General features: G+C 41.7%; 2 protein-coding genes across 2 annotated transcripts in view; both read left to right on the top strand.

Moving 5' to 3' along the window:
* The first annotated feature begins 54,621 nt into the window (after window positions 1-54,621).
* DAAM (disheveled-associated activator of morphogenesis-like protein) lies at window positions 54,622-112,874 on the top strand. The gene is made up of 23 exons (XM_080276507.1): window positions 54,622-54,627; window positions 56,919-57,050; window positions 59,265-59,353; window positions 61,507-61,708; window positions 62,284-62,415; window positions 62,975-63,082; window positions 63,529-63,804; window positions 64,189-64,386; window positions 66,407-66,621; window positions 93,051-93,235; window positions 94,198-94,327; window positions 94,700-94,826; window positions 95,442-95,621; window positions 96,046-96,282; window positions 97,561-97,734; window positions 97,971-98,098; window positions 99,399-99,560; window positions 99,940-100,121; window positions 102,585-102,768; window positions 103,671-103,866; window positions 104,073-104,240; window positions 112,578-112,653; window positions 112,687-112,874. Exons 1-23 carry the CDS (start codon window positions 54,622-54,624, stop codon window positions 112,872-112,874), a joined length of 3,675 nt encoding a protein of 1,224 aa, XP_080132633.1.
* Window positions 112,875-131,507: 18,633 nt separating this feature from the next.
* LOC145405005 (piwi-like protein Siwi) overlaps window positions 131,508-144,179 on the top strand; it is a 14,912-nt gene continuing 2,240 nt past the window's right edge. The window contains exons 1-14 of the mRNA XM_080276506.1: window positions 131,508-131,624; window positions 134,334-134,432; window positions 134,496-134,544; window positions 136,716-136,927; window positions 137,550-137,651; window positions 138,154-138,257; window positions 138,983-139,130; window positions 139,771-139,926; window positions 140,106-140,354; window positions 140,698-140,848; window positions 141,840-141,981; window positions 142,410-142,566; window positions 143,028-143,147; window positions 144,027-144,179. The exon at window positions 144,027-144,179 is cut by the window's right edge and continues 28 nt beyond it. Of these exons, the coding sequence (XP_080132632.1) occupies window positions 131,508-131,624; window positions 134,334-134,432; window positions 134,496-134,544; window positions 136,716-136,927; window positions 137,550-137,651; window positions 138,154-138,257; window positions 138,983-139,130; window positions 139,771-139,926; window positions 140,106-140,354; window positions 140,698-140,848; window positions 141,840-141,981; window positions 142,410-142,566; window positions 143,028-143,147; window positions 144,027-144,179 (1,959 nt within the window). The remainder of the gene's footprint in view (window positions 131,625-134,333; window positions 134,433-134,495; window positions 134,545-136,715; window positions 136,928-137,549; window positions 137,652-138,153; window positions 138,258-138,982; window positions 139,131-139,770; window positions 139,927-140,105; window positions 140,355-140,697; window positions 140,849-141,839; window positions 141,982-142,409; window positions 142,567-143,027; window positions 143,148-144,026) is intronic.

The following is a 144,179-nucleotide window of genomic DNA, read 5'->3' as shown; positions in this document are numbered from 1 at the left end:
GATTGAAGATCGATTTGCTTATATATATATATATATATATATATATATATATATATATATATATATATATATATATATATATATATATATATAATGAAATACTGAGACTTTACTGGTAATCACAAGATGCTGGTGGTTCTGGTAATCCTGTGATTTTGGAGGTAGTAATACTGGTCTGTTGTTTATGTTATGATATCTGGTGGCAGGACGTGAGATCGGATGTACACAGGGTGTCCCAGGAGTTAAGCCCAATACTTTGGGAAATGATAGATGAGGGAATTGTAAGCAAAAAGTGTTATATGAACATGTGTCCAAATCTCAACCGTTACGGAGCTACGGTTACTGATGACTTTATGGGTGAATTATGAAGGAGACCATTTTCGCCCATAAGGTCATCAGTAACCGTAGCTCCGTAACGGTTGAGATTTGGACACATGTTCATATAACATTTTTTGCTTACAATTCCGTCATCTATCATTTCCCAAAGTATTGGGCTTAACTCCCGGGACACCCTGTGTATCATATGTTGACCAATATTATGGTGACCGACGCACTGGCAGCAGCACTGTCTCTTTTCATGTTTAATTAGTAGAGACAGTGCGACGTACGTGGGAAGGAGGTAAAAGAGAACACGAGTGAGTAGATGTCAATGTTATTTCCTATCAGCGATGAGGTAAACTAGTCGGGAAAACCTCCACTCACCCGTTTTTTCGTGCACCTCTTTCCCACATGGCTATTTAACTTACCCTACCCGGAAGACTGCCACGGCGGGGACACAAGGATGTGGTTTTCACGGCAAGGTTAGTGCCCGTTAGGATCGATTAGGCTGGGGTATTAAAAAAACAAAACATATCAAGCATTTCTCACCCCCCATAAATAAATAAATTAATAAGAAAATGAATATCAGTGTTGAGCTTAGCAAAACTTGTGTTAAAATCTTTTCTGGTCGTGCAGTAATTACCAGAACTGAAAAAGGTGGGGAAGTGCAGGTTGGTAAATAATAATACTCTGAGTCAGGTTGAAAAGCACTCCGTCATTTACTGTAGGTGATATATATGTTTATCTATCTGTATATCTTATCTGTCTGTTAATCACTCCGTCTGTCTATATTTATCTGTATCTTTCTATTATCTGTTTGTCTATCAATCAATCTGTCTAAATACAAATCCAGACACCTTTCATAATGTTTTCTCTCTGTCCTGTATTGTCCCAGAAGGGGGTAGAGGCCGGGGGCTGGGTTACTTTGTTCAGACATATAAGGAAAACTACCAGTCGCTCTTTCCTGGTCAGTGTTGTGTTAGTACTGAACCCATACCACCCCTCGGATGTACACCCTCATGGCTCACATCAGGTTGTAACGTCTCATCCTACTTGACAACCTTGCGGCGTCTTACTAAATAAAAACACTAACACCCAATCTTTATCATAGGAACGGAATAAAACGAAATAAGAGACTGCATCACACTAAGGGCGCTATTTTTTTCCTCTTCACTTTTAATACACTAAATGCAAACTCGTCCAAACGATCGCACTAACCTTACACAACATTAAAGTAGCTCCCAGGGTCACAGGAAGGTCACGGGAGGTCACTAGGGAGGCTGAAAGATGGAGATGAAGATGATGCTGCCGAACCCAGCACACACGTCACGGTACCAGTGAAGCTGCCACGCTGAGGGAGGCATGTGGTGGTGGAGAAATGAACCCCTTGATGCCCGGGACGTGATCTACATTTTCTTTAGTTTAGGGAAGACTTTTCAAACTTTATTTATTACTAAGATACATCAAATCTTCTGTTCCGTAACCAGAGAGTAAAAAATCGTTTTGAAGGGCGTATACCCGAATGCAGTCGGTTTTGAAGAGCAGACGAAGATTTGTGGTCAAACTAAGGGTAGTGGGTCGAATCTCCTTGCTGCAGGTTCATTTTCGGGTAATTGCCTGTGTTACCATTCCCTTTTAGCATACCAAACGGGCAGATTATGAGAAAATGATATGTACCACCAATATGCAGAGAGTCGCTTTTGCATGGTTTTAAGAAAAAGACAAAATTACAGAAAAAACTGTTCACCGATACCTTTAAAATTGCAAGTTTTGAAGTGAACGTCGCAGTAAGGAAAAGTTTAGTAGAACCATAGGGAAATCTGATGAACAATGAAACGTCTGAGGTTCGAAGCAGTGCCGAAAACCTTAGTGAGCGAATCTTACCGGACTGAGAAGCTTCTGTCGCACAAAGTATAAACAAACCCTGGAACAACGTGTGCCTGGTTACCATTGTGAGTGTGGCAGTCAACCCAGAATTCACCCCCATAAACAGAACAGGTTTTAAAATCAGGAAGCTTGGTTATCATGAGAGAAAATTCCGTGTCTTGGCGATTCATTTTATCAGGGGAATAGTACAGTAATATAACCAGATGGATCAGTTAATAGTTGCATTGATGGAAGCTTAAAAATTGATAATCATGACGCGTTTTTTACTCAAAGAACTCTGCAACCTTTTAATCTTGTCAGGAAGTTAAGGTGCAAGATTAAGGCAGTCATTTAGATAGGGAAATGCATTGATGGCTTAATCATTAGAAGCTTGATGTTTGAGAATGTTGGCTTGCTTTTCTACCGAGAGATAACCATGGAGGTAGATAGTAAAACAGAGATAAATAGATAGCTGTAAACAGCAGCTAGCAGGCTTGGGTTTCCTTCTATCAGAGGAAATAACTTACAGCATTAGATAGACAGTCATTAAGGAGATACAAGATTTTCAATCCAGAATCATCGGTTTCTCTTTGGTACAGAGGATTAATGTACTAAATAAACCATAGAGATAGGTGAATTGATAGACAGGTAGAGAACTTACATCTCGTCCGTAGGAATCAGTATTGACCAAGTCTACAGTTACCCCTTGAGTACGAGATTGAGTTTATTTTATTTTCATTCCTACAACCTCCAGACGATTTTATTAAGCGTGGTAAAGCCTCCCGTGCTGAAGGGGTTAATAAAGTCTACGTTTAGTCCCTCCAGCTCGAAAATTTCCTCGTTTGCTAAATAAGAAAGAAAAAGATAATTCAACCTTTGCATGAATAATATTTGACTTGATAGAGGAGGCGTGTATGAGGGAGAGTGATTTGGAGGGAAGAGGGAGAGGCTGTAGATGTGGTGATAGGGAACGGTATCATCATCATCATCAACCTCCTCCTCCTCCTCCTCCTCCTCCTCATCATCATCATCATCATCATCATCATCATCATCATCCATCCTATTTTAGAATCAGGATGAACAAACAAAAAAGACCTCTTTGGAATAGAGGTAATTCGCTATACAGGTAATATACGGTACATAAAAATATAAACAATTAATGAAGAAGTGCCGGAGAAACTAAGCTGAGAGAGAGAGAGAGAGAGAGAGAGAGAGAGAGAGAGAGAGAGAGAGAATCGATTACTCACCCGTCGCTCCCCCATCTCTCTCACTTCCCCTCTCATTTAGACTTTTTGAGCTGAGGGAAAAACCTGAGTGCACACACACACACACACACACACACACACACACACACACACACACACACACACACACACACACACACACACACACACACACCTGACTGCCATCCTTCACACTTTCCCGAAGCTGTGACGCTCTCTCTCTCTCTCTCTCTCTCTCTCTCTCTCTCTCTCATGTATTTTGTTTCTCATTCATTTTTTTTTTCCAATTTTCTTTTTCCCATTTCACACTATCAGGAAATGTTCATAGTATTATTGCTTTCGTTATTTATTTTTTTATTTATTTTTATTTTCATACTCCTAGATATTTTTCCTAACAATTTTAATCCAGTGACGTAATTTTTTGGGGGGGTTTATTCTTGCCACCTACAGACGATTTTTTTTTTTTTTAAGGGGAGGCCTCTCATAGTGAAGGGGTTAATGAAGACTGTATTTCCTCCCCCCCCCATTCGAAAAATCCCCCAAATCGAATAAAGGAAGTAGCGAGAATGAAATGAAAAGTGCGTCCATGGAGTGAAGGGAATAAATAACGTGCAGGGCTAGGAGGGAAGGGTAACCACGTATTCCCAGCGTGTCCTAGCCCCTTTCGGTAGTGTGCCCCCTCCCCCTCTAAATATAAATCCTGATGACACGTGAAGGATTTAAGTTAGAAGTAGTGAGGGATTTAGAGAAGGCTGAATCCAAAGCTGAATTTAATTGTATAGAGTTGGCAAGAGAGTCCAAAGCAAGACATCACAAGGCTACAGTGAAAAAGGTAAAATACAGTGACGAGGCTACAGTGAAAAGGTAAAATACAGTGACAAGGCTACAGTGAAAAAGGGAAAATACAGTGACGAGGCTACAGTGAAAAAGGGAAAATACAGTGATGAGGCTACAGTGAAAAAGGGAAAATACAGTGATGAGGCTACAGTGAAAAAGGTGAAATACAGTGAAAAGGCTACAGTGAAAAAGGGAATCTACAGTGATGAGGCTACAGTGAAAAAGGTAAAATACAGTGATGAGGCTACAGTGAAAAAGGGAAAATACAATGACGAGGTTACAGTGAAGAAGGTAAAATACAGTTCCATCTCCTTTGTCACAGTCTTCCACCTACACACGATTTTAATGGCCACAGTAGAGGCCCTGGTAGTGAAGGGGTTGATGATGAGTGTAGCTAACCCCTCCGGTTCAAAATTTTATGAACTCAAATAAAATCGTCTGGAGGAGAAAGAATTAAAGACCATATTAGTGAGTTTGGTGACGTTCTTCCTAATTATTTTTACCGACCGACGATTTTATTCAGCCTGTGAGAACACCTGAAGGGGTTAGTGAAGGCTGTCTGACCCCTCAAGTTCCAAAAGTCCTTCCCAAGCTGAGTAAAATCGTCTGATGGTAGGAATAATAAAAACAAAAGTAATAACAGTGAGGAGGTTGAAAGGTGACTAAGGACTGGAATGTGGGACTTAAACAAATCATTCTGCTCCCCCCCCTTTTTCCTTTTCGTGGGGCCTTAGGAATGCGTGTGTGTCCTGGCAGTAGTGTTGTAAGCAGCCTCGTTCCTCCTGCGACACGGGAAATGGGTGGAGGAAGGGCCTTTATGTCTTCCTCCTCTGACTCCTGTCCCGAAAGAGATCAAAGAGACTTGTTCCAGATCATCCCACTCCATGTTAATCTGGAATTATTATTTGATGTGAATATCTGTATGTATTATTTTTATTTCTGTTTATTTATTTATTTTTGCTAACAAAAATGAAGACAGCTTTCTAAAATTCACCAGAGTTACATTACAATATATAAAAATAGTCACTAAAGTAAGAGATGCTGATAAAATTTGAAAACACACACCGGAAACATGTGACCATCAGTTAAACCGTCGGAGGCCGTGGCAAGTCGTGCAGGAATTTTGGAAATGGGGCAAATGTTGAATATGTGTGTGTGTATAGCGAGTATCATGTCTGCAGCGCGAGTCAGCCACACGTCATGCCTTATTGCTGACGCGGATGGCACGGGCAGTTAGCTAACACAGTGGGAAGGAAAAATAAAAGGTTTAATTATTTAGGGTTTAATTCGCGGAACGTTTGGCAACTCTTCGAAGGATTCAGCATTCGGCAACTTCCTCCCCTCCCGTCACCGTGGTCCTCAGTGCGCCGCCGGCAGTCGTAGGGGATGGGTGTTTTGCTCCGTCCCTCCGATCCCCTTGAGAGGAACTTTAATCTTATATCGAAAAACTGTGCAAAATCAATAATATTTCGATACTTTGAAAATAATTAAGATGGGGACGAAGCGAATATTAAAGATTTTGTTATATCAATTCGCAGAATATTAATAATTGATACTGTAACTAAATTTCATATGAAAAATGAGATATATAATAAATTGTGACGTTTCGAAGGACTTTGAGTTTTGAGGCGAAGAAAACGGAGTGATTTGAACGCCCTGGTAGAGAGCGATCCGTGGATGGCGGTAATGGTGGTGACGCGATGGTGGTAGTACCTGGACCGGAACTACCACAACTACAAACATTATCGAAGGTGCGATGATGTTAGTGGCTGAACTCAATCTGCCGCAACTACAAACATTATAAAAGTGGCGGTAGTGATTGAATCTTGAACTACCACAACTACAAACATTACAGGGATGGAAGTGACTGAACAAAATCTACCACAATTACAGACATTTATGTGGTGCGATGGTGGTAGTTTTTAGACCGAGAAGGACATAACAAACATTATAGAAGTGCGATGGTGGTAATTCTCAAACCCAGTCAACCGTAGCTACAAACATTCTGCATGATAACTTCCAGAATCTGCCAAACAACAACAGTTACAAACATTTGAAAGATGTGATGTTGGTAGTGTTTAAATTCAAACTACCAAAACTACAAACATTCAAAAGATGGTGGTAGCGGGTGGTTCCTGACGACTACCACAACTACAAACATTATGGAGCGACTGAAGGAGATCAGGGACTCTGTGGGAGAGGTAAGGAAGGAAGGACGGAAGGAAGGAAGGAAGGAAGGTCAGAGAAAGTGAAGGAAGGAAGGAGGAGGAGGAAGGAAGGAAAGCCGGAAGGAAGGAAGGAAGGTGAGAGAAAATGAAGGAAGGAGGGAGGAGGAGGAAGATAAGGAAGGAATGAGAGGATGGGTAGGGGGAGGTGAGGAGGGAAGGAGGGAGAGAAAGAAGAGGTGAGGGAAGGAAGGAGGAAAAATACGGAAAGAAGGAGGGAAGAAAGAAGAGAGAGGCGAAAAGTAGGAAAAAGTCGGAAGAGAGATGGAGGGAAAAGGTAGGGGGGAGTCGGGAATGAGGAAAGAAGGTAAAGGGAGGATGGAAGAAAGGAAAGAGGGAGAGAGGAAAAAAGGAAAGGGAAAGAAAAGAGGGGGAGGGGGAGAGAGTGAAGGGAGGAAGAGAGGAGGGAGTGGAGGAAGAAGTAATGGAGAGGGGAAAAGATAAACATGAGAGAGAGAGAGAGAGAGAGAGAGAGAGAGAGAGAGAGAGAGAGAGAGAGATAACGAAATAGGAATGAGAAAGTAAAGGGAGTGAAGTTAGCCTGAGAGAGAGAGGGGGGGGGGTAACTACTGAGGATGTGAAGGAGTGAGAGAGAAAACGAGAGCCAGTGAGACAGTGAGATGGTTGTTGAGTTTGTGGTCATTCCCCGTTCCGCCTCGTGCGATGGTGGTAGTTGTGGTAGCGATGGTGGTAGTAATGACAGCGTTGGTGGTAGTAATGACAGCGATGGTGGTAGTTGTGGCAGCGATGGTGGTAGTTGTGGCAGCGATGGTGGTAGTTCTGGTAGCGATGGTGGTAGTTCTGGTAGCGATGTTGGTAGTTATGGTAGCGATGTGGTAGTTGTGGTAGCGATGGTGGTAGTTGTGGTAGCGATAGTGGTCGTAGTGACGGATGGTGGTAACAGTGACAGCGATGGTGGTCGTAGTGACAGCGATGGTGGTAGTTGTAGTAGCGATGGTGGTAGTTATGGTAGGTTCAGGGGATTGAATTTCTTATCCTTTTCAATATCTCTCTCAATTTAACCCCATCAGTCCAACGCCGTGTTTTAATTCCGCTACTGCCAGACGATTTTACTCAGCGATTTTATTCAGCTGTAGCAAGGAAGGGTTTTATGGCAGCGTGTAACCCCTCCAGCCCAAAGCGTCTCTCCCAGGCTGACTGAAATCGTCTGAGGGTAGAATGAAACAGGAAGGAGGTGGTCGGAGTGAAGGGGATATTTCTACAGTGACTACCTACTTGCTCTCCATTATTTATTTATTTATTTTTTCATTCATTCATACATACATACATACATACATACATACATACATACGTACGTACATACATACGTACATACATTCTTTCATTTAATCGTACATTTATTTATTTCATTCATTCCTTCAGTAACTGAAGGAATGAATGAAATAAATAAATGTACGATTAAATGAAAGAACAACTGTTGTTCTTGTGTAAATTGCATAGTGTGATTTATCCAGAAAGAAAGAACCCAGGGCTGAAAATCTGCGAAATCTGTCCCCCCCAAAAACAAAAAAAATCCATGACTATTGGTGGTAGCGCTGGTGATAATTGTGGTAGTCGTTGCAGTGCTGGTAGCGATGGTGGTAGTTGTGGTAGTTGTTTCAGTAGTGGTAGTTGTGAGTTATGGTGGTGATTGTGGTAGCGATGGTGGTTGTTATGGTAGCAGTGGTGGTTGTTTTAGCGGTGGTGGTAGTTGTGGTAGCGATACTGGTAGAAAGTCCCTTTGGTCTGTAGGATGGTGGTAGTTGGTGTGATGGTTTATGGTCGCGATGGTGGTAGTTGTGGGAATGTTTCTCTCTCTCCCTCTCTCTCTCACTCTCTCTCTCTCTCTCTCTAATTGACCTGTCTTTTGCCCATCAGTCTTTAAGTAATATCTCTAGCCTTTCAAAGTTTCTGTCAATCTGTCTCCCCCATGTTTATAATTTTATCAGTAATTGTCTATCTATCAGAGGGATATCTATTTTATGTTCTTGCCATTAACTTTACTACTACTACTACTACTACTATTACTATTATTATTATTATTATTTTTATTATTTTAGCCTGCGTTGTCGTCTTTAGTAGTAGTAGTAGTAATAGTAGTAGCTGTAGGAGAGTTGTGGCAGTGTGTATGCATAATGATGGTAGTAACAGTAGCTATAATTTTGGTAATTGTTGTTGAATGGTTGTGGCTAGCGAAAGTTGTGGTAATGTTGGTAGTCGTAGAATTGTAGTAGAAATGTTGGTAGTTGCAGGAGAGGGAGTGTTGGTAGTTGTGGAGGATTTGAATAATGTTGGTAGTTGGAGAGGAGGATAATGTTGGTAGTCTCAGAAAGTGTTGGAAATGGTGGTTGTTGAAGGCAGTGTTGGTAGTCATAAAACTGTGGTGGTGGAAATGTTGGTAGTTGTAGATGTTGGTTAATATGTGGAAAGTTTTAAAGGTGAGGTTGTGGTATGAATATTGGTAGTTATAGAAAATGTTAGTAGTTGTGGTGGTAATGATAGTTGCAGAAATAGTGGTAACTGAGAATTTAGTTAGTAAGGAATGTTTGTAATTGTGGTAGGAATATTGGTAGTCATGGCAGGAATGTTGGTAGTTGTGGTAAGAATGTTGGTAGTTGGGAGAACTGATAGTTGAAGGAATGTTGGTAGTTGTGGTATAATTATCAGATATGGAAGAATGTTGGTAGTTATAGAAATTGTGGTACCTGACAAAATTGATGATGGATTGGAATGTTGATAGTTATGGGAGAATTGTTAGCGATGATGGGAATGTTGATAGTTGTGGTAGGAATGTGGTAATCGTGTTAGGAATGTTGGTAGTTATGGTGGGAATATTGGTTCGAATGTTTATAGTTGTGGCAGGAATGTTGGTAGTTGAGGAAATGGTAATTGTGGTAGGAATATTGGTAGTTGTGATAAGAATGTTGTAGTTGCCGTAGGAATGTTGATACTGTGGGCGGAATGTTGGTAGTCATGGTAGGAATGTTGGTAGTCGTGGTAGGAATGTTGGTAGGGGGGGACACTTTCCCTCTAGCGTGCACCTGGTAATTGTTGTTGAGCACCTGTTGTCGAGAGAGAGAGAGAGAGAGAGAGAGAGAGAAAGAGAGAGAGAATAAATAAGAGAAGGTAGAGTAGGAAAAGCATTAAATTTAGAAGTACAAAAAAGTGAAAGTGGAAAAATGAAGAAAAATTGAAAGAAAAAAAAATCCAGCAAAGACCCGTGAAGACAAAGAAGAAAAATAATGAAAGGTAAAGAAAATGTAAAGAAAAGTAAAGGGGGAAAATAATAAAAACAAAGAAAGCAGGAAATAGTGAAAGGAAGAAAATGGGCGAAAAAATGATAAAGGAGAAAAATAATCCCTTCAATAAAATAAAATCACTCCAGACGATTTTATTGAGCCTAGGAGGGGAGGTTTTTGAAATTGATGTCAGATAAAGCCTTCATTTATACTAGAGGGATCTCCTTTCTACAAATAAATAAATAAATAAATAAATAAATAAATAAAAGTGCCATCAGTCAATTTAAAGAATATTAAATACGTTGTCGAATTGAAGGAAATAGTAGAAAGAACGAGAAATGCAAGAAATTAAAGAAACACGGAAGCAAAGAAAAAGAAAGAAAAGAAAAAAGGTAAAAAAAAATAATGATAGGGTTGGTGGTATTGTACAGGTTGTGAAGAAAACGGGACTTGGGGGTTTGATGATGTATGGGTGACTCCTCAAGGTCGACTGGTTCGCGGATGCCTTCCCCTCCTCCCCCGTCTCTCTCTCTCTCTCTCTCTCTCTCTCTCTCATCGCTTCCCACCCAATCATAATTTTTTCCTTCCACATCCCCATCAAATTCCTTTATTTTTTTCCCACCCGCCTTCGTCCATCCCACCCGGTACTTTACAAAATGACCCACGACTCCAGTTTCCAGGATTGATCGTCTGCCCTCACGACTGGAAGATGTATTGGGGAAGATAGGATGTATGTGGAAGATTTTTTTCCTTTTACCTAACTGTTAACGTAGATGTTTATGGCGGTTTGAAGGCTCCGTTGGGATGATTGCAGACTTGAGTGAGAAGACAAGTGGTTATCGGCACGGTACCCCAGGAAATCCTATACTACCAATACGTTATGTGGTAACCATTCAACAAACTACTGTGCTGATGGTCTGGCAGGAGGTGCTTTAACCAGATGAAGCCCCTGATGGTTTAGTTCCAAGGTTTGGTTAGGGCTTATTGGTTGTATACTGTGATACCTTTCAGGAATGACGGACTGGTCACACGCCGTAAGTGCATGGACTACATAAAGCTAGTCTGAAAGCCCTTATTCTCTCACAACATATTAGGCCATTGTTTTGCTTAGTAAAATCCCGTAACCTTAACTAGAATATATATATATATATATATATATATATATATATATATATATATATATATATATATATATATATATATATATATATCGTCGAAAAGATAAGATGAATTCTATTTTTATGAAATTTAGACGACTAGGAAAGGTAACCCTACGTAAATTTTCGTGTTCAGTCTTCACTGTTGGAAGTCAAGAGTAAAACTGTGTACAGTTGCCTGTTTCCGTGTGTTTGGCCTTTTTTTACAATTCAGAAAGCATTTTTTTCTTTTTAGGTTTATGTGTGGGCCTGTGTTTCTGAATCAAGTAAAACATTCAGCCTCACCGTCAGTATCATCATCATCATCATCATCAGTAGGCAGTTCCACTCCAACAATAATGAAAGGTTTGGGTTTGGTCCAATAAGGAAAGAAATATAGAAGCACAAGAGCAGGACAACTATCGTTAATCAGTACGAAGTGACAGTTTAGCCTGGTTTAGAGACTCAGTTGAAGAAAACCGTCTGGTGTTGGTCTGAATAAAAATAGCCAAGAGCGTCCCTAAGACCAATCTCTGTCTGTCTGTCTGTCTGTCTGTCTGTCTCTCTCTCTCTCTCTCTCTCTCTCTCTCTCTCTCTCTCTCTCTCTCTCTCTCCCTGCGCAAAAATAGCCAAGTACATCCAGACGAAATGGGATGATTGCTGCGACAAGGCTAGCAGTGTGGGAAGGGGTCGTGGGGTATGATTTGATTGGGTTCAGGGATTAGTGTTCCCAGTGACACTACTCCGGTACCAGAACGTTCATCATCATCATCATCATCATCATCATCATCATTATCATCGTCACCACCACCACCACCATAGCCCTGTTCACATTTCATAACCCTATTCACACTAGTATGAAATGAATGGGTAGGAACCAGAAAGAGAAGAAAAATGTAGAAGTGATATCAGTTTAGCCATCATCATCATCATCATTCACCACCACCACCACCACCACAGTTTTAAATAGGATGAGCAGGATCGAGAAACAGCAAAAAGGCAAACGTAAAAGCGGCAGTACTAACATCAGAGTGCCTGGCAAATGTACGCCACACCTCCATTAAAAAGACACTGGGTTTGTAGGTAGTGGCGTGTGTGTGTGTGTGTGTGTGTGTGTGTGTGTGTGTGTGTGTGTGTGTGTAGACTTGTAACGCTAAAATTCGCCCTTCTGATTAGACTCTGATGAGACTTCCTATCTTTCGCTGCTCAGTCGTAAGTGTAAAAAATATCTAAGGTTTGTTTGGTGAGTGGATGGATAATATGTGGTCTGTTTCATTTAGTAGTTGCTGTGATGATAATTTCTCGTGCTTTTATGTTTTAATATCCCTACTTCTGGAAACCTGACATGGTACATTCTTAATAGTGGAATGTAAGTATATGATGATGATGATGATGGTAACTTTTTTTTTAAATCTATCTTTTAATGGCCCTCTCTGACTTGACACACGTAGCAGCGTCCTTTCCACTGCCAGAAACATTTTTCAAAGTCGGTCTTCGGTATCTCCTGCAGGTGCCTCTTTTCATTCGTCATGATTTTTTCTCGCGTCTCAAATCGGAAACCCTTCAGCGGAGTTTTGAACTTGGGGAATACAGGGTAATCAAAAGTTGAACAGAGCCATGTCTGGTGAGTATGGAGCCTGCCGGACCTGCGAAATGTTGTGCTTGGCCAAAAATTCCCGAATCAGTTGAGAAGAATGGGCAGGGGCGTTGTCATGGTGCAGCTTCCAACTTGCCGCTTTCCAAAGGTCTGGTCTCTTCCGCCGAACTGCGTCACGAAGACGACGGATAACGTCGAGGTGGTAATGTTTGTTGACAGTCTGACCTTCTGGTGCGTATTCGTGATGCACAACACTACAGCAGTCGGAAAAAACTGTTAGCGTGCGAGTGCATTTCACCCTGCTGCGTACCCATCCTGCTTTTTTGGGTCGAGGTGGCCCTGCATGCTTCCAGTGGGACGACTGTGCTTTGGTTTCTGGGTCGTACCCCGTACACCCGTCTCATCAACAGTGATAAGTCTTCAGAAAGTCTGGATCGCGATTTGCACACTCCAAAACAATCTTGGGCAACATCCATCCAAGAGAAGAGATCAAGAAGATTGCAACGAAACACCTGCAAGAGATACCGAAAATCGACTTTGAAAAATGCTTCAGGCAGTGGAAAGGACGCTGCTACGTGTGTCAAGTCAGAAGGGGCCTACTTTGAGGGGGATTAGTGTCCTTGCTCAACTGATTAGTTATTTATTTTTGTAGAATCCAAGGTCGGATACTTTCTGAACATACCTGCTAGTTTTTATGCTTCAGTATCGTCCATGTATTTCTGATGTATTTTGTACCCGGTATGTGTTTTCATGGATTCTAGGGAAAAAATAAGTGGAGAGTAGTTCAAATAGTTTTACCTCGATAAATTAAAAAAAAGAAAAAAAAAAAAAAGGAAAATCGTCTGTTTGTAGGAAGAATGAAATAAAGACTTCATCATTCCATTAAAAAAAAAAAAAAGACCATAGGTATTTCCTCGGCTACACCTTTGAGGCGTGGGTGTAGGCCAATAATTCTGGACCCTGAACCACCAGTGTATCTTAAGTCACTGTGTAGGGGAGAGAGGAGAAAGGAGGGGTAAAAAGGAGGAGAGAGATAGGAGAAAGATGGGAACGTATGAAGGTGGGGGAAGAGTGGAAGGAAAGAGAAAAGGGGAAAAAAAAAGATGGAAGAAGGTGACTAGGAGGAAAGGTGGAAAAAGAGAATAGTAAAGAGCAAGCAGTAGTAGATGGAAAGTGCAGAAGGAGAGGAAGAAAAGAAGGACAAAGAGGGAAGGAAACTCGGAGGTGGCAGAGGAAAAATGGACTACGAGGAGGAGGAGGAAGGAAAAAGAGAGGGAGGGGAACGGCTGAGGCTAGTGGGAGACTGGATGGGGTAGGAAGGCTGCAGAGAAAAATGGAACAGGAAAAAAAGAGAGGAATGTGGTGAGGGTGTGGACAAAGATGATGAGATGCGATGCAGCTCTTGCCTAGGCGGCCTTCAGTTGGGAGAGAGAGAGAGAGAGAGAGAGAGAGAGGGAGGGGGCTAAACAACTTATCTTCTTTCGTACCTACCTGTACTGATAAATATCTATCCGTTTATCTACACCTACCTGCCTTCCTGTCTACCTCTGCCCGCGTCTCTGCATAACAACTAACGGTACCGGTATACATGTAATCCACGACGTACATAGGTACAGCACTGATACATTCTTACACATATCCCAATCAACCTACTATCTTAAAACCTGCCCGCTGCTAATTTCACTTTACCTAATTACATGCGTGTGTATAATCTTTCACAGAAACACACACACAGTCAAGCACAGAAACAAACACGAGCCCTGAAAGAAGGCAGACACACCCCAAAAAAAAACACAGACCAACATGCACACAAATACACAACAACAACAAAACACAACAAAAACAGCGACAGCCAACCACTCCTACATACAGTCTATAAGTACTGTGGGAACGCTGACTGGACCGGGAACCCACAATCACTATAATATACCTTTTTTTCTCTCTCTCTCTTGCCATGGCCAGACGATTTTTTTCAGCTTAGGAAAGACCTCTCGTATTGAAGGGGTTAGTGTCCATCAACCCCTTCAGTACCATGGCGTCCTCTTATCCCCTTCACCCCGAGGACTTTTTTTTTTTCATTTTATTTTTGCTATCCTCAGACGATTTTATTCAACCTTGGAGAGACTTTTCGGGCTGGGCGACAAACACACACACACACACACACACACACACACACACACACACACACACACACACACACACACACACACACACACACACACAAAATCATCCGTATATAGAAAGAATAACGCCGAAAACGCATCATGGGGCCTGGAGGGGTTTAACACGAATTCTTGCCCCGGCCAGACGATTTTATTCAGCTTTAGGTAGATTTTTATTTTTGGAGTGAGGTGGGTGAATTAAGACCTTCAGGGCCATGACTCCTTCACGCACGTCTACCTTTCATTGCTAATCCATATCCACCCAAGGACGCACGGGTTGTTATTTCTGTTCTTCTTGTTCTCCTAGGACATCTGACACGCGAACCTGGTGAACCGCAACCTGAATGATCCGAATTTGAGGTTCTAGTCCACCATCTTCCCTTCCGAGGTTAGGGAGGGAGCTGAGGGACGTTTGTATAGCCGGGCAGTGGAGCCGCCTGGTTATATCTGTATGCCATCACGTGAAGGCGCCTGTCTCCTGCACTGAGAACGCACTTATGTAGCATTTAATCCCTTCAGTCCGATTGCGTTTATTTTCTTGTATTTTTCCTCCGAAGAATACATACAGCTTAGAGAAAGATAGCAGCTGTGATGGGGTTGAGAGAGAGAGAGAGAGAGAGAGGAGAGAGAGAGAGAGAGAGCCGGAAGTAGCAAGGGGAAAAAAAATACGTCCTAGTAGTGAAATGGTTGAGCTGTTACCTTATGATTATATTCACCTGAGAAAAATCGCAGTAGGTAAAGGACTCATGACCGCCTGGATTAAGACACAGCACTGACGGACGCTTACGGTGGAAGATGGAGGAGATAATCACCGCAATCGTCAAGCCTAAATGACAAGGGCGGGTCACGTCTTTTTACTGAACAAAATAATATGGTACTGTGACGGGGGAAACTCGGGGGGGGGAGAGAGAGAGAGAGAGAGAGAGAGAGAGACTAGGTGAAGTGATACAATACGGTACACTGCGACTTTCTTTAATGAATAATAATAGTAATAATAAATAATAATATTAATTATAATAATAATGATAATAATAATAAAAACAGCAATAATTATAGTGAAAGAGAAAAGAACCCATAGTTGAGGTCTATAACACAGTACTTATCCCTTCTAAAGAGATCTGAACAGAAGCATTAGCAAACCAAGACCCATTCACTTCGAGATGCCTGGACACATTGCATTGAAAAGACTAGAAAGGTGAAAGAAATACCGAAGGAGACAGTTCCAGAGTTGACCAGTTGTGTAAATGAAGTGCAGTAGAGAGTTTGACAGAAGAGGGATGTGAAGGGGTAACTATACTCTTTTTACACCAACCTGGCCCAAATTTTCGTCCCATGCAGCTTTACTGCACACAGTTCGAGAGGAGAAGAAGATAGTACTATGGTTTTCCGTCCTTTTTTACTGCACTTCTTCGTGACTAGCATCATAATTAAGTGCAGATATATTGTTAAAACTGAGCATTGAAGATGGATAGATGTCAATTTTAGGGCAAGTTGGAGTGAAATGAGTATAGACCTGTTGTGCGTGCCCGCCGTTAAGGAAGAGGGATACAGCTAGACAGACAGAGCAGAGGAGCAGTGACTAAAGTGGCAGGGTAAGGATAAGAGAGGCTAACAACCATTAAGTCTGAGTGGAGAAATTTAGAGAGATGTTTTACTCCTGCAGTGGACTAACAGGTGGTGGTGATGATGGTGTGGTGATGTATACTGGATGATGAGTGTGATGATGATGGTAGTTATTATGGACCATTCTCTCTCTCTCTCTCTCTCTCTCTCACACACACACACACACACACACACACACACACACACACACACACACACACACACACACACACACACACACACACACACACACACAAGGCCGCCAAGGTAACAATCACTTCCCATCCCATGATATTTTCACGCCTCACCGTTTTCCCACTTTTTTCCCTCACCAGAGTCCGCAATCCATTTTCTTTCTTTCTTTCTTTCTTTTTTCTCCCTACCCTACCCAGTGTTTTAGTAGACAACACTAGTCCTGGCTCCTCAAATGCCATTCTTGCCTCACGACGGAAGGTGGAGCGATGTGGGTGGAATAGTTGTGGTCAAGGATTTTTTTTTCTTTTGCATGGAGGACTGTTAGGCGGGACGCGGGAAGGGGAAGGAGTGTGGACTGATTTTTGTGTGGAGTGGCGACCAGGTTATGTTGGGGTGATGGGTTTTCAGGAGATTAGCTTCTGGGTGAGGGGCGATGTGGTTGTGGGTTCGATCATGACTGTTGCGGCGATCTGGTTTTTGTATATATGTTCCTCACAATGTTATATTCTTCACGTCTGTTCCATATAACACCACCGACACGTCATTAAAAACGTCCTGAGCAGCACTGAATGTTATACCCCAGCGTATCACACTACAGATTGTGGGTATTAGTGTCCCAGTGGCAGGTGACGTGAGGCCCGCAGAGGATCAGCCCTCAGGTGGTGGATTACTGCACCACAGGAACGAGCTTCCTACCCTATGCCCAGACGTGGATGCATTGTACAGTATACGTGATTTAGCCTATGTATAAAAGTAATCGTCTTACATTAGACACGATATTCTCAGTAGATTATTTACCGAGACTGTCTCTATGCCCATCTGTCTACGGTATATATCAATACATATGTCTTTATTTATCAGGGCGCGCGGGCGTGTATGCGTGTGTGTGTGAGAGAGAGAGAGAGAGAGAGAGAATCATCATGTCCAACCTTGTCCATTATGTCGTGGTTGCTACAAATTTACTGTTTCTTTTGCACTCACTCTGGTAATATAGCAACTTTTCCCTGTAGGGCTGTAGTCATCGGGCACTCTTTACATTTAGTATCTTTACGTGTGTAGGTAAACTTTCATCAGTGTGTTGGTAGGTTGTGTGCCGAAGCTATTATCGTGTATTAAATTATTGATGAACACGATCGCCTCTGTCATGAACACTTATCTGTCTCTGCCGTCCTGTCTGTTTGTCGATCTGTTGCTTAGTCTCTCTCTCTTTCTCTCTCTCTCTCTCTCTCTCATACTTGCTTCTAACAACACTTATAATTAACTTCATCCTGCACGGTAACATACGACTTTGTACATACTCGCTGGGATGGATAAGGAAGCCACACAACACACAATAACCTTCACACACCGCCGCCGGTTACATCGTCGTCGTGTTTTTTTCCTGCCTGCCTCTGCCCTCCCAGCTGCCCATTCTGAAGGGAACTGGTTTTGCAAAATAATTCACTGACCTTGACTTTTTTGTGTGTGTGTCCTGTTGCCTTGCATCTCTCAGGGTGTGGTCAGTAAATAGGTAGGAAAATAAATATGTAGGAAAATAAGGAGAAGGGGTAGGGAAATAGGTAGGAAAATAGGGAGAAGAGATAGAAAAATAGGGAAAATAGGTAGGAAAATAGGTAAGAAAATTGGTAGCAAAATAGGTAGGAAAACAGGGAAATTACATACTGACGGTCCGTTTTCTGTTTGCCGGCAGTTCTCATGCTTGTCATACCCGGTTACCTGTCATTGGTTTGGTGCTAACATCCACCGTCGATAAAGACCGGTACATGCTAGGCCCGTCTCCCATTCAGGACTGGTGTCGTATGGTGGTGATAGCGGCGGTGTTTTCCATGAGTTGTTGATGGTTTTTGTGGAGGATAAATAAGGTCTTGTAATGAAATGCAAAACGATCGATCTTGCGTTCTTATGGTCTGTAGCTCAACTCACTACCGCTGGACCACCACCTCCCACAAACGTAGACAGGTCGCCCTATAGTTAGAATGACAGATAAGTAGACGGTAGCTGGGAAGGCGGGTATACAAGTAGATAAGTAGGTAGGAAGCCAGGTAAGTACTACCGTATGTTGGTAAGAAGATGTAAGTACGTTAGGTAGATATTTAACACAGAGGCGCCTATGACTCACTCTCAGGTGACGAGAATCGTTTGAGTGTCAGCAAGAAGAGAACACTGGAGCTGTGTGATGGTGACTCTTGGTGACGGTGTTGACATTCCCAGGCTGGACCACTCACACACATCAGTAAAGGTGTTTGGCATCACCACATAGTGAATACAAGAGACGACACCTCTGACAGGGTTAAATATGTAGGTAGGTAGACACAAGAGGGATTACACAGGGTGCGTAGATATACTGTAGCTCTAAAGGTAAGTAGGTATGTAGGTTGGTGGATAAGTAGGAAAGTGGATAGATAGACTAGTAGACAGATAGACCGACTGACTGACTGATTTACATATATCAACATAAAACAGTAGGGTAGATAACAATATATATATATATATATATATATATATATATATATATATATAAATATATATATATATATATAGATATAGCCTATGAGGGAGTGAAGGAGGGGGGGGGGGCAGGCAGGAAATAGCCAGAATAAGAATACCAGACAGATAACCAAATAAATGCAATTCTGCTGTAACAAATTCCAGTGAGGCCCTCCTGAAATTGTGGAAACGTGATGTGGGTTTAGGCCTGACTTTCTGTTTTAAGATGCATTGTTTGGTCTGTGGTGGCTTGGTATTGTTTGGTGCCGGGAATTTTTGTGTTTGTGTGTTTAGTATGTTGTTTATGCTGGTGTTTGTGTTTTGTTTGTAAGACACACAGACAAAGAGATGAACTTGTCTGTAACTGTGAGATATAGATAGATTGAGAGATGAACAGAAAGATATAGTTAGATAAATAGATAGGTAGATAGAATTTTGCATGTATACGAGTGTTTATTTGTGTTCGTGCGTGCGTGCGTGCGTGCTATTTGTAAATATGGCTTGTTAAAGTTCCCATGGACATTATTTATACAAACTATGGCGATAATAAACATTAATAACACCCAGAAGACCAGTAAGGTGTAAAGTATTTTGTTACGTAAACTTCATCGCTAATACAACGATTAAGCGCCGGTATTCTTGCCTCTCCCTAGCACCTCTTCCTTAGCGATTTATTTTTGGATACTACTGGTAATATATATTTTTTTGCGTTATACGTGATGAGTTTGGTAGTATTAGATGGATTTAAATAACATGGAAGAGGACAGCAAGGTGTAATAAGCAAAACAAATCACTTAGGAAGAGGTGTTATGGAGTTTCCTTAACCGACGAGGATGTTGATCAAGAAGTATACAGAAACAGCAATTCTTTCAGTACCTTGACGTCATATATTTGTGTTTTTTTCTTTCGGACGATTCTGTTCAGTTTGAAAAATGTGTTTAAGGAATTGAATTTATGTGGCACGTGGAGGTGTGCAGTATGTAGGAGGACTGCTGGACCTCAGGAAACGGGCTGTGAACCCATGTCCAGAGTCGCACACATAAAACAAAAATATGAAGGCTGTGTGTAATCTCTCCAGTACGAAACGCCTCTACAAAGCTGAATAAAATAATCTGAAAATGGAAAAAAGGTATCCGGACTGAAAAGCTTAATAATATGCAAAACAACGCTGATGGTGCCGTAGGGAGCCTCCTAATCTACGGGACTATAATTGACACAGTGCTGGACTGCTTTTAAGAGGACACTAGATCTATACCAGGCCGGGCCGGGGAAGCGTGTGTATTGATTGCAGTTTCAATAAAACGTTTTAAATGGTATTGCGCAAGACCCGCCGACATGTAAGAAAACAAACAAACAAACAAAAAAGTCATCACCCTAGTTTGAAATGAGACAGGCCTAGCATGTATTTGGTATGAACGGTGGGTACTAGTGCACAAGTGGTGATATATAAAAGTATGTGACGCCATCTGTTGTGCGTAGGATGATTACTGGGCTCATATTCTTGGAAAGAAAGAACACGGAAGTTAGAGATGAAAACTCCACCACCTTCGGCACTGGGGAGACGGATCTAGGACTTATTTTTTGTCACAAGATTTTTGTTCCGAAAACTACCTTATTAAAATTACTGTTCTGAGCATCTTTCACGTGACCGTGAAAAACAGGATTGGGATTGTTGACGATCATGATGATAATGGTGATGGTAATATATATATATATATATATATATATATATATATATATATATATATATATATATATATATATATATATATATATATATATATATATATATATATGTAGCATGTATGTATGTATGTATATATACTCTGTCTCAATCGCTGCTTCTTTACCAGTATAGTATGCTCGTGTGTTTCCATCTGTGTGTATTTGTGAGTGTGTGAACCCGGAAGTGATGCTAAAGTACTGACCGGAATGTGTGTGTGTGTGTGTGTTCAAGTTGTGTTTGTATTTGTTCTTGGATTTGTGTAATTACTGTGGATATGTCTGTGTTCCAAGGTTTTGTTTACCGTATGTGTATTTAGGGTGTGTATGTGTGTGTATATTTGACTGTGTGTGTGTGTGTGTGTGTGTGTGTGTGTGTGTGTGTGTGTGTGTGTGTGTGTGTGTGTGTGTGTGTGTGTGTGTGCGTGTGTGTGCGCGCGCACGGAGGCATCTCGAAATGAAGGGATCTCAGGGCTGTCTTTCTTTTCTTCAACTTTGTTTAGAAGGGACAAGTTTGTAGGCTCCAGGATTTTTTTTTTTCTTGTTGGGAAGAAACTTCTTTGTGTGTATGATTGTGTGTCGGTGTGTGTGTGTGTGTGTGTGTGTGTGTGTGTGTGTGTGTGTGTGTGTGTGTGTGTGTGTGTGTGTGTGTGTGTGTGTGTGTGTGTGCGTGCGTGCGCCGTTCACCATTATACCTCCTGTGTTATCACCTCACCGACGTCCATAACACCTGGCAGCTCAGTTGATGGCCAGGTGTCGTCGGGATGGAGACTTGATTTGACTACTAACCAAGGAGACTTGTTTCTTCCTCAGAACTAAGGGTCATCGAATTTCATGCAATCACTTCATATTGTGGCAGTGACCCAGTTCCGTCTCATGAAAACAAGCCACTACAGTATCCCATTGGACGTGTGAAGTCGCAGGCAGGCGATTAAACCTTTGAAGCTTAATTGATCTTTTCTTGCCACCCCGGACGATTTAGTGTAACTTATGGGAGTGATTTTCGAACTGGAGGTGCCAGATACAGCCAGAACGAACCCCTTTCGGTACTGGAATTATTTGAAATAGTAAAAAAAAAAAAATCCTCTTTAGACAGTTTGGTAATAATAATAATAATAATAATAATAATAATAATAATAATGATAATATTAATGAGAAATAGACATCACAGTCGTTACTTCCTCCACACGGAGTTACACCACTGTTACCCCATCAGGAATGTAGGGGCTCAGGGGTAGGGTACGTATTCCAGACATTTATAGGCAAGCATGACACGTCGTTCCTTCCAGAGTGACAGTATAAATCATTAAATCCCACTAACCCTTTGGATTTAACCCTTTATGCGCCACATCCGGTCGGGGCGCCTTAACTTACTAGACCACCAGGCTTCTCGGTGTTGGTTATATGGTTACTACCCAGTGTAGTAAACCGTTTTCTGTGTTAAAGGAAACCACCTTCTTGTCACTCAGTATCGAGTCACCGGAAGGTAGCACTACATCGAGTGAGTGTATGGTGCCCTCCCTCGCCTAGCACACAGGGTTAAAAAGTTGTCAACCATCGCAGTGGACAACGCACATGCAGGCCTCACACCATTCATTCGTTTTTCACATTATCACCGTTCCATCACCTCGTCATTTACTCCCCCCCTTCCCTCCTGTTCCCTGCTTCCCCTCCCCGCGTGTCAACTGCCCCCCTTCCCCCCCGTGCCAGGGAGGAGTGCCGTCAAGTGTGCCGCCATCACGTGCAGGGCTGCCGTTACCCTGGCGCGTCTAACCACCTGTCGCAATCAGCTGACCGGGGTAAACAATGAACCACCTTGAATTTTTTAAGGCACATGGATTATGCGAGTTGTTATTATTAAGCTTCGCCATATATGAGGCGAAGCTTCTTGGTTTCATAAGTATTATTATTTAGCTTCGCCACATAGACGGTGAAGTTTAGTGTTTTCGTCCATATTATTATTTTTCTTTGCACTTTTTGTTCGATCTTGATATTACACACAAAGGTACCCTGGGGTAAACCAAGTCCTTGTGCCAAATATAAATGACCTTGACCTTTTTTGAAGGTGATATACTCATTTTTATTCTAAAAATTGCATATTTGAAATTGAAATATCTCAGAGACTAATTGAGATACACCTACTTGTTTGAAATTGCTATTATAAAAATGTTTACTGAATAATTCTGGCTTAATATTTTGCCATTTAGCCCAGTGGAATGTACCTAATTCAAATCTGCTCTTTTTTTTTCTTTATAACACGATTTAGAAAAAAAACCCAAAGCTTTAAAGCCTTAACTTTCCAGATGTGTAGCTCTGGTCCCTCTGATGATCTAAACGGAATATGGTTACAGTTAAGCTTACAGTTTCCCAGTTATTGAGACAAATGTAAAATTTACACCTGCGTTCTTCGACATCTTTGTCTTCAGATGTTGTTGATGTTACACAAGAAGTTACTTTAGGGTCTTCAGATCTTTTTTATACTACTTATACCTTACATAACATGAACAGTTGTGGCGATGCTTCGTTATTGTGGCTGCACAGGTAGGAATAGGTAACTGGTTGTTAGTTTTATTATTGTTGATAATTTTATTGGCACTGTTATTATTATTATTATTATTATTATTATCGTAGTAGTAGTAGTAGTAGTAGTAGTAGTAGTAGTAGGAGTAGTAGTAGTAGTACGTTATCGTCACTTGTTATTAACAGTAAAATTGTTCTTATGAGTAATCTTCATCTTAACTAGATTACGTTCGTGAGTACCGTTAGCAGATTCATTATTTTATCTGGATGTACATCAACCTATTTAACTCACTATTGATTTAACTCACTATTGTCAGTTTCTTTAAGTCGAAAAATCTGTAAGGGTTAATAAACTCGTCAGGGGGTTGCTTAATTAGAGGGACATTCCCGTGTTGTTGGTTCAGTACAGGAGTTGAGTAAGAGATGAGGTAAAATTAAAATAAATGAAAATAAAAATGTGGTGTTATTTCAGGGCCCTTGTTGAATGACTGGACTGAAGTGAATTACATTTAGGTTTGTAAAAAAAAAAAAAAAAACCCTCCATTGACCTTTTATAATGCGTGGGTGCTCTTTGTTCGAGGGAGCAGAGAGCTCTCTCTCTCTCTCTCTCTCTCTCTCTCTCTCTCTCTCTCCAATTTCGTTCAAGTTGAAGATTGTAGCTGACCCCTTCAGTCATGTATGATTTAAATCGTCTGAAATGACAAGACTCAACAAACAGACTATAAGAAGAAAATGCCATAACTCTCTCTCTCTCTCTCTCAAATAAAAAACACGATAGAGCGCAAACAGAGCCAGTATAACCAGAACATAAGTTATACAGACCTTCATCTTTGCCTCAGAAATGTAAAAAAAAAAAATAAAATAAAACAAGAAGAGGAAAAGGTTAAAACGAAAAAAAACAAAAACCACCTGACAGGAAATGCCCCGGGCAGGACAACCGTAACTGGGCAAGGTCAAGAGAGAGAGAGAGAGAGAGAGAGAGAGAGGTGGGAGAATTTGTATGCATGTGTGTCAGTGTGTGTACAGTATATGCGTGTATGTGATAGGTCAAGTTGTGTTTGTGTGTGTGTGTGTGTGATAGGTCGAGGGTTTATCGTGACTGATAAGCTGCGTGTGTGTGTGTGTGTGTGTGTGTGTGTGTGTGTGTGTGTGTGATAGACTGAGCCCGTGCATGTGTTTTTATGTGTAGCCTGTATACGATGGAATGTGTGCGAATGTTTATGGATTTGATTGAGTTTATTTGAGTGTGTGGATTTATGTTTGAATGTGTATAGAGTCGATAGCGTCATCACACACACACACACACACACACACACACACACACACACACACACACACACACACACACACACACACACACAGCCTTGACGTGATAAAAAAAAAAGAAGACACGAAGAGTGTTGAGGTAAGGAGTAGAGCTGGCTGTATACTCTCTCTCTCTCTGTCTCTCTTTCCCTGTCATTTCATTCATCATATTTCCCACCCATATTTCATTCATTCATTTATTTATTCTCATTAATTCATCCCTTCTTTCCCTCCTGTCTTTCTTCTTTCATTCCTCCATTCTTTGCTTCCTTTTGTCTTCCTTCATTTGCGTTTGTTCTTGCTTTCGTCCACCTCCTCATCCCTTCGTTTTCTTCCTTTCCCCTTCCTTCCCTCTTATTTTCTACTCCTTCTCCCCTCCACTCTCTCCCCTCATATTTACCCCCCTCCCCCCCTCCTGGAGAAGCCCCTACCACTTACAGTAAGACAGAAGCCAGACACATTACTCCTTCCCCCCTCCCGATGTCCTATCTTCTCCCCTTGTCCCCCTCTCCCTCCTCCCCTCACACTCCCCTCTACCCCCTCTCTGAATCAGTCTAAATCCCTCTCCTGCCCCATTTCACACGTTCCCCTCCATCCTCCCCTCACTCATCCACTACCCCTCCCTCTCATCCCCCTCTCTCTTTACCTGCTCCCTCCTCATTACCCCGCTTCCACTTCTTCATTTTCCCCTTTGCATATGATCCCTTTATTCTCTAACCTTCATTTCCCTTCCTTCTCCTCCTCCTCCTCCCTCATTATCTACCTCCATCTCTCCTTATCGCGCACCCTTTCATTCCTCCCCCTTTCCCTCCTCTCCCTTCCTCTCTCACCTTTCACCATACCTTTCCTGGTGTTCCTTTCAGTTTGTACCTCTCTCCCTCTTCACCTACCTTTCCCCCCATCCGTCTCTCCTCGTCTTTAACTCCCCTTCCCACCCCTCTCTCCACCGTCCTCCTCCCCTCTCCCCCTCCCTGTCACCTTGCCGCCCCTGCCTCATCTCCCCCTTCCCTGCCAGCCTCAACCTCTGCCCTGTAACCCGGAGCTTCGTAACACAAACCCCTGTAATCCCATATAGGCTATCCTTATTATGTGCCCTACCCTGCTTACTATTTCATTTCTGTGTGTGTGTGTGTGTGTGTGTGTGTGTGTGTGTGTGTGTGTGTGTGTGTGTGTGTGTTTTATATGAGGTTTATACTTATGTGTTTGTGTATATGTATGCTTTGATTTGAATGTGTGTGTGTGTGTGTGTGTGTGTGTGTGTGTGTGTGTGTTTTATGTGAGGTTTATACTTATATGTGTTTGTGTATATGTATGCTTTGATTTGAATGTGTTTTTTTAATGTGTGTGTGTGTGTGTGTGTGTGTGTTTTATGTGAGGTTTATACTTATGTGTTTGTGTATATGTATGCTTTGATTTGAATGTGTTTTGTGTGTGTGTGTGTGTGTTTTATGTGAGGTTTATACTTATATGTGTTTGTGTATATGTATGCTTTGATTTGAATGTGTTTTTTGTGTGTGTGTGTGTGTGTGTGTGTGTGTGTGTGTGTGTGTGTGTTTTATGTGAGGTTTATACTTATATGTGTTTGTGTATATGTATGCTTTGATTTGAATGTGTTTTTTTATGTGTGTGTGTGTGTGATGAATGTCTGCCTGTATTACGTACCGTTGCGTAGTCACTGTAATGTAACGTATCACCTCACCGTAGTCACCGTTCTGTAATCCCACTCACAACCCATATTCTGTACCGTACTGTAGTGGTGGTGCCTCATCCATTTTTTTTTTTTTTTTTTACATACTGTAGATACTTATTTCTCTCTCACTCTCTCTCTGTTCTTGTGTGTGTGTGTGTGTGTGTGTGTGTGTGTGTAGTGTTAGATGTAGGGACGTAACCCTACATTTACGTCGCAGTGTATGTATGCTGTATATTGTATTATGTATGTGTATTGTATATATCAGTATTATGTATCTTACTGTGTGTATGCATTTATATATGTATGTATGTATTTATGTATGTATGTGTATTGTAGGGCTTATATGTTGGTTCTTTATGGATGAATATGTGTATGGTACCGTATATATGTATGCAGGTTGTATTGAGGCTACCGGTATGTATTAATGTCATGTACGCTATTAATTTATTCAGGAGTCTTTGTATGTATGTGCTGACGTGTGTTTATGCAGATTTCAGTGTGTGTGTGTGTGTGTGTGTGTGTGTGTGTGTGTGTGTGTGTGTTTAACCGCTGCAGTATTCCCATGTGTACACAGGTGGTTGCCGGCTGTGTATGTAGGTGTGTTTGGGTGTGTATGTATGTTTGATTTACCGTATGTAGTTACGAGGAGTTTATTCTCTCTCTCTCCAGTCTCTTTTCCACTGTATCTGTACAGAATGTATCTAACCTGTCTAGCTTTATGATACAAGAGCGAAATGCATATAATATATATATATATATACATATATATATATATATATATATATATATATATATATATATGCACACGGTATCTATTTATAATATACGGCATCTATAGTGTGTGTTTTGGTCTTCTAGCCGAGTCGTCATTCCTTTATCATTATCCTTAATGAATGGAAATTACAAACGTCCGTTTTTATTTTTTTCCTCGTGCGTCTGATTTCATTGTTTTGTACGGCCCAGCGTAACCACATTCCTTTATTACCTGGAACTGACGCGTGACGCAGACGACCCCTGGATTTATGACACCGTTACTCTGCTGTTGCCGGCGGTCATATTCAACTTCCCGCCACTACCCTCCCAGTTCGAATATTCACAGCTTAAAATATTCTTAGAGTATTTGTTTTGCTTCAGTCTGACGGCTTTAGCGTCGAGAAGATGGATGTGTAAAGGTTCAGAATATGTAGTGAAACTGGCCGATGGCAACTGTTGAGGCCGTCTTCAGGGCAGCTGCCGGAAGTCGCCAGGGCGGGAAGCAGAAAACTCCAAATATTTACACATTCTTTGCGTTTATATCATGTCCGCAGTGATGACTTCGTAAATTAACGTCTTTTTTAGCTTTCGTCGTTGATGTTGGTTACTTTGGAAGGCGCTGTGATGTGGGAAATAATTTTAGTCACGTAGAAAATTATGTTAGTCTTGCACTCTGTCATGTTTATATTTATTGCTGTTAACATTTTTTTTTTTTTTAGGCTGCTTGTATTTCAGTGTCAGTTACCGGACAGAGCTGTGTAGTAATTAAGTCTTTGTCGCATAGGAATTGACCCGAGAAAATAATGGGCTACCTCTATTATGTATATTTTCCTGAATATTTTTTGCCACGTTCATTAGTGTTGACTGATTTGTTAAAACCGTTTTTGTTTACTGTTCGCCTTTTGTAACTTCATGGCGTCGTGACTTGGGGTTTATATTAGTCACGTAAAAAATGGCCGCAGAAAAATATTGGAAGAAAGTGATATATGATAAAAATTCCTCGGTTTTCATCATCGCTTATTGTTTTGGGTGGGAGGGTGCGTGGGTGAGGAGGGGAGGGTTAGTGTCATTTATTAATTGCTGTGCGAGGTGATGTGAAGTTTGATATTAACATTAGTCTTCCAGAAAGTTGCTTCAGAAAATACTGGAGGGAAACAAACGTCATATATTTAGTTTCTTGTCTTCGTGTTTGTAACTGTAATTTGGTAACGCCTTTTATTCGTTCGTTACCGTGAGTTACTTTTGATGACACTATGAGCTAAGGAATAATTTAAGTAACTTAGTGGTAGCTCTTGGGAAATGAAAGTAGAGGAAAATAACGTCATATCTTTACAATTTCTCTACCTTAGCACCATGTTCTTAATGCTTACTGATTAGCTAGTGCCATTCTTACTGTTGGTTTGGGAGAAAGTGTGATTTAAGGTGTCACTTTAGCCACGAAGAGTATAATTATGAAAAGTATAAATTGAGGATGTTTCTCTTCTCCAGTTTTACTTTTCATGATATTGTTCTTATCGCCATGGTGTTATTCAGCTTAGAGGCTTTTGAACTACTGAAGAGGGGTTAACGTAGACTTCGAGTTTCTTTACCGTAAGGGTTTTTGTCACTGGGGTAATACGTGTTATATATAGGCGAAAATAATAAGAAAGGCGAGGGCCTCTTATTGGGCACTTCTGGTATTCGGCTGTAACGATGAAAAAATATTGAATAATTTTCGGAGTATCAGCATAAGTCGCTTTTAAACTAGATGTGTGAAAAAAAAACATGAAAAAATAAGGTGCTTTCAGAACAACATTATGCTTCAGTTTAGCCGTGAATGAGGAAAAAGAAAAAAATAAAGCTGTGAAATGCTCGACTGTCTTCGATACCGTACTGTACTAAATCGAAGCATATCTCAGTGTGTGCGGGTTATTCTTTAAAAGCAGTTTTACACGCAATGTCTGTCGATTTTAAACGCGATTTGTGATACTATAAAAATAATCAGTGTCGATATTTTCACCTTGTGGCCCAAAACTGGTGGGTGGCCAAATGAACGTGATTTTCGTCGTCCAGTCTCACTCGGGGGACGTTATTGATATTCTTCGCTCTGTTTGGCCCGCAGAATTTGACCCAGTTGGCGCCATGGTTTTGTATTGATTATTTACCTTTGACTCCCCACGATTTTGCTACTTTAGGAGAGCCCTGGTGGTGGAGGGGTTAAAATTTGCTGTCGCTTTCTTTTTTCTGGTGCTTTGTATATTAATGAATTGGTTATGGTAAAAAGTTAACCATTTCGGCCCGTGAACTCTCTCTCTCTCTCTCTCTCTCTCTCTCTCTCTCTCTCTCTCATACTGTTTCATTCAGCTTAAGACGTCCCCTCGTAATAAAGGGATCAATAGTTATATATATTTCAACCCTCCACTTCGAAGTCCTTCCAGAGCTGCATGAAACCCCCCAAATATAGGAAGAATATAGTAGAAAATGCATCGTCGTAGTGAAGAGGCTCACATCCAATGCCATTTTTCTTCCGTCGGAGCGTAGGTGTCCGAGGCTAGGCTACAATAGTCCAGAATTTTCAAAAAGGCTTGATGAGTGACTGACCTTCCATGATAGTTGTGATCAAAACACACACACACACACACACACACACACACACACACACACACACACACACACACACACACACACACACACACATACAGGCCAAGGTCGTTACTCTTAATTGGTGTACTTTACCACTGTTGGCCCTGTAATTAACCTTTTCACCCCGATGATGTATTTTTTCATTTAATGCTTGCAGCCACCTGACGACATGATGCAGGTCAGGGAAGTAGTGAACAGGTAAGAATGGAGGGAATAGCTTTTAGTCCTTCCATTACGGCCTCCTCAGCTGAATAAAATCGTCTGGAGGTAACAGTAAACATGTAATCGGACTGAAGGGGTTATATATGCTAATGGACTGTTTATTATATGATTCTGTACTATATGGAACTGATCTGCTATATTGTTATGGATTGATATGTTGTATTAATGGGGAAATGTTGAATAAAAAAAGTTGTTCTCGAACCTGACCGTGTGACCAGAGAGAGAGAGAGAGAGAGAGAGAGAGAGAGAGAGAGAGAGAGAGCTTTTGGCGTATTGGTGAAAACAAGTGAGACGGGATGATTTTGGCGTAAAGATGAAGATGAGTGACAATAAAAGGTCAAGAGGTGAAAAATAAAGATTGGTGAAAATAGGAGGTGAAAAGGAAAAGAAAACGGAGACTGGGTGGTTTTGACGGGGAGAGAGAGAGAGAGAGAGAGAGAGAGAGAGAGAGAGAGAGAGAGAGAGAGAGACGATGTAGTTTTGGTGTTAAAATGAATAAAGTAAACGAGTAAAGAGGTGAGAATAAAGAAAGTCGAAGAAGCTCTGAGACGGGGAGGTGAAAATAAGATAATCGAAGAAAGGTGAAAATAAAGGAAGAGAAAACATGTGAAGGTCCCCAGGTGTTGTTTGGGGTGAAAAGGTGAAACAACAAAAAAAAGATATTATTTTGGCACTTAGAGAGAGAGAGAGAGAGAGAGAGAGAGATACGAGGTAGGAAAAAGTCAGGATGATGATATTTAGGATAAGGAAGGGGGAAAAAAAACAACGAAGGAAGAGTGAAGGTGAATTTGACGCGAATTAAAATAGTTGAAAATATAAGAGATGTGTATGTGGTGTGATGTGTATGTGGTGTGATGTGTATGTGGTGTGATGTGTATGTGGTGTGATGTGTATGTAGTGTGGTGTGTATGTGGTGTGGTGTGTGTATGTTGTGTGGTGTGGTGGTGTGTGGTGTGGTGTGTATGTGGTGTGGTGGTGTATGTGGTGTGGTGTGTATGTGGTGTGGTGTGGTGGGTGTGTGGGCAGAGGGAGAGAGGGGCGTGAAAGCTGCGTGAGGGTGGGTGAGGTGACCAAGTTTCTTTCCTGCAGCACAGCACGGTATGTGGGCCACGGGGCAAAGGTCACACAGCACCACACCACACCACACCACACCACACCACACCCTACCACACCACACCCTACCACACCACACCACACCATACCACACCACACCATACCATACCATACCATACCATACCATACCATACCATACCTTACCACACCACACCACACCACACCACACTACATTACACCGCACTACAAACACTACACTGCCACATTGACGGCATTTTGGTTAGTTATTGGGGAACCGAATGATTTTTGTCATACCGTCGCGTCACCTGCTTTCGGCCTGCTTGTTACCGTGGGACCAACTCGACATCAGGTAAGGTCGAGTCGAGGGTGTCTTTTAAGGTGCGGAGTGGGCGAGCACGTACCGGTACCGTCACAGTTGTTCAGTGTTCTCGGCCGGGGTGCAGGGGAGGGACGCCTTCACAAGGTGGCACCGATATAACCGGGCGGTGGAGCTGCCCGGTTATGCAAACGTCCCTCATTCCCTTCCTGTTTTCTTCAAGGGGGATGGTGGACTGCAGGAAAAGGCCAGCATCAGCCTGCAGTCCACCTGGATCACATTCAGATGAGTGTGGTTGCTGCTGCTGCCGCCGCCGCCGCCGCCGCTACCGCTGCTGCTGCTGCTGCTGCATCCATGTCACGTCCAACCGGGACCAGAGGCGTGCCTCTCTCTCTCTCTCTCTCTCTCTCTCTCTCTCTCTCTCGGGGATGTTACCTGTAAAGCCCTTCCCTCTCTTTCCCTCATCAGTGAACATAGCATACAGCAAACATACACAAGTAACTGTATACCTGTTGACTGATCACCCCAGGTATTAAGATACTCCAAAGGGTCTCTCTAGATTCATGATACCATTTCACTTTTCCGTCTTGCTTTTTTTTTTTTTTTTTTTTAACCTCTCTCCTTTAACATACAAAACGAAATGGAACTCCCCTTCTTTAACTGGATATGCCCTTGAACCCCACGATAAAATAATATAAGATTGTAGTTACACCTGTTTTAAAACAATACTCTCTTCACCTTGACTTGGCCCAGGTATTCGTCGTCTTGCAGCTTATTTTGCCTAGCTTAGTGAAAGAAAAAGACAGTACTGCGGCTCTGTATTCTCTTCACAACACTTCTTCGTTACTAGCATCGTATTCTTAATCTATTGTCACAGGTCAACACTGAAGAGAGACGCGGTAACAATTTTAGGCCAATTAGGAGTGAGAGGAGTGTAGACGGACTTCCTGATTCCTAGACGAGATTATTATTATTATTATTATCATTATTTTTTTCTTATTATTATTTATCATTATTGCTACTATTATTGTTATTATTATTATGCTCCAACAGAGGATCGAGTGGCAAGAGTGGAAGATGAGTTTTGGGCGAGAGTAGAAGCATGTATGGACAAGTTTGAGAGGGGCGAGAGAGTGCTGTTGATTGGAGACATGAATGGCAAAGTTGGGAATGTACGAGTGGATGGAGTGGTTGGTCAGTGGGGTGTGCCAGCTGAAGTAGATGGGAATGGTAGTGCTTTGGTGGACATCTGTGCTGGTAAGGGGTTGGCAATAGCCAACACCTACTTTCGTCATAAGATGATCCACCGGTATACATGGAGAGTAATGAGGAGGATGGATGGTGAACTTGTTGAACGAAAGGCAATGGTAGACTACGTGTGTGTGGATGAGCGAATGAGAAGACAAGTGTTGGATGCAAGGGTGTGGAGAGGGTGGGGGAATGGAGTCTCGGACCATCACTTAGTGATGGCCAAGGTAGAGCTGCAAAGAAAGTGGTTGAGGAGGCGAAGGGGAAGACAGGAGGAAGCAGCTCCTGTGAGAAGAGTGGAGAAATTGCAAGATAGTGAGAAGAGGACAGAGTATAAGAGCATAGTGGAAGAAAGATTGGGAAGATATGAGCTAGAGCAGATGGAAGGGGTGGAAGACGTATGTAAGATATTCACGGAAGAGATAAGTGCAGCGTGTGAGGCGGTTTGTGGAGTGAGGAGGAGATGCAAGGGTGTGCAAGGGACAGCATGGTGGAATGATGAGGTGAAACGAGCTGCGGAACAAAAGAAGAAGGCATATGGTGAATGGTTGGCGAGTAGAGGTAGGGGAGAAGATGAGAGAGAGAAGAGAGAGGTATATGTGAGCAGGAGAAGGGAGGTTAAGAGACTGGTGAAGGAGAGTAAGAAGAAAGTGGATGAAGAGTTTGGGAGGAATCTGAGTGTGAAATGGAGGGAGAGTAAGAAATTGTTTTGGAAGGAGGTAAAGAAAGTAAGGCAGTGTGAAAGGGGAAATAGTAGGGGAGTGAAAGATAGGAATAATAGATTGTTGGTGGAGAAGAGAGAGAAATTGAGGAGATGGAAGGAGCACTTTGAGGATTTGTTGAATGTAGAGAGTGAGAGCAGTGTGAGTATAAGTGGTTGGGGAATGGCTGGGAGAAGAAGAGATGAGAGGAGGGAGGAAGAGATCAGTAGGTCGGAAGTAGTGGAAGCGATGAAGAAGATTAAGCTGGGAAAGGCCCCAGGAATTGATGGAGTGTGTGGTGAAATGCTTAGGTATGGGGGTGAGATTGTTGTGGAGTGGATATGGAAGTTGTGTAGATTGGCTTGGGAAGAGGGAAGGGTTCCAGAGGACTGGAAATCAGGTATAATTGTTCCTCTGTACAAAGGAAAAGGGGAGAGAGAAGTATGTGGTAACCATAGGGGTATTTGCCTTCTTAGTGTGACTGGTAAAATATATGGTAGAATACTCATTGATAGGGTTAGGCATATGACAGAGGAGCTAGTTGGAGAAGAACAAGGGGGATTTAGGAAGGGAAAAGGGTGTGTAGATCAGATATTTGTTCTAAGATGTTTAGTGGAGAAGTATCTAGAGAAGGGAAGGAAAGTGTACGCTGCCTTCATGGACTTGGAGAAAGCTTATGACAGAATAGATAGGAAAGGTATGTGGAAGGTATTAAGAATATATGGAGTGGAGGGGAAATTGTTGAGTGCTGTGAAGAGTATGTACGAGGGAGCTAGGGCTACGGTGCGAGTGGATGGTGAGCTGAGTGAGTTCTTTGATCTCAGTATGGGACTGAAACAGGGGTGTGTAATGTCTCCATGGCTGTTTAATATATATATGGATGGGGTTGTAAAGGAGGTACAAGGTAGGGCAGTGGATGTGGGGGTGGCCCTAATGAATGAGGGTGAGATTTGGAAGCTTCCGGTGTTGCTGTTTGCTGATGATACAGTATTGTTGAGTGAAGATGAATGGGAGTTGCAAGGTTTGGTGAATGAATTTGGGACAGTGTGTAGGAGGAGGAAGCTGAAAGTTAATGTAAACAAAAGTAAAGTTATGGTGTTTGAGAGGAATGAAGTCACAGAGTGTGCAGTGAGGTTGGATGGTGAGGATATGGAGAATGTGAGTGCATTCAAGTACTTGGGTAGTGTGATGAGTAAGGATGGAACTTTGGGGGATGAAGTACGTGAAAGGGTACAGCAGGGAAGGAAGGTTGTTGGCACACTGAAAGCAGTGATGAGAAATAGGGAGGTGAGTATGGAAGTTAAGAAGTCACTGCATGATGGTATTGTGATCCCTACCCTGACGTATGGAAGCGAGGCGTGGACCTTGCAAGAGGGGAACAAGTCAAGAGTGAGAGCAGTGGAAATTAGTTACTTGAGAGGAGCATGTGGAGTGACGTGGAGGGACAGGTTGACGAATGAAGAAGTGAAGGAACGTTGTGGGGTAGATGTGGATGTGGTTGAAAAGATTAGGAGAAATACACTGAAGTGGTTTGGACATGTGGAGAGAATGGAGAATGAAAGACTGACTAAGAGGGTGTATGTAGGTGAGGTGGAGGGAGGGAGAGGGAGGGGAGGACCGAGGATGAGGTGGAGGGATGGAGTTGAGAGGTATATGAGGGAGGGGGGGTGAGTTGGGGGGAGGGGAGTCAAATGGTGGGTGACAGAGTGACTTGGAGGCGTTTTGTCTGCGGCCACCCTTTGCGGGATTGGGGCGTCGGGCTATAGATAGATAGATAGATTATTATTATTATTATTATTTTGCATCCCAGCTTGACGTGAATTTCCTGGACGCCTTTAATACAATATATATTTTTTTCATACCACCTACAGACGAAATTTCTAAAGGTAAAAAAAAAAAAAAACGCTATTCGTACTGATTGAAATAGATGGGTACAAACGAGAGCAGTGATTGATTACGAGAGAGAAATCAACCAATCAAGCACCTGCACAATCAAACGCAAGCAAGCGGGATCCAAACAAACTTGCCACACGAGAGTAGCGCCTCAAGCAGATTCAAGTGAGGAAAACAGGCGTAGGAAACAAGGCAATTGGACCGTGAGGGTGATTTGTGGACGAGATTTCACTGAGAGAGAGGAAGAGAGAGAGAGAGAGAGAGCACCTCATTATACAGCTCATAAAAGAAACAACCCTCATATAATTATTTACTGTAACTAGGCGTAATAATCATCCATGTCTCTAATTAATCTACCTGTCTGTACTTCCGGTTCATCTGTTTACCTGTGAATATCTATCTCTTATCTATGTATCTATCTGTATCACTTTTACGTAACATTTTTATCCAGAGGTGTACACATTTATTTATTAATCTGTTTATTTATTTATTTAGTGCTTGGATCTCCCCTCCCTCTCCCCCTCCACAATAAACATAAATAATAATACAGTATACATATTTTTGACATTACAAATATGCATGATTTTGTTCTTTCCGTAGCGGTTCCTGAAATATCTTAAACTTATATCTCTGTCTATCTATCTGTCTATCCATATGTCTATCTGTCTATCTATCTGTCTGCTTATCTGTCTATCTATCTTTTTCATTTTACTCTCTTTCTCATCGTTCTTAGCATTGTGGGTCAAGGAAATGTACCAGATGACCCCCCCCCTCCCACCGTCCTAGATATGCCCCTGTGTGTGTGTGTGTGTGTGTGTGTGTGTGTGTGTGTGTGTGTGTGTGTGCGTGTGCGTGCAGCTGATCATTCTTTCCGCTCTGTCTGTAATTCTGTATACAACTAGGCTATGTATGTTTGAACTGATGTGTCTTCTGCCTGTCTGTCTATCTGCATGTCTGTCTTTCTATCCCTCTGATTATTTCCGTCCTTCTTCTGCTCGTCTGTCTGTACACTGCTAGTAATCCTGTCTGTCTGTCTCTCTCTCAGTTTCACTTTCGGCCCGCTATCTTCTTCGGCTGGCTGTCCTTGCCGAGTGTTGTACAGTTAGGGTTGTGACCTGACCCCGCAGAGAGAGAGAGAGAGAGAGAGAGAGAGTAGATTTAACCCCTTGAGCCTGAATCATTTTATATTTTACTCCTGCTCTCTCCAGACGATTTTATTCAGCTTAAGATTGGCTTGTCGACACGGAGGGGTTACATGCAGCCTTCCTCAACCCCGTCGCTCCTAGGTGACTTCCCTGAGCTGAGTAAAATCGTCTGGTGGCAGCAAGAATAAGCCAGAAAAAGATCCTGACAGGGAAGAAAAAAAAAAAACCGCAGGAAATTTTGAAGGAACAAAGATAAAGTAAAAATAAAAAAAGCTGTTAGTTGTTAGAAAGTGAATACCGTAATTTGATTTTTTTTTTTTTTTGAGGGAAAAGTGCAGTTGTAACGCCTTTTGTGGGTGAAACTAAACTAAGCCTGTACCGGTATGGAAAGAGAGAGAGAGAGAGAGAGAGAGAGAGAGAGAGATGGGGGAGAGATGGGGGAGAAGGGGGAAAGAAGACCTAAAAAATCTGTATCCTCCTCCTCCTCCTGATCATCATCATCATCATCATCATCATCATCTTCATCATCATCGTCATCATCATCACCCAACGCTTTAATCTTCGGGACATGAATCCGGGGAGCAAGGAAATCCCAAGTACCGCCTGCCGTTCCTGCACCGTGGGAGTTACGGGGATACTTACGCAATAAAGAGATGAAGGGAATGGAAGTCACGAGATTCCCACATCGCTCTCATTAAGTGGCCTTTTTTTGCGGCACGCTGGGAACACATGGGTAGAGACGGGGGTTGGGTGAAGGAGATTTCGTAACACTTCTTTCCTAGTGACTTACTCTGCGTTTACGAGTACATGTTAGTATCCTTTTATGTGTTACTGATACGAACATTGTAGATATTAAAGCAACGTAACAGTTCAGTCTTAAGGTGTAATAGTAGACTTAATCGCCAAGGTAAAGGTGCCACGTAACCTGCCATCCCACCTGTAGATTACGGCCGTGTCAGGTGGAGGTGGGGTAGATGGGAGACTTTACGCCCTTCACCCCGAGGACCTCATTTGTTTATTTATTGCTGCCAGACGATTTTATTCAGATCACTAGAGGCAAGTAAGAGTGAGAGGGGTTAATGGTGGGTATATTTAATCTCAGTAAAAATAAATAGATAAATAAAATGAAAAGGAAGTTGTTGAGTTGGTTTGGTCATATGTTACGAGTGGAGAGGGAGAGATTGACTAGCAATGTGTGTGTGTGTGTGTGTGTGTGTGTGTGTGTGTGTGTGTGTGTGTGTGTGTGTGTGTGTGTGTGTGTGTGTGTGTGTGTGTGTGTGTGTGTGTGTGTGTGTGTGTGTGCGTGTGTGTGTGTGTGTGTGTGTGTTTGTTTGTTTGTGGTTTGGTTGTGGGAAGATGTGCTGTACACTGAGAATCAGGAGAGAGAGAGAGAGAGAGAGAGAGAGAGAGAGAGAGAGAGAGAGAGAGAGAGAGAGAACCATACATCAATGGATAAATACATAGGTCTAAATGAATAGATAGATTGACTAGACAACACTTAGGGAGTGCATACCTCCTCCAGTGCCTTTGCCATTTAAAAGGATCCGGATCCGGATCCGTGGCAATAGATCCAGATCCGCCCCCAAATTTAATAATTTCTTCCATGGTACACCCTTCCACAAAATTTCATTGAAATTCACTGAGAACTTTTGGAGATATCGTCTGGACAAACCGACAGGCAGACGGACAAACACAGGTGAATACATAACCTCCTCCAGCTTCGGTGGCGGAGGTAATAAATTGATAGGTATATTTCCAGTAGGCAGACAGGTAGGTAGTCAGATAAATAAAGACAAAGGTAGAATAGATGCAGGTAGTTAGGTAGATAAATAGGCAGTAGACTGATAAGGTGGAGGGTAGATAAGGAGACGATCAGGTGGCGTAGGAAATTTCGTAACGCCTTTTCATCAGTAATTTATTTTGTCTATTGCGTTAGTAATATAAAGTATGTCGGACGTGAAATATAGAAATAGGCAGAATAAACTACAAAGAATCAGTTGCTGCGAAGCCTAAAATATCACCTAGAATATGAGCCCTAGATTAGCCAAGAGATACATTTTTTTATTTATGACGTAATCTGGTCCTGACCTGGCATGACCTGATCCCACCGTCACACAGAGAACGGCCTCAACCCCGGGGTTAACACGAACCACCCTCGCTCAATTTCTCTCACTTTAAAGAGAGAGAGAGAGAGAGAGAGAGAGAGAGAGAGAGAGAGAGAGAGAGAGAGAGAGAGAGAGAGGTTATATCAGATTAATTCATATTACAAACCCAATTAATCTTGCTTTAAAAGTGAGACAGAGAAATATAAGTTTCAGCATCATCAATTATCAGTCATAATCCATTTCCCTTTAGCTTTAATTTCAAGACAAAGTATTTTATCCTCCTCGTCCGCCTCCTCCTCCTCATCATCATCAATAATAATAATAATAATAATAATAATAATAATAATAATAATAATAGCAACCACAGATTTTTATACAGGATGGTAAATTTGAAGCAACATCTTTGATTTCCTTCGTGATGCAGGAAAAAACAAGGGGGAAAAAGCAAGCGTAATAAAAGGAGGAAAAGTGAAGAGAAAAAAAAAAGACTAGGAGAAAGAACCTAATGGGGAAGATAAGATGAAGGATGAAAACACACACACACACACACACACACACACACACACACACAGTTCCAGTATTTTATTCCAGGGAGGCTGCGAGTGTCAGTGCTGTTATCTTAATGCCCGTCGACTTATCACGTTAAAAATAAAATGGTGGGAGTAAGACAGTGTTGAGGAGGAAGATTTGAGAACAGTATCTTCCTGGCCCTTAGAATTGATCCTCCTTACGGTCTTTAAAAATTTAGGTAATATTTTGTACTCTTGTCTTGATTACTTAAAAAAAAAAAAAAACGTTCTGACTTTCCACTGTATTGTTTTGATTTATGTCAAATAACATCAAGAAAATGTATAATAGCACTTACTAGCTATAATAAAGTTAAAAGTGAAGATTTATTGATATTAAACACACACACACACACACACACACACATACACACACACACACACACACACTCGCTGCCTCACAGTCGCTAATCTTAGGCCCCAATACTCACATAATTACCTTTTGAAAGTGGCCAACACCGTACTCTTTTTGGGGCTGTGGGCACGAAGGGTTATATTCTCTCTCTCTCTGTGGATGTGTGTGTGTGCTCGAAGGTTTACACACGTACAGTTGCGAACAGAAATATACAAGCGTTCACATGTTTACAAATGTTTACAGACGATTTGGCGACATCTGGCAACCCCCGTTAAAAAGTACAAAGGAAAGCAAACAGGAGAGAGAGAGAGAGAGAGAGAGAGAGAGAGAATGTAATGGTGTGAGACTTTCTCCTTTTGTCAATGGTTATGGCACTATGATGGGGGGGGGAGGGAAGGAGGGAGTGAAAGAAGAAGTAAGAGGGAGGAAGGGAAGAAAAAGAAAGGAAAAAATGATGGAAAGATGTTGGAGGGAGGGAGGGAGTGAGGGGAGGAGGAGGGAATGAAAGAAATAGGAAGGACGAGAGAGGGAGGGAGTTAGGAAGCGAGAGAATAGGAAGAAGGGAATCGAGCGAAGGAAAGGAAAAGAAGGAAGGGAATGACTGAAAGGAGGGAGGAGTAAAGAAAGAGAGAGAAAGGGAAGGAGGTAAACAAGGGAGAGAGAGAGAGAGAGAGAGAGAGAGAGAGAGAGAGAGAGAGAGACGAAGAAGAAAAAGGTAGGTAGGGAGGAAGTAAAAGGGGGAATGTTTAAGTAAAGGAATGATAAAATGAACAGTTTTTGTTTAATATTTATTTTTTTTTAATGTATATTTAGCCTCTGTGTATCCATCTTTCGATCTCTGTCAGCCTATCTGTTGTCTGTGTGTCTGTCTGTCCGTATTATTATGTATGTGTGTTTCTATATCTATCTCTCTGTCCTTTTAAATGCTTATATATCTATCCATCCTCTCTCTCTCTCTCTCTCTCTCTCAGTCGGCCAATATCCATCCTCAGTTAAACACGTACAGCCTTGAAGTACACACACGTACACCTGGAGCCTCCAAAAAACGTACACGGAGCAGGCACGTACGCACATGAGAGGAACCTTGCGTGTGTACGTGAAAGAACAGGTTTAAGTGTCTGTAAAAACTAACCCCATTCATGTTTGTAAGTAGGTAGGTAGGTAGGCAGGTGGATGGATGGGTAGGTGGGTAGGTTTATAGATGGATAGTTTGGGAGGTGGGTGGGTTGCATGGTAGGTAGGAAGGTATGAGTGTGGGTAAGTCGGTAGGTAGGTAGGTAGGTAGGTTCATAGGTAGATACATATATAGACTGATAAATTGATAGATGGGTGGGTTGCTTGGTAGGTAGGAAGGAATGTGGTTGGGTGAGTTGGTAGGAAAGTAGGCAGGCAGGTAGGTAGGTAGGTAGACAGAAGGAGATGTTGATAGATATGAGCAGATACCGTAAATATATGAGGGTAGATAAAATAGATAAATATTGAGTAAGTAGGTGTAGAGAAGTGGGTAGATAGGTAAGTAGACGGGTAGGTATGGAGAGAGAGAGAGAGAGAGAGAGAGAGAGATTAAACTTATCCATTTCCTCTTATCATTCACTTCCGCCAGTCCATTCTCGCTCACGTGGGTTATTTTTTATTACTTTATTCCCCTCTTATCATTTATGTTTATCTTTCATTGTTCTGTCTCATGCATTTGTTCTGTTTCGTTCATCTCTCTCTCTCTCTCTCTCTCTCTCTCTCTCTCTCTCTCATAAATCGTTATCACACGCTCATTCACCGCATGATGCTATTTTTCCCGCTTTGCCACTCCGTTGTCTCCCATCAATAAATCCTTCTCTCTCTCTCTCTCTCTCTCTCTCTCTCTCTCTCTCATAAATCGTTATCACACGCTCATTCACCGTATGATGCTATTTTTCCCGCTTTGCCACTCCGTTGTCTCCCATCAATAAATCCTTCTCTCTCTCTCTCTCTCACACACACACACACACACACACACACACACACACACACACACACACACACACACACACACACACACACACACACACACACACCTCCGTTACTGTAGAATTGTGGTGGCTGGTCACGGTCATGGGAATGTTGGTGATTGTGGTAGATTGGATGGTGGTAGTTGTGGTGGATGGTGGTGGTAGTTGTGGTGGATGGTGGTGGTAGTTGTGGTGGATGGTGGTAGTTGTGGTGGATGGTGGTGGTAGTTGTGGTAGGTGATGCTAGAGATAGACATTACAAAACCGTAGATAATAGTAGTCTAGTTGCTGTAGAAGGCGGTAGTTGTGGTGGATGGTGGTAGTGGTGAAGTAGTAGTGGCAGTGGTATTGGTGGTAGTTGTGGTAGTGGTGGTAGTATTGGAGTGGTAGGTGGTAGTACTTGTTTAATTGTAGATGGTGGTATACTCCTTTCACTTTAAGTTGGCCCAGATTTTCGTTCTTTTGCAGTTTATTTCGCGTAGCCTAAGACGATAATTAATATACCATTTCCATACCACTTCATCGTGACTAGCATCATATTAGGCTACTGTTTATCTAGTGTTACAACTCAGCATGCAAGATGGACAGAAGGAAATAAAGGGACAGTTTAAACGCTGTAAGTGTTTGTGGATGGTGGTAATTGTGGTGACGGTGTAATAGTGGTAGTGGTGATGAATGGTGGTAGTAGTGGTGGTAGTTGTGGTAATTTTGGTGACTAATAATGGTAGTGGTGATAGTGGTGATGAATGGTGGTAGTAGTGGTAGCTGTGGTGGTAGTTGTGGTGGTCATCTTTGGCGAAGGTGAAGGAAATAACCGTGAAGGAGGTATAGCGGTGAGAAGGAGGGGGTAGGGAAGGGGGGAAAGAGGGAGGAAAGGAGTGAGGGAGGGAGGAAGCGATGGAGAGATGGGTTTAGTGAGGGACGGAGGAAAGGAAGAAGAAGGGGATGAAGGAGGAAGGAGGGAATAAGGGAACTAGGGAAGGACCGAAAGGGAAGGAAGGAAAGAATGGGAGAGGAAGAGAAAGAAAAAGATAGAGGGAAGAGAGAGGCGGGGAAGGAAGGAAGGAAGGAAGGATGGGAGAAGAGAAGAAGGGTTAGTCGGAAGAGAAAGAAGAAAGTGAGAAAAAAAGAGGGAAGGGAAAGGAAGGAGGCATTGAAAAAAAAAAAAAATGAATGGAGAGAGAGAGAGAGAGAGAGAGAGAGTAACCGTATCACCACCACCACCACGGAGGGGGGGAAAGTGACCGCTAAGTGCAGCAGTATGCAAATGACTAAGGGTGACTAACACATACTGTAAGGTGGGGGTATATCATCATCATCATCATCATCATCATCACCGCTTTCATTATCATCATCGTTATTGGTATTAGGTTATCGTCGTTATCATTATATTATTATTATGACCATCATTATTTTCATTTTCTTCTTTATTCCTACCACACAATCATCGTCACAAGCTCACCAAGTTCACTATTTATGCTCTCTCTCTCTCTCTCTCTCTCTCTCTCTCTCTCTCTCTCTCTCTCTCTCTCTCTCGTGCTATTTCTTATTTTCTTTATCAGTTCATTTCAAACTTGGTTCATTTATTCCTTGACAGTATAGCCTACCCCTTTTCTGTCATTATTATTATTATTATTATTATTATTATTATCATCATCATCATCATCATCATCATCATCATCATCTTTTCAAGGTTATGAAATTACTTCAAGTGTGTGTGTGTGTGTGTGTGTGTGTGTGTGTGTGTGTGTGTGTGTGTGTGTGTGTGTGTGTAACCCTTCAATACGAGTAGACACGACTGGCAAGGTGTCTAACTGTTAATGCAAATTCCGTGACTCACCCCCCCCCCTCCCGCCTTCCCAACCCCCTCCCCTCGCCCTCCCCTACCCTTGTTCAACCCCAACCCCCCCAGAAATGAAAAGATTGAAAGAGAAATAAAATAAGAATGATAAGTAAATTTTTATTAGTATTTGTAGTAGTAGAAGCAGTACTGTTACTATTACTGCTGCTATTACAGTTACTACTGCTACTACTGCTACTACTACTACTACTACTGCTACTACTACTACTACTACTACTACTACTACTACAACTACTGCTACTACTATTACTACTACTTCTGCTACTAGTAATGAGTGAAAGTAATGCAAAATGAAATACCGGTTTACATATAAACAAATATGAACGAATAAAAATAGGAAATTTATAGCTAGATTAGCCAAAAATCGTGTTAATGATGAATTGTGATGTACAGTCTAGAGAATATTTGTGTTAGGCATTTCTGCTTGCCACACGATTGTTTTATTTACCTAACGTAACTTAGTATATTATTATTATTATTACTATACAGAACTCCGTCCATACTGTAGGTGGGAAACAAGGTGGTGATGATGATAATTGTGAATTATTATAGTTTTTGTTATTACTGTTACTAGTGTTGGTGATTTTTTTTTTTTCCATCAGTGCCAGTCTGCCAAATGTTTGCCGGTTACATCAGAGCCGCGACGACACCCAATTAAATCCCTACGTCCTCAGTAACCCCTTGGCTGTCGTGGGGTGAGGTCATGCTGCCTCTCGCTCCCACACATCTAGATTACACATTATTTTTTTTGACACCTCAGTGGGAACTTTGCCACCGTAAAGTCATTTCCAGCAATTACATGACACTTTTTACATGGTTGAGTGACATGGGAGAGCTAGTCATATTATTATTATTATTTTTTTTTTTACCCGGGAAATTGGACAACGGCATTTTGATTCCTTACCTTGGACCATATATTCTTGGGCTTTAGAACCTCATTCGCCTCTTTTTTAGCAGTTTATCCAGCATATTTCGATACACCTTTATATTACCTGGAATGTTATTTTAATCTGTTCAGTCTCGACCATTTTTTAATTATTCTTGCCATCTCCAGACGAATGTATATACACCATAAATTTTTTCTTCACTGGAGGGTTAGATAGCTCTCATTAGCCCTGGTATTATGAGAGAGGTGCTTCATAAAATAAATTAGGTTTGTAGGAGATAGCAAAAAAAAAAGCTAAACTAACAGCGTGACATAAAGCAGGGTTAATATACGCCAGGTAGACTAGGGGTATACCTCGGAGTGACGGTCTTCCTTGTGCTTAAAGATTCGAACCATAGACGTGACTGGAAGATTTTTGACCATACAGCATCCAGGAGGGGTGTGAGTAATCGTTATTTTTACCTTTACGATGTTGATGATGATGATGATGATGATGATAAACTACTGTATATAAGGAATAGCATTTTTTTTTTTTTACATGTTTTTCATTGCCTTCCCCCCTCCCCCACAGTAAATATGATGATAAACTATATGCGGATTTAGCAGTTTTTTCCCCATGTTTTTCATTGCCTCCCCCACAAAATAAATATAGCCTACATTTGTGACCGAAGCCTTGCAAGTGTGAGGCTGCCTTTATTACTCTGATCAAATAACGCTCAGGGAAATTGGATAGAGGAACATGTTGAAGGTGACACTGGAATACATGAAATTTATTGTCGACGATAGTATTGCTCCTTCCCCTTGCTTCCATTTACACCCCCAGATACGATGCTAGAAGTAAATCGTTAATAATTCACGTTACTAAATGCGTTAGTAGCGAGCACGTTAACCTGGATCATCACAATGAATAACACACTTCCGGCACCTGTTTACTTGTCTATATAAACCCCATTAGCCCAAGCACACCTGTTATTCTTTAATAATACCACTGCCTTTAATCCCTTCAGTACGAGGACGTTATTAACTTTATTCTCGTTATATCCTGACGATTTATATTTCGCTCAGGGTAGATTTCCCGATTTGGATGGGTTACAGCCTTCATCAACCCCTTCCCTAGCTGGGCACCCTCCTAAGCTGAATGAAATAGTCCAGGGAGATAACAGCAAGAACAACAACAACAATACTAAAAACTACGTAATGGGACTGAAAGGGTTACAGCGACTACAGAAGTTTGGGTTACTGTACATCATTATTAATACCAGTACTGTACATTGTAAAGAGAGTGGTATAACTGAGAGACCCACGGTGGCTTAGTAACACCACACACACACACATACACACACACACACACACACACACACACACTACCGGTACGTCTCCCCCGACCTGTGTGTATATTTGGAAAAGATAGCGCCCACACACACACACACACACACACACACACACACACACACACACACACACACAAAACCATTCCCTCACTTTCACATGCGCGGCTCTCAGCACGTCCACTATCGATTCGTACTTGGCCAGCCTGGTGAAGGATTAATTGTAGTCGTCACTCTCCCTTACGCCAGATGATCAGACCCTGTAGTGGACATCATATTAGCTGGTGCAGATACATGCAGATGGCAGAATTCGTCTTAATAAAAAAAAAAGATAATACATTTTTGTTGTTATTACCATCTTCCTTCAGCTTAAAAAAAATAAATAAATAAAAAATAAAAATGGAAGGGACCGGTTGAAGTGGCCGGCTTCCACCAGTCCACTGGGTACACGTCAATATGAGCCTGGGGTTACATCATCACATCATCATCATCATGTCCCCACACTTACAAATAGAGTGGGCAAATCCTGGATCAGTGATAATTCTCACCTTTCAGTTGCCACACAGCCCATCCAATAATAATAAATATTAAGACAGTGATAACAAGGATAACAATATTTTCTGCTTTGAAATCTAATGCGCATTATTATAGGTAAATATCGTGTAATCATAGTATACCTTAACGTGAATAAGGTACGGTAACAAATAGTCCCGTATTACCTCCGGGACGTGGAGCTCCAGACACCACTAGTCCAGATCATTTTAAAGTGGCAGACTGTCCTACGACCTTGGCTACAATATACAGGATAGAGAACCCTCCAGTCACCTGTGCAGGGTTCAGATCGTTGCACATGTTTCACGGTCGTCACCCTACTCTTGAATGTTGTACACACACACACACACACACACACACACACACACACATATATATATATATATATATATATATATATATATATATATATATATATATATATATATATATATATATATATATATATAATATAAAGGCATCATATGTATATGTGCGTTTGTCGTGTTGGACGCTATAACGCCCTTCAAATAAAACCTCGTCCATTATAATTGGATTTGAATGGCAGTGAACATGGCTTTTAAAATGGAACCAGTCCGTCCCATCAGTCCCGCCAATTGCTACAACGCTCAGTCCAAAAGATACAGGACTTTTTTTTTTTTAATTCGATTTTAGCACTTTTTCATTTTTTCACACGTGATAGGCAGTCATTCTGTGATTTTCATTTTTCATAATAAAAGCCGGTTTTATCGTTTCCGCCTGTCATACACAATTCGGACAAGTTCGCCATTTTGTCACCAGTTTTAACCTTACCAAAGTCGACGTGAGGTGTTGTGTGTAACTTTATTTTGTATTTTCGTGTTTAGTCAGGCCGTACTGAATTCCTGGCTAACCTCTTATAACATTCATACATCTACATCGCCAACCAAGTCCCTACTGACGTGGCGTGCGCGGATCCAAGATGGCGTTGTTGGTCCGTTATTTCCGAGGGTCGGGTCTGATAATGGAGATTGCTTGGAATAACAGATGCGGAAGGCGTATGCTTAAATTTCTACCCTCGCCGCCACTTTCTCTCCGCTTCACTACACTCCTCCCTCCTGTCCTGTTTCATATTGTTTCGCGACCCGGGGCTCAGCTGGCTTTGTTTACTTTTCGGTGGCTTTGTTTACCTTTGATTGGTTTGTGGACGTTTCGAAGTCTGTGGTTTTACTAGCGTTTTGGTTTTGTTAAAGTGAGTTTATATTTCGTTTCATCGGGTTTATTTTGGTTTAAGTTTCATTGGGCTATTGTTTGCATGTTTTAGTGTGTATATGTTTGTTGCAGTGGGTTTAGATGTTTTAAGTTTCAGTGGGTATAATTTTCAGACTAAGGGTTTTGTTGTTTCAGTGGATTTGTTGATTTCAATTGGGTTTCAGGGATTTTGTATATACTTTTCACATGTTTTATATTTACGTTTCAGTGGGGTCTTTGTTTACGCTCAGTGAGTCTTTGCTTACGTTTCACCGGGTTTCAGTTTACGTTCAGTAGGTTTCTGTTTACGTTTCAGTGGGTTCTTACGATCTAGCATATCTTGGTTTGTTGATTTTGTATTTGCGTTGGTTTGCTAAGGATTTGTGTGTATAAAGCCGCTTGAATTTCAGTTTGGTGTGTTTTTGCCTTTTTTTTTTTTTTACGTTTTAGCTTGTTTACATTGTCATTTGTCTTTGTTTACCATTCTCTTTGTTACACTCCTTTGTTACGTGACGTTGCTTATGTGCGCTTACGTTGTTTTTTTTTTTTTACTTGTTCTTGTTTGGGATGTCGGTATATTTGTTTGGTATTTTGTAATTTGTGCTCTCTCTCTCTCTCTCTCTCTCTCTCTCTCTCTCTCTCTCTCTCCATGCATACATTCAGCCTGTATTCTAGTTCAGCAACATATTTTCATTTTCTTTGCGTCTTCCTTTTTTCCTGTGTTTCCCCTTCCCTCTTTTCTACGTCTCCTCATTCTCCAATTTCACCTCTTTAAGCTCCTCTTCTTTTCTTTGTTTCTCCAACCCATTACCTTCTCCGCACCCATTCTTCCTATTTACCCTCCCCCTTGTTCTCCCCTTCCTCCTCCAGCCTTGACAGTGAGGGAGGGGAGAGGAGGGGAGGTAGGTAAGCTGGGAGGAGGGACTTTCAAGGCTTTCCAAACTTTCTCTCCAGCGAACGGCAAATCTCTCTCCGCTGTACCCGGGTTCGGTTAATGGCATTTTCACTTTTCTTCTCTTCACTGGATTATGCGATGGGGTTTTGACGCATATCATCGTTCCTCTTTGTTGTTGTGATTACTGGGTGAGATCTAGACCGTTGTGTGTTTGTTTATTTTTGTCGTCATTGATTTGGGGCGAATGTGACTTTAAGCGAAGCTCTTAAAGACATTTACCCGTTGCCATGGTGACGCGCCATGCCCCTCCCACTTCTCCAAATAATCGTATTTTCGCTCTATTTAGTTCATATTACAGCATTTCAGAATGTGAATTAATTCACACCGTTGTAAAATTCCACGCCAAACCAGCCATTGAAATACGGGAACCGGTTGTGGGGACGGCATAACTGCAGAGAAAGCTAAGGCATTCTCTTCCTCTTCCCGCCCCTGGTGTATTAAACTTTAACCTCGTACTGTCTGGAATGTTGTTTTGGTTAGGGTGAGAGGGGAGGCGGCTCTAGCGTTATTGTATGCGCGTTAAAGCCTTTATTATGTTATGGCCATTAGTGCATTTATGTCCCCTCTCTCTATTTTGCGTATTGCTTTGGTATGCGTGGGCTGATTCATCTTTAAGCGCGTACTCTCTGGAATGTTGTTTTGGCGGGAGACGGTGAGTGGACGGGTTGGCTTTGTCATGGCTTACCTTTACGCAATGGGACTTACTGTCTTTGTAAATTAGGCAGATTATGTTTGTGTTTTGCCAGGGGTTGGGTACGTTTATAAAATGTTCTGATGAAGGCCATATTCTTTTAATATTTTGAAAGCTTTTACGCCTTGGAAGGTTCTTGTGATTAGTGTAAAGTTAAGATGGTTTTAGTATTATCGTATCTTAAAAGATTGGTATTATTGTGATAATTGTAGTACTCTGGACACTTATAAATATTCCACCAGATTTCAGTGGAGCGTGATTATTATTTAGTTCAGTATTATGGTGTAGCGATCCGAAAGCAATATATGATTGAGAAACAAGTTTAGTGAGATTAAATAGGAGTTAGTTTGACTGAAATAAGAGTTAGTTTTAACATTACAGTGAGCTGGCTTTGGTGAAATTGGAGCCAGTGATAGCAGGAGGTGTGGCATATGGTATTATTATTATTATTATTATTATTTTTATTGTTATTATAAGGGGCCAGGATGTGTAAGGCTTGAATGGTGTCAATGATTGTGTGGGCCATTTCGCTGGGGAATTACAGATATAATTGTTGTAGAACTTTCTTTCTGGATCATATTTCCCTCCATCCCGTCAGTGTGAATTAGGGTTGGGGATGAGGATGATGATGATGTTAATGGTGATGACTGGAAAAAAAAATCAATATATACTGTTTTGTGTTTATTTTATTTTTTTGTGACTGTGCACAATTTGTGCAGACTTTTGTATGCATACCCGGTAGTACAGTATGTTTTGTAATGTGTGTGTGTGTGTGTGTGTGTGTGTGTGTGTACTGCTTCGAGTGTATAAATATATGTGTATGTGCGCGTGTAGGTGTGGCCGCGTATACCATACTTCATCAAGTGTGTTTGTAAGCCTTATTCTTGTGCATAAGTATTGACATAAGTATTTATGTGCATTTGTGTCTGCATTCCGATGTGTCTGTACGTATTCCCATGAGCGGTTGTGGCGGTATGTAATCGTGTGGGCTTGTGTTTATGTATTGCCATGTACGTGTGTATATTCTCATGTGTACCTCGGTATGTGTAATCGTGTGTACGCATTCCCATGTGAACTTCCTGTAGTCTGCGTAACTTCCAATGTGCGTTTGTGGAGGTTACTTTCTTACGTGTATGTATTCATGTGCGCATGTATTTTTGTATGTGTATATTCTTGTGTGCATCTCATTATTTGTGTGTTGTCTGTGTATCTGTTGTTATGCATCACAACACATGCACTCCCACTACATTAGTAATAAATGTGTGTGTGTGTGTGTGTGTGTGTGTGTGTGTGTGAACCCTGTAACCCCTGTACGACGGCTATCACTCTTACAGTTCATTTAACTTACGAAAACACCCTGATAATGATGATGAAAATAGTAACAATAATAGTGATGAAAATAACAACCATAATAATAATAATAATATTAATAATAATGGAATAGGAGTGGCTAGGGTGCAGTGAAGTATGACTCCGGGAAGTGTGAGTAAAAACACCTACATTATACTGGTACCCACCCTATACGCACATACATACATACACAGTACATGCATTCGTACTTACATGCATACTGTATATACGCACATACAAACTCAGATAATTCTTCAAAGTCTGCCCGTATAGAGAGAGAGAGAGAGAGAGAGAGAGAGAGAGAGAGATAGGCTTATACGCTAAGTTAGGAAGGGCCAATACTCATTCAGTCTCCTATGCCTTACACGCCGCTGAATAAAATCGTCTGGCTTTATCTGAAATGAAACAAGAAGAGAATTAATTAAAACATCTAATCCTCCATTTTAATAATTATTCTCTGACTGATTGAAATTGTCTGTCTGTATAATTTAGTTGTTGGCGTGAAGTAGTGGTATACATTTTTTAATTTGTATCTTCTCTGGTTGCGGTGTTGGATTATAAATTTCCATTCTCTCTCTCTCTCTCAATTTTTCAATCATCCATTCATTCATTTATTCATCCAGCCATCCACTAATCATCCATTTGTGTATTTTTTTCCTGTCTTATCCCACTATCTCCATTTAACTGTATCCGTCAGTATATCTGTCTATCTCTATTCCTCCATCAGAGTGAAGTTTAGACCACAGTGTTCATCCGTGTATCTTACCATTACGTCATCACCTGCCGCGGTCACAACAATAATGAAGATGGCCGCCGCGCACTTTCATAAAAACAGCCCTTTAAATATGATTAATTCTTCCGTTACCCGCCCATCAGCCCCCCTGGATAATTAGGCAGAGTTATTCAATAATTATTCGCAAGGGAGGATGTTTGTACTTAAATCCCGGTTAATCCATATGGCTGTAATTTGTGAGTCCGACTGTCACTTTCCCGCGCTTTTTAGGGAACTATATTAATCTGTTTTCATCACTTTCTCAAGTTTAATGGGATCCAGGCTTTGTGTTGTCTTGTCAGTGAGCTTAAATTTAGTCAACATTTTTAATTACTTGATTTATGTGTTGCTCATGTGATTCAGAGGGTCAGACTTGAGAATTGGTTGACGTTATTCTGTGCTCTATGCTCATTACTTGTTTATTTTCAGCGTGGTTTTAGGGATTAAAATTAAAGTATTATTATGAATGAATCGGTCGCCGAAGATGTGGTTGGATTGTTTTCAGAGATGTTTTTTTATGGTTGATTTCCCGCCAGAAAACGTATGAGGTGTCTAGCGTGTTTTCTGCGTTTTTATTATTTTTTTGAGTATGATGTTTGTATATATTTGTCGTCACTTTCACATGGTTAACAGGTTCCAAACTTTATGTATTGCTCAGTGCGAATTTAAAATCAAATATGTGATTGGACTTCTATACTCTACTGTGTGTGTGTGTGTGTGTGTGTGTGTGTGTGTGTGTGTTTGACTTTCTGCTCAACCCTTGTACTACGACGACTTGTTTCATTTTATTTCTACCAGATCTTATTTAGCTTTAGGCAAACCTCTTGCTGTGAATATTTAATGAAGGCTGAATTTAACCCCATCAGTTCGAAAACGTCCCCAGCAGAACAAAATCGTCAGGAAATAATAGAATATAAGTCATCGAAATAAAGAGGTTAACATTTTCAGTGTAGGATGCCATTTTTCAGTGTGTGTGTGTTTGTGTGTGTACGATTTTTACAGGTATTGTCGCTTGGCTGACGTTTTCCAGTGTGTATAATGTCGCGTACTTACAGCAGGAGAAATTTTAGGAGGTTCAGGCAAATGCTGTTTTTAACGTTGGGTATGCAAACATTTCTGCAAGTCATTACTAGGGAGGATGGCCCTTTCTCTTATTTTTATTTTATTTTGCATTTTTGAGAATAGCTATGATATTCGTTTATCTTTTACTTTCGCATAGTTGACGGGTTTTGTAGTTTTATATTTTGTTGCACTGAAGTTTTAGCCTAATGAAAGGTTTGTTTAGTGTACTTGGTGTTGGTTTGGATGATTCTCAGGTCTGCAGTTTCTATAGGTACGATGTTTGTTATTGTTACTGACATTTTGCTCAGCTTAGTTGACGAGCGTACGAGTTAATTATTTGAGCTCTCAAGAAAATATCGCATTTTTAAACGGAAAGCGATTTTTTTTTTCTAATTAATGCTGAAATGTCATCTGAGCTTTAGAAGCCAATCTTTGTCCTGCCATATACGAAAGACTGTTTAGATTTCCGTCCAGCCTTACCAGCTGGACTAACATTTCCTTTCCTTTTCTTGTTCTTTTTTTTCGGGGGGGGGGAGGGGGAGGAGGGGGAGGTACGATGTTAACTGCGCAGACCATAATGCATTTGCTCTCTTTTACACTTTAATATGGCTTATTTCCTTATTTTTTCCCCCAACTATTCACTTTCAACTCTTGACACTTGTTCTTTGAACAAATATCTTCATATTATGCACATTTGTTAGATTAAGACCGTTTAAAAGGTTTTATGAGACCTAAGGTCAAAGAATACTGTCTATCTAACTATTGTCAGACGCCGTAATCCCGCAAGGGGTGACCATTGGACTTTGAGTTATTATTTTTTTTTTACTGGGATGGGCAGTAACCCTCCACCAACCCGCTTGTTGACACGTTGGGAGCACGTATGGTTTGGTTATATCAATGCTTATATAGTGTAAAATGTAGCAACATGAATTCGTATTTCATCAACTTTTGCGAGGATGGGTGGGGGCAGTCACCTCTGAGTGGTTGCGATTTTTTCGAGACTGTCCCGCATTCCGTTGTTACTCTTCCTTTTAAACTTTTGTTCTTACTGTTGCTACCTTTAAGCGTTTCAGAACGATTTTAAAAAATCCGTCTTACCATCAGACGATTTTGTTATATCTAGGAAAGACCTCATACTGACGGGGCTAATGAAGGCTGTAGTAACCCTTCCCAATTGTGTTGACCCAATTAAATCGTATGGTAGTATGAAAGAATAGAATTATATTCACGTCCTCGGGCTGAAAAGACTAAATAACGATGCACAGATTATTTTGTATTTACTATCGCTTGCCAAACGAGTTCCAGTTATTCAAATTTAAACGTGTAAGCAAAAACGTAATTGGCTGATGTGCGTGCTGTTTTTACGACTATGCACTCATAAAATCAGCCAAGCGTTGTCAGAACATGATCTCAGTGGTGGAAATCGAAGTGAAATCTGCCAGCATCTCATGTTCTTTGCATAATTTGTTGTTTATGTCTAATTACCTGCGCTTTCTCCTTACATCATTGTGACGTGTTTGTATTTCCGTTGCGAGTGACTTATCATTTACACGAAGCATTTGGAGAATTTTTACCTCCAGTGAATATTTTAAAAGGTATTTCTGACTTCCTGTGAGATCGTTTTTCCCTGCATGTTTATTTACGCATTGATTTATTTATATTTATTGTCCAGTAAAAAAAAAATGATTGAGGTCTCAGGTCGGAGTATGCACGAACACACATTGTTGAAATACAAAAGGTGGCCGGAGATTTTGTCATTTAAATGCTGCCAAGGACGTAGAATGGTGTCCTGCAGCTTTATTGACACTGGACATTAATAACCTAGCCTCGAGCCTTCCTACTCCCCGGGCTGGCTTGGGCCTAAAGGGGTAAGAAAGGAATGGCTGCATTTTACCAAGAAAAACATTACCAGTATCCAAAGTAGCGTGACAGAAATGCGCGCGTGTGTGTGTGTGTGTGTGTGTGTGTAATTCCTGTGTGACTACTTTTTACCGTGCATATTGTAGTTTTTTTTTTTTTTTTCGCTGAGCACCGTATGGAAATTTATTCTAAATACAAGTTTGCGCGGGCCAAATCAGACTTGTAATTTTTTTTTTTTTTCGAATTCTCCCGATAGAACTTTTACTTCTGTATACTTCTTGCTGAATGAGAAATATATATTCATTAGTAACACCCCCAGCTAAGGATGAGATTGGAAAGAAAAATATGTTTTTGCATAAGCTGCTTGATAGCGTTTTTTTTTTTTTTTTTAATTCGAATTAGTGACTACGGGAGCACTTTTCCTTGTATATATATATATATATATATATATATATATATATATATATATATATATATATATTGTCCAGGAAGGAAAACATTCTAATTATACCCCAGCGTGAATAATGTTTTGATGTGCATGTCAGTGTCTGTTTATGGTTAAGCATTTTCTTATTCTCTTAAGGAAAAAAAAAAAAACGCCGGAACATCCTTATATTAATTCTAATGGATTTTTTTTTCAATATATCAGCATTATCTGATTTCTGCGAGCTCAACTTCCCATGTAATTTTTGCTCAGTAAGAAACAAGTACCTAAAAAGTCCTGACATTCCTTTTTCTTTTGTCTTGCTCCCCCCCCCTTTTTTTTTCCAATTCCTAAAAGATACCGTTTTCTACGCACATAAATTTAGGCAAAGAAAAAAGGACATCGATATATAAAACCACCGTCGTAACAGACAACAATATCACAGTGACCCAAATAACTGCCCTCTAGTGGTGAAACAAGCAAGCCTTTTGGCGGGAAAAACATGTGCGCATCGTATTTTTGTGGGGTAAGATTATGCCTGGCACATATGGAATTACGCGTGATGGCGGTAAATGGCACTTCTTATGGGGGAAACTGCCGGAATTTCTCTCATATTTACTCTCTCTCTCTCTCTCTCTCTCTCTCTCTCATCAGTGTGTGTGTGTGTGTGTGTGTGTGTGTGTGTGTGTTTGGAAGGCATATCAGTGTCTATCTATCCGTCTGTCTATCTATATCTGTCCTTTGGGTGACACACTTGTTTGGATGTTGGTCATGTCTATAGTGTCAAAGGTTTTTGCATTAAAAACAGAGCCATCCCTGAAAAAAAAAAAAGTGAAAAACATTGCATGGTCAGAAATTTCACTTTCAGTACTGCTTTCCACTGTTGTTATGAAATTTCCCTCAGGCGTTTCAATACAACAAGGTGCTACTTCTCATTGTTGTCATGTAAGGTATGTAGCCGGAGGGTGTGGTGGGTGGGAGAGAGCCTTCTGTTGCTGTACTACCCATGTCTCATTAAGTTTTAGTAGTGTCGCCAGTTCTCTCCCTCTCTCTCTCTCTCTCTCTGAATATCGTTTCAAATGAACCAGCATGAAATATCGGAAATATCAAAAGAACTTTGAAGCCTAATAAACGTAATAAATTTAGAATCTGAATAAGCTAGCTGATTTTCGTATATTTTAAGGTATGGAGAGGATGAATATAGAAAACCTAAATAGATAGATAGATAGATAGATAGCCAGACAAAGACTGATAGATTAATAAAGTTGGTAAAACAGATGGAACAGTTATAAAGCAAATGATTATACAGGTATATAGAGATGGTTAAAAGATCGAAAAAGGTATATACTGTACACACACACACACACACACACACACACACACAGGCGGAGAGGTGAAACATGTACTATACAGATGGATGACATGGATGGACTGATGGATCTACTCATACGATGGCTGGATGAAAAGAAATTAGTGCCTGTGGAAACATCTGTAGCCGTACACATATGGTGTGTGTGTATGTGTGTTGAGAGAGAGAGAGAGAGAGAGAGAGAAGGGTGGAACCGGAAATTCTACCTGCCCTCTCCACCCTTTTTATTGTTTTATTGCGTGTATGTGTGTGTGTGTGTGTGTGTGTGTGTGTGTGTGTGTGTGTGTGTGTGTGTGTGTGTAGTATTCCTAATATACTATAAAGGGATAGTATTCTGTACATAAAAAGCTTTGTTACATCATGTATTGTTATCTCTCAGAATTTTGTAACATTTTGTGCAGTGAGGTTCAATGAGCATGGAGAGCGAGAGACTAACGAGGAGAGTGTACGTGAGTGAGGTGGAGTGTGGGAGTGGGAGAGCGAGGCCGAGGATGAGATGGATGGAGAGATAAATGAGAGAGGGGAGTGTCAGCTGGGAAAGGGCAGTGAAATGGCGGGGAACTGGGCGACAATGGAGGCGACTTGTTCGTCACCCATTACGGGATTGAGGCGTCTAGCATTATAGTTAGACAGACAGATAGGTATAATGAAGTCACTGTTATTATTATTATTCATATTACTGCTACTACTAGTACTTGTACTACTACTACTATTACTACAACAACCACCACCACCACTAAAAGGACAAAGAGCAGGGACAAGAACAACAACAATTACTGCCACTATTACTGCTTATATCCAGCAGTTACAGTAATAGTAGTAGTAGCAGTAGTAGTGGTAGTATTTATTATTATTAATCTGCGCTATGACCGTGAACAAACAAGGTATGCAGGGTGATAAAGGAAGAGAAACATGTAGGACAGAAATGAATGGAATATGTATGAAAGATGGTCGAGACGATGGTTGCACCCCGATAGAATGGTCTCTATCCCACGTGCGTTGTGAAACAGTTTTCTATATCGTTTGCCTAATGAAGTGAAGCCGAGAATTTCAAAGACTACACGCCGTTGAATGACCTGGGTCCTCATTCCTGCGTTATAGTACTTTTTTTTTTTCCCCCCCCCCAATAATCTGACTACCGGGCAACTCTCACAAGCTGAATACTAAATCGCGGTTGCATGAAATTCTTTGCCCCTTAGTTTTGAGGCAGTAGAAACCTTTATTGGTTTGATACTAGTCAGAGCTACCCTTCAGCCTGATTAGTCGACTCGACACTTGGCTGTCATCTGACTCGAAGCTGAAAGGGGTTAGGAGCTACATGTATTCGTCCGACGAAAACAGAGAAGTCATGCATTTTTTCATGTTTCTGTATTGCTTCCGCTGTATATAATTACACTAATGTGGAGAATAGGCTATTATTATTATTATTATTGTTATTATTATTATTATTATTATTACTACCCCTGTACTGACTTTGCTTGTGTTTTCAGGCGGTGGGTTGGTGCTTCCGTGGTGACGTTGACCTGTGGCACGGCGCCCCCCCTGCCCCCTCGTCCCCACCCTCTACCTCACCCCCACACCCTCACTCCACTCCATCCTGGCCCGGATGGCGCCATGTCAAGGTCAGTTTGTGTTATATGTGGTCAGGTCAGTTTAGGTTAGGCTAGAGTAGGACTATAGGCTTGGCTGTGCTAGGCTATAGATTGGAGTAGATTACATTTTATGTGATTAGGATAAAATGAGTCTGGTTAGATTTAGGCCAAGTAGATCAGGTTAGCTAGGTTCAGTAAGGACTGGTTAGGTATGGACTCATGTAGAGGTGTATGGTATGTAGGAGGACTGATGGGCCTTGATAGCAGGCTGTGAAGCCTATGCCCAGAGTCGGACACACACACACACACACACACACACACACACAAACTTAGGTACCGGTACTGTCAAATTAGATCAGGTCACATGAAATTGCATCAGTCCACATTAGACAGGACCACATCAGCTTTGGTCAAAGACTGGGTCAGCTCAGGTTTCTGCTGTCTTTTATGTTTGGGTGACAAGTTCTTTGTTACAACATGCTTAGCACTCAGCATCTAGTTACTGGAAGATGAAGTAAGGGAAACAGCAAGTACTGGTACTATAACTTTAATACTATTTTAATTGTTAACAAAATTAAGTAGAAATGGAACTTTTTTTTTTTTTTTTTTTTTCTCAACCTCAGTTTGTGTGGCTATGTAGATTCTTCAATCACAGGTAAGGAACTGTGTAGGGCAGTGCTAAATATACAGTATAGTAGCCTACTTACATTGTGTTGGAAACTGACACCCCCTAGTGGTAAACTGTGCCCCACTGGGGTTGGACCAGGGTTCTTCCCCACACTGAGGGGCAGGGAAATATGAGATTTGGCTCCCAGGTGGATGTCGCAGCTGTTTCACTCCACCCAGGGTGCACAGCGCCACCACATTTACCGCCCTCGTTAGTGCCAATGAAACAGTGTGGAGCCACATATTGGTTGATCAGAACGCTGGTGTTGACCACTGCATTGCACTTTTGGCTCCCTACCTTGAGACATGGGGTTTTGTAGAGGCCTGGGTTACTGCCATAGGTCTTGGATAGACCTTATAGCAGACTGAGCTTGGACAGCATTTCCCATTATGGTGTATGTTTTATCCACTAAGACATTGTAAATGCTTTTCTTTAGTGTTTTGTAATGCTAGTTGATAAGGAGTACTACTGCACTTGAAAATCTCAGTGGTTTAAACCGTCTGTACGATTGATCCAACTTGAAGATTTGAAATAGCTAAGTGGGTAACAGCTTCATCATTGTAGCAAGAGTTGTTCTATCTCTACTTATTATTGAGCTTAAGTTGTCCCTCCAGGGTGTGTGAATGTTTGTAGCCCAGGTATCTCATAGCCCTTCAAAGTCTAGAGGTGGCAGTGTAAGTGAACAGTGACATTGGTGGGTTACATGTGAGTGGCAGTTGGTTTGGCACTAACACCACTCTAAGGCCTTGGCATTAGCAACCCTCTACTTGTATAGCAGTTTGGTGCTGGGGCCATGTGAAGGAGCAACCCTAGGAAGTTGCAGAGTTTTTGCCTTTATGCAGAATATGATGATGTTGGATTGGAGACTGGATTGTATTAGAGTCTGCAAACTGAGCATCTGTAGGGGCTGGGTGTGGTCCAAGGAGTCCTAATTAGAGGAAACTTATGGCAGATGGTGTGAGGCTGACAGGTGGTTGGTCTTGTGTGATGAATGGGTTTCTGATCTTGAACCTGCTCTGCTCTCCAGTACTTCATTGATTTTGTTGAGCATGGTTGTTTTCTTGTCCCCTCAGAGTCATCTCTGGACCTTGTGGCAAAATTCAGTTTGCATACATCTTTTCCTTCTTACATGGTTGTCCTTACTTCACATGACATTTTAGTTAGTGTACAGCAACAATTGATCATATAAGGTCAGGTCACATGTGATCTTTGGTTACATCAGGTACAGGGATGGTAAGTCATACAGTACTAGTTGTAATATAGTACCTAAATTTACACAGAGATGTTCTGTCTTTTGCTGCTGTATATCCCCCAGTATTTGTAAATTTTGTACTCATGTATTTGATGATTAGTGCTGAATTAAGTAATATCAGTAGTAGAGCATTGAAAAAGGATATTCTCTGTCTTTGGAGTAGAGTACAGTATTTAATGTTTTGTTTCCAGGTTTACTTATAACTGTTTGTACTCCTATCATTTAGTGACTTTTGTTAAGTGACAAATTCCAGCAGTGCTTCCTCTCAGAATGTATGTAATATGTGTACTAGTGCATTGTGTAATGTTTCCTTGTACCCCACCAGGAGAGCCTACGGGAGGACCTGGGGCAGCTTAAGAGGAACCCCCTGACCTGCTGCCCCTGCCTCACCTCTGACTCAGTCGACCGATTCAGGTACACATGAGTACTACTTTAGATGGTTTGTTTTCACCTGCATTAGCTTCATTATTTTGGTTTTAACACCTTCAGTAGGAGAGGTTTTAAATTGAATACTATATAATCATCTGGAGGTAGAGGTTAAAAGAGAATGTTTTCAGCACAGCGTAGGAGACCATTGCCAAGCTGAACAAGATCATCTGCAGGTACCAAATATGGAATAAAAGTATCTTCTAAAGGGGAGAAAGAATGTAACAAATGAGAAGCCCACATGAGACCTGCCAAGTACATAGCAGCAAATGATTTTGGATTAGACTGTGTTTTGGTGCATTGTCTGAATTATGTGTCCATGTCCCTAGTCAGGGCTGATTGAGGTCAGTTTTGGCCATGTTCATATTTCCATAATGCCGGTGAAGGTTGTCTTATAAATATGGTACACAAGTTGTTAAAAGATCTGTGCTGGGACATTGGGAATATCTCATAGAGAGAAAAAGAGAGAGAGAGAGAGAGAGAGAGAGAGAGAAATATGGTAAAAAAAAAAAAAAAATTAAAATCATATACCAGTACATCAACTTAAGAAAGTAGGCAGCTAAACATTACCAAATCCAGCATATACTAAGAATGTTACAAAATCATATGTTTGGCCAACCAGCACCACTCTGGTCTGTCACTTCCCATGTTTTAGTACACCCCTTTCCTTAACCTTTTGGTTGCTGTGTAGTTCTTGAAGTCAGAAGTGATCATATGGCACATTAAGTGTAATAAAGTGCAGTTTGTAGTTCTTATCTGATGAGATAATGTTATACTATTTCTGTTGAGCAAGGAAGAGTGGCTGTGCGTGACAGAAATAAATGGAGAGAAATTGTGAATGAATAAGTGATGACACAGCCCCGGGGAGATATTCTCCCGCATTTGGTTTGATCAGCTAGTCAGGTCAGGTGCGGGTAAGGGGATGAGTCTGTTATGATGTGGCAGGGGTAAACCAGCTCTGCTGTTGGGGCCTGCTGCGGATGTCACTGATTGCATTGCGCAGTTGACCCTTGTGCGGTGAGGATCTGTCTGTTTTCCCCTTTGGGGCTAAGATGTGAATGGATGAGTAAATGGGGAGTGTTTCGTCCTGTCTGGGCTGCCTCCCTTTCCTTGGGGGAAGCAGCCTAGGTATATAGATAGATAGATAGATTTCATAGGGGTAGGAATAAAGTACAAAGTTCATATGTTGTGACAAGAAAGTTAAACCTTGATGAATTAGCTTTGTACAGTAGTATTGCAAACACAGTCATCGCCACTCAGATAGTGGTCTTATTGAACATGTCTCAGATTTCTTGGGCCATTGCTGGTAGTGTCAAGTGATATCATGGATTGCACCATTTAATGTAATTGGTTAATAGAATTTAGGTACAGCAAAAATATCATCAGGTGTGGTACAGCTTGATCTAGAACGTTGAGGCTGGTCTATGGCGTTTTATTTACTGCTTTCAAAAATTATCTGTAGTGTAAATCATAGTGCAGTAAACCTCATGTTTATTTCACTACTGGTAAATAATCTGATATTAAATATTGTGTTGTATAGTCCATATAGTGTATAGCTGGATTGAGTACAATATCTATCTATCTGTTGCCAGACGATATAATCCCTTAAGGGATGGCCATTTGACTTTGAGTTATTTGTTTTACAGGGAGGGGCACTAACCCTCCACCAACCCATTTGTTGACACGTACAGTAGGGAGCACTTATGGTTTGGTTATATCGTTACCACCCAGCATTGTAAATGGTTTCTTGGCTTGCAGGAAACCATTTGGCTTGTCACTCAATGTAAAGCCACCTGTAAAGGAAAGAAAAGCAATAAGAAGTGACAGGAAAGATGGAAGAAATAGGAAGAGAGGAGGGCAGGCACAGAAAAAGAATGATAAAGGCTAAGGAAGAAGCAGGCAGCACTACATCAAGTGAGTGGATGATGGTCGCCACCACCTACCACAAATATATATATATATATATATATATATATATATATATATATATATATATATATATATATATATATATATATATATATATATATATATCTATATACCGTATATACAGTATATACCATATATATTTTCAGGTCTCAAATATTTGCATTTTTATTAGATTTCAAAACCTGACCTAATGTACTCTGTTGGTGTGTCAGGTCAAGTGTGGGTGAAGCACGCGAGAGAATACATGAGCGTGTGAGTTGGTGGGCGGAGCGGCTGCCCTGCCCCCTACTCCCCTGCTGTCCCTCCCTCCCCCCAGTCCCATCTCACAAGTCAAGGTCCCGGTCAGGGTCAAGAATCATGAAGCGCGGGGGCAAGGTGCGGCGTGGGGAGTGGTACTCCTCCTGCTTCTGCTTTGTAAGGAACTGTCTTGTTGATTGTTTGATTATTTTCAAGTTTGTTTCATTTTATTTGAGCTCATGTTAGGTGAAGTTTTAATGTTAATTTTCCAGATATATGCTGCTCATTATTGTAGGTTTATGGAGCATTTGATTTGCACAACTCGTAAAGATGATATTTGAAATAATTATTGTAAGATTAGTGAATTTCATCCCTGGTGAGACTGATATAACAGCTAACTGTTTTTAGATTACCTTTCTCTGACCCTTAGTAGGCATATTTAGGGTAAATATTTCTTCTGGTACGTAGGAATATTTTGTTATAATAGTAAAGTGATTAGAGAAAGTCTGCAGCAGGTTGAAATAGTGGCATACTGGAGTATTAGTTGGTAGAAAGATTATTGAACTGTAGTACTCTGTTATATCTTCTAAATTAAGAGCTTGACATCTGTGCATGGCATACGGAAGTTACAGTTGCTGTCATGTCATGATTACCTTTCTGAATTAATTGTCCTCATCTCTTGACTAGCAACAGTTTGTTTGTCTCACTCTGTACCCAGTCCATCACTAACTGCCAGTGGCATCCTACCACAGAAGGGGTCCGAGCCACCGCAGATCGAGCATGTGGTGTCAGAGCAGCCGCAGATGGTCCAGGTGGCACCACCACCCAACATGACCGAGGACCTGGAACCTGAGGAGTTGCAGACCAAGGTCACAGAGCTCTTGGTAGGTCATGCTAGCCCACTAGCCCACAGGGATTTATAGAAGCATTGAGGTATTTAATAGGTTATGGAAAGAGAAAATTGTAATACATACAGGGGTGGATTAACCACTAAGCTGACTAGGCTGTAACCTAGGGTCTCTACCCTTGAAGGGCCTCCCAGTCATTTGAAATAAAAAAGGGGGTGGGGAATAGTAACTCTGTAAATGGATATATGGTAAAAATTACAGTGGCTGGCATCATACAAGATCAAATGATGGTCATTAAAATCTCTGTATGGAGGCCTGAACCCAAGTTTAGCGTAGGGTCCCCAAAGAAGTTAAGCTGGCCCTGAATACATAGGCTACATGAATCATTATTCTGACCAGCAGCTAATCTCTCCATGGAATATATTTCAAAGATTTGTACATGTATGTTGAAATTTTTAAATTGTTAGGCTCTAAATATAACTTCTGTGACTGAGAAGGGGTGATAATGGAGTGGCTCTTTCCATTAGATATGGTAGTACATTAACTTGCCACAGTTCCTGAAGAAAACACTTGAATAATTTATAACATTGCCCAGGATGAGCTTGATCTGACTGCGGTACAGAAGACAGGAATCCTCAACTTCCCTCCTGAGAAACAGCTGCAGCTCCTCTATGATTACCACACTCTCAAGTCCTCCAATAAGGTGTGTTTGGCAGTGTGGTGTTGTATTCAGAGCACAGTGTTTATTTATCCAGTACTGTGTTTTTATTTTTAACTGGGATATGGTAAAGCACTTATATCTACCAAGAATCTTGTTATACAAAAGACTTTGTCACTTGAATTTTGATCTTATTGCATTAATTTTCGATATTTCTCTTTAATTTTTACCTTTCTTATGATGTTCTCTTCCACATTACATTAGTTCTCTTAATATTGGTATATACTATGATAATATAAATTTGAAGAGAATCAGTTGGTAGTACTGTATCTTACTATCTAAACTTCAGCTTGGTAAGCTTCTGAATGACTTGTAAAATTATAGTAATGAGTTGATGAAAATGTATTCAACAATTTACCAGCTTCTTTTTTATTAGGAGTCTATAGTTTATGTATCTTGAATGGAAAACTAATTTCACCTGCATCACACAGAAAATTGAAAGTCCGGAGGCGTACATTGCCAAACTAGATGAGTACTCAGAGCTTACTGTGCCAGCGGACCAATACCAACACCACTCATGGCTGAAGTACACTGAGGGGCTGCGTACGGCCCTAGCCACACAGAGTAACACCTTCGTCTCACAGTTCATGGATGCTGGCGGTCTGGCCTCACTCCTGCGATTCCTGGAGAGCATGGACGACTCCACCTTCCAATCCAGTATACACATGAACATCATTGCATGTGTCAAGGCGCTTATGAATAACTCAGTATGTCTTGTTCTGCTCTGTTATTATCATATAATTTGATAATGCAGAAATGTTTTTACTTTGCCTTGAACAAATTGCACCAGTGTTAGGAGTACTGTAGATTTTGGGAGTTAATAACTCTGTTAATATTTTTATTGATTCCTACAATCTGAGCAGTCCTTCGCAATATGAATAAAGCTGTCTTGCAGTATTGTACTTTCATGTACATACAGTATTGTAGTAAGAGATAAACCACAGTTGTGTGAAAGTTAACTGTACTGTATGTAGAAATAAGTTTGCCAAGATAAATAGTTGGACTGATTTACATGATAGCACAGTAATTACACAAATGAATTAATCATAGTGTATCCTCTTCAGTTAATTGCTTCACTTATCTCAACCCAGAATGGTCGGCGGCATATCCTGGCTCACCCATCCTGCATGAGTGTCATTTGCCAGTCCCTGCGCACCCATAACCTTAAGACCAAGACAGTGGTGTTGGAGATCCTTGGTGGTGTGTGTCTCCTGCCAGGTGGACACAAGAAGGTGCTTGAGGCAATGCTCCACTTCCAGAAATTTGCCGGAGAAAGGACCAGATTCCAGGTGAATGGAGGCCTGATGCATTTCTATCTCTGTAGTCATCAGTCTTTGTATTACTGTTCCTGTTGTCTCTGTATTTTTCTTGTCTGATAGCAGTTGCCATCTTCTATCTTTAATAAAAGGCTCTCGTGCAACCTGATGGTTGTAGAGATGAATCTTGTTCATCGTCATCATCATCATCACCATCATCATCATCATCATCATCATCATCATCATCATCATCATCATCATCATCATCATCATCGTCATCCAATCCTACATTGCCCTGTGAAGAGCAAAGAAGCCCGGGGCTAGGCAAGTTGGTCCTGACATTTAAGATGAGAATGACCAGCCTCACTCATCCCTGAATGGCATTACGTGAGCAGTAAACCCCAACCATCCCTTTGACATAAACCTTCCCCAGCTCAATCTGATTGGAGTGCCGTAATTACCCACTTAACCACCAGGCACCAAAATTTGGTTATGTGGTTACTCCATCCTTCTTTCCTTCCCTCCTCTTCTGTCTTTCTATCCTTCATTCTTTCCTTGTCCTTCTGCCTACGGGTGACTTTACACTTCCTCTTCTGTGTTTCTTTCCTTCATTCTTTCCTTTTCCTTCTGCCTGTGCGTGACTCTACATTGCGTGACAAGCCAAATGGTTTCCTGTACACCAGGAAACCATTTACCACTCTGGGTGGTAACCATATAACCAGATTTTGGCACCTGGTGGTTTAGTGGGTAATTATTACGCTCCAGTCGGATTGAGGTGGTGAAGGTTTATATCCAAGTGGTGGTTGGGGTTGATTGCTCATGTATTGCCACTCAGGGATGAGTGAGGCTGGTCACTCTCGTCTTAAATGTCGAGACCAACTGCCTAGCCCCGGGCTCCTACGCTCCTCTTGGGGCAATGTAGGATTGGATGATGGATGGTTACCACCCAGCATAGTAAATGGTTCCGTGGTGTAAAAGAAACCATTTGGCTTGTCACTCAGTGTAGAGTCACCCACAGGTAGAAGGAAGTGGAAAGAATGAAGGAAAGAAAGACAGAAGAGGGATTGTAAAGTCACTTGTAGGCAGAAGGCTGAGGAAAGAATGATGGAAAGAAAGACAGAAGAGGATGGAAGGAAAGAAGGATGGAGGAGAGGAAAGGGCATACACCTGAGAGCAGTACTACATCGAGTGAGTGGATGGTGAGTGCCCCCACCTACCATATAAAAGTGAAATTTTTATTAAATGAATGCGTGATGATTTTTTTTGTTTTTGTTTTACTGTACATTGTACTAAGTTATCTTCACTAAATAAAAATTCTAAAAAAAACAGTGAAGATTAATGTTCCATTGTATTAGATTCTAACATCCCAGATATATCAGATTTATTTTCCGCTTCACTTTCATTACTAAGAATTATTGCATATCAGTTAGGGAGTCTCAGTGATACAGCATTCAGGTTTACTGACACTGGTGTAGTGCCTTCATCATTGTAGGATGAGAGTCAACTGTAATGTCCCATATATTAAAAACGTTTTGAATGTCTCTTCCATGCTGCACTTATCCAACGAAATCCAGACACATTCTTGCATATAGTTATTCCTCTTAGACTCTTCTTATTCTTTTGACTATATTTTCCATTCTTGTTAATTTCCAAACCCTCTTTCAACGTGCAGGTTTGGATCTTTTTAATCTCCCTCCCATTACGTATCCTGAACTCCATAAAACCTGTATTAGGATGGCATTATTTGTCTAACTCTGGAACTTGCCCCATTTCATCTAATCTCCATAGCCTCAAATGTTTTTTTTTTTCTCTCTGTCACTATAATTACCCTTTACAGCATCTTTTCCCTAGAATGTGGTGTCTCACACTGATGTATCTTTTTCCTCACAGGTCAAACATTCCCCCATCTGCCCTTTCACTCACCCACCCATCCATCCATCCATCCAAGCTTCAATCCTTTGTTATGCCATAAGGAGCATGGGACCCCAAGGCTAGACTATTCAATCCATACAATTTCAGATCCTAATTTCCAACTTGCCTATGATCCCCACAGACCCTAATTGTGGACTTGGACCGTTCGTTTGGAAGCTATGGTGATGAGCTTGCTCTGCGAATTGCCATCATGTCCTTCATCAATGCTGTCATCCGATGGGGTCCTGGGGAGGACTCACTGGAATTCCGATTACATCTGCGCTATGAATTCCTCATGTTGGGAGTTCAGCCTGTTATTGAGAAGCTCAGGGATCTCCAGAATGACATCCTTGACAAGTAAGTGGCTCTACTGTCTTTCTGTGTGCTGAATATTAATGGTTGAGGTGCAGTTTTTGAATGTATGTTTCCTTTAATATGGGAATTTGAGTCATTGTTGTTCCTTGGTAGTTTCAGTTTTGTAGCTGTGGGGACTTTAGAACAGTATCTTGAGTAAGCTTAGTCATTTTTTTCATTGTTGCTGATTCTGGATGGATGAGACATATATTTGTGGATTATGAGGATGCGTGAAGTTTTCACTAGATGCGAGAGCATCTCCAAGAGTAGAATAGTCAGTCAGTCATGCCTAAGAATTTTCACACACAGGGTGGTTCTCCCTAGCAAAACCCCCTGTTGTGCTTCACTTGCATGAAGTTCATATTGTCCAGTACAGAAGCCCACAGTAACAAAAACTGATGCAGTAAATCATCAAAGGAATACATTATATGTTTATTACAGAAGCACAACAAGTTAACAACACAGTACTGGTGACAACAAGAAACAAATTAGCACATGCAATAACACCCTAATTGCTGTTACACAGGCATCTCAGAAGTAACACTCATTATCTCAGCATAGCAATGACAGTAGCAAGCAATGGCACAGTATTGCAGGAACAGTAACATACACAGAAATAATAAATAGTAAGTTACCTAGTACCGGTAATACATAAGTGCACGGACTGTAAGAAAAACAAATTGGTTGCTTATTAGGAAATACAGTATGACAGTCATCATCATCATCATCATCATCATCATCACCATGGAGAGGCAAATGCCTTGGGGCACACAGCCTCACTCATCCTCTGATTCCACCCATGAAGGGCCCCCTGTGCAACCCTCCAAGCAGTGACTCTTCCCCCTTTAAGTATCTCTCTCTATATGAACGATTAGCCGGTTCCAGCCGTGAGTTCTGTGGCCTTCCCCTTGGTCTCCTTCACCCCAGTTCAACTCTTTCAAAGATCACCCATTGAGCAGGGTCAGCCGTAGGAAATTGGGCCATGTGGCCATATACCTGGAGTTAGTGCTGATGCAGTATGTGGGTAATAGGCCTCGGCTCAGTCTCACAGAGTTGTTGCTTGTTACATTCCTGGTCGTACCAGCGATATCCCATGATCCTACTTAGTACCAATTGAGTCAGTTTGCCACTTCAAGTCACTGTTTAGTGTCCATGTCTCACAACCATAGAGTAAGACAAGGAGCGCCAGCATCTTGAAGATGCGAGTTTTTAACTTTCAACACAAATAATTACAGTGCCAAATACCTGAGTTGAGTGAATTTATAACCCTATAGGTCGACGAGAAATCTCATCGTCTGACCTACTTTTGTTATTTACCACACTACCAAGATAAGTGAATCTTTCCAAGACTTCCAAGACCTGCTTGGACAGACTGAACTGTTTCATCCAACAAGCCACCATTTGCCTGGACCTTGGTCTTGGCCCGGAGACCTCTAATCCCAACAGCTTTGCATTCTTGTGAAATTCCTTGAGAGCACCCGGTAATATCTCCAGTGACCCCACTAGGATAACTGCATCTTGAGCACAGTCAAGGTCAGTAACCCTGAAATTGCCAGTTGATACTCCACAGTGACTAACTCACAGCCCAACCAAATGCTGTACCTAATCTGTGCATGCGTTGAAAAGCATGGGAGTAAGGACATATCCCTGTCTCACTCCAAATGGACTTACTGGGAAGAAGTTGGATGTTCCTCCTGCACACTTGACAGCACTCTCAGTGCTTTTTTATACAGTCCAGCAATCAGATTGGTTATCCCTGCAGGGATTCCAGAGTCACAGGAGTTCCCACAGTACCCCCTGATTTACTGAGTCAGATGCCTTCTTGAGGTCCATGTACAGTGCAAGCAGACCTTGTTGATACTCAAGGCAGAGTCCCACATGAACTCGAAGTGCTAGGATGCAGTAAACTGTTGACTTTGTGGATGTGAATCTGGATCGCTCAGACTTTGTGGATGTGAATCTGGATTGCTCAGGCCTCTGAAACTTTTGCAGATGGTCTTGGATTTACATCGGGAGAATGTGAGCAAGATCCTTGCCTGGTAAACTGAGCACTGTAATACCACGGTAGTTACTTCAGTCGTGCTGGTGTCCTTTCCCCTTCTTGATGTATAGTGGCAAGCAAATCCCTTTGTCCAGTCAGGAGGAATGATATTAGTCCATCAAATGGCTTATATGACTGCATTGCAATGCTCTGATCATGGCTTCATCCCAGCTTTGATCAGTTCTGCCAGGATGCCACAAACATCTGCTGCTGTGCCCCTTTTCAATTTATCCATTGCCTTCTTGATTTCCTCTAGAGAAAGGCATGGTATCATCAGTTGGTGGGAGAGCAGTCAGTGGTTGTACACCCACCAATGGAAGCTTTCCACTGGGAGGTTCAGCCATATACAGCTGCTCGTAGTACTCAGCCCAATGATCTTCATACTCACTTGCCTCCTAGACAAGCCTTCCATCTGTTATTCAGACAGAGTTAACCTGAGAGGTGGGTCTGGAATGGAGCTTCTCTCGGGCTCTGTAAGCAGGTTGAAGGTCATTAGCATGAAAATGGCCTTCTTCCATTCTCAGTGATTTCCCAGACATGCCTCTCTCCTTGTCATATCTCAGCAAAACTTGTGCCAGTTGAGGTAGAAGTCTGTGCTACTCCCGATCCCCAGCCAGTATGGCAGCATGACTCCACTCAGTTATGGCCATTGTCCCCGGTGAGACAGAACCCCTCCTTGATCTCTGGCACCCTTCATTGCTCTCATCAGCTACTGCCAGGGTAGCATGTTGAATGGCATCCCATCACTCAGCGGTCTTCAACAGTACTGAGCACTTGAAACTGATTTGAGACTGCCACTGCCTACTCGTAAGCATACTCCTCATTCCTAAGTTTCCCAGGATGGAACCGTTTTTGGTAGCATCTTGATCTTTTCTCAGGTTTGATTTGTAGCCTTAGAGTTGTAACAACAAGTCTGTTATCACTGATCAGTAGCAACAAACTCTTCACTCCTGAGAGCCATGCAGTTCTGAAGGATCCTTCAGCGAGTACTAACAAGGATGTGGTCAGTCTCCTTTGCAACCCCTCCTATATTGGAATGCTAAGTCCAGCGATTAAGATCTGGCCATGGGAACCAGGATTCAGCAACTCTCAGCTTACGGTGAACTATTGAAATTCCTGGTTCTGGAGCCATGGGGACGTACACATTCCTCAAAGACTTCCCTATCAGTGCCAGTAACTGCATTGAAGTCACCCAGGACCAATATTTTTTCCCAAAAGGGGCACTGTTCAATAATTGAGTCAAGTTTAGCATAGAACAGGTTTCTTTTCTCAAGATCATTTATCTCAGTTGGAGTGTACAATGTACACTACACGGCAGTAAGTGAGGTGAATCCCAAGGAGTGCTTCAGCCACACCAGCACTGTATGCTTGTCGACAGGAGTAACCTGTCAACACAGTAGACAAAATGAGCAGCACTTGCCACAGCAATGCTTCTTAGCTGGGCACCGTCATCACTGCTGATCTCGCCATGTCCGGGCTGCCTCACTTCAGACAGTGCAGCTATGCCAAACCCCAAGCACCCCAACTCTTGGGACAACAGAGGCAGTCGATTATCCTTCGAAAGGCTTAGAATGTTCCAAGCCTCCACTCGGGGTGCCCTCCGAAGGTTAAACCCACACGTGGTTCTGTGTCCTCTGTGCCACCACTGCGTGAGTAAAAAACAGGATTAAGGCTAGGGGGTCCCTTTCATCATCCAGCTGCTGGAGTCCCATAGGCATTACCTAACAACCCTTATAATTGGTGTCAGCATGACAGGGCCCCAAAAGCCCTGTCAGGCTGGTACCCTAGGAGGGACCTCCCCCCCTGGCAAAACTGGGTCAGCAACCCACACTGACCCAGATGCCTCCTCCTCTTCTTAAGTCACATTAGATGTGGGTTTTTCCAGAAAAGTGACGCAAACCCCACCCAAACCTCCTGTCAGGGGAGGGCTCACCACTAGCCTATGGATAGGGGCATAGGATCCCTGTCAAGGGCTATCCACATTTAATTCGGAGTTTTCCTTCTCCTAGGTGGACAGCCAACCTAGGCTAACGAACTCCGTTCACCCTGATAGATGGCCATTGCGACTTAAGTAGCTGCTCTGCCCTTTGACCAGTCTTTATTGTCCCGCGGGATATCTAACCATCCTTCTTATTGGCCTAGGCCAGTGGGGTTGCCGGATTAGTCGCCGATGATCCGACCATGTGACAGGTAGTACTGGGTTACATGATACCAGTAGCAGAACAGTGTCTGACTTGCCAGTGACATACGGGAACAATAAAATATAGGCCTACAACTTTACATCACTGTATCACTTGCAGCAACTAACAATAACATATAATAACGGTAATACTGTATAAAAACTCTTATCAGTATGCAGAAGCCGAAGAGTAACACGGTAACTTAGAAAAAGCCAGGCATTAACGTACGATAGGATATGAACAGACAGTGACAGATTTTGTATTGCTTACTAACAATAATACACTCGATAATACGCAAGTGAACAAAAAGCAGCAAAGTAACAAAGCATCAACAACCGGTAACACACAGTAAAGCAATACAGTAGCACTAGTTGTTCACAAGATATCCCAGTAAAAAAAAAAAAAAAAAAAAAAAATCATTAAATCCGAGTAATATTCATTAATAGTTAAACATGATGATGATAATGATAAATACTGTATATCGCCTACTGTAACCGTGACGACGAGGACGATGATATACATACATAACATACATATATACATAAGCATGTCTAAATATACCAAATCCTTAAATTATTCACACACACACACACACACACACACACACAGTATAGGGAGGGGTCAGACAGTATTGATCCCACACTTGCGTTTTTTTTTTTTTTTTTTTTTTCGTTAGGTGTGTTGTGTTATGACCTTGTAGGGATACGACCTTAATAATGCCCCCTCCCCCCTTCTCTCTCTCTCTCTCTCTCTCTCTCTCTCTCTCATTAATTCAGTGCAATTGTGATATATAATTATTAATTTTTTAGGGAATGGATTTTAATATATATAAAAATGCAAAGTGTATCACAATGGCTGTTAGAAAAACGAATTATCGGTAGAATCTGAATAATACAAATGGAGAGTAATCAGAGGAAATAAAAATGATGTTAAATTTTGAAGTAGAGCCATCAGTGTGCCAAGGCTTATACTGTACTGAAGTCGTATCTGAGACAACCTTTTTACAGTATACAGTCTTTTCTTTCTGCCCGAAGTCAGTTATCGGGCTGGTCAGACTGTTAGACAAAGTTAGGTTCCCCATTTGTCCTTATTTACCCAGCAGTGTAATTGTGGTCGTGGATGTAAACTCGTCTGGTCGTCTGCAAGGGGAGGATTGAGACAGCAAGAATTGATGACATGCCGTAATGACTCTTTGTGTAATCAATCTGTCTATCTATTGCCAGACGCCATAATCCCGTAAGGGGTGGCCACTTGACTTTGAGTTACCTATTTTACGGAGAGGGGCACTAACCCTCCACCAACCCACTTGTTGACACGTAGGGAGCTCGTATGGGTTGGTTATGTGATAACCACCCAGCGTTGTAAATGGTTTCTTGGCTTACAGGAAACCATTTGGGTTGTCACTCAATGTAAAGCCACCTGTGAAGGAAAGAAAAGAAATAAGAAGTGACAGGAAAGATGGGAGAAATAGGAAGAGAGGAGGACAGACACAGAAAAAGAATGGTTAAGGCTAAGGAATGGGGATAAATCTGGTACTTCGTCATTCTTTTAGGAGCCCTCAATGAGAGTTCTGCGTCCAGCTTTGGTCATCGTGTTCCCTAAGAGATAAGGAATAATTGAAAAGAAAACTTCTGAGGAGGAGAGTAACTAAAGCTATGCCAAAAGTAAGGAATACTGTGTGAAGATTGTTCTTAGTTTATGAAAACTAAGAGATGCAATGCAATCAGAGAACATATTCAAGGTCAATAATATCGTAATGTGACAGTCGGCAAGTACTCTACAGTTGTTGATCAGTCTGTTAAAAGTAATGGTTATGAGGTACGAGTAATCTACAATAGCCCGTTTGTTTTCATCTGACTGAGCTTGGCCACTCCCACAACTCGAATACAAAGTCGTGGTTGCTGGAAATTCGATGAGTCGTAGTTATGGTTTAGGTGTCCTTGGTTACCAGTCAGGTCATCCCTCTAATATGGCTATACTTGACCATTAGATGAACTGAAAAAGGGTCAGGGCTCTGTCAGGTGGGAGTATAAGCTTTGTAACACTTTCATTCGTTAGAGCAGAATATTCCCTCCTCGAGTTGTAAAACTATGGAACCAACTATCAAGGCAAAGTTTATATAGAGACACTGTACTGCCGTTTGAAAATTGGTTGAACAGAATTAATGTTTCTCTTGGAGGCCCAGACTGAGCATGTTGAGCCCAGAGCAATAAGTAGTTCAGATTCCCTTAGTCACAGCCAGACTTTTTTGTATTTTTATTATTTTAGTTATTTCTACTCAGATTATGGCAAGATAATTATTTTTCTCCTGTCGTCCTTTGTACCTTTTTATTTATTTATTTTTATTACTGTGCGATGATTCAGTGATAGGTTTCCTACCAGCATAAACCAGAGACTTTGTGGTTAGGGTCTGGGAATGATGGACTCTGATCCTATGCTGTATGTACGAGTATGTTGATCCTGCAGAACAGTTTGTATTAGAACAGTAGTTGCCAGGTAACGGCTTTGTATGGATGAGAGAACTGGTTGCTTTTCGCTTTTTGTCCATCCTCACCTCTTCCTCCCTGCATTTTCCTTCCCCTTGTCCACTTATTCCCTCTCTGTTCCTTTCTTTATATTTCTCTTGCTTCATATATCTTTACATCACTCTCTTCTATCTATGTTCTTTCCTGCTGTTTCCTTTCTTCATTCCCTTTAACATTTTTCCTTCTTCCTTCCTTCCATCTTTCCATGTTTCCTCATTTTTTTTTTCATTTCCTCCTTCTCACGTCCTTCATATCCTCATCACAATGTTTCCCAAGTTTTTTGCCATTGTTTCCCTTTCCACGTCCATCCATACTTGACTTCCCTCCACCGCCCGTTTTTTCCCTTCGCCTTCCCCTCCTCCCTCTTCCTTTCCTCTCGCCTCCCTCCTCCCTCTAACTTCCGTCACAAGGCCCCCCAATTACCGTCACACCTGCCCGTCACACCCGAGGGAGGCCCAGTAACGCAGGTGTAATCAGACCGCCGCCCAAATGACACGCCCTCGTCCGGATAATAATGGCAGTCTTTTTGCGAGAGTTACCCCTGAAATTTCTGGTGTACCTTGGTTTTCTTTGATGGTGTGTGTTTTACGTTTCTTACTGTGTTTTTTTTACTTTTAAGTGGTGTACTCTCTCTCTCTCTCTCTCTCTCATATTTACGTTCATCGTTCTGGGTCTCGGTCTATCCTTCCCTCACTCATTTTCTTCCAGTCTTCGTTGCTTCCTCATTTCATTCCCCTTTTAATCCCTCTGTACTCTTTAACCTCCCCCTTTTTAATTTTTCTCCCTCCTTTCCTCCCCCCCCTCCCTCCTCTCCTTTGTTTTTTTGCGTTCATTCTGTTATTCATTCATTCATTTTACCTTTCTCAGCAACATTCCATCGTCCTTCTTTCCCTGCTTACGCTTTCCATCCCTCTGCCTCTCCCGACCTCTACCTGTCCCTCCCTTCGTGCCTGCCTTCTCACATCATTGGCCTCTCTTTCTCATTCTTCCCCCATTTTCTTCACTTCTATCATTCTTTCCTCAGTTCTCCTTCATATCCTCCCCATCACATTCTTCTCCTCTCCCTCCCTCCCCATCCGCCTCTACCCTCTCTCGCCCATCATCATTCCACTCTCCTCCCTTTCCTTCCCACGCTCTCCTCTTCCCTCTACCTCCTTCGCAGTCACCCTTTCCTTGCCCCTATCCCTTGCCACCTATTATCATTACGTCGTCTTAATTATTCTCCCTTACTCTGCATTCAACCGTAATTCAATCCCCCCTTCCCTCCTACCCCTTGTTTCCTTCCTTTATTCCCTCCATCCTTCCTCCTCTTCCTTCATTCATTCATCCTTCTCGTTTATTCTTTCATTCCCACCGTTGTATTTCACACGCCCCCTCCCTCTTTCTCTCCCTCCAACCTTCCCCTCACCCTCCCTTCCTTTTTGCCTCGCCTCCTTCTTCCTCCGCCTCTCCCCATTCACTCCATGCGATCTGTCTTTCTTCTCCCTTCCTCTCCATTTTCTTCCCCTCCTTCCTCCCCCCCCCCTCTCTCTCTGGATCACTGGCCTCCTTGTCTCCCTGGCCGCCTATTTCTATTAGGTCGTATTAAATACTCGCCCTTACTCGGTAGTCTCCCTTCATTGCTCGACGGCAGGGAGAGAGAGAGAGAGAGAGAGAGAGAGAGAGAGAGAGAGAGAGAGAGTGAGAGAGTTCCCTCCACCCCTCCTTGCACTCACCACCGTCTCTTGTGGTTTAGCCCTCTACATTTCGTTGTAGTTAAGGAGTGTCGGGCACGGAGGTATGACTCTCTCTCTCTCTCTCTCTCTCTCTCCACACACTTGGAGTATACATAATTACCGTTTATATTCTGCCTTCCTAGCCGGTTATGAATATTTGAGATAGTGCGGTAGTATGTCCTTTCATATTGTTCGCACCCTGCCACAGCTCCATCGATTAATTCTCTGACTCACATAATCACCAACACACCAACACAATTTGTTATGCACTTCTCACCCTACACTGCAAGAGCCTTCCCTCATGCATGAAGCAGTGGGTGGGGGCGGGTAAGTTGTACAGTGCTGAAGTCGGTGTTCCTGGGTACTCTTCTGAACCCGTACACCACGGCATGCACTTGTACAGTGGAGCTGCTCACCCGTGCCCTGCTAGGGGTGTGGAAGTTATAATACATACATACATACATACTGTACATGCCCGTCTCTTGTCAGCTGTATTTAACTGGTGCGGAAGTAATTACAAGAAATTAGTTGACTTGCATCGTTTTTTTTTTTCTGCTTTTTACGTATACAGCGCTGGGCATAGATTATACAGGGTGTTTCAGGATGATTGAAACCCATTCCACCAGGCAAGGCCCCGATGTGGGTTTCAAACATTCTGAAACACCCTGTATATTACGTTTGCTAAGGCCCAGCAGTTCTGTAATTAGGGTGATGTAGGATAATTGATGGTTTAGCTTTCTTGACTAGCACCACCCCTTCAGTACGAGGGCGGTGTTATAAGCTGGTCAACATCGTTTGACGGAAGCCAGAACAACAAATGCTCGTACCGGAAGAGTTAAAGGGGACTGATTTTAACCCCTTCAGTACGAGTGGCCCTGTGTAAGCCGACAAAAAGTGTGGTGGTAGCAGGAGTGAATGTAATCTTCACTCCAATGACATTTTTCTTGCTGATCGCACACGACTTAATTCATCGGGTTTCTTGAACTGTAGCTCCGAAGGCAGTAATTAAAGCTTTGTCTAACCCCCCCTGTCCGAAAAATCTTGATCTGAGTAAAATCAACTGCTGGTATCTAGAGTAGTAAACAGAAGAAATCGAAGGGAAGGGGTTAAAGGCATCATCGTACTGAAGAGGCTAGTTTATCGTCATTATGTTGTCTTTCGTATTTTAGTCTTCACAACCATCAGGTGATTTTGTTCAGCTTATGGATATTGAAGGAGTCACAAACAATGCCCATTAGCCTTCTGTGGTAGAATGGAGCCTGTTTTATATTTACTCCTGCTGCCTCCAGACGATTGATTCAGTTTTGGATGGTAGTGAACGGTTGATTATGCCTTTCCTCACTTTTATGAAAGTCTTTGTGTTCTGTCTGATTTTATTGTCGTTTGTTATCTTACTTTTCAATATTCCTTCGTTTCCCCCCCCCTCCCTTTTCCTCCCCCTCATCTTCACCGTTTCGTCAATTTATACATCTTGTCATCCTCGTACCCCTTGTCTCATGGCCATCTCCCGCCATTTTGTCTGCTGATTCACCTAATACATTTAGGTTTCCGAGGTGCTAATGAAGGTGTTTGGTGTTGTATTTTAAGGACAGATGAAAATGGTTCCTTTCTTGACCTAATTTTGCTCCCAGACTTAACATCAACCCACAAATCTGGCGTTATGTTGGCTGAAAAATGATCGAAAATGCCTGGGATGTCCTGTATTTTTGCTCCCTTGCGGACGTCAGCTTTTGTGTGCAAGTCCCTTAAATTTTCCCGCCCAAACTTACCCCTTCTCTTTTTCCGCACTACATGAGGTGAAAAAAAAAGTATTTCAGACGTTTCCCTTTGTTTTCTGGCAGTCGTATAATATTTAAAATTATATTTCGTGGTCTTTTTTGTTTTGAAGATACTAAAATAATATACGGCTCGCGTTTTAAAAGGGGTAATGGCATAGGTCGCGTAAGGGAAGAAGTGATACACTCCTCGTTTCATTTTTTTTTCTTTTCTTCAGCCTTCTGTCTCATCTGTGTATATATATCCCCCCCCCCTCTCTTTTAAATAATGCTAAAGGTACATGATTTCTGTTTTGAGAGAGTAACATATGTTTCGAAATGATGTAGATTTGTCTCGGGTATGGTAGGAGTATGTGGACCGCGAGCATTCATTTGGCCTTTCTGGTATTTGCCCATTCACCTTCCCATTGAATGATTTTACTCATACTAACGGAAGGCACTGTTGCTTAAATAAGGAGAATTCTAGTAATCAAAGAGTTGAAAACTATCTCGGTCATCCTTTGAACTGCAAGAAATTTACTCAGCGGAGTATGATGGTATAGATTTAACCTTTTTTAAATAGTTATCAGTGGCAGTGAAAAGCGTAAACTGGTGGTACTGAATAATAGGCTTAAAAAATGGTAAATACATATCCGGGTATGTTTTGGTTAAAAATTCGCGTGTATGGTCAGTGATGTAGGAAGATAACTAAATATTGTGGACTATGGTAGGCCAGCCTCGGGTTCAGACACCTCGTTTAGGCAAGTATGGGAATAATAATAATAATAATAATAATAATAATAATAATAATAACAATAACTAGAGGACTTTAACTGTCAGCGACAGTTACTAATCACATATGAGAATAAAATAACAAAATGCACACGTTAATACCCAAAATGAGGGCATAGGTCAAATTTGACATTTGTGGTATAGTGGGTACATGTTTGGGGTAGTTTATTATAGCATACTATTACCTGATATGAGTTTTTCTGGATGAAAATGCTATCCAGGTCATGTCTTAGTCAGGCGCAGCTTTTATTTTTTTTTTATTTTTTTTATTATTTTTTTATAAGTAAAAAATCGTTGGTCAAACTGCCAGCATAAAGTGTTCTGACCTGGTCCAGGACCAGACAAAACTTCTAGGTCCAAGAAGTGCCTCATTTACGTTTTGCTTTTTCCTGTATGGAGGAGCAGTTGAGAAGTGGGTTGCCCGACATATCGTACTGCCACGCATGAATGACCATTTTTTTTTTTTTCACACTAATGTTTGAAAAATTATTGTATAACTGGATTTCGTTCCAAGTTTATGTATCTGTATCAGCTTTAGAGTAAATTGAGGTTGAAAATTCATGATTTTTGGATTTTTGGACTTGTGACCTAGAAAAGTAGGTCAAGGTCACAAACTGGGTCAGTGTAATAGGGTCGTGGTGCTGTACAGCCTCAATAAGTATGATGAAAATCGGAGACGAGAAGTGACGGAATAATAAAAATACTGACGGATTCAAAGATCACCTATGGTAACAGATGGAGACCAATAATGTTATGATGGCGTGTGGTGGATCAGCGATAGAGGGGTGATTACTAGATTAATGGTCGGATTTATATCATAGGCCTCATTCACGGCACACACACACACACACACACACACACACACACACACACACACACACACACACACACACACACACACACAGAGAGAGAGAGAGAACTAGGTCAAGTACAACATGACAGCCAGGCCGTGTAAAAGAAATTTGTATAATTAGGTCAGATGTTAATCCTAAGTGCACTGAGTTTATTTTTATTTGTTTTCAGTTTAGTCTTTGTACCATCAGACGATTTTATTGAGCGTAGGGGAAGCATCCCGTTCTAAAGTGGTTTATGCAGGCTGTGGTTAACCCCTTCAGTTCGATAAGTTTCCCCTGTACCTGAATAAAATCTAATTGTAATAGCAAAGGTAACAAGAGAGGAAAAAAAAGTCTTGGTAGTGCATTGATTAGCCCGTTGGAGAGTACGGATTGTCAAAAGCTGAATTAAACCTTCTTTCGTTAGTCAAAATTAAATACTATAGAGACAGCTTTACAGATTGAGTTAGAGAAAATAAATTATACTCCTATTTCTCTCTCTCTGACCCAAGCATCTTTATATTAATGGTCCAATTAAAATGTAATCACGACCTGAATTACCCTTAATGGCCCTCATTAGTACTCGTCACGCCATCTTTGCGTAAATAATGGCCGCCTTGATTATGTTTCTTGCTTACTTTGGTTTGGTATTTTTCGTCTTGTGTAAATTGATTTTGTATTTTTTTCTTGTTTCTTTGCACTGTCTTGATTTTGTCGTGTTGGCATATTTGTTTTGGTCTTGTTTTATAATTATGTCGTCTTGTTTGTCCTTTTTGTTTTGGCCCTACTTTATCTTTGATTTGTTTATCTTTATTTTGGTCCTGTTTACCCTTAATTCCTCTTACATACCTTTTTTTTTTTTTTTCTGTATAACTTTGTTTCGGTCTTGTTTACCCTTCTGTGTGTCCGGTAGGCTCTTCTTTTGACCATGTTTACTTTTGTTTGGGGTCTGTTGACTCATTTCGGTGGTATACCTTTATTATCATCACATTTATCTTTTGGATCTTGTTTACCTTTGTTTTGATCGGACTTGCATTTCCCGTCGAGGAAATGCATTTTCCTCCCTCTTTCTTGGTTTTCTCCTTTGTTTGCAGTTAGGGTTTGAAGTAAGTTCGATTTAATAGGCCCTCTAACATGTTTGTCCTGTGATTCGTCCCTCTCACTATTTTATATATATATATATATATATATATATATATATATATATATATATATATATATACACACACACACACACACATACACACACACACACACACACACACAAGCAAGCTTCAGGAGATGCCACGCATTTGCTGGTGAATGTTGCCTCTGTGAAGTTAGTTGTTTGATTTTGTTTACCGTTGATTTGGTTCTGTTAACCTGTGTTTGGTCATGTTTACGTATGTTTTGATATTGTTTACCATATATCTTGGTCACTTTTGCCCTTGTGATTTTATCCAAGAAAATGAAGTCGATAGTCAAGGTCAGATGAGGGTCAGCAGAGTACTAGGCCACTGAGAGAGAGAGAGAGAGAGAGAGAGAGAGAGAGAGAGAGAGAGAGAGAGAGTCCCTTTTGACCTGTGAGGGTAACCATTAAGGTCTTTTCTTTCTCTCTCTCACCACCACCATATAAGACCCCTGCACCGCCACTAATACCACCATCACAGGGAATTACATCAGCTGAGTCAGAGAATAAAATAAAAACTATAATAGTGTGTAATCAGAGGCTCGCGTGCACGGGTGGTGATGGATGTAAACAAAGGAATCATGGCCCCCGCTGCCAGATGAACGACCACAGTACTGCGTAGGCTGGAAGGGTTGTGGTGTTTTTATGGATTTTTTTGTATATATATTTAGATCTGGGTAGTGCTGCTCAAGATTGTGATTTTTTTTTTTTTAACTTATATGCTTCATGTCATCTTGTTTTTTTAACTTATATGCTTCATGCCATCTTTTTTTCTTTTTTTTTATTTACTGATAGTTTTCATCGTAGAACTTGGACGGCGACTGCAACAAAAATCAAGCATTTCAGTTATGTTCTATTATTATTATTATTATTAAAGTGCAGTGACTACAGAAGGGAATAGATTGTGTCGAAAGTGGGAAGGCAAACAACTAGGGTGAGAACGCTATACTATTTACCTTTTCAAAATTGCTGGGTCATTAAAAGTTTATCCCTAATTTCCGAAAAAATAACCCTCAAACCCTGTGTTTGGTCTATATATTAAAGAAACTCCTTAATGGTTCCATGGAAGGCCACCCTCCATCAGCATTCTGTCTCGTTAGAAGTTTTTGGGTTGGAAGATAATGACCCGGAATCCGTTGTTTAAGCCGTCTCGTCTCCATCTCCAGCTTTGCATCAGCTTTTTTTCCTTTCATTACCCAAATTACAGCCATTATCCCAGCATCTCCTGAAAGCCCAAAATAGCAGGAATATATTATCCTGGCTCCCGTATCCTTGTGGCTGACGTGGAGGCTTGCATGACGGAGAAAAATGGTATAAACACGCACGGCTGCAGACAAGATGGCGGGAAGGTGCATCTCGTCAGCAAAATGCCCTCGGAGGAACCACAACAAAGGCGGGCACGAGATGTAATTGGCGTAGATAATCTTATTTAGCTCTGATGTCCGTGTTTTCTTGCATGATTTACTAGCCCATTAGACGATTAGGCGAAAGGCGGCGGGGATTTTCTTTCTTTAAGTCGTTTCCGTTAATTCATGAAGTACGCAGTCAACAGTTATCTTCAGAATCAAGTTGGTCATCGAAGTTGCTGTCTTCCACATTTGCGATTTATTTTTAGGTCGCCCATCACAGGAATAAAATAATTGGGCCATCTGGAGAAAGTAATAATATGATTGCAGTTGCGGTGCTGGAAGTGTAATATGGACGGTATTTATTGCATGCTTTGGGCTCTCTCGATTGCTGTGGGGTAATGCTGAGAGAGAGAGAGAGAGAGAGAGAGAGAGGGAGGGTCTCTGTGGTGGAATTGGAAGTGAAGAGTAGGGCTGGCGTGTTGTCCTTCCCTTCTTCCCCTATACATTTCCTCCCTCCCTCCCTAGTTTCTTCTTTCCTTTTCCTGACGTATTCCATTTTCTTTCCTCTTTATTTTCTTCTCTCTTATCGTTCTTTTTTGCCTTTTGTTCCGTCCTTCCCTCCTTACCTTAATCCTTCACACGTTCCATAGTTTACCTTCCTTTCATTCCATCCTTTCCTCCCTTCCTTCCTTTTATTCCTCCCTCTTTAAGTTGTTTCTGTTATTTATTTACTTCGTCCTATCTGCCTTTCCTCCCTCCTCCTTTCATTCTTCGGTGTACGGCCAGGTATGTGAAACTTGGATAGAGATGTCCTTAGAGTTTTTTTTTTTTTTTTTTTTTAATCTATCGTTTCTACATTTTGTTCGGTATCAGTCTATTTGTCTGTCTGTCTTTCCATCTGGTTATACCCATTGCCTGTCTGTATGTTGGTCTCTGTCCGTTTAGGTAGGTGTGCAGTAGTATGTGTGTGTGTGTGTGTGTGTGTGTGTGTGTGTGTGCGCAGAAATGTGACGTCGCATCTTGTAAGGGGTAGCTGTACCAAAGTCGTACATGCGGGCATTGCAATCCCTATGTTAGCGACTCTGCCCTCTCCCACAACATACCCCCCCCCCCACACACACACGGGCGGGCGCACTCCTTCATCCACATATACACTTTTTTTTTTTTTTTCCCCAGTATTTGTGATGAGTTTTCGTTTTTCTTTTATTTTCCTACTTTTCTCTTTCACTCTTCTCCCCATCATTCTTCTCTCTCCCATCTCGTAGTACGTATTTTCTTCCTTTCTGCTTCCGTTTTCTAAATATTCTTCTTATTTGTCTTCACTTTATCTTTTCATCCTTCCCTCTTGCGTCCCTATTCTCCCTTTCTTCTCCCCTTTCTCTGTCTTTCTGTTTTTCCAGCCCTTTCCATCATTCAGCATCGTCATCTTTTTTTTTTTCCCTTCCATTCTTCCCTCCTCCCCTCCACCGCCACTTTCCTTCATGTTTGTCGCCTGGAACTGTATTTTACCATATTCTCTAGTTTCCGTGATGACAGGTGCCTTTTGGGTCAGTTTGCAAACCTTAAAAATGGTTATTGTTGTTTATATTAATGTTTTCCATAATTGTTATTTGTTTGAATTCGTGTGTTTGTGTGGATAGATACGAATAAATGGTGGTCAGATCGAAAATGGATGCAAGCTACTGAATATATTTTAGAATAATCTATTTATAATTACGAAAACAAGGGAAATGAAAATTATTGTGGGTGAGTCATAGGAGAGCCAGTCCGCGCGGCTTGAGTCGACGCCTCCAAGTCCCGGGACGCCCAGGTAATTCAGTGACCAGCCAGTGTGCCGCCAACCTCCGAAGGGGGTAAATACGTCGATCCGCTCTCCTGTGTCCCCATTCCGTGAACCCCGACTCTGTCCATTCCAGGAACTCCCTGTGGCGCGATTACTGACTCCATTACCGTTATCCATTACGAGGAAATTGCTGAAAAAAGCCGGATATCATTAATTTAGGCGACAAAAATGTGATAATGGATATTAATATGAATAAATATTGGAGAACCAGTTCCCTCACATAGACGAATTGAGTAAAATTTATTAAATTCTGTGAAATTTCCGAGCATGTTACATAACCGGAATAACGAAATTGACTTGTTTAGCCATTCTGGAAAAACCGAACAACTGGTACTTGGGAAGAAACAATATTACACTTGGATTCAAAAGTATAATAGAGACGATTGACTGAAGCATTCCCAAAGAAATGAAATACTGAAAAAATATATTGATTCGTCCGGCTGTAAAACTCATCAAGGAAACAGTTAAATTCAGGGACTTTCTCAGTCTGAGAAGTGACCCATCACGGTATAGTGCCAGTCTGTCAGCTGGTAAGATTTCGTTGCTCGTTCATCCGGCTGGCCAGCTACAAAGTCGAGTCTCTCCCTGTATATTCAAACAGCCAGTCAGGTCTCACGTCACATACAGGAGGCCAGTCATAAACTCCTACCCTTAGCCTTTACATTTTAACCCCATCAGTGCGAGAGGTGTTTGGGGTTGAGGTAGCCTTAAAAAAAAAATGCCGGCGAGGGAATTACAGATTCAGCAGTCACAGCACTACATAATAAACAGCCAATAAGACACACCTTAATCAGTCAGTCAGAATACTCAAGCAATCATTTTCAAGCAACCATTTAGAACAATATTTTCAAACAAACACTTTACACGCACCGTAATTTCAAGCAACCAATCAGACCACTCCGTAATTTTCAAGCAGACAGAACACTCCATATTGTCAGTCAGCCAGTCAAAACATTCCATGACAGCCCTTCACTACGCAGCCTTTCCATTCCCAGTCAGTAGTCTCAGGTGACCAGTTAGGGAAAAACCTCTTCATTTTAAGCAGTCCGTCTGAATTTACCACATTTCAGAAGGCAGCACTCACAAAGTAGCTTTAAAATTTCCAGCCGCCAAATACAACTCGTTTTTAAAATTCCTCCAGTAATATCTCGGCTTCTACAGTTTCAAGTCGCCTGTCATAGCACAATACCTCCCTCAGACCACCAATCGCCCTCAAACCACCAATCCCTCTCAAACCACCAGCCACAAATTAAACTGTCCCTCAACCACTAGTCTCAACTCATCGTATCACTCAGCCGCCAGTCACAACCCTACTTCAGTCACCAGTCATAACTCAGCCTCTCTCTCTCTGAACACTAATCACAACTCAGTTCCACTAAATCCACCAGTCATAACTCAACATCTCTCTAAAACCGCCAGTCACAAATTAGCCACCCTCCCAGCCTCCAGTCACAACCTCCAACTCAAGCTACCATTCACACCAATCACAAAGCGTAGCATCACATCAGAGTTACCAGTCAGCTCAGATCTCCAGTCACAGCTCAGCAATACCACATCAAAACAGCTAATCACCGCCAAACCTCATTCTCTCAACCACGAATCACAACTTAACCTCTCCCTCTGGTCACTAATCACAACACTACAATACCAAAGCTAACAGTCACAGCTAAGCCTCTCCCTCACAACCACGAATCACAACTTAACCTCCTCTTCAACCACCAGTCACAACACACAACAAGGCAGTAAGGCCACCAATCAGAGGCGTGCTCTCCCCTACCCTCGCCTGACCATACAAGACACGCAAGGCCGGCCTGGGATGGGCTACAGGGTCTGTGTCAGCCCCAAGGTGACAGTTTATTGCGCACGCCTTCAAACCTCCTGTGCTCGTTGGGAAGGAATGTTGTAGATTTTGTAGGCCTTTTATTTTTTTATTTTTTTTTTATTTTTTTTTTTGATGCTGTTTGCATATGAACGATAATTGAGTGGAATTTAACGTCATTTGAAACGATCTGAACGTTATTTGAGGAGATATCTCGGACGGTACTGTTGGGAATTTAAAATTACTAATTTTGATTTAATCATAATTTCAGGCTGGCTGAACATTATTAATTACAAACTGAACATTATTTGAGAGTATTTGTACTTACATTTGAAGTGCCAAAGACTTACGGAAAGTGACTTCAAGCTGTGGACGCATATATAAGCCCTGAAGAAAGGAAATAAAGCTAACTTTGAAAAATCAAGTCAAGCCGATAGCAGTTTGTTTATCGTGTCCAAGCCTACTCAAGCAGAGTTGACCCATTTATCACAGCAGATCACCTCGCCACAGCAGACCTCCAGTCACCTCACGCCACCTCCTTCCTCTCTGCCCCCTTTTTAATGCTTAAATTGTTCTAGTTTTTCAGTGACGTCGCAAATTGCAGACGTAAATTTAATAAATTGCAACGTTAAGTGACATTGAAGTTACAGCCCCAAATTTAATTAAGTAAAGTGCAGTATTTTGTGGTCAAGCATATTTTATATCTGTAGTTGATTTGAAGTCGAGCATATTGAAGAGAACGCAAATATTTCAAAATATATATCAAGTAAAGAATTTTATGTGTTCCTAACAAAGTACACGCAGGTAGTACTGTTTCAGGTTTGAGATTCACACTTGAGTCAAATGTTTTCCCTGGAATATTAATTTTTTCTCTAGTTCGTAAATCCAGAAATTTTTTGCTGGTCGTTAAGTATGAGGAACTCTGATTTTCCCTAGACTCTTTTCCTTCTTAGTACGATTTTCAGCGTCTTAGAGTTAATAAAGAACTAACCTTAAAATTAATACGTAAAGTCTTCTGTTATTTTTGAAAAGGAAATACAACGCGAGCCGTTATAATAGCATTAAAGAAAATAGAACAGTGGTGAATCAACGATATTTAACGAGTCAGAGCCGCATTTCCTGTTCAAAATTAAATATAGGGAAATCGATAAATAAATAAATAAATAGAATTATCGGATCTTGGCGACTATGTTTCAGTCATAGCCACCAGAGCATCCGTTTATCCGTTATTTATCAGTTATTCCGCTCCTGCATTCTTCGTTATTGCAGTGGGTGAGAAATAACGAACTCCAGGCAAAGGCAGAAAAAAGCTATTGGGAATTGTGGCTCTGGTATTTCACTCAGCATAACGATGTCAACGTTTTTGCTCGGAGATTAATAACGTTTTTAATATATTACAGCGACGGCCAAAAAGAACCCTCCACAGTCGGTGAGTTCAGCTAATCCCAGTCACATAAAGAAGACCTTTTTATTAATAGATTTCGAAAATAGATATATTTTTATAGAAATATACAACCAGTTGTTTGTACAGATTTAAACAAAGCTGTTGAATATAAACATATTAATTTGTTCGTTAATAGTACTAAGATATTTGTTGTTACTGTAAATTCAGACATTAATTAGCTAGAAGGTAAAGAAACCCGTTGATAAATATATAAGTATTAAGCTTTACATGTTGTTACGAAAGTATACGAACTAAATCTACCGTTATTGCTACTGAAAGATAAGCATATTAATATATTTAGCAAGTCTAAAATCAAATTAATACTTGTTAATTGAAGTTTAGTTTGATAATTTGTACCTGTCTTTTCTGTACCATACTCTGTAGCCCCCTGAGGGCTGTGTCTGTAGCGTGGAACCAGTTACCGTAATCTGCTACTGCTGACCTCGCTGTGACCGTTACCTCATAGTTGTATCAGTGCTTGACCCTTGACCTTGTACCTGTTGACCTGATATTTGACCTGACAGCTGTGTCTTTTCAGCTGTATTTGTGACCTTGTAACTTAATGACCTTATATTCCTGTAACCAAGTCCAGGTGTGACCTTGTATTCTTGTGACCCAGTACTGTTATGACCTTGTTCTCTTCTGACCAGCTGCATTTATTGACCTTGTATTGTAACCTATTATTACTGACCCAACATTTTTGTGACCTTTTCTGACCTACTACTCTTTTCACTTGGTACTTTTGTGACCTGGGCCTCATGTGTTTGTGTTCTTGTAACTTAATTATTCAGATATTTAACCTGTGACCCTACTCTTATGACCTGATACTGCTGTGTTTTCATCAGTAACTTGTGACCTGATATCCGTGTAATCCAACTAAAGTGTGACCAGAATATCATCGGGGCTTGTGATCCAACGTTCGTGACCTAATCAGTGACCTGTTATCATGTGACAGTATTCCTGGTTACCTAGTATCTTTGGACTATAGTGTCTCCCCGCATATAGATATTTTTTTCTTGTATGTTCATCACTTTTATTACCTGACCTATGTGACAGCCTGAAATCTCAACCTTGAAACCTTTACCTTGTGTCCCTGACCTAAGCTGACACCATCACTGCAACCTTTATTTTGACCTTACCTGTGCGTGTGTGACCAGAAATCTCATAACTTTGAAGCCTTTACTTTGTGGCTTCACCTGACACCCATATCTTTGAAGCACCTAATCTGACCCTTAACTTAAGGACATGAAAATACCGTGGGGGCTGGACTGGTCACCACTGGCCAGGTCACTCAGCCGGCGGAGGAGTGGAGAGGGGGCCGAGGAAGGAGGTGGGTGGGGTGGTGAGGAGGAGGGAGGGAAGAGCACCTTGGATGCCATGTATGACCCCAGCCGCTACCTGACCCAAGCTGAACAGTATGCAAGGAATCTCGTTTATGCTACTATCCTGCGCTCTAAGGCCAAGCTGTCAGCCGCCAAATATCGCCTGGTGCGCAGTATGGCCGAGGAGGATGAGGATGAAGGGGATGACATTGATGAAAATGACAAGCTTGATAAAGATGATGATGGCTGGTTTCCTAAGCTTTCCAAGAGGAAGTCAGTCAGACTTGGGCTGAAGTCGTTTCGAAAGAGCTTCAGGCAACCTCTTGCTGGACTTATCTTGGGTGGGAGGAAGCGGAAATGTGATGTAGGACCTACAGAGGAAGGGTTCGAGAGCTTGTGCGAGGATGTTATACAGAAAACGTATGATCTTCTGACACCTGTAGAGAAGATGAGAATCGAGGCTGATGATTTCAAGTTTGCCTCCGGGATGTTCCAGGACTCCGGGACTGTGGAGCTTGAGTTCCTGCAGCGCTCAGTGTTGAAAGAGATGGGGATGCAAGTGATGCCTGTGCAGAGCATGGATGTTGGGATGTCACTGCAAGAATTAATACCACTAGATTTCATGGAAATTAGTTCTGTTGCGGAGTTAGAGAAAAATGTAAATTCAGACTTTGAAATGCAGGCCCAGAATATGCCACTGGTTGAGGGAATGGAGATTGAAGCTTTGGAGGATGCAGAGAAAATGGAAATAGAAGGCCCACTAGAGAAAAGAGGAAGACTAGACGAGTCACCAATGGCAGAAGCAGGGATTCAAGTACCACCAGTGCGGGAAATGGTCATAGAATCATGGCCATTTAAGAAGTTTCTACTGAAGCCACCCTCATTAAGGAAATCAGAGGAACAGATTGCATCACAAGAAAAACTGCTCGCCAACCTAATGCCCGTGATCAATGAAGGGAAAGAAAATGTTATCAGAGATTCTGCAGAGCCACTGTCCATCTTAACCCTGCCCAGATCTCCTAAGCAGTGGCGAGTGGCTTCCTTCGATGACCCAACACCTGTACTGGAACCGGAGAGGTTATTTGTGAATGCTGAAGGCTCTGATGAGACGCTCAAGCCAAAGCCAGAACTAGATGAGAATGAGAATGTTAGGCCTGACAAGGAGGAGCATGGAGGTAAAATTATATGTGGGGAAACTGAGATGACGGATGACACTGAAGATGAAAAGAGGGTCATTGAGGAAAACATAAAAAACAGAAGGTTCTTAGAAAATGCGGACATCATTTCTGACATCCCTCAGATTTCTGTCATGGAGAAAGAATACGGCCCCTCAGAATTGATGCCCATAATCAAATTTGATGACAGCAAGTCTGTGAAGAGAAGTGCTCCCTACCAGTCGTCCTTTAGAAAATCAGGTTCCCATAAAAAATTGAAACGTGAGCTGTCGGTGGATGTACCTAATGAAGCCCCATACAAGATTGGAAGTGTCTCAGAAGGAGAGGTGAAAGATAAGCCAGTTCTAAAGCCACCGTCTGAGGCCAGCCCACAAAAGATATACGAGGCCATAAATGCAACAGATGATATTGAAATATCTGCCAAAACAGAGAGGTGTTCTGAGAAGCTGACGAATGACATACAAGAATCATTCTTGGACACCAGGAAACAGCACCAACAAACAGTATACCAAGAAATAAATGAAGCACCCTCGGAGGATACAAATTCTGCCAAAATTAAAGCTTCCCCTGGGAAAGGGCTGCAAACAGAGGAGGTACTGAAATTACAGTTGGCAGCAAGGTCACAGTCTCCAGAAAAGAAATGTAAATTCTCGAATTTTGTACGTCTAGAGGATGAAGAAATCTCAAGCAAAATAATAAGTGTCTCAAAGAAAATACTGAAAACGGACGTGCTTAAATCGTCCTCTGAAATCAGTCCACAGTCCCTGCAAAAGAAACACGAAGCCTTGGATGAAATTGTCCTGGATGCCGCAGAAATCCCCATCAGAAGTGACACCTTTCAAGTGAAAGAACTTAAAACTGAAGAGGTACTTGAATCGTTCTCGGAAGCCAACTCTGAAGTCCAGGAAAACGCACCAGAATGCTTGAATCTGACAGCTCTGGAAACAGATGCAAGCTCCGCCAGTATTGAATCTGCATCAGTGAAAAATTTGGATAATCATCTGGTGCTGAAATCCTCACTGAAGATCATTCAGAATTACCCACCAAAGAAGTCAGAGTTAAGCCACGTCATCCATAACTTTGAAACTCCCGCCAAAATGGTCCTCAAGCTCCCTGTCTACTTCTGCCCGCTCTTGCCCGTACAAGAGGAGAAGAGACGCACAGAGGGCATGAGATGGGGGAAGGGAAGTCTGCCTCCCATCATGCCACCACCTCCCAGCAAGCGGAGGAAGGAGGAATGTGGAGGAAACAGGCAGACGAGTGTGGTGGCCAAACTCAGTCCAAGGTGAGAGTTTGTGATGTCAGAGGGGTTACGGGACTACTTTATTGCAGTGGATTTGTTGTTTTAGAATTGAATGAAATGGCAAAAATGATAGTACCGAAAAATAATCCGGTTTTCATTTCTTTTAATGGTGACTACTTACTGCTTGGTGAGAGCTGTTTTGCGTGTGTGTGTGTATGTGTGTGTGTGTGTATGTGTGTGTGTGTGTGAGAGAGAGAGAGAGAGAGAGAGAGTATACAGTATATACGATAAACCCGTAAGAATTAACTTTCGCCAGTCATTAATCTCTCACTTTGGCCGTCACGTCCCCCCCTTAACCCATGGTCTGTCTTAACTCTCATTCTGACTCAAGAGTATGTCACAAAACATGTATATAAGCCTCATCTTAACTTTCAAGCTGTAATTCTCAGTTGTCACTTTGTCGATCAACTTTCACACTCTCCATTGTATGATCATAAACTGTCATCTTATGCCTCACCCCATATCCTTCATTGTTCTGTGAATACAGTACTGTAACATTCACTCTATTCTTACTCTGAGCCTCAAATCTCACCCTAACACTCACCCTTCATCCATCAGTCTCAACTACTCTTGTCATTACTGCAGGGTCAGTGATCAACCATCATTCTAACTATTGCCCATTATTTCACACTCTAACCCTTGCCCTTCAGCCTTCACTATAACAGAATAGTACTATCCTCATTCAAATCCTGAATGGTCAGTGGTCACCCAGACACACCATTCCTTTGCTCAGTGCTGGATTACCCAGTAAGCATGTGCCTTGGGTCCCCACCCTTTGAGGGGTCCCCATTTTTGAAAAAAATAAAATAAAATAAAAACAAAAACTTAAATAAATGGATAAACATTGAAAATAACATAAGTTGGCATCATACACAATTGTTATGTTAGGTGTTCTTAGGCCGACTTCTCGTCCTTAGAACACTAGCTACTGAGCCGTGTTCTCTTTCGAGACTGGAACTAGAATATGCAATAAGAGGAACAGGACATAAAAACTTGGCTGACCAACATTACATGTATATTGCCTTAAGTACAATCTTTACAGTACAGTAACAATGATACACATATACAGGTTAAGGGGGACACAGTCAGGCTGATAGACCCTGGCCCGGGCTGCTGTGGGGCTGGGCTGCTTACAGGTGGCGCCCGGGTGTGGGAGGTAGCTCGTTAGTTGTGCCTTCCCGTAGGAGGCACAGGACTACTGCCAGGGGTGATGTTATCCGGTCGGGGCTGCTGGTCGGCGTGGAGGGAGGCCCTTTCCTGGCAGGGCCTCAACTGGGAAGGTGGCCCTCTGAACTGGGGTCGAACAGGGCCAGCAGGCGTGCTTGCCTCCGCCTGCTCTTGGAGGAGGGCCGTCTGCTGGTGGGGCTGGGGAGGTCACACCCCAGAGTCCTAGGGGTGCTCCTGTGTGTCTGGGGGCTGCGGTCTCCACAGGGTCGGACCGCCATCAGGAACTGCCTGTGGCGTCCCTTGTGGAGTCCGTCAGCGGAGGGTGTTGTCCAGGGGCGGGCTCATAATGGTCACTTGCCACAACTCCTCTAGCTGCAACTCCTCTGGGAGACTGCACCTGTAAGGAGAGAGAAGCATCCCATACAACCTCTGGATGGGTGGTGGGCCAAGCCAGGGACTTCCTCCAAAGGGGTAGTCTCAAGGGCTGTGGATGAAGGGCATACAGTGGCCGTCCCTTCCTGCCCGGTGCATACAGTGGCCGTCACCGCAGGTCCACGTGCCCTAGACACAACAGCCGAAATGCATACAGTGGCCGTCACCGCAGGGCTGCTCCCTAAGGTGGTGGCAGATGAAGGGCATACAGTGGCTGTCACCATGGGCCTGCCTTTTCTTGGTTTATCAGCTGAAGTGCATGCAGCGGCTGACACTTCCTGCCCGGTGCGTACAGTGGCCGTCACCGCGGGGCTGGTTTCAGGTGTGGCTGCAGCCACAGTGCATACAGTGGCCGTCACTTACTGCCCAGTGTGTACAGTGGCTGTCACCGTGGGGCTGCAGGGGATACCAGCAGAAGAGCGTACAGTGGCCGTCTCTTCCCCGGTGCGTACAGTGGCCGTCACTGCGGTGCTGGCTGCTTGGGACAGTGCTAAGATGAGTCCCACCCAGATCCTCGCGAGGGCTGGCCGGGCTGTGATGTAGTCTGCCGGGACTGCGTTCCTGCTGGTGGCCGTGTTGAGGGGAAGAGGGGCGCAGGGTCATGGGGAACCTAGGCCCATCTCGCTCGGGCCTTGCGCTCTCCTTATGCACCACCCCGTGGTCTCCTCCAGGGGTGGGTGTGGGGCTGTGGGTCGTTCCTGGGGTGGGTGTTGCAACACCCCTCTCTGGGCTTCCCGTGGGGGCGGGCATTTCAACAATCAAATTATGGTCAGGGAGGCATTAACCACTAGGCTGACAAGGCTGCAGCCTAGGGCTGCACTCTTGAAGAGGTCACCATTTATTAGAAAATGCATATAGAAGTATAAATGTAAATAAATTAATAAATGGATAAATGATGAAAACTGCAGCAACAGGCATCATACAAGATCCTCTGATGGTCATTACAGTTGTAATGTGGAGGCCCCTACCTGGGGTATAGGACCCCCTTATCTAGTTTAACCAAGAGCGCTTAGCAAGGTTAATCTGACCCTGCTTTCATCACTTTCAGACTCTCCAACTTCACCTCATTTGTCACCTTCATAGTCACTCTGTTACTCTTCATCTTTGTACACTTGGATGCTTCAGCCTTATGCAAACTCAGACTTCATTGTAAACTTGACCCTTCACCCACCTAAACAGCACCCTTCTCCCTCAGACATATGGATCTTTTACTCTCATCAGACTCTCAAATTTCACTCTAATGCTCACCCATCACCCTCACTCTAGCCATCAGCTCTCTCCCTCACCATCATTCCTCACTTTCATTCAAGCTCTCACATCACTCTATTTCTCATTCCACACCCTAACTCTGACTGTAACCCTTTCCTATCAGACATCTGGATCCTTCACCCTCATTCAGACTCAAGCTTTACTGAAATCCAAACTCACATTCAGACAAACTTCACTCTAATCCTCACCCTCATTCAAACTCTCAAAGATCAATGTAATCCACACCCTCATTTAAACTCTCAAAGTTCAGTCTAATCCTCACCCTTCACCCTCATGCTGACCATCACCCTTTTGCCCTCAGACACCTAGATGCATTTGAATTCTACCGAGCTGAGGATGAGCGAGAATGGGCGCGTCGGTATGAGGAAGTACACGTGGACACGAAGAGTGCCTCTGCCATGTTCAAGCTCCTCCAGGCCAAATTGCAGTACTCTGCCGCATACCCACATTTCCTGTCACTCCTACACCATCTCCTCCTCCTTCCCAGTTAGTACTGTATGAAGCTTGTTTGTTTTTTTGTTGGAGATCATGTAGGGTCCATTTTCACTTTTAGTTTCCACCACACATTTCAATTTGAAGATTAAATTCCTCACACTTTCACTGTCAGATGTCACACACACTTCATTTTCATTCTCAAATATCCCACATGTCATTTTCACTGTAAAGTTCCACACACTTTAATCTCAGTAGTGGATTCTACACAGTTAATCATAGTATCAAATGCACCTTGTATGTAAGATTCCACACACGGTACTTAGTACTGGGATGTTTGAGAATCCATAATCATTACTCTTATTACTATCAGATTCACCTCTGTCATTTGAGATATCACACAACTTTTTTTTTTTTTTTTGACTGTGAGCAGTAACTTTTTCTGGCTTAGTGAAAATTACTGGTATTTATGAGGACACAGCCAGCAAAATTATGTGAAAAGTCCTGTTCAGATGAAATAAGGAAGCACTTTTCTGGTTAGAGAACAATGGATAAATGGAATAAACCTCTCAGTGAAGTGATTGAATCCACCAGTGTAAATGTTTTTATAAAGCATTATGTATAGACAGTAATTTAATTGCACTATTAAGGAAAAACAACCTGGTTAAAGCTCGTGGTGTAGAGGCGAGCAGTAAGCACCAATGAGTACAGGTTAACTCTTGCACAATTGTGTTGGTAATTTATACTGGCAAAGTACAAGTTGTCGTACCTAAACTAAAGGGAACTGCTTGGCAACAGCAGGATTCATCTAAAACATTACTGGTGGACTGCAGACTAAGTTGTCCTTCTACAGCACTCCAGTATCATCCATACAGGGAGTGAGTTGAGGGACATTCACTGTATTGATGCCACTGCATGAAAGTGTCCCTCTCCAGTACTGAATAAAATACTGTACTGAACCAGCTAAACTAAATACAGCATCCTGTTTACTCGTTATCCACTTTTCTCCAACCTAGCTGAGGTATCAACACCTGATGCGTGGATCCTGTACGACCGTGTGGTGCAGCAGTTGGTGACACAGCGACCTAGTGGTGAAGACAGGGAGGTCACGCTGTTAGATATCAACGTCTCAGAGATTGTCAAGCTGTGAGTTACCAACCTACAATTATGCTTTGGTCTGTGATGCTGCAGTAGTGACATTTCTTTAGACTTTATAATTTGTACTATGCAAAGCTAATAATATTACAGTTAAAACATAATATCATGTAGTCTGACTGAAGTCAGGCATGTCTAAGCTGCTTTATCTTAGCTTAAACCACTGATATTCAGTCTGACCTACGAAAACTACGGTAAGCCAGGCAAAAATTCAACCCAGTTCATCACCAACACAGTACAGTACAGTACATCCTAATCAGATCCAACTTCCTAACTGAAACCAGTGTAACATAATGCTGACCATCTCAGCCCCAAAACAACTTAGCTCACCTCAGTCTCTTCTAACACCACATTGCATTTCAGCATTGCCAATGAACGAGAGTTGACGGAGAGCCGGAGAAAGATCAGCAAACTGGAGGCAGACTTTGCTGATGTGGTGACAGACCTGAACAGCAAAGAGCAGCAGCTGTATGCAGTCACACAGGAGAAGGTCAGTTGAGAGGCAGTTGTGTAGAACTTCAGACTCCCTACAACGTATATCTTGCCAGATCAGAATAAAATCATCTTGCATTTGTGGGGAGGAGGGGAAAAGTCCCTAAGCTGAAGGGGATTTTCAGATTGTTTGTCATCCCCATAGCCTAACCTGGAGACATCTTAGAAGACCCAAGTACTGTACGTAAAATTATCCAGTGTTAACCAGAATCTAATACAGAAGACATCCCTGGGCTGAAGGGGTTATTAAAAAAAGTACTGTAACTTGAATTACTGTACTTCAAGCATCTGCATTTAACATAGAGCAAATGAAGAATGCCGTTTTTGTTATATTGAGTGTTTTTTACTAGTACAGTAATTTTCATGACGTTCTGTCACATTCACCGAGACATCAGTCAGTCAGGTAGATAAGAGATAGGTTGTAATTATGGTGCTGAAAGAGTAATTGAACCAGATGAAGCATATAATTGGATGTTTTTTGCCTGTAAGATGGACCCAAGAATTTCAAGGACCTCTTTCACCTGGCACTCTGTTGGTTTGGAATGATGAGGATGAGCAGTTTTTATTTTTTACTGTATTTTTTTTAATTGTGTTGTTCTCCTGGCTGCCACAGGAGGACCTGACACAGACACTGAGCCAGGTGCGGGGACAGCTGGAGTCTGAGGTACGAGCATGTCAGGAAGCAGTGGAGCGAGCCACGCAACTGGAGGCCAAGGTGGAGACAGTCACCACACAGCTAAGGGAGGTGGCAGCAGGGTGTGTTTCAGATGATGTCAAGGCCACCATTGCTAAGGTATGGGGAGAGGGCGAGAGAGGGAAAGAGTGTTTGTGTGTTTTTGTTTTGTAAGTAGCAAATAGTAAGTGTAAGAAACAAGGATTAGGATGATGAAAAACTGAACACCTTTTTTGTAAAGAGTACTGACGTGGAATATATAGTCTCACAGAAGAAACTCCCTTTTAACTCTGATTTAAATGCTTGGATGAGAAATGAATGAATGTGTGGCACATATCAGTGAACACTGTTGCAATCATCTAATACTTTTTTGCTTTTCTTTCTATAATCTGGATCCTGTCTACCCCATGTATTTGTGTGAAACAGTTAGAATAATAATGATAATATATGAAGGTGAGCAGTAACATGGAGTAAATAATGATATAATTAGCTTAGTTTTATATTGATTTTTGCTCTGAGCTGACCTGACATGTAACTCTTACAGGATGCATCTGATGGTTTGAAGGGCCCTCCACCTCCACCCCCTCCCCCAGCCATGAACGGTGTGCCTCCCCCACCTCCACCCATGATGAATGGGGCCCCTCCTCCCCCTCCCCCAGTGATGGGTGCACCCCCTCCTCCACCTCCCATGATGAAAGGGGGACCACCGCCTCCTCCCATGATGAATGGAGGACCCCCAGCACTACCAAACAGCAACAAGCAGACCCGTCCGGCCAAGCAGGTGAGGATGCATTCCAGTATGAAAAAGGGAATGTGGGAAGTATTAGTACAATGAGAGAGGAACTGAGTACAGGCAGTCCTCTCACATACAGTTTAGGATGTGTGGAAGCAAGTAGCTGTTTTGAATGAATGAATGGGAAATTGTTTTGACTTGATTGATGGGGGGGGGGGGAAATGACATCATAGCAATTTTATAGTGACTCATGAACAAAGTTAAGTGAAAAGTGAGTGTTAATTCAAGACTTGTTTAATAAATTTAAGTGAAGCATCTTTCAATGAGGCAGTTAGGAAATAATAATTCACTGTGTTTTGTGGTACATCTGCTGGTTTTTGTTGCCCTGTTGGTGTAATATGAGCAGTGAACAGCATCTATAAAATGTACTTATGGCAGTACTTTTCAGGTCTGAGATATTGCTAGAGTAGACATACTGGTATAATCACGTTGGTCATCTAGTATGGATCTGACCAAAGTGCCTCAAAACTCTTCAGTCACCACTCATGTCCATGTCCACCTGCCAGTCCAAATTCCCCTCCCACATATGCTCTTTCTCTTCTTCCATTCATTTAATTCTTGATCTCATTTCCCCAGCATCCTCACTTTAAGGCACTAGATATCACATTTTTGGTGGTGTTGTGATGTTGTGACCCCATAACTCACATACCTGAGTTATTATATAATTTCTTCCCTTCTGCAAAGTTTACAACTAGATTTTCACAGTTGCTTTTGTTAGGTGGTATTTGGATTTTGATGGTTTGAGTGATATACGGTATGAATCATTATGTGGGCCATTTTCACTGGGGATGCTGTTTGATAAGCCTCCTGTTTTTGTGGTTTCTTTTTATTACCTCCGCCAAGGAGGTTATGTTTTACCCCACGTTTATGTTTGTTTGTTTGTCTGTCTGTTAGCAAGATTACTCAAAAAGTTATGAATGGAGTTTGATGAAATTTTGTGGAAGGGCCAAGAAAGATTTTGTAAAAATTGGGGGCAGATCTGGATCTGGATCTGGAGTATCCAACACAGTATCTCCGAGTTCTCAATGACTTTCAATGAAATTTTGTGGAAAGGTGGGCCATGGACCAAGAAAGAATTGATTAAATTTTGGGGTGGATCCGGATCCGGATCCCTTTTAATGGCAATGGCATTGGTGGAGGTATGTGTTCTCCGAGCGCTTTCTAGTTTGTTTCTGGATTCTGTTGCATCCCATCTCTTAGTTGGGAATTTGGGTGGTGATGATGATGATGATGATGATGATGATGATGATGATGATTTTCTCTCAGGTGCCTCGGTCAGCCAATCAGCTTCGAGCATTCAACTGGGCAAAGATGCCAGATGCCCGGGTAAACGGGACCATCTTTGCAGCATTGGACGAGTCGCCACTCTACAAGTTTATGGATCTCGAGGACATTGACCGCACTTTTGATGCTTCAGCTGGCAGGAAAGCTGGAGGGGAGGTGAGTGGATGAATATTATTGTGTGTTATGTGAGGTGTGAGGCATGAAGATTGAAAGAGTCTGTACCTCATTTCATCAGGGATGCTGTTGAGTACAGTACCAGTATTCTCCCTCTGTCATGTTTTCACTCATTTCTTTGTAGATCTTATTTTACTCCATCCTTAGGTGAATGAGTTAAATAGGCATTTGTGTAACAGCTGCAGCCTAATAACAATTTACCCATCATTCCATGACAGGGAGAGAAGACCCTGGAACGAATCAAGTCTCAACGTACACATCAGATCAGTGTCCTGGAGAACCGCCGTCAACAGAACTGCACCATCCTGCTCTCAAAGCTCAAGATGACTAATGAGGAGCTGATTAAGTGAGTGTCTTTCATTTTATCATCATCATCATCATCCGGACCTCCTTTCCCACCCTAGGGCAGGGTGAGGAGTAGCAGTGTCCAGACAGCCCAAGTTTGCCTACTCCAATGGGCCACGCTTCTGTTCACTCATCATTCAAGCCCCCAGAATCCTGGCTGTATCTGATACGTCAAAAAACTCTCACCACATTCTGTAGCTTCACATAAATGTATATGATAGAGTCAGTCCGAATGCTGACATGTTAAAAGGGGTGCCAGATCCCTGATCATGCACTTCTTCTCACAACATTCATCCAGCCAGCTCGATCTCTTGTCAGTCCCCTAGCCTCACCGACTTCCATACCTCCCTTCCTCACACAATCATCCTCCATATCCCTCCACCTTCTCCATGGCCTACCTTGCCCCTTCCCTCCTTCAGATAATTTCAGATATACCTTTTTCATTACCATGTTGTTATCCATTCTCTAAACATGATCATACCATCTCAGTACACTCTGTTCAATTCTGGTGTCCATAGACTTTCTCACTCTGCATCTTTCACGAGTCATTATATTGTATCATATCCACTCTCTGTACTCCACATACATTCATCAGCGGTCCCATTTCCACTGCTTTCTGTCTTGACTTTTCATTTTCATGTCACATTATAGTCCCACATCCATATGTTAAAGTTGGCACTAACACTCCTTCATGCAAGCCTCATGCAGCTGCAACACTCAAGCCTCTGTTTCTTATCAAGGCCCTCATAACGCCAGCTACTTTCACTTCATTTGCACATTTTCCTTTCTTTTCTATCAATGTACCGGGTATTTGAACTCTCTCAGCAATCCAGTCACTCTCCATTCACAGTAACATCACACTGGGAGTCACGTTCTCTCTCGATTACCATCACTTTACTCTTTTCTACATTTTCTCTCAAGGCACAATGCTCACAGACATCAGCAAAGCTCTGCACTAGTCTACCAGGTTCTTTGAGAGAGAGAGAGAGAGAGAGACTAGAAGTCTGTAAAAGTTTATATTTGTAGGAAAAATTAAGCAAATGAAAGTCATAATAAGATTCGTTCATTTTGAAATGGCAGGACAAATTACATTTAAAAGACTGGATTCTCTGAATAGAGAGAAAAACAGATTAGGATGGATGGGACTGGGGGTGGGAGTAGGGCTAAATATGTATATTGGTTATAACTTTTGTTTTCATAAACTCTTAGTCAGTGCAAATCTACAGTTCTCCCTAATCTATTTTTATCCATTCTGCAGTCACAAGTCAACCACGCCATTCATGCATTTGCTCTGTCCCCAGAGTACTGTTGAAGATGGACAGTGACGGGGAACTTCAGCCGGACATGGTGGAACAACTGTTGAAGTTCACCCCGACTGCTGAGGAGAAGGTGCTGTTGGAGGAGCACCAGGACGAACTTGAAGTTATGGCACGTGCTGACAGATTCCTTCTACAGATATCAAAGTGAGTTATTGTGGTGGAGTAGGAGTGAGATAATAATGATGGTGGCTTTTAGAGTGTGGGAATGAGTTTGAGGAGGATTTTGATCGTTTTAGATTTAGGATTAGAGGGAGTAGGAGATGAAAAGGAAAGGAAATAGGAGTGAACTGTGGGGGAATATGGAGTGTCTTAAAGTGGGAATAGGACTGTGTTAGAGGGGGACTGAGAGAAGATTATGTTTGAGAACCAGATGAACTTAAGGCCATGGCACCCAATTATGAGGTTCCTTCTGTGTTTATCAAAGGGAGTTAGAACTGGGTGTGAGGTGTTCTTACTGTCTCTTTCCATTTTCGTCCTGTCTTTTCCATGCCCCTCCACCTCTCATCACCCACCCCTGCCGCAGGATTGAGCACTATGAGGAGCGACTAAGATGCCTGCTGTACCAGAAGAAGTACAAAGAGCGCCTGGGTGAGTGTGAACCCAGCATGACAGCTGTGTCCACTGCCACGCGTGAGCTCACCAACAACAAACGTCTCAAGAAGTTTATTGAGATTGTTCTCGCCTTTGGAAACTACATGAACAAGGGTAAGTGAACCTTTTTGAGTTGTAGAGAGATTACTAGCCCGTATAGTCCGTAAAATGTAACTAAAGGGTGTGGGAGTGATTACATTAAAACACTTCTTCTTTGCACTGAGGTAGGGATGTGGCAGTTCCATTGCCCAGCATTTGAACTACAAACCTTGTACCTCTTAGTGTGCAGGAAAGCAATTCATGTCCCTGAAGACATTAGAGAGCCATGTTCTGGTTTTTCTTTCACTCCATGTAAATAAGGGTTTTTGAATGGGATGATGATGAGTAGCTTTCTGGATGCAGTAGAATGCGTGGAAAGTGAATAGTTGATAAAAAGATTGTGTGTGTGAAATTAATGGGGGAATTAGAAAAGGGAGGTCATGATTGCAGTGGAAAAATAAAAGAGTACTTTGGAAGGAGCACTTTGAGGATTTGTTGAATGTGGAGAGTGAGAACAGTGTGAGTATAAGTGGTTGGGGAATGGCTGGGAGAAGAAGAGATGAGAGGAGGGAGGAAGAGATCAGTAGGGCAGAGGTCGTGGAAGCAATGAAGAATATTAAGTTGGGAAAGGTCCCAGGTATTGATGAAGTGTGTGGTGAAATGCTTAGGTATGGAGGTGAGATTGTTGTGGAGTGGATATGGAAGTTGTGTAGATTGGCTTGGGAAGAGGGAAGGGTTCCAGAGGACTGGAAATCAGGTATAATTGTTCCTTTATACAAAGGAAAAGGAGAGAGAGAAGTATGTGGTAACCATAGGGGTATTTGCCTACTTAGTGTGACTGGTAAAATATATGGTAGAATACTCATTGATAGGGTTAGGCATATGACAGAGGAGCTAGTTGGAGAAGAACAAGGGGGATTTAGGAAGGGAAAAGGGTGTGTAGATCAGATATTTGTTCTAAGATGTTTAGTGGAGAAATATCTAGAGAAGGGAAGGAAAGTGTATGCTGCCTTCATGGACTTGGAGAAAGCTTATGACAGAATAGATAGGCAAGGTATGTGGAAGGTATTAAGAATATATGGAGTGGAGGGGAAATTGTTGAGTGCTGTGAAGAGTATGTACGAGGGAGCTAGGGCTACGGTGCGAATGGATGGTGAGCTGAGTGAGTTCTTTGATCTCAAGGTGGGACTGAAACAGGGTTGTGTGATGTCTCCATGGCTGTTTAATATATACATGGATGGGGTTGTAAAGGAGGTGCAGGGTAGGGCAGTGGATGTGGGGGTGGCTCTAATGAATGAGGGTGAGATTTGGAAGCTTCCGGTGTTGCTGTTTGCTGGTGATACAGTGCTGTTGAGTGAAGATGAATGGGAGTTGCAAGGTTTGGTGAATGAATTTGGGACAGTGTGTAGGAGGAGGAATCTGAAAGTTAATGTAAACAAAAGTAAAGTTATGGTGTTTGAGAGGAATGAAGTCACAGAGTGTGCAGTGAGGTTGGATGGTGAGGATATGGAGAATGTGAGTGCATTCAAGTACTTGGGTAGTGTGATGAGTAAGGATGGAACTTTGGGGGATGAAGTGCGTGAAAGGGTACAGCAGGGAAGGAAGGTTGTTGGTACACTGAGAGCAGTGATGAGAAATAGGGAGGTGAGTATGGAAGTTAAGAAGTCACTGCATGATAGTATTGTGATCCCTACCCTGACGTATGGAAGCGAGGCATGGACCTTACAAGAGGGGAACAAGTCAAGAGTGAGAGCAGTGGAAATGAGTTACTTGAGAGGAGCATGTGGAGTGACGTGGAGGGACAGGTTGACGAATGAAGAAGTGAAGGAACGCTGTGGGGTGGATGTGGATGTGGTTGAGAAGATTAGGAGAAATACACTGAGGTGGTTTGGACATGTGGTGAGAATGGAGAATGAAAGACTGACTAAGAGGGTGTATGTGGGTGAGGTGGGAGGAGGGAGAGGGAGAGGTAGACCAAGGATGAGATGGAGGGATGGAGTTGAGAGGTATATGAGGGAGGTGGGGGTGAGTTGGGGGGAGGGTAGTCAAATGGTGAGTGACAGAGCGACTTGGAGGCGTTTTGTCTGCGGCCACCCTTTGCGGGATTAGGGCGTCGGGCTATAGATAGATAGATAGATAGACTTTGGGGAGGGAAACTTGGAGTGGCATAAGGGAGGAGTACAGTAAGGAACAACCATACGTAGGTTTGTAAGGATATTAATTGTGCTCACCATGTCCTCCAGATTCATGAAAATTTTTGAATAACTTTTTAAGTATATTTTCTCAAGGTGCTGATGTGTGAATGATTGTGTGGCCAGTTGCACTTGGCATGCTGTTTAATTATTATCCTTTGTGCATTCTCTCTCATTATTTGTGGATCCTACATTATCCCATTTCTTTGTTTGGAATTGGGGCTGGGAATATGATGCTGATGATGCTTCTCTGTCCTATCTCACCCATCACTTAGGTGAAGGATTAGGGGTTGGGGTGACATTGATGTAAATAATTTTTCCAGTTCTTACTGCATTTATCTTGCAGGAGCACGAGGTGGAGCATACGGGTTCCGTGTGTCATCACTGAACAAGTTGACGGACACGAAGGCGTCCAGCAACCGTGCCATCACTCTGCTTCATTACATTCTGCGTCTCTGTGAGAAGCAGTGGCGAGATGTGCTTAGGCTTGATGAAGACTTCCCAAGCTTGAAGGAAGCTGCAAAAGTCAAGTAATAGGCAATGAAATTTGGTTTTATGTGGGATGGTTAAAGTTTCTGGAAATCAGGTCAGAATTGATGAGGTCTGGTTACATAAGGGATTATTTAAGTCTATGGAATCCAGAGGAGAGAGAGAGAGAGAGAGAGAGAGAAAGTTTGGTTATTTTGTTCTTCTGAATAGTGTAAGATGTTGGCACATGCATCACCAGCTTTATGCCCTCATCACTGTGAGATTGTTTAAGTTTGTTTAATTCAAAGATGAGAGAATTTTAATTTGTAAAAATGAGAATCTGATAGTTCAAGTTTGTGGAAATGATGAAGGGTGGGACAGTTCAAATTTGTGGAGGTGAAAGACAGGACAGCTTAGGTTTGTGGCATTCATAGATAGGACAGTTTAATTTCTATACAAGGTATCTCTCATACATGGAATTAAATAATCTGGTAAAGGCAAAATATAGTGTAAAAGATATCTTCTTACAGAAGGGATTAATGGGGACTGTATAGTCTTCTCATTACACAAGGCCTTTCCTAAGCTGTTTAAATTGTTTGCTAGTATTAAAAATAAAATACAAAAGATCTGATTCCTTGAAGGGTTTATCAGAACCAGGTACGTGACAGTTGTAATTATTTTTTGGAAATACACTGAGAACTTCTATGCCTTAGTGTAAAGAGGTCCAGTTCAAAACTTTTTTCTGTTATTATTTATTTCTATAAAGTACGTATAATGGTAAATATTAGAAATACTGGAAATGAAGCTGCCTTAAAATTTTTTTATTGTAATTAGAGCACAGTCCATTTAATATGGTTTGAGTACAGTAAATTAATGAAAACTATTTAGATATACTGCATCTGATGAAAATTTTTTATACATTGTTCTTTTTCCTGGTTGTTTTGCATGATATTTTCCTCCACAGCATCACTGAACTGGAGAAGGAGATGTGTGGCCTCCGTGAGGGCCTGGCATTCATTGAGCGTGAAGTGGCATGGCACCGCAATCAGGGCTCCCCACCCCCTGGGGACCGCTTCAGGCTTGCTATGAATGAATTTTCAGCACTGGCACGTGACAAATTCACCAATCTAGAGGCTCAGTTTACCCTTATGAAGTCTCAGGTAATGGCATCAGTTAATCTTTGATCAGAAAGTGGAGTGGGAGGACGAGGAGGTTGAGGCTGAATCTAGAGTGGCAGAGTGACAGTTTGAATGCCATAACACTATGCACACAGTTCAGTATTGTGTATAGAGTGACAGTTTGAATGCCATAACACTATGCACACAGTTCAGTATTGTGTATAGTTTTGAAACTGGTTTTTCCACAGTTTGAGGGCGTTTGCAAGCTGTTCGGTGAAGACCCTAAGACCACACAGCCAGAGGACTTCTTTGGCACCTTTGACTCCTTCATTGATACCTTCAGGGATGCTAAGAGGGACCTGGAGAACATGCGGAGGAAGGAGGAGGAAGAGGAGAGGAAGAAGAAGGAGGCTGAGGTAGGTGGTGGTATCTCAGTGCTGGAACTGTTTTCAGTTTACCAGTCATACAGATTTCTCTATCTTGCCACACCTCATCCTTAGTTGAAAAGAAAAGATCAGGATGACCATGTTTGCGAGTTTCTGTATGGGAACTTTTTTTTAATTTACTGTACTAGTGGCACATGTTTCTGTAACCCACCTCAGTCCATCCTTAGGTGGGAAAAAAAAAAATCAGATCGATGATGATAATGAGTTTTCTCCATGGAATCTGGAGGCATTAGGGTCTGAAGGGAACATTGTAAAGACAAGAGGGAATAAGGAAAAGAATTTGTGGCAGAAAATGTTGAAAAGATTAGAATCCTCATGTCTCTTGTTGAGATTAATTGGGAGAGGTATTTTGGCTGATATTGAAGTTGAACTGGGGAGTACAAGAAGAATATGGTGATGGAAATTAACAAATAGAGAGCATGAACTTATTTGGAAGCATGAATACTCTCTCATTGATTTCTCATTCTTTACTTATTATCTGTTTCATTGACGTTTGGTGATTTCCTGGCTATTTTGTACAGTCAGCAGTTTAACATTTGGATGTTTTTGCTTTTCAAATCATTCATGTTTTTTTGCCTCTTCTCTCAACTATCACAGCTTTTATGTTTTGTTGGTGCAGCATGAAATATTTTGGTAACTGTGAATTTTTCTATTACATATGGAATTTCTTTAACCATGAGGAACATTAAGGGAAGGTTGGTATACAAAATATTTATATATAGGTAAAGGTTCTTACTTTTTCTATCATTGTTAGATTTTGCTGCGCGTAAGACTTGCGCTTGCAGTTCTTTTCTATATTTTTACATTCCTTATCTTGTCTACACCTCTTTATTATTTCTGTTTGTTCATCCTGTTTTCAGTCATTTTGTCCTCTGGCTTAGCTTGTGTGTGTGTGTGTATGTGTGTTGATTTATCATTTGCTTATTCTGTATTTTTTCTTTTTTTGCGTGCTTTTACTTACATTCTAGTTTTCCAACTGTTACTTGGTTTTCTTTCACCAGCAGAATCCTCCAGTCCCCCTCCCTCTCTCATGTACTTCAAGTCATTATATAGATAGATAGATAGATACTGTATTGAATAGAAAATTTTGTTGTGCTGTTTGCTTACATAGTTTTGTTCTGTTAACATTGTTAGTTTGTGGAACAGGGGTCACTAGAATAGTTGGATAGTATTTTAGAAGACTTAGACAAGATAGCGAATAATGTAGCCAGCTTTTTGTAACTGTCTTTGAGCTCTTTGGATTTCTTGCTTGTTATATAGAGATCTGTAAAAAGTTTTTAGTACTGAAAGTCACTGACCTTCATTTGGATATCTTTAGTTCTCCATTAATGCCTTCATTCTGATGACATTTTTTTTTTTACTTTATTCAAGCTACCTCTTGATGATTTTTTATAGCTTATGAGAGGCATTTCAGATTAGAGGAATAAGAAATAGCCATTCTTAATTCTTTTAAGAATGAGACAGCTTTCCTAAATTGAATAAAAATGTCTGTTGGTATGAAGAATATAATGTAAAAATTTTTCATTCATTCATTGCCAAACGCCATGTATCCCAAATGGGGTGGTCAAGGGCTTAGAGTTAATTGTTTTACAGGGAGGGGCACTAATCCTCCACCAACCCCACTTGATTTTCATTTCAAAAATACATCATCATAATTTGTGAGTTAATACTGCTCATAGCAGAACTTCCTTAGTACTGTAACTCTTTTTTTTGTGTTATTATGCTTAATTTTCTTCCCTGTTGAGTAGTTAGAAATTAAAAATACTGGATTCCTTTAGAAGTGTCAGTAGTTTTATATGATGTGCATGATGTTGCTGCCAAGTTTTTTATTATCTAATTAATAATTATTGTATTTTTATTGCAGCATTTTAGTTTCAGTTGATTAGAATGTTTTAGTTATGTTGCATAATGTAATACTGAATGTTATTTGCCTGATAGTCATTTTTTGCAGCATTTAGAATCACTCATGTAGCCAACATTTAAACTTTTAACATTATCAGTGCTATTTTTTTTTTTCATTTGCAGCTTGTCATTAACCTTTGTGTTGCCCTGAGTGTTGCCTGGCTCAGTGTTGTGTTACTGTGTTTGTCAGTTGCTGTGTCAGTGTGTTGGCTCTGCTGTGCAAATGATGACAGTTCCTTTATTTTGGTTCTAGATTCACCAAACCAATCTCCAAACCAGTCTCCTTTCTGGATGGTTACCTGAAAAAGAGTTACTGGTAGCCTTTTGATGATGTGATGTCTTTCACTTTATTTGTGCCATCCCCAGATGTTTGTATTAATCTTTAGGGAGATTTTTCAGATTAAAGGGGTTATATACGGCCTTCATTAATTCTATCACTTAGGTCTTATTCATCATCATCATCCGGACCTCCTTTCCCACCCTAGGACAGGGTGAGGAGTAGCAGCGTCTAGACAGCCCAAATTTGCCCAGTCCAATGGGTCACGCTTCCATTTACTGTTCAAGCCTCCGGAATCCAGGCTCTGTCTGATAGGTCTTATTAATCTAAATAAAGTTGTTTGTGCCCTGAGCAGAATTAAATTAAATTTTGTCATTGCTTGGTATTTTGAAAATATTATCAGTTTTCTTTGAGTTGGAGCTGAGAATGATCTGTATATTGGATATTCAAGTATCTGAAGCAGTGCAGTAGAACTATATCCAAATGAACCATGTATCACAGGTCTACCAAATTAATGATATTCCAGCAATCTCCATATTGATTTGTAAAAAATTAGATGGCCTGTAATATTTGTTACAGTCTGGTTAGCTTCACAGTATTACCAAAATGACAAACACTGATGAAATGTACAGCTCAGTCAGCCATTCATCGAGTCTCTGGTGCCATAATAGTGGAACTGGCTGTTTCTTACACAGTACAACAGAGCCTAAGTGTGTGTGTGTGTGTGTTGAATGCATTACACCACCTCCAGTAGAGTCCAACAATACTGAATGCTTTTAAAACCATATTTTCTGAGGTTGTTGTTTTTGCAGTGCCATGATATATTAAAATGTAAGAATTGTCTGGTACCCACATACTGGAATGATATTTACTGGTAAAGTGCAACAGTTTTGGCCCAACTTGGAGTCCTTTTCACGTATATTTCTTCAGTTGAATTTGTAGTTGTTTGAGTGATCAGTTCTGCAGTCATAATGTTCCCAGTTGAGATAAATCATGTGGGTAACAGTTGCACATAGAGTGCCCCATCAAAACAAAGATGGCTTCATTCACAAGACCCGTTACCTTGGGAACAACAACTGTAATTAAATGTCTGAACTGGATTTCATACACAGGTAATGAGTCATTATAAATTTGCAGGGAAGACCAACATTAAAAATCTGATAGTAATCCCTGGGGATACAGGCTGAGAAATACTATAGGTTATATTCCTTATGTATGGTATTGTACAATGCAAATCAAGGGGAAAAAGAGGTGAGAGCTGGAAAATCCTGTTTTTGCAATGGTATAGTGATGTGCCAACTCCACTTCCCAGATAATTTGTTGAAAGCTGCCTTTTACAAGGGAAACTTCCCACACCTGAATTTTTAAAAGCTGATTTACTGTTCACATTCTGCATGGTTCTTGAACCTTTAAAGTAGCTTGCCATCAGGTTATGTATTGTGGTAGTGGTAGTGGTGTAATGATGCAAAGTGTGTTTGCTGCTGATGTGTTTATGTGTTTGCTTGTGTTCATATGTTTAGTTTATGTTGATTTTTTTTTTTTATTATGTTGTGTGTGTTGTTGGACTGAGGTGTTTGGTGGTTTGTGTTACAGCTGTATAAGAGGCGGTCACACCCCGGGCGCTGGCACGAACGCCCGCTGTTTGCTCTGTGGCACTGACGACAGCTGACCCCACTGGTACCCGCCCCTCCATCCCCTTACTCCTTCTCTTCCTCCATATGCCATGTCCACTAACACTGCAGCGCACCTTCCATCACTATCACCACATTCCATCGCTGTCATCATCTTGCATCACTCTCACTTCATTATCATATTACCTTCCCATACTGTCACCTCCCTCACTTTTACCAGTCCGTGTGTTTTCACTTCTCCTCTCCTCTTTCATTCTCACTTTTTCTTGCACCTCACCCTTATTCACTAACCCACTTTCTTTTTTTAACATTATCACAGTGCACATACAAAGATGTAGTTGATACTGCAAATTTTCAGATAATATATGAATTTGAGCTGTAAGAACATAAGCTGTCTGGTATATTGGAATACATATAAAAGATTTGGTCTGTACTTCACAAGATTTCAGGATGATAGATGATTTAGAGCTTTAAGGAATCGATTATTTTGAACAACCAAGAATTAAAGCTGTAACAATATGAATGTTTTGATTTACTGATGATGTCGTTGTTGTGACTCTAGGATTATCTGGATATGAACTTTAAGGCCAGCAGGTTGAAATTGCCCACATCCTGCAATCCACCATCCTCCTTTTGGTGCATAGGAGGGAATTGAGGATGTGATGATACTGATATAACTAGCCTGGTTATAATGTTGCCACCATGTGAAAGCATCCCTTGTCAGCACCTGATTTATTAAAGTGCATGTGCACAGCAGAACACCTTTATCATTTGACTGTCACATCTTGCCTACCTGTATAAATTCTTCATCATTCTCACGCCACCATCAACTGCCTTGTGCTTATTCAGTTGCCACACTTTTTCTGTTAAAAGTATAAATGCTGTTCTTGCATGAGCTATTTCTTTGATTAGCAGTTGTGAATTTAATTAAAGCTAAATGTGTGTGTTATTTAGTTTTTTAAAGTAGATGTTTCTCTTAATATCCTTTGTATAAACTTCATCATGCTGTGTTTGTGTGCTTTCTCTTTCATTGTTTGTGGATCCTCCCTCATCCCATCTTCTCAATGGGACTTTAGGGTTGGGGTAATGACCAGCTCATCTTTATTGTTACAAAAACCTGCAGTCATGAAAACAAATGACACATCACATTATTAATATATTCTAATGTTTTATTTTCCATTATTAACCACTACTACAGTATTTGCTAGTCTTTTTTATTTTGGCCAACTGCAGATGATTTTATGTACCTTAATGAAGACTTCTTGGACTGAAGTTATTAAAAGTATTCTCCATTGACCCCTTGACTATACAAAGTCATTCACATACAGTTTAGGGAAGACCTCCTATACAGACAGTCCCCATTAAACTCTTTCCTACTAAAGTTCTTTCCTAAACTGAATAAGGTCCTTGGGAGTTGCAAGCATATGAAAGTTTTTTCCTAATACTGTACTAAAGGAGTTTGCAAACACTTAGAGTGTCAAAGAACATACCATTCATTGTCCCTTTCATTGTCTGCAGTTTCACCTGTCAGCCACCCTGGACACATTTACCTGACAACCTGACCTGACCACTATAATTCAGATGGTCTCACGTGACATAGCCTTGTTGCATAGGACCAGAGATTACCTGAATTTATGTTGACTGAACACAGTATGACTGCCTTAGAATTCTCCATAATTAGTTACAACCTAGCAAGGGTTTGATATGTATATATGACAGTGTGTCCTTTGACACCATGGCCGTAGGGTCACTCCAAACTGCATGGGACAGAAAGACGATATAAACCTCACCAACCCAGCTATAGTCTTTTATGCTGTCATGTTCTGCTTTCCAACATAATGATTCATGTAATTTTTTTTTTCCCCCCCTGCCATTAATTATACTTATTTCCCCCCCCCCCCAAGTCTTTATGCATTCTGTTGCTTCATAGGCAATACTAACTACAGTACTGCTGGTGTTAGGCAGATTGCATGGCTTCTGTAGCTTATATTATATCAAAAATTGTAGGCTAAGCTTATCATTCACTTCTATATCTTGCACTTGCTATAATGTTGAGAGTTGATAGAGTTTGGGAAATTTTGTGTACACCCTCCCAAAAAAGTATTGGCCCTCTAATGGCATGTATCATTCTGAAACACGGACGAAGCATAGTGATACACAGGGCATCCTGTGATTATAAGTGAAAATATTATCTTTGGTAATTATTACAACTCGAAATCACACAAAAAAATCACATTCTGGGTAGCATATGCTTTGAGGCACCAGATTTATAGATTCATGCGTGTCTGCAGAACTCACTCATTTTCAAAACCATCATACCTGAAGGGGCCGATACTTTTTCTGGAGGGTGTACAGTCCTTGGTTTAGTACGATAACTGGTCTTCAAAGCAGTTGAAAGTGGAAGCATGTGAGGATATCATGTGTGATCTCCTTATGTATGAAGTTCTTATGCAGCACTGATACATGTAACAACAGTATATTTATGACTGCTATAATCGCTTATCTGTTCATCACCCTTCCTCCTCCTCAGCTTACAGGCTAGCAGGACGTGGTAGTTGTTATTAAGTAATTTTCCTCATTCTCTCAACCTAATTAACCTGGAATGCAGATATTTACATCACAGTTCTGTGATATATTTGGAGTCACAAAGCAGAGGAGAAATGAAACCACAGTTTCCCTTCATGTCACAAGAGTCACAAGGCTGCTTGCAACACAACTTTTTTTTTTTTTTTTCCAGATGCCTGTTACGTGATCAAGATTAATTGAAGCGCTAACTTTGTATCATCAGCAACTAATTTACTGTATTTTTCCACTGGATAACATTTCCAGTTTTGGCCTTTCATTGATCTTTCATACTACTTGATGACTTACGAGGCATATCACGATAGTGAATCTAAGATGACTTCAGTATGTTACAATGACATACTGTACAGTACTTTAATACACTCATCTGCCAGTAGGTGTGGTCGTAGGTGATAGAAAGTGGGAATAATGACCCTCACTCACCTTCTGTGGTACTGTATATGGAACTACAAAATACCCAACATACTGAAAACAGATCCATCAACCTTTAGCTCACTGTAATATACAATTCCAGTTTTGTTATTCATTTTTATATTTATATGTGAGGTTTATCAGTCACAGTATGCTTGTATTTTTACTCTTATAATCTTCTTTGTCATTTCTGTTCAGTTGACTGAGAACAGTTGTTGCACTGGGGCACCAGAGGGCATCTGAAAGGGAACACTATTCTCTGGGTTGTATTAATCCCTTCAACCGGAGGATATCATTCCTTTTTTCTCGCTATTTCTGGATGTATTCTGTCTGAGATATTTTGAGGTGGAGAGGTTTAATACAGCCTAAATTAACTCCTTTACTTCAAGGGTTGCTATCAAGTCCAATAAAGTAGTCTGATAGAAGCAAGAGTAGTATTAAAAAATATTAATGTACAGATGATACTAATCAGTTTGCAACGGTTAATGAAGGATGAGTACACTTTTTTTTTTTTTTTTTTTTTTTTTTTTTTTTTTTTTTAAAACTGGGTATTTTTTTTTTTTTTTTTTTTTCATTTGTGCTATCTACTGATGATTTTAATCAGCTTAGGATGGACTCTTTGAACTGGAGATATTAGATATAGCCTTAATAAACCCCTTCACAAGTGGCTTTTCCTGAGTTGAATAAAATATCATTTGGTAGTAGGAAAAAAATTAAAACATGACCCAGATCCAGGGGGTTAAATTTCAGAGTGAATGGTGGTGGGATGCTTTCATTTCATGGGCTTTATTCTGGTGTGCATAACAGTATTTATTTATTTGTTTAATTTTTTGCATGACAATTTTACTTTTTGGTTTTTCTGGGTTCTTGGATTTTTTTTTTGTTTTCATGTTTTTGTGCTTTGGTGTCCTTTTTCTTTTTACAGTACTGTTCTTTTTACAGTACTGTGCATGTACATTTTGATATAATTTATTGTTAAATTGTGTTGTCTCACACATTTGACTTTTTTAAAATTTTCACTTGTAGCTTATTATAGTGTAACTTTTTTTTTTTTCCATTCATGCACTCACAAATTTTATATTGAGTACAGCTGTCCCTTGAAAATATTGCCAGCTCTGAAATATTTTGGTTTTACAGTAAATTTAGTACATGACTAATGTCTCTAGTGATCTCAGAATTAAGCTGATAATGTATGTAATATTATGTACAATATATATATCCAGTAACTTAATGCCGTGTAACATGCAGGATATTTCCATCTTGACTTTGTATGGATGGCAATTACAAGTGTAGTGAGTTAATGCCTAGGATGATTTTTCTTACAGGTTAACTTATATAGAAACAGTACACCATGAGGCAGGAATAAGAATGAAATGCAGTTGAATTCCTAACTAGACTCACAACACTGTAAAGAATATGTGTATGTCATGCATACATATCCTAGCTTAATCTGTTTTCATCACTCACAAAAATCAATTGTATAACCTGCCCTCACTTCCCCAGCGCCGGGAAGTTGAACGTGAGAGACGGGCACGAGAACGATCATCCCGGTTGCAAGCCGGTGGAATGGGTGGGCCAGGTGGGGAAAGAGGAGCTGGGGGAGGAGGCGCAGGGGGCGGCGACAGCAGCTCAGGTGGGGAGAATGAAAACGATTTTGATGACCTGATCTCGGCGCTGAGGTCTGGTGACGTTTTCGGCAAGGATATTGACAAGATGCGGCGCAAGAAGAAGCAGTCATTCAGTGGAGGTGCCAGGGAGAGCACGCGGGATCGGGTCACTGGTTCACACAAATATGCCTAGACTGCAGGAGACAACAACACTGTTATTTGGAACCCATGGTAACACTGGGAAAGCACTCAAGTCATGTGGCATCAGTGTCATAACACACATTGTGGAGGTTGGCTGCATCTGTGAATTGGTGCTTTCCAGATGCCAAATCACTCCATGTCAGTTTCCTCAGCAAGGACACATGTAGAATCATACATGTGAAGTGAAGGGAAGACTCATCCCCAGGACAGACCCACATGATCTGTGTATGTACCTAAGGTTTATCCCACTTAGGCTGTACCATGGCCATACAGAAAATGTGTAACCTTGTATGATGTGCCCAGCTAAGCAAGACAAGACATATGTATACAGTAGTGACTGTATTTTCATGTGTATGTATTCATAACTGTGCTAAGATTTTATATATATATATATATATATATATATATATATATATATATATATATATATATATATATATATATATATATATATATATATATATATATATTAATATATATATATATTAATATATATATATATATATTAATATATATATATATTAATATATATATATATATATATATATTAATATATATATATATATATTAATATATATATATATTAATATATATATATATATATATATATATTAATATATATATATATTAATATATATATATATATATATATATATATATATATATTAATATATATATATATTAATATATATATATATTAATATATATATATATATATATATATATATATATATATATATATATTTATATATATGGCATTATTGTACTACTGATCAGTTCAGTACCATGGCACCTGTTCTTTAGTTTATTCTTGCCACTGCTGGATTATTTTTATAATCTTAGGGGATACTTCTTGAAGAGAAGATGTTAAAGAAGGCTGCTTCTTATTCCTTCACTTTGAAAAAATCTGTTCTTTCTAGAAGAAAAAGAATCTAGTGGTACAGAGAGTGAAATATAGAATGTGTCATTGTGTTGAATGGACTGAAATTATTTTTGCAGCATATAAAAACAAACTGCACAATGGTATAATGTGCATAATAGCAGCACAGTATACTAGCATGGAAATACAGAAGCCACAGCACTCACAGCCATATCATAGGAAGCAATATGACCCTAGAACTATAACTCGCTGGAAGAAACTCTTGTGACAACGAGAATATGTTAAGTCATACCACACCCAGTATGCAGAATATGCTATTGTATCTTCTATCTCTTCATGTCTGTGTTTATGTCAGTCCAACTGTATATCTGTCAATCTGTCTATCTATGCACAACTGTATGAGTATAGTATTATACTGTATCTCCCATCTCATCCTTCTACTTCTCTATCTGTATATTCATCTCTAGTTTTATGCCAGAAACTCCTAAAAAAAGGTTGGCCATAATACAAGTAGCTGGCAACTTTTTCCATACAAACTTTTTATAAATGTTCACCTTTTTTTCCGTTATTTCCTTTTATTCTAACTTTCTGTGCATTATGTCTAGTTCCTGTTCATACTGTGTTCTGTCATTGTAAACTCTGGTAAACTTCCATATAACAGGAGAGTTTGAAACCTTTGACCTCTACCTTTTGACTTCGTCTATAGTCCTTTCCCCATACAAATATACAGATAACTATAATCATGTATATACTGTATAAGGAACAATAATAGCTACAAGTTATAAACCAATATGCATAATTGTATCCAAAGTTAGTGTTGTGCCAGGCTTGAATCCTTATGATTAAATTTTGGAAGGACACAATAATGTGGTGGTGGTCAGGTCCCCCATTTTATGCCCACAGATAGAGGATACAAGATGGCGGAATTGATCTACTACTTATGGTGTCCAGTGTTAACCCTCTCTTACTGTCATGTGGAGAGATGTGCTGTAGCTTTTTTTTTTTTTTTTTTTTTTTTTTTTTTTAAAGCCTTAATAACACACTGGTACATTAATATACAGTGAGTCCTCATTATATATATATATATATTACCATTCTTTTGGTTATTAAGTCCTCAGAAAATTACATGAAGATTACCTGTTAAAGTTCCATTGCTGCCTATAAAACTACTATGTCACTTCCCCCTGGTTTACAGTATGAGTTTTATGGACAATTTTGTGATGTTGTGGAACACATCCCTGAGTTATAATGAGGATTGTCTGTAGATCCTGTCGATGCCTGCTTGACTTACCACCATCACTGCCAGTCAAAATATCCACCAAACTGCGGGTTTTAGATTTATTGTTTTGAAGGAGATGAGCAGAGCAGTTTTTGTTAGCCAGAGTGTAGTACTGCTTGTGAATGATTTATAATTGGGGGGTTCAACTCTCTCTCTTGTGAAAACTGTACATATAGTGTTTGCAAGTGTGCATTTTGTTGTTACTGAACATGAACTGAAACTGGTTGGTTTGACTGAATTTCAAAAGTTGTTAATTTGTCTAGGCCTTGAAATATTTTTCATCAGATTTATAATGACTTGTCTCAGTTTCATTTCATGTGATTTTTTTTTTTTTCCCCATACAGTATTAAATGTAGTGCATCTGCATATCTAAATGTATGTATCTATCTGTTTCTAGTGCCAGTTCCCTATACTGTACAGTATGTCATCAGGGATGGCCATACCCAAAACACCTGTATGTGATTCTTAGTCTGATTCAGTTGCAGTGTTTCACTCCATTCCTTTCTTGCTCTCTGCAACAAGTGATATACCTGGTAATTTTTTGGAAAAGTGAAATTCACCATTACTGTTTGTGTCATGCATAAAGCCTTTAATACTCCCTATGATGATCACACAGACCCAGCACTACACTCACAAGCAGATAAGAGTTCCTACTTAATCATATGCATCCCGGAATACTCAGAGTATTTGGACACCCAAATGTTTGTTTATTTATTTGGCTCAGTCATCTGTTATTGACAATTTTTAGGGATGCTAAGATTCTTTTCCCAAGTTTACAGGAACTAGACATAGGACGATGTGTCTGAGGCCTAGTATTTTTTTTTTTTTTTTTTGAAGCCCTGTGGTGCTGTAATATTATATTCTTTTCACTTTAACTTGGCTTAAAACAGACATCTCTCTATCTTGAATGCAGAGCTGTAATAAGAGATTAACACAAGAATATAGCACTGGTCATGAAGAAATTTATGGAAACTTTGTAGGGACCTACTGTGGTCATATAACACAACAGCTGCCAAAGGACAAAAGCTCTGCCAAGTTAAGGTGAAAAAACAATAGAGACCAACCTTGGCTGTCACAGCTTGCCACTGCACTGCCACTACAGAGTTGCGTCGAGCTACCACATCGCCACAGTGTAATGAGTCCGGTGCGCTCTGCTTCCCCTTATGTCAGAGCTTTTCTATTTGGCCTTGTACAATAGTTTGGATCTCCAGGAGGTGGCTGGAGGTTTATTTATCACGTAATGCCACCAGAAACATAGGCTGGTCGTCTGCCCTTAACCCCTTCATCCTGAGGATGTCAGTTATACTTTACTCTTGCAACTACCAGACATTTTTTCAGCCTAAGAGAGGACACTACTGAAGATGTGAAGGGGTCATGGAAAGTTATATCCAACCCCTTCGGTTCAAAAGTCTCTCCTAAGCAGAACAAAATCATTTAATAGTATCATGAATGAAATAAAAAATATGTCATTAAAGTGAAGGGGTTAAATGTTATGGATTATGGCAGCTTAGCCTCAGGGCCCATACAACCCAAAGCAAGTGATATCGGACTGGCTGTTACTGTTTTATCGGGAGGTATAAACTTCCCCACCATGTGTGTGTGGTAAAAATTAGCTGCCTGAAGGTGGGAAATTTAATACATAAAGTTTTCATGCTAGGTACAGTTGCCTCGGAAACTGTAAATTAATGTTCAGTGTTGTTTGTGGAAGATGTTTCGCAGAGAATACACATAATACAAGTGACCTGCAGATGACTATTTTATTGTACAGTATAGCAAACCAATTCACTTCTTTGCCAAAAATTTATATTATTCAAGTTAGAGATGTAAGACATACTGTACTGTATTTACTGTTGCTTTCAATGTCCGACAGCAACAGACAGTGACGTTGAATCCAAATTTGTTTAAAAAGTGGAAGTTTATAATGGAGTAGGAGCAGAGAGTTGTATGTTTTTAATGATTCTTACTATTTTATTAGCACTCTAGACAAGTTAAAAAGTCCTCTAACACTAGTATGTAAGCTCGTAATGATTAGCCGTTAAGTTTTTGGAATTCTTTTTTGTACAGATGAAAGACCGAGCAAATTTTACGTCTGAACCCCAAGTATTTGAATTTCTGTGATATTTTTTTACATATACAGTGTATGATTTTCTTGCTATAAGAGGATGTTTGCTGTACACAAGACTGCATTTATATACACTTGTAGCTCTTTGTCTCATGTTGTAGTCATGCTAGTCACAAGAACAGGCTGTTCCAGGGAGAGGATTGGCAGAGGATGGACCCTCAGTTACCAGATTTGTGCAAAGACCATGATTTGTTAAATATTTAAAGTATACAAGTAGTGAAATACAATATGGCTCTTGAATGTGTGGGAGTTAGGTTTCCCAAAACCCAACCAATACCAAAAACTGCAAATTCTCCTTATTGACATACATTTGCACCACAATTTACTGATACTGGTAATTGTATGGAAGTTATCTGCAGTCATAATATTGTACACAACATAGAGTATAAAGTAACTGCCCCAAAACTCTTTCCACATCCATAAAATACCATAAACATATGCTGGAACATATAAATACATGCAGTACAGTATCAAGTGAATAGTACAGCAATAAGTAATATCTGAACAGTATTAGTAGTATGGATAGCAATTTGAGTACTCACCTTTATGAACATGTATAAGTATGTGCCATGCAGTAGCAGCAGAAACTCTGGCATCATAAACTCTTATGAGTTACAGATGACACTCAGCAACTCAAAACCTGTGAATTGACAAGCCATGAATTATGCTGATAAAACTGTTACTAATTCAAACTGGAAGCTGATCCTTCTCTGCCATTTTATCACCGTAAGCTTAGATTTCCATTGTGAGTCCCAGTATTATCCACACAGTTAATCAAGAAACATATTGCTGTGCTGATTATCTTGAAAAGTGATACACTTCCTAAGTTGAATGATCATATATCGATACTGAGTCACCCTTTATGTTCTCAGGAGTATCAGTTCATTTAGTAGTTGTCTATGTACATCTCTCTGCAACAGCCTGTCGGTAGATTTGCAACCACTTCATTATGCGCCACACCAATACATGAATATCGTGTGTCGTGTACTCCTCAAAACCCCAGTCAGCTGGCTCATTGATTGTAATATCATAGCTTCCACGTTTATCTTTGTCTTCTTTATTATCCACCCTCTCAGTCTCTAACACAGAACTCTGATTATCCACATAAAATGATTCCTAAGGCCATCTGCATTGCTGGAAATTTCATAATCAGGATCCACCACTTATGAGCTTAAAAATTTCAGTTTTGCCTGGGCTTACACTGCTTGTTGGTAATCAGTTGCTAACTGAGTGGAATACTGTACTAGATAAAATAAACCAGTGAAGTTATAACATAATCACACACCACTATAAAAGTAAAGTGGTCACAGTTTGCCTGATGGTTTTTCTGGATAAAAAAGCATTCCGAGGAATCACTTGTCTTGACAATTATGTATCTCTGTAATCATTTACAGTGCAGTCAAGATAACTGATTTTCTGAAGAATTAGATGTTGGATAACCAGGATTCTACATTACAGTGTACATAACAGATCAATAAAGCATGGGTTTGGGTTTTAGCAGAGCGTCAGTCCTCTTTATGTCTGTGTTGTGCCTGTTGCTGCCCCTTCAAAAGCCTGGAGTGTGATAGTGGACACATTTTGCAATTCTGGAACTAAATTCACCTTAATCAGAGACATTTACTGTACATGTGTATGCATAACAACATTATCATTACCCAGCTTCAGTTTTCCATTGTCTCCATGATGTAGCCTGGATCCAAAATAGGGAACTGAAATGTATAATTTGGAAATGCTGTTGGTAGAGTGCTCATACAGATACTGTATACTGTAGGCTATACAGTACAGTACAGCACATTCATTCACATGGTATTCCAATCTTTGAAATTTTTGGTTCCACATCACAGATTACAGGTACAGCATTCACATGCATCTTAATTACCTGTATTATAACAATAGTATGGAATGTTAAAGATTAAATATGTGTTAGCTTCTTTGTGGCCTAGTTCAGTGTGCTAATATTCAGATGTGCACTGCTTTGGAAAACTGGGTGCATGTGTTCTGAATCAGCAATCAGACCTATCTGTTCTACGTGAACTGTACTTAGTCTCAGAATATCAGGTGAATCTGTAACCAAAATGGCAGTTTGTATCCAATCTGTGCTTCCAGGCCTGGACACCTCTCGGCTGTTCCTCCTCTTGCCCATGTGAGTCGTGTCATCAAACTCTGAATCAAATTACAAGTCTCTTAAGCTGTTGAGAGTGGGTGCTGCTGTCAGTGGCATCACAAGTAGGTTTTATTTTATTCCCTTATTAGCATATTTTTGTGATATGTCATTAAGTCCAAAGCATCTCCTGATGTGTTACAAGTGAATTCCGATTATTCAGACAAAACTTCCCGAGGCCTTGTGGATTGATTATCAGATTACGGTACCAGTTGCTACCATTTTCTTCTTTAATATCCACTACCTTATAGTAATAATGAGCAACATGGAAATAATATAAAGAAGCTGAACTTGTATAACAAATTTCTGAACAGTATGAATGCTTTTGTAGGTAAGAGGCACACATCTTTTTTTCTCTTTCAGTTCAAATGGGGTTGAAGTAAATCCTATCTTGCAGAAATATTGGGAGTGTGTGGATATATGAATGAGAATTAAATACAGAAACTGACACTTTGTGAACCTTCAGTGTAGTGAAGTTATTTCTGCATTGTCTGGATAATCGCTTTTTACTGTCAGATGTCATAACTAGCAGCCACAACAACCACCCCACTGGAAATATTCCTGGAGTAGAGGAAACTTTTAAAACTCAGACTAGTTCTGAAATATAATATCCACACAAAGTACAGTACTGTACATACAGTAAGCCCTCGTTATGAGTTCCCTATTAGACATTCTCTTTTGTTATTTGTCCACATTAAGTTAATGCAAAACTGACGCAGTTAAGGTCTGTTGCTACCTTTATATAGCTGGTTTGTCAGTTTCCCAAGATTTCCTGGACTATTCATACAGAAAGAGTTGAAGTATTTTTAAACACACCTCTGACTTGTACTGCCACACCTCATGTAAGCAAGGTGTGTGGTCCAAAATCTCAGTTTTTTCATTTTCATTTTTACATACAGTTGTTACTGTAAATCATAAGGAACTGGCAAATCAGCTTTATCGGTAGCAGTGGAACTTTAATGTGCAATTTTTCTTTAATTGGCTATGAACTTGACGCTTATAAAAAGAACATAAAAGAGGTTACATGTAACGAGATTACCTGTACCATTCTTGGTCTATCCAGTTTGAAGGTTGCAATCCTTTGTGCATACAGTACTGCAGCACAAAGTCCACATTACAACCATATTTACAGAAATACACCACCCAACACTTGGCTGTGCCTCTCCATCTGGTAGTACTGTACATTATCTCTGTGCTCAAGAATATGAAGCAAGGAAGAACAAAGGAAACAGTTGATGTTATTTGCTCACAGCTTGTATGATTTATATACAGTAAGTCCTCGTTATACCTCATTATTATTTTTATTATAAACTGCTTCAAAACGCTAATAATTTAGGCTACTTCCAGATTATTTTATTAACTAGGAAAGGTCTCCCACAATGAAAAGTTTAATGAAGGCCAAGTCTCACTCATTGTGTTCAAAAAATCTCTCTCTCATGCTGAACAAAATTGTCTGGTGGTGGCAAAAAGTACATAATGAACAGAAAAGTAACTCATCATTGGTCTGTTGCTACCTGTAAAGCTGATTTTGCAGTTTTGCCAATTCCCAGCACCAAGTGCTTGGGAAAAAAATTAATAAATATACATATATATTTTTTAAAACTGTACATCCCTGACTAATAACGAGGACTGCTTGTATTGAATGCAGTAGTAATGTACAATTTTGTGCTCTTTTTATATTACTACTTATACAGTTTTACTATATTATAGAAAATAATATACTCTATATACTAATTTTCATTACTCTTATTAGTATTTTAGCTAGGCCTGAAAATATGTAGATTTTTTTAATGATTCATACATTAAAAATAGCTTGTTTAGGAGAATTTTTATGAAAGAGAAGCCATAGTAATTGAATTGTAATGCGTGCTATAAGTCTTAGATCAGTTTTAACGTAACAACTCTCAACATAATACAGATATTCAAAAACACTCTTGAACTGCATCGTGAGCCTTTGGAAGTATCTCACAGCCCCCTGAGGAGTGCTAGGTGTTCCAGTCTTGTGCGGACGACCTTCATGTTTGTACTTCATTTTGTATGTAATTTTATATATGGAATCACTATTGCTAAGACGCTGAATAAATGTGTAAATTGAAGACACTGATTATGATGTTACCTGCAGTATGGTTTTTGTCTCTTTGCAGCTGACTGTACTGATGAGATTTTAATCCTTTGACTGCTAGGATTACTTCTGACATAACAAAATGATCTGTTTTAGCCATATGTAATTCTTAGATGTATGAATAGCAGAAGAAAGAATACATGGGAAAATTTTTGAAGCTTTTAATTGCTAGGATTTCTTCCAGTAGAAATGAAATGAAATTCAGCTGATCAACTGGCTGACCAAAACATTAAAGATGGCAGAGGCTAACTGGTCCAGCACTGATTAAGGAAGTTTATTTGAAGTTTGTATGCTCAGGTGTCAACAAAACTCACATTTAACACATCCATAATCATTCTTATATACATGATGATGATGATGGGAGGCATTACACTTCGTCTTAGCTCAGAGATAGGTGCTTCGTCACTAACCAGTTCATACCGGTTTTACGAACAAACCTATAAAGTAGTCACAATACCCAAAGAATCTTTAATGTTTCATTACTTAACACAATGAATTTGGTGAAGTTTAACCTCCTCATAAGAGAAAAAAGTCCACAGTTGGAGCACTAGTAGTATGGAGCTGAAGTGGATCCCTCTGTGGTGCGGACAGAGGCCGTCGCTGCAGTTCTACGTGCCCCTGGGACAGCAGGTGAAGGGCATACAGTGGCCGACCCTTCCCCAGCACGGACGGTGGCTGTTGCCGCGGTCCTGCCAGTGGCCACCATCCGTCCTTCATCTGGAGGAGGTAGCAGATGAAGGACGGACAGAGGCTGATCCTTCCCCAGCGCAGACAGTGGCCATCGCCATGGTTCTGCCCTTTTCTGGGGTCACAGCAGGGAGACGTATGGTGGCCAATCTCCCCCTGGTGTGGACGGTGGCCGTCACCGCGGTGTTGTTCCCAGGAGTGGCTGCAGGTGAAGGGCGTATGGTGGCTGTCCCTTCCCTGGTGTGGACAGTGGCCGTCACCGTGATCCTGCAGGGGGTAGCAGCTGAAAAGCATACAGTGGCCGACTCTTCCCCGATGCGGACGGTGGCAGTCGTCGCGGTGCTGCCTGGGACTGTATCTCCACAAGTCCCATCCCGATCCTGGCGAGTGCTGGTCTGGCTGGAGAGTAGTGTACCAGCACTGTGTAACTCTCGTTGAGTCTGCTTGAAAGGAAGAGGGGCCTATCACGGGGGGGAGAGCAATGGGTTATCACAGGGGGGGAGGGCTATGGGCTATCCCCACAGAGGGGGAGGGCTATGGGCTATCCCCATGGAGGGGGAGGGCTATGGGCTATCCCCATGGAGGGGGAGGGCTATGGGCTATCCCCACGGGGGGAGGGCTATGGGCTATCCCCACGGGGGGAGGGCTATGGGCTATCACCACGGGGGGAGGGCTATGGGCTATCACCACGGGGGGAGGGCTATGGGCTATCATCACAGGGGGAGGGCTATTGGCTATCACCACAGGGGGGGCTATGGGCTATCCCCACGGGGGGGCTATGGGCTATCCCCACGGGGGGGCTATGGGCTATCACCATGGGAGGATGGCTATGGGCTATCATCACGGGGGGAGGGCAATGGGCTATCCCCACGGGGGGGCTATGGGTTATCACCACGGGGGGGGGAGGGCTATGGGTTATCACCACGGGGGGGGGGAGGGCTATGGGTTATCACCACGGGGGGGATGGCCATGGGCTATCACCACGGGGGGAGGGCTATCACCATGGGGGGGTGGGGGGAGGGCTTTCACCACGGGGGGGGTGGGGGGAGGGCTATCGCCACGGGGGGTGGGGGGAGGGCTATCACCACGGGGGGGAGGGCAATAGGATATCACACCATGGGAGGTCTGTGGGCTACTAAGCATGGGACTATGGTATATCAACCACAGGGGGACTAACACCTTCACGGGGGCTATCAAAGAGGACTGTCACTACGGGCTGTAAGTAGCAATATCAGTAATAAAGCTTACATAAACTACTTACTTTTTGACCCGAGGGAACTGGGCCACTCCCACTTATTAGACTAAGTCGTGCTTGCAGAAATTCTTCCGACAGCCTTAGTTACGAGGATAGAACGAGTCAACTTGCTTCCCGGCCAAATCAACCCTCAAATATCACTATACATTAGGGTGTTCAGCACTTATAGGAAAAAAACAAAAACAAAATTGGATATTTTGGTGGGCAAAGTATGCAATCAATTCCACTTTACAAACCAAGCATTCAAGCAAAAATTTATGGTTCTATATCAATGCATAACTGACCTGAGTACGTGAAGGGTTTGGTGAAAAGTACCGTAAAAATAAACAATGTCGTACAAAAAGAAACAATATTTTTGGGCTACACAACAAGCATAATCAGTTTATTACATGTGGGATTTTTTGGTCGAGCCGTGGAGCGCTCTGTGGTGCTGCACAACATGGAAGATCAGCTGTCGTTCTTCTTCATTCCTCGTCAGACCACTGTTGTAGTCCACTGCCAGTTTGACTGCCCGCTCAGCAGCATTAATGACCACTTTGAGGTGGGCCATGACATCAGGAATGGGGCAGAGGTCATTGGTGCTTGTCGGAGAAACCAGCTTCAAACACTGGAAGAGGTTTTTCGACTTTTGGGTGACAAACTAAGAGATTCTCAGATCTGATGCCTTATCAATCGTCTTCATGTTCAAACGGTGCAGACCCTTCTTCCTCGGCAGTGTTGTGGTCATATTTTTCAGCATTTCCTGCTTTTCCTCCGCTAGGACTTTGTCAGAATACATGGCTAATGGAGCAGGTCCTCACTGACGTACCAGGGATGGCTTTTGACTTTGTCCAGTGCCTTCTTTGCTACAACGGGATCCACCTCTTTGAATTCTTCAAACTCCTTCAGGAGATTGAGGTCACTGATTGGAGCATTGAGACCATTTTGGGCTTCAAACCAGTGCATCAAATAGAATGATGGTGACGAGGAAGACAGAGATGCGTTTCATGGCCTCCTTTTGATGCCAGGTGAAGGGAAAGGAGGCTGCATCCTTCAGCCGATTTCTGAAATGGAATATCTTGAGGCAGTAAAGGCCTTTAGCCATCCAACGTGCTCTGTGATAGGCACCTGGGCGGTGAAAGGTCATCCGTGCTGGCTTCTTGACGAGGAATGCCAAAGACAGCTGGAGGAGCTGAAGGTAGTCATCACGGGGTTGCGCACGATCCATGTGACTAAATATGAGGTGTTCAATGTCCTCGGCTCTGTTGGCAATCCACGACTAAGATTTTTCATCTAGGTCATCATCGTAGGGATCGAACGAATCTGTCAATTTTGTTCCAAAACTCTTTTCCCGATGTTACTAACCAAGGAAAAACTGCCACTTCACCAGATTACTTAATTTTCAACATCAAAGTCGCTCTACTAAACTCCGTTCATTTTATGCGCCCTCTTTGTCACTAAAAGGAAGGAAGAAATTGTAACATTTAGTCACTGCTACAAGGAAGAGAGGCTGTATTATAGTTAAGGAAATAAAGAAATGGTGGGCTGAGTCCAGCATCTCGGTTTGGGGACGGTTATTATTCTTTCCTTCTTTAAATATCGATAAGCTTTATTTTACATCCATTTCATGTATTTGTCAATCAAAACAAAATAAACTGTGTTATGAGAAACATGTAACGATTCTTCATTATGAAATATTAGCACGACACGGCTGAAGATCGTACATTACGATTATAAACAATAACAAACTCACGTGTGTCTACAGCTGAAGTATTTCCTGAAGTCTAGAGGAATACCATGTCCAGGGTACACCACTTGCGTGTTCTGAGTTTTTGTACGGTATTTTGGAGCCCTCGGCATCTTCGGATTTCGGCCGGCGGTCTCATCTCTGCACGATTTCGGCTTTAAACATTGAACGATTTTCACATGAAAAACTGCAGATTTTCTTCAGCATTTTGGAGATGAAGTATTGTTCTTTTAGAAAACTAAATTACATGGGTTTCAAACAAAAGGTGCAGACAGAGACTTGTAAATATGTGATGAATGCTGTCACACCCGGTGTGCTTTCAGGGCTTCTATAGTAACGTTTTCCTGCATTTACCGCAATAAAGCATATCTAGGAAATCAGTATAACAACTAAAGAATATTATCATGAAGCACTTACGTACGGCATATCAGTGACTATCACGGGAGAGATTTTTAAAGATATTAGACTTCTGTGGTCTCTGCATGAGTAGCCCGACTTCCATATCGAACTAACTGGCGATCAGTGGCAACTATTGAGTTAGTGAGAGGAATTTCAGGACCAGATGAGAAAATGACGTCAAAGATCCCGGCCACAATGAGTTCACACATGTCGTGCCTGCATACCAAGATCAACAAAGGGACTTGGAGACCTCTTTCAATGACAAAGCAAGCTCTGCTGTAAACCTCGGTGTTAGACGCCGTAGTATCAAAACAGAGCCCTGCAATCCAGGGCTTCACTTCCGGCCATTCATCTAGAATCCTTTGCTCCCATTGCTTTGCCCGTTCCAGCAGGGATCTCAGGGATCGCCAGGATCTTCTCCGTACTAATCCCTGTAACAACAATCGCCAGGTGATCACTGCGGCCACTACCATTGATGCTAGGCAAGAGCTTTCCATCAAAATGGAGAATCAAGGTGTTTGTGGCTGGAATTCTTTTTTGAACTTTTCAGCGATCTGTCCTTGATTCCTTCCGAAATGAGTGGAGAGATCCGACAGACAACATGAGTCCCCACACGTCAAGCCCTGCTGCGATCAATGAGGGTTACCATTTGCACTGCAACTTGCGTTAAAATGAGAAATGGGTTTGAGAAGGCCAAATAAAAATTGCAAAGTACCGTATGGTGTAGTTCCCACCAGTAGTGGAGCTGAAAAAGCACTTTGCCCTTCAAGTTCCTGAAGGTTCGATTTTTCTGAACACCCTACTATATATGCTACCAAATGCACACTAAAATATCGCTTAAATATATAAAAAATACCTGGGACATCGGGTATAAGAGCAAGACACCACTGCATACCGCGTGAAGGAGGAATAGCCTGGGAGTGGTAGCCCCTGTGGCAGTCCCAGCGATCCGGCTAACATCTGATTTAAAACTAATACTCTCCTGAGATGACCTTGGCCTCATCACCACTGAACCGCCACGTCATAACTATCTTTACCCAGACGTAACTGTATCGTTTATTGTGGTGGACTCTGCTTCGACAGTCGTATGTTCAAGTCTAGTATGGAAAATGAATCGCTAATGATGAGGATCTACGATGCCACCACCACCCAACTGTCTGCTTCGATATCTAAACACTAGAGGTCGTAGCTCGTATGCTAAAGTCTAGTTACTCTAGTATGTAAAGTAAATCGCTAATGAAGAGGTGCTAGGAAGCCTTCTCTGCTAGCTAGAATACGGTCCTTACTTTCAGTTCAGATAATACAGTAGCCAGTCATAAGGTAACATGTCCTCCGACTACAAAAAATAATAAAAACAAAGTCCCACTGAAAGGGTTAATCGAACGGAGACTAACTACACACACACACACACACACACACACACATAACCATCGGTCTATCTTAAATGCGGTTGGAACTAGATTACTAGAAAATGATGCTGGTCACGAAAAGGCGCTATGGAAAGGATGTAAAGCCGTAGCCACTGCCTTTTTTTCACAATGAGTTACTGTACATGAGAGAGAGAGAGAGAGAGAGAGAGAGAGAGAGAGAGAGAGAGAGAGAGAGAGAGAGAGAGCTGATATGTAGCTGAGAGGGATAACACTCACTGCTACCACTCGCCAGCCCATGCTATTCTTCAGAATTACACGAAAACCACACATACCTTACGGGACCGTGCGCAGGCTTACCGTGGTAGTAGCTGCGACCCTCACATTCATTTCAACATCAATCCGGGGCACTGCAGACTGAAGTTGCCCTCCTCCTGCAGCCCACCATCATTTCGGGGGATAAGAAGGCAGCTGAGGGGTGCTTGTATAACCGGGTATCTCCGCCACTCAGTTATTCAGAAGCCACCACGTGATGGGCCCCTCTCCAGCATCACGTAGACATTTAATTCCGGCTAAACAGAGATCGATTTATTTTGCTGACAGAACCGTGTAAATGATTAATGGCATATACGCACCTTCCCGTAGGCTACCAACACGATCATGACACAATTAACCCAGGATGCTAACTACAAAGGGCAACACGCAAACCACTACGTTTCTAAGCATCAGTCCAGCTGCCACCTGTCGCCGTATTTAAAAACTCTCTTAAGCCTCAGTTGAATACACGATTGTTTGTACAGTGTGGTTCATATAACGCTCCTCTTTCACTCCACCAGGGGACTGGTTGTGTCTTGCAGGGACAGATAAATCAACACCTGTATCATTTAATCATTTCCTAATCACACTCCCACACCCACGCAACATAAGATACCGTCAGGTTAATTTTAGTGAAGCAATATTTACTTCCATGCACTTCACAATATCGGCGAATATCAACGAAAGAGAGAGAGAGAGAGAGAGAGAGAGAATCAGTGGGAGTGCTCCTGATAATGTTAAGTGGGAAGACAGGGAGGACGGTATGTATGTGGGCATGTACAGTATGTACGGTACAGGTATGTATGAAAATAAGTAACTTTTCTTTTACACATGAGTCATATTTATACTGATACTCAAAGGGAAAAAGGAAATACGATATGTCCCATGCGCTTTCGTGTCTCCTTTCTTCCTTGTTGATTTAAGTATACGAGTATGTATAGGTCTGTTCAGAAAGTATCCGACCTTAGGCTCTTAAAAATCCCCCTCAAAGTAGGCCCCTTCTGACTTGATACACGTAACCCGGCGTTCTTTCCACTGCCTGAAATATTTTTCAAAGTCCGTTTTCGGTATCTAATGCAGGTGTTTGGTCACACTCGTCTTGACCATTTCTCTCGTCTCAAATCGGGAACCCTTCAGTGGAGCTTTAAGCCTGGTGAATAACCAAAAGTCACAGGGAGCCTGCCGGACCTGAGGGATGTTGTGCATAGCCAAAATTCCTAAATCAGTTGAGATGAATGGGCAGTGGTTGTCATGGTGCGGCTTCCAACTTGCCGCATTCCAAAGGTCTGTGGTTTTTTCCGCCAAACTGCGTCAAGAAGATAAGTATGAAGGCATGTATGTCGGTTGGTTGGCTGAGTGGTTATTTCCTTATGCAAGGGGGGAGCGAGGGAGGCTGGTATAAATATGAATGTTGGTTGGTTGGCTGGCTGTTGTTTAAGTACGATATACATTACGCACTGTACAGCATGCGTGTATGTATGTACAGTAGGTATGTAACTAAGCAGATATGCAGGCAGGTAGAGGGGTAGTTTGGCCTACCACAATGAGAATGTAGGGAAGTAGGAAGATAGGTAGGTAGACTGATAAGAATGTTAGTAAATGTGTGTAGGCTTAGTGGGTGCGCGCGCGCGCACACACAAATGGGCGGACAAAGATTGAGAAATATAGATAGACAGATAAAGATATGAGGTAGATTCAAATGACAGTTACAAAGCTGGATGGAAGCTGTGAGAGGCTAGAGATAAGACCATACGTAGTTAAGCTTATCTCTTGCTCACACTTGCTCACTCTCTCGCACACAGGTAAGACACGCTAAATCCTACCACTAAAATCAGGACTGAAATCTACTTGAAATCTCAAATTTTTATCATGGCACTTTTCTTTTTCCTTCGAATTATGTGCCGAAACATGGAAGTTAAAATGCATTTTTTTTTTTATGTGAATAATCCTAAATACTAAAAATCTCGGATGACAACCTACAGTATCTATTTTGCTTTGGATATCGCCGGACGATTCTTTACTAGTTTGAACCCTTCCTAGATTGGAAAAATAAGAGTACCGGTATACTGTATTGTGCCCTCAGTGTCGTACAGAGATGTGGTTTGGCACGGGCTTCTCTTCGACGTCACCGAGCCAAATACAATAAAGTTACCGGGAGTCGGATTTTATCCCTTCTGTCGTTTATCATAGTTCTCTCCGACAAGAAGAGCATGTTTTCACCCATGTTTGTTTGTTTGTTTGCAGGCTTACTCAAAAACCAGAGAGAGAGATTTGGACCTAATTTGGTGGGTAGATAGTCCATGTCCCTGGGAAGAATCGATTAACTTTTGGGACTGATCCGGATCGCATTACAGATTCTGGATCCGGAAAACACTTCTTGCGAAACCCTAATCAATGATAAGGCTGGAAATTAGGATACGCTGCCCTTGTCGGAGACACTCGCTCCACAGTGCCCCTCAAGTTCAGAAATAAGGGGGCGCGCCACTAAGGTAAATGCGATGAACAATTCGCGCAGGGAATTCTTAATCCAGCAGCAGGTATACGTCAGTATAAATCACATAGTGAAACATAATTCAACATTGCCAAAAGGCGTTATAATAATATGCCAAAGTTGTCCTAAAAGCAGTGTCTGGCGTCTAAACACTAAAAATATCAGCTCATTATGTCGATTTATTATTATTGTTTGGTCAGGCTAGCTATATCGTAAGGTAAGTGCGGTAAGCCAGAACTGAAACAGTACTGTGCTGCAATTGAACAAAGTATCTAAATGTTTGAAATAAGCTCATCTGACGTCATACAGATGACTAAGTTTTTGACTAAGCATGTTGTAGCCATATATATCTTCATTTACTGTGGATGATTAAGGGAAAGATACAGATTATCACTAGGTTTGAAGACAAATTTATGGAACTTGATTTTTACCTCCGCCAAGGAGGTTGTGTTTTTACCTGTCCGTTTGTTTTTGGTTAGTCTGTGAGCAAGATTACACAAAAACTACCGGACGGATTTCCACGAAACTTGGTAGAAGAATGGGCCTTGTCCCAGAATACACTCCAATAAATTTTGGCACGGATCCGAATAAAGATGCGGATCCAGGACTTTTTTTTTTTTTTTTTAAATTTTCTTTAATTGCGAGATAGGGCGTTGGCAGGGGTATGCGCTCTACTGAGTGTCATTCTAGTTCCCTCTGTAAAAGAACTAGAGGGCAGTGGCTGGCAGACACCCTTGGACCCCTACCCCTTCACATCTTAGTACAATATGGCAGTTCCCCCCCCAAAAAAAAAAAAAAAATCCGACTTGCTAATCCTCGGGTGTAAGATGATCACTTTTAACATATTTAGATCGTGTTTTACTGAAGAATGTACTTATTACTAGACAAGATGCTGCTGCCTAGTTTTCTGGGCCCCTTACAGTAAGTCTGCACCCTGTTATTTTGATACCGGACCCCGCGTATGAGGCCTATGCGCCAAAATATGAATTACCACATATAATTGCCGAAGTTCATCGGCCGTCACCCTCCTTTCATTTCGTGGCTTTGGATATAAAGCCGTCAAGGAGCTAGATGAATGGTTGAAAACCTTCTAAAAAGAAACGGCCTCCTCGTACTGTTTTTGCTTTTATCGCTATCCTGGCTATGATGTCCGACTTAACACGTCCCTTTTTATCTTTGCTGGTTGCCGAGACATGTTTGCTTCACCTAGACGATGGCTAAAGCCAGCCGTCATAGCCAAGGTGGCGAGGTAAAAATGGTAACTCTCAACAGGCTTTCAACCAAATTTCCACCTCCTTAAAGGCCATATAAACAAACCTCGCAACAGAGGAAAGGAGAAAACTATTATCCATCAAATACGAGAAGGCGTCCCTCTAACACTACAGCATCCAGGCAACCAATATACCGGCATATCAGTATTAACTGGCTATCCTATTTTACATTTTTCCCTTATGAGTTAAAGAAAACTATCATAGGTTATGTTGCCTTTCAATGTTAATCTCCGCTGGGTGTCCAAACAACGTCAGCCTATTCATGCACCCAGGCCAATGAAATCTGGCTCTTATTTGAAGCACGGATCAGAATCGAAATAATACAACTTCCTACTATTCACTACCTGGCGACATCACACACCCGATGCTGAACAAGTCCCTCAAACAAGACTCGCTTCCAACAAATTCCAGCATTCAATAACCGTCTACACATAGCCTAGAAAATACTCAGTTTTTCCTACCTCTACATACGTAATTCCATGCTGACGCTCTTATCTGTTATCAGCGCCCTGGTCAGCCGTTATCGCCCAAACCCAGGCCAGCAACAAGCATGGCCGGGCGTGAGGAGGGCCGAGGGAGGGCGCGGGGTAGAGCAAGGGGTAGGCAGCGTCCACCACAACAAGATGGCGGACAACAAGGGAGCGTCGACTTGCGCAGGCCAGGCGAGGTATGTGTGGCAGGGGTGTTGTTGGCATGGCTGGTGTGGTAAGAATGTGGTAGAGATTAAATATAAAAGTATACAGTGTGATAATTACTGACAATAATAAATGATTCTTCACTATCTGTAATGGTGTGGTAGGGATTATTCAGTATAGTAAATGTTGTGGTATTTGCAGGGATAAATCAGCATGTTCTGAAGATATCATAAGCATACATGTTGGTATGGAAAGTGGAGTACGATAATTAGGCATGACCGTATTACACAGCGTTGACATGCATGGTCTGGCATGGTAAGTGTGGTACAGGTGTGGTATAAATAAAGACAAATATTAACGGCTTGTTGACGTATCGTACAACGACATTTTTGTATGAGTTAACGTATAATGATCTGGTGGTGTAGAGGAGTGGTGGTGGTGTGGTTAAGGTTCATGTTGTTGTGGCTCCCAGACTCATAGCCTATAAAGTGAACCCGGTGGACTTGACTGAAGTTGTCTTGTACTTCACAACATTTTCTTTCTGAGGGACAGAGATATTTATATAATTTATATAACTGAGCAGCAGAGCCACCCTGTTATATAGGTTCCACCGGCCAGAGGCGTCCCTCTACAGTACCTACGGTTTACATTAGAGGTTAAATAAACATACTTGATCCTGTGGTACTTATAAAAAGGAATATTATTATTACTTCATTATTATTATCCTTTATTATTATTATTATTATTATTATTATTATGTAATCTTGCATAACGATGTTGGTATGTGATGTACGTAATTTGGTAACGTTACTCTGGCTGGGAAATACCGACTTTGCATTTTATTTTAGATTGTTAGACAGTTTTATTACAATACAGGGAAATGTAGGGCAAAATAAATATTTAATAAAATATTAAAATTACCGTTTCGCCTTCTTTTTTTTTTTTATACGAGGAAGAAGGAACCAAAGGCTAAGCCCCCAAAACACTTCCTTCCAAGAAAAAAAAAAAAAAAAAGAGCCAAGTTCAAGATCCATTCATTTCGAGATGCCTGGACACACTGCGTTTGAAAGACTGGAGATCATAGCAAGAAAGAAATACAGAGGAAGATAGTTCCAGAGTTGACCTGTTGTATAAATGAAGGGCTGGGAGTAACGGTTAACTCTTGCATTAGAGAACTGGACAGAAAAGGGATGAGAGTTTGTTGCTAGACGGGTGCTACGCACACGTCGTTGAGGTGGAGGGATGCAAACAGACAGTGCAGAGGAGCAGTGACCATTGAAGTAGCGATGGAAAAGAGATAAAGAGGCAACAGTGCGACGAAGAGACAGAGGTTGAAGGGAGCCAGTAAGAGGAGGAGAGATGAGACGAAAAGCCTTTGACTCCACCCTATTGACAAGAGCTGTATGTGGGAGCCTCCCCACACATGAGAGTTGTACTCTAAACAGGGGCGAATAAAACCCGTGTATAAAGTCAACAACTGTGCAGGGGTAAAGAAGGCACGGAGTCGGCTTAGCACACCTAATCTCTTGGAATCAGATTTTACAAGAGATGCAATATGATTTTTCCGAGGTAAGTCCCGAGTGAATGAAACCCCAAGCATGTTCAAGGATGATGCAGGATTGAGCTGGATATTATTAAACATTAGTGGGTACTCCTGTGGAAGAATGTGTCGAAGATCGAGTTTTTGATGCATTAAAAACAACACGGTTATTTTTACCCCAGTCAGAGATACAAGCCAAGTCAGACATTAGGTGTGCCTTAGCTTCATCCCTTGTTTGTTGAAGTAACTGCTGAGATGGATGTTGCGGGAACCGCATGGAAAGATGAAGGGTGGAATCATCAGCGTACGAGTGGATAGGGTTAGATGTACAGCTTAGAAGATCATTGATGAATAAAAGGAAGAGAGTTGGTGATAGGACAGAGCCCTAAGGAACACCACTGTTGATAGATCTAGAAGAAGAACGATGGCCGTCTACAACAGCGGCTATAGAACGACCAGAAAGGAAGCTTTGGATGAAGGCACAGATAAAAAGATAGAGACCGTAAGAGGGCAGTTTGGAAATTAAAGATTTATGTCAGACTCGATCGAAAGCCTTGAGATGTCAAGTGCAATGGCAAAGCTTTCCCCAAAGTCCCGAAAGGAGAATGACCAGGAGTCTGAAAGGTAGGTAAGAAGATCGCCAGTGGAGCGTCCCTGATGGAACCCATACTGACGATCAGAAAGAAGGTTGTGATAGGAAAGACGCTTTAAAATTTTTCTGTAAAGAATGTACTCGAAAACTTTTAAGACACAGGATGTAAAGCAATTGGACGAAAGTTTGAGGGTTGGAAATGGTTACCCTGAGAATAAAGAACTGTGTTTTATCGTACCCTACAGGGGAAGATTTTGCTGAACTCATGTGACCCCCCCCCCCAGGCAGCCAAAGGGTTAATTCATTACGGCTTGGTGTTTAGTATTTTCTAACTGAAGGCAATATTAAATGTCTTTCAATTAGCGTAGAAGTGATAGAAGTGTAGTGGTGTTATTAATATTGTTGCTACTACTGCTACAAATACTATTACTACCACAACAATCATTATTATTATTATTATTATTATCATTATTGTTGTTGTTGTTGTTGTTGCTCATATATCCTAGTATGACACTGTACAACGGAGGTGGTGGTCTGTAATAGGTACTTTGGGTGAAGGTCTGCAATATCTAACAGGCTTTTTTTTTTTTTTTTTTTTTTTTTTTCTAGGAGGGGTTAGAAAGGCAGCTGGCTCAGTTGCAGCTGCAAGATGGAAAGAGGAAGGAAGGCGCAGGAGCAATAGGGGGAAAAGGAAGCAGAGGAGGAGGAGCCACGAGAGGACAAGGAAGAGGAAGAGGAAGAGGAAGAGGGCGAGGGAGGAAGGAGGAGGAAGTGAAGGAGGTGGTGTGGACCAGACCTGAAGACCTGAAGGACAAGAAGGGTGAGTTGAAATGGAGGGAGAGTGAAGCGGTGACGTGATATCAAAGCATGGGGAAGTAGGGATCTCTCTCTCTCTCTCTCCACTGCAATGTGTAAAGATATATAAACAATATAAAATTCATTGTAAGAAAAAGAAAAACGTTAAGTAATGCACCAGAGTCTACCAAAGCCACGAGAACACGGTCCTAATCTAGTCTCTCTCCCTCTATCCCTTTCGTGATATCTTTCTTCTTATCTTTATCTCTCTCCTTATCTTATCTCCGGCTGTCTTCCAACTCTCTCTCCCACTCCTGTTCAAAATCGGTTCATGGCTTCATTACAAGGGTCTTTTACTCTATTTTATGGGACGCTGGAAGTGAGGGGGGGGGGCAAGGGGGCAGTTGTCCCCTGAATATTTTGTGGGAGGCAAACTCCCCCCCCCCTTCGCTATACCTAGTCGCGAACTTATTACACATATGCAGCAAGAAATTTGAGCACATACGAGTACGTTGCCATATGTAATTCTTGACAAAAGCATGATGTTATGATCTGTCCAGCTGCAATGAATGTGGACGATATGTTAGTTTTTAGGCCAGCCACTACTGACATGGCAAAGAATCTGAAGATAAATAAGAGGGTGACATAGATGTAGCTTAATCACTTTTTATTAACACCTCTGGTCCATTGTACCCTCCTGAACTCCTTCCAAGAGGTGGCCATATGGCAGAGGAGTCTCCAGCTGTCCTTGTTATCGGACGATTTCTACTTTAACCCACACTGCCTGTGCTTTTGCCCCCCCTCCCCTTCTGGCCAATACTGTAATGCTACAGGAGCGACTGGTCAATAATTACATGGCCTTATGGAAAGGTGACCAAGGCAGCTGTGTCACTTTCTATTGGTGGGTCAGAATTCTACGGGATGGAAAGTGACTTAAGCAGCTGTGTCAGTTTATATGCGTGGGTAAATTCCTTGGTGTGGAAAAGTGACACTTTCTATGGGTGGGTCAGAATCAAAGCGGCCTGAAGTGGGTGGAGCAAGGGGGGCCGTTGCCTCCCCTGACGTTTCAGTGAGGGCGTAAACGGAGGATTTTGCCCCCCTCTCTCAACAGCTTGTCGTGAAGTCATTACATATATGCTCTGCAGCACTAACAAGAAATCTGAGTACATATGCTATGGTAATCCCCTTACACCTGCACACAAAGGTTTACTTTCACATACTATAATCGCAAATACATTTCCATATATGTGTATAGCCCACACTGGCTGTACTTTTGTCCCCCCCTCCCCCTAAATCTTGGAATGCTTCTGGCGCTGTGTATTTTTGTTACTGCCAGAGATAGGGTAGGATCTAGAACTTAGGTAAAGGAGGGAGGAAGGGTGTGATTTCTAGCAGAATTATAACAAGTTTGAATTAATGGTAACTCATTACCTGATTCTTCAAAATACTTTTCCAAATCCTCCTTTTCATTGAAATATTTCTATAATAATTTTGTAGCATATTCCTAATACATATTTTGGTAAATAATTCTGTCTCTTTGGCATAAATAGTCATTGGTCTGGCGAAAATGGGGGACCTACGCCTCCCACCCATTCATGCCTGAGAGAAAATTGTTCAGCTTACGCGAGGGATAGAAAGAAGGGCGTTGTCATAATGAAAATGTTATTCTACTCCATTTCAATTTTAGTATAATTCTCTGTGTAGGTAAATCTCGCACCCCATCAGTAATCCTTAGACGACAATACACCACTTTAAAACTGAATACAACCGTCTGACGCTTTATGGCAGCTGTTTATTCCTCCAAGTTGGTAAATCTGATACTACCATCACCCTGTGTGAATCCTACCACCAGCTGACCTCTGTTGCTACCTTTGTTTCTAAGTTTCATCCATGTACTGTGTAGTATATCAGTCTTCTATTTTCGAAGTCTGGTTTACTCTCTGTGTAGGCAATTCTGTTACCCCTGTACTCACGCATGTAAGCCAGTACCAACTGACGAGATGGTTAGTACCCCTTTCATCTCCATGCTTGTTTTCCCTACCCTGTAGGTAAATTTAGAAATTTAATTCCAAGTTTCACTCTAATCATCTACTACATTTCCATGTCAGAGGAATTCATAGGCCAAATTTCGAAGTTCAGTTCGCTCATCATGTCCAGTGGTCCCTGTATCTCAGTCTGGTTTACTCCTCTATGCAGGCAAATCAGGCACCCACATCGCCCTGCGCGGGAACTACTACCAGATGACGGCGCGACCCGAACTCTGCCTATGTCTGTACCACGTGGACTTCAGCCCCGAGGAGGAGCGAACTGGGGCCAAGAAGATGCTCCTCCGCCAGCACTCGAACACCCTCGGCAACTACATCTTCGACGGCATGCAACTCTTCCTACCACGCAAGCTGGCCAAGGATGTGAGTGTTTTAGCTTCTTTTGCGTACATCTCTCTTTTTCTAATGACTGCTGTTCACCTGCACAATTTCTCTTGTGACGTTTTCCCCTTCAGGCCTTTTACTTTTTTAACAGTTACCGATTCTTCATCCGAGTTCTTTTTCTTGTGACCACCTCCTTCGTATGCCTCTTACTTGTTTTAAGTTACATCGTAAGACTCTTCTTTTTCGACCACGTATGTTTCTTTGCATGACTTCATTTTTGAATGGATTCTGTTCCCTGTTGAGCAAGCTACTTTCCTTCGTACCATTTTTCCTTTCTTATAGACCAACCAGCATGTTTGTTCAAGTAACATTTTCTCCCTGTCCGTCCTGTCTCATGTCAAGTCCTTCTGCCTCTTTTCTTACAGCTTCAGCCTTTCTCCACCTTCATCTTTAACTCTCTCGTCTCCTTAACTTTGTCCGACTCCTTTCTGTCTCTTCCTGTTTGTCCTACCCATCCCTAACTCCCCTGCCTCCCGTTTTCTATTCAGACGCCCTGTAAACTCCTATCGTCTTCCTTTTTAGTTCCTTTTGCCTGTTCCTTTCTGTCTTGTTACTACCAAAAACTCACAACTCTGTATGACCCCTCCTGCCTCTCACACAGCCGCTGGAAATGGCTTCGAAGAGGCCTGACGACGAGTCTCCCTACATAGTGAAGATCAGGTTCATCAAAGAACTGCCCTCTAGCGACCCAGAGTACCTCAAGGTGGGTTTACTTTTGTGGCGTGATTATAAGCGTAGTTATATAGACAATACACGAGCTTGTTTTGATCCCTTTATGACAAGACTTTGGTTATTTTCTTTGTATGGTTAATATACCAGTCTGTCTCGATTATTTTCACGATTAATGTACGGAAATTGACCTCATAACAGAGATACGGCCCTATCATGATTATTCTAACAGAAGGGGCACTGGTGTGTGTCTGGCGATGGGCTGAAAGTGGAATACCAACTTGATTTCTATGTGAACAAAAATAAAAACAATAAAAAAGGGCCTCACGTTTCAACTTACATTTTAAATCATACATTCATTCTGAGTATATAAAATCTCACCAACACTCTCACTACCACACCTGTCATTCGCTCAAATGTCACTCCCACACCTGTCACACCTCCATACCTGTCACTGCCCACATCAGTCACCCACACACGTCACGCACACAACTGTCACCTACCCTGTGCCTCTCACCAGTGCTGCCGTCCCCCAGGTGTTCTCGCTGGTCATCAAGCGGTGTCTGGAGTACCTTGGCCTCACACAGCTGGGACAACACTACTACGATCCCAAAGCCGAGGTCACCAGTCAGAAGCACAGGTAAATGCCTGCCTCCAGATCAGATGTGAATATTTGAAGTTTGCCTAATAATGTTTAGAACTACTTGAGGATTACTGTAAATTCTTCCTGATGCTTGAAATTGCTTAATCCCTTTGACTGCATGATAATGTTTGGGATTTCAGTGGGTGCCTATACAGGGACTGCTTCAAGACACTTGGAACTGCTTGGGGATGAATGGTAAAGCTTGCAATTGACTGGAAACACACCTTTGAGCTCTCCATACACCTGCAATAAAGAACAGAGGATGTGTCAAAGCAGAAAATGGGAGTCTGTGCTACAGTTTTACTCTTCAGTACGATGACGTCTCTTAATCTGTTCTTTCATCCGCCAGATATTGTAATCATCCTAAAGGAAAATTTCTAATGGTGAAAGGGTTACAAGGCTTCCGTCAATGATAAGGTCCACCATTCTAATATTTTTACCCGGAGACAATTTTACCTGTGTTAAGGGGCACATTTTGCACTACAGGTGTTTTGTACTCAATTGCCACCTAGATGACCGAGACGCCTCTTGTGAGGAAGAATCTTTACTGTGTTGAAAACTGTTACTCTGATGACTCCTCACAAATGTGTGTTAATCTGCTACATCTGCCTTATTACCTTAACCCTGTAACAGGAGTTACTTAAAATGAGATAACTTGGCTCAACCAGCCTACTGCAGATAATCCCTTTGCATACGATCTTATCTGTATCTACCGTCCCCAGAGTGTCAATATGGCCGGGTCAGCTGGTGTGCATCCGTCAACACGAACACCACGTAATGTTGGTCACGGATGTGGTGCATAAGTTCCTTAGGCTCGACACCATGCATGACGTTCTCAGGCAGATAGTGGCAAACAACCCGGACAACTATGTGAGTAGCTGATAAATGAAACGATGGACTGTGACTGACTGCATAAACTAATACTGTACTGTACTCAGCAACTCCTAACCTCACTGTAACGCTGCAGACTGCACTCCATCAGGTGACGTGCAGGTTGGTTAAAACTAATAACCACTGACATTACAAAAATAACTTTTAAAATCAGGATCTTGCCCTTCCATTCTCGATTTTTAAGTTTGCAGAATATAATAATAAAATCCTAAAACATCCCTCTGCCAAGAATTCCCTACCCCCCCCCTCTCTCTCTTTCTCTCTCTCTTCATGCTAACAGAAAGTGGTGAATTGGTGATCGTATGCCAAGTGCTGGGTAATGTGTGAGGATGTGATGACCTAACCTAACCTGACCAAACCTAACCCACTCTCCCCCCTCTCCTAATGTCAACAGAAAGTGGCGATCCGATGCCAGGTGTTAGTCAATGTCGAGATGGCATGATAACGTAGCCTATTATTAACCCAACGAAAGCAAACCATGCATAACTTGCCCAAATCAGACCTTGACACTAAACCATACCATTCTAAATCAATCACACCAAACCAACCAAAACCTTACCTAACCCAACCCAACCCAACTCAACCTCACCCACTCTACCCCCTCCAATACCAACATCAGAATGTGGTGGTGCGGCGTAAGGTCCTGGGAAGTGTAGTGATGACGCGATACAACCAGAGGACCTACACCATCCACGAAGTCGCCTGGAGCCTCTCCCCCACCACCACCTTCACCTTCCATGGCGAAGAAATTACCTATATGGAGTACTACCAGCAGGTGGGTAGATTGGATGATTCTCTCTCTCTCTCTCTCTCTCTCTCTCTCTCTCTCTCTCTCTCACACACACACACAACTCACACCTACCAAACGATGTCTTGTTCTCTCGCTTCAAATTCCACGCCTAAACTTCGGCGCGTAGTAAATACGTGATCCAAACTTCTTTCTCACCCCCACAGACGTATCAAGTGACCATCCGCGACCACCGCCAGCCGCTCCTGCTGTCCCGCCCCCGCCTCCGCGATCAGCGCCGGGGCCGGGGCAATGTGTACCTCATCCCGGAGTTGTGCGTCGCGACAGGACTAACCGAAGACATGAGGAACGACTACGCCATGATGAGGGACATGTCGCAGTGGACGAAGATGGAGCCAGACAGGAGGGTGCTCGCCATTCGCAAATTCTCGACTCAGTTATTCTCCAATGATAAGGCAGGTGCTATGATCGTGTTTCACTTGAGGAATTTCATTTTTTTTAATGGGGTGGGGCGAAGGAGCGGGAAGGGAAGGGTTGTCCGTTTTATGTGGATTCTTAACATTACACGCCTCTTTCCTGTATCACACTTTCTTTCCTTATCTCTTCCCTTCTTCCATCCCTCTTTCTCCCTCCATCCTGCCAACCTAACAGCTTTCCTTATTAATCCTTCCCTGAATCCTTCACTCCTTCCATTCTTCCATCCCTCTCTCCATTCATCTTTCTTTTCCTCTCGTCATCTTACCAATCAAATACCCATGTCGTAATCAATCAATCAATCCCATTTTCTATCCGGCACAGGTGAAGGCGGAACTACAACAATGGGGCCTTGAATTCGCACAGGTGTTGAGTCAGGTGCGAGGGCGTGTACTACCCCCGGAAGTGATCAACATGGGCGGCCACACCTTCCAGTTTAAGGGTCGCGGCACCGACTGGATACACGAGGTCAAAGGTCAGCATGAAGAGGGTCATTGTGGGATTTATCTGAGGAGTGATGGACGAGGGGGGGACTGTACAGTATACATTTTTGCTTCACTCTTTCAACTTCCAATTAATTTTATACAGTAGAGCCTCAAGGTTGTGAAGGAGTTGACAAAGGCTGTATCTGTCCCTTCCAGTTCACAAAATTTTCAGCAAATTGAATACAGTAATAGTGCCTGTGCGAGTTTACGTAGGGGTAATTGTGGGCTGACTGGATACTGTTTGCCACACTTTCCAGTACAGAGGGCACGACACAAATTGGACACGCGAGGTCAGACGTGAGAGAGGTGGTATACATAAATTATCTTGCCATTCATTTGTATTTAAAATCACTTGTTTATGTTTTTATCTCAACTCGTACGGCTGCCAGACACTTCACAACCAGACCAGAGTGAATGTTATGGTGAAAAATACGAAAAATTATACGAAGACATGTTTGCCATAGAAAATAACAAAGATCTTTTATGAATACGCCAGCAGAATGGAGGGTGACTGTGGGATTTATCTGAAGGGTGACTTGGGTAATTGTACTGATGTGGTTACATGATGAAGGATTTTTGTGGGATGCATCTGAATATACTGACAGATAAACACACAGTCCAACCCTCACTTCACAGCTGCACACATTGTACATACACACACGGACATAATTTACAGACACATACAAACCACATACGGCCCGACGGTATCTGGTCCTAAACCTTCTTCTCTGCATTGCCCTGCCCTACCCCGCCCTACCCCGCCATGCTGTACCGTATTTCCTGCTCCTTGTCTTCTTTCCCACACACAAAAATCCAAAGGATCCACAAAACAAACAAACACAAACCCTTTCTACGCTATCGTAACCTTCAAGTGACTTAACGTGACCTGCTCTGTCCTGCCTTCTCAACACACGGCTACAAAATCTCTACTATCCTATCTTAACCTTTTTTTTCCCCTGACCTGACCTGCCTTGCTCTCAGATGTGCCGCTGACCACCCCCGTCCAGCTGACCAACTGGGTGCTGATCTTCCCGGGGCGCCTCAAGCCTGAAGCGGAGGACCTGCTGGGGGGCCTGCGCAGGGTGGGCAGGACGCTGGGCATGGTCGTCACGCAGCCAGCTATGTGAGTACCTGCAGTAGGTTGTGGGGGGTTAGTTACCTACTTCAGAATGGATAAGGGCACAGTGACTTCAAATATATAGGAGAAGGTTAATATAGGTTAGGTTATGTACGGCTTAGGTGAGTTGAAATAAAATGCGACTAAAGCAGAACATAATGGAGCATGTAAGCTCCTTAAGACCATTTTCTTAGTCTTTGTTTCATTATCATCAACGTCCACTTTAGAGAACACATATTAATGCGTGACAATATTGCCATACACGGTAACGGACACTGTTTTAGATGATAAACATCAGCCTGTGTTCAGTTATATTAAAATGAACAGTAACTGAATTTGGCTGTTTTCTCCTCAACCTCCTTTGGATGGGACAAGTGTTTCCCCCTTTCCCCCCTTGAAAAAAAATCTCATCCCCCTCACCCAATCATCCACAGAGAGATCTTGAAAGGTGACTCGGCCCAGGACTACGTGCATGGAGCAGGGCGGCATGGAGGGGTGAAGATATGTGTGGTGATCCTGCCCAACACACGACTGGACAGATACGCGGCGGTGAAGCGACATGTTACCTGTGTGATGGGGATTCCCTCGCAGGTGAGTGGCGCGGGAGGAGGAAAGGAGAGGCGTGAAGAGAGGAAAGGTGGGAAGACGAGAGGAGCGAAGGAAAGGAGAGGAATAGTGGGAGGAAGAGGGGAGGGGGGATGGATAAGGAAGGTGGGAAGGAGAGGGGAGGGATGAGGAAATTTGAGAAGAGGAGGAAACAGGGAGAGAGGAGAGGGGAAGGGAAATGTGGAAAGGAGAAGAAAGGAGAGGCGGAGAGGGAAGAGAGACGAGAGGAGGGAAGAGGAAAGTGAGAAGAGAAGGAAAAGTGGGAAGCAGAGAGGAGGGTGGAGGAGGGGAGGATAGGTAAGGGGCAGGAGAACAATACTTAAGTACCTATCTACCTATCCATCAGTCCGTCTAACAATCTACCCATCCATCCAACCATACGCATACCTATCTATCTACTGTTATCTACCACTCCTAAAACTAATGAACGTACTCCCCTACTACAGATGATAGTCGCACGTACACTCCAGAACCGAGGCAAATTACAGGCCGTGGTGTACAAGATTGCTGTACAGATCAACTGCAAGCTGGGGGGAGAGGCGTGGAGGGTGCATATACCGTTCCAGGTGAGTGCGAAATTACTCTCCGTCCTTAATCACTTATGAAAGGGGGCCATCGCAACCAGGATTATTTGTTTGGCACGATGCAATTCATAGTATGTACTGTATGTGGTTATGTTTAATCCAGAGTTCCAAACTGGGTGTGTGGAGGAAGGAATGCCCTACTTTTGTCCGTACTTGCATACAGTTAGTGTACAGTGGTATGGCTCTACTGAATGTGGGAGCTCACGCAGCGTACGTGAACGCGTTCACAACCCGTCTAGAAGTATATAATGTCTCCTAACACTGCAAATTGGAGAGAAAACATTCTGTTCGGTGCTGCCAGACGGATTGCAGTTTAGAACGTAGAAAATGTTATTTACTACAATGAAGTGCATTTTGCAGAACAAAGAATACAAAGTCTATGTCCCTGTGTACTGTATAGCTGCGTATACCCTGATAATATTTCTTGATCGTACGCCATGCCTGAAAAAGAAAAGTAAGCACACACTTTATGACTGCCTATACCCCCGTTACAACACGGTTCCCACTCCTTCTGCATACAGATAACAAAAACTGTATCGCTCCCTGGACTCCGAGACACAGATGTATCTAGTAAAGGTGGTGCCTCAGACTATACAACATGCTTAATCATGCAGATGTATTTTCGAGTTCTAAAAACTATGAAGGGTAATATCTCCACTCATACGACAAAATGGCCTCTATATCACACTGCTTCGTCCTTGTTGCAGAATGCTTAAGTGATGTAAATAAATGGCACTACATTTTTTTTTTTTTTTCACTTTCCGAAAAAAAGGGAGGGAGATGTTTTACGACGGTAGGCTATATCTGTTACTGCTGTTATTCTTGGCGTCACTACAAGAGTCTCCCTGACGTATCGCCCAGAACGCCATGGTGATCGGCTATGACGCGTTCCATGACCGTGGTGGTGGCGCGGGGCGCGGCAATGCGTCCTGGGGGGCCGTGGTGGCCTCGTACAACAGGGATCTCACCAGGTACTATGGACAGGTCAACAGGCACGTCAACCAGGAGGAACTC

Source organism: Coenobita brevimanus, chromosome 65 (genome assembly GCF_032717465.1).
Source record: "Coenobita brevimanus isolate Jiangsu-jjx chromosome 65, ASM3271746v2, whole genome shotgun sequence".
Lineage (NCBI taxonomy): Eukaryota > Metazoa > Arthropoda > Malacostraca > Decapoda > Coenobitidae > Coenobita > Coenobita brevimanus.
Note: the sequence above shows the minus strand (reverse complement) of the source record. Positions and strands in the feature narration are given on the sequence as shown.

What these genes read in the sequence shown, in the direction of transcription:
- DAAM (XM_080276507.1), top strand. An exon ending in CAGAATGACATCCTTGACAA is followed by an intron (nt 66,622 to 93,050) that starts GTAAGTGGCTCT and finishes TTTTGCCCTCAG; the next exon opens with ACACCTAGATGCATTTGAAT. An exon ending in AGACCCGTCCGGCCAAGCAG is followed by an intron (nt 96,283 to 97,560) that starts GTGAGGATGCAT and finishes ATTTTCTCTCAG; the next exon opens with GTGCCTCGGTCAGCCAATCA.